The sequence below is a fragment of the Thermobia domestica genome, chromosome 3 (genome assembly GCF_964235325.1).
Source record: "Thermobia domestica chromosome 3, izTheDome1.hap1.1, whole genome shotgun sequence".
Lineage (NCBI taxonomy): Eukaryota > Metazoa > Arthropoda > Insecta > Zygentoma > Lepismatidae > Thermobia > Thermobia domestica.
This window is the reverse complement of record NC_137456.1, coordinates 68,103,691-68,240,804: the sequence shown is the minus strand read 5'-3', so window position 1 is coordinate 68,240,804 and position 137,114 is coordinate 68,103,691. Positions and strand designations below refer to the sequence as shown.

Below are 137,114 nucleotides of genomic sequence, written 5' to 3'. Positions count from 1 at the left end.
CCCGTGACCAAAATTTGGTAACTCTCGGTCTACTCGTCTGGTCCCCAGGCCGCACACAGACACACAAACAAACTCTTTATTTTATTTATATTACATCGATAAAAATAGTTGACCGTAAAAGTTAGAAAATTACCTTTTCTTTTACTGTTTCAATATTGCCTACAACATCTAAGTGAACCTTGTTAAAAATTAATTGTATTTGTGGTGTTTTATCAGTATAATATACGTGTATGTAGTTGTGTACGTTAAATGAACTATTTTCTGTTGTATTTTTTATTTATTATCACTAAAATTTTATTAAACCCCATCCCAAAATTTAACTGTCTCAGTTACTTTTTATTAATAATAATAACATATTATGGACCCTCCTATTAAAAATATCACTTTTCTGCACAGTTTTGCTGACCAATAATACTGGAAGAAAATACGTACATTAAAATATTATGTTAAATTTAGTTCGTCGTTTTTGTTTATCTACATCTTCAACTATCTAGCTGAAAATTTGACAAGTATCTCACATGGAAACTTCATCTGACATAACTGGCCACTAATATCCGTCACCGTTTGAATCTTCTACCAAACCTTAAGGTTCAAACTATTGTCTTAATATCTAACTTTTACTGTTTCTTTTATAGTCTTTGTACGCCCAACAATCTCAAATGGTTAGCTTGCCTGGTTACTATCATCCCCGAACTACTTCGAGTGGCTCAAAGTTCGAAAACCATTTTAAAGGAATCATTTGATAACATGAAAGAGACTTATGGAGAGGGAGTCCCATCAAAAGTCAGTTCAATTGTGGTAGGATTTCAGAAGAATTGCCCCTTCCCTCCCATTCCAGAGCGACCCCAGATCATGATTGATGAAGACTCAATTGGAAAGTGGAAACCACAATTTTGGAGGATCGCAGTATAACCATTCATAAGATGTCTGCGCGATAGGTTCCCGGCTAGTGACACCTTTCCTAAAGCAAGAACGAGATATTTGCTCCGAGAAACTTTTGATCCTGTACAACGAAAAACAGGAATACTTTTTTTTTTCTTTTGACATACTAATAGCTGAAGAGGAAACATGGATCCATCACTAAGATCCAGTGACTAAGATCCAGTCAAAGTAATGGAAGCATATTTACGCACCAACACCAAAGAAAGCTCATATCCAACCCCCAGCGGGAAAGGTCATGCTGAGAGTTCTTTTTTTGGTCCAGCATGGAGTAGAATTATGAATTTTCTAGAAGTGTATCACAATTACTGTTGCAGAAATTACGGGATTCAATCAAAACCAAGAGACGTACAATGCTGACCAGAAGTCTGTATCCTTCTTGACAACGCTCCAGCTCACAATTCGCATGTTGCCCAGACAGAAGCATAATCTAGCGGGGATGAATTCCCTCCCCATCCCCCGTATTCTTTTGATCATGCATCATCTGACTTCTGGTCATTTTTGGAGGAAAAGCATTTCAAAGACGATAAAAGACTGATTTCTGAGGTCAAGTCATAGCTTTGAAACAAACTTCTACAAACAAGGTCTTCATAAGTTCATAAACCGATGAGAAAAGTGTGTGGTTATTGGAAGATCCTATGTAGAGAAGAACTAATGGCTGTACCAAATTTCTATTAATCTCAGTTAATGGTAAGTGGGTCAGGAGAAATATTTATTGAACACCACTCATTTTAATTTTTTCTGCTCTATGACAATCAACGTTGAAACCAAAAATGATTGACTTCTACTACTTCCGGTTTGAAAGAGAGTTAAAGGAAGAGATGAAAGCTATTCTTGGAATACTGAACTCATATCAAAGAAAGAGTTTCTCACTATCTCTTATCGTTTCTACCCTGATACCTGTCTACAGACTGAGAGACAGGTATAGCCGTACTAGAAGACTTTCCATACATATACATAAGAATAATTTTGAAGCCTAATATTCTAATATTACTGGCAGGTGATCTGCTGCAAACAGAGAAGCTTTCTTGCACAGTGGTGCTTCGTTAACATCTTCATCCTGATGCTTTAGTGCCCTCCGTCTATCGCAGCCTGTTTTCCGTTCCCTCTTTTTCCTGCCACTGCAACATTCTTCACGATACAGTTCCTTCTCAGCCAATCTCTCAAACAATTTTTCTTCCTCCTTTTAATTACACTTAAAATTATTCTTTTTTCCCCTATTATTCCTAAAATTTTCGTTTTTCGTTCAGTTTTCTAGCTAAATTTCTTCACTCTTTTCCACAGTCACATTTTGAAAACTTACAGTTGTTTTTTTTTTCTCGTCCTATAGAGTAGAAGACCCAGTAAGAATTGAGCCCAAAATTACTAATAAGATTGATTTTCCAACAGATGTGCTTAGGACGGTTAATTAAGAAGCGTATACCCTAGAGTTCTGATTCTCAACCTTTTCTTCGACTGATGAGACACTTTACTGAACACATACGAACACTGAACGCTTGTTTGATATTAATACTATTCTGCAAAGGAGTGACTCTACGTAGTACTGAATATTATTTCTGCCGCTCCAGTGGCGTAGGGAAAGGGGGCCAGAGGGGTCAGGCCTCCCCCCAAAGAGGTCCGACAATGTACTTTGGTACGTTATAACGACTCACCAAGGGTAGTCGTCAACCTGGTTCGATCGATGATATATGAATCTCGAGTGGTAGTAATAATTTGCATGTAAAAATATCTTTAATAATTATACATATTATTATTCTCACCTTTTCTATCAAAATTATAAAGTCGATGAACGGTATCCAATGGTTTATTAGTTGATACACTTTTATGTATTTTTATTCATATTGTCATGCACACATACAAGATGATTAGGTATCCATAAACAACTACATAGCAACTAATTACATAACACTATCCCATAATAATCTCTTACAGATATTACAAACATTCTTCTTTTTGTTAATATTAAATTAACATTCTATTAAGTATAGTGCACATGTATGAGCACTTTCTGCCCAAGGTACAGGTAATTATTAAACTATCCAAAGTATTTCGTTATATAAAATGTCGCCCGACAATTGGACTGAATATAAAAGTCATAAGCGAGCTTGGCTTTTATCTTCAAGAACCACTGGTCCGTTCACAATAATGGTTTTACATTACATAGGTCCATCACATTTTGATCGCCCCTCGTATGTATCTTAATTACATATTATAGATATAGATACATTTATAACAAATCTTTCACTTCATTAATACTTATTTTTGACAATAAAGTTTCAACACAAAATTAATATAATGTTAACAATTTTTGTGTTTAATCAATTATGAATTAAATTATAATCCTTCACATTAATAAGAAAGAATTAAAATCATTAGAAACTTATCGTTGGTTAATGAAAATCAAAGAAAATGAAATTGAATAAAAATCAAGAATTAAACATAACCTATGTTTGAATAGGATATCCATAAAGTCAGCTTTTACTGTATTATCTGTAAAATCAAGACTGCTTTCGAGTGACTTAACACGCTCAGAAAATAATACATCGTCTTTTAAATTCACCAAATTTTGTATATCATCCATTCGTTGATCATTTAATTTACCACTTTCTGCACTAACAGAAACATTATTCACTACATGAGAAATATTATTATATTGACAAGCACTATTATCTAATTTTGGAAGCAGTTTCTGAACGATTTCCTGAGGTATATCAGGTATAGTCAACGTTTGGTTTTTAAAATCAAGCATGACACGCAATTGAGATAATAAATCTAAACCCATAATTAATTTCTCGTTAAGTTCCTTTATTACCAGAATAGGGATTGATATTTCAAAATCTTGAATAGTTATTGTCACACGAGTAATTCCAGCTACTCTCTTTTTATGTTTACCGGTAAAATCAACTATAATAAGATTCTCAGCCTTTTGTAACTTAGGGTTCGAATAATTACTAGTAATTGCTTTCCACTACGAATACGATAATAGAGAGGCATTTGCTCCTGTATCAAGTAAAGCTTCAGTGTTTAACCCATTGACTTTGATAGGTATTTTAGCTGTACTATATGATTTTAAAAATACAAAATTTTTTTCAATATCAAAACCATCATTGACAGTATCATCTTCGAACCAACAACGATTTACTACAGGTATAAATTGTACTGACATCTATTAATTGCTATTTCCGAATAATTATCTACAGAGACTTCATATGGAAGATCATTTTCATCATTAACATGAACATGTAAATTGGAAGATAAATGTTCATAAGAATTATCACTTAAATTTGCAAATAAATGTTCATGAGAATCTACAGCTGATATGGGTTTAACCCCTACCACATCAGCCGCAATTAGTTTAAATTCATACTCGTGTATGGTTCCAGTAAAGTACATTGTACAGCACAATCATGATTATGTCCCGTATTACTGTTCTGTACAGGAATTACTTCGATACCTGGATCTTGATGCGAAGTGCCATCTCTTGTTCTCCAATTACGTCTATCCACGTAGTTGGTTGTATCCCTGGAATTTCGCCATACATTCCGTCTATTTTTAAACCTGTTTTGATTATTATATGATCTAACATAGGGATTACTACGATTAATTAGGTTAGGCGTATTCCCTACCTAACTTTGCCTATTTTGCTCGTTTTGATTGCTAGAATTTACTCGGCTTAGGTTGTGTTCCGTATCATTCACACTTCGGATATTTAGATTCCGAACAGGTACAAAATGATCTGAATTATTTTTACTTTTACCTACTCCTGCTTGTTGATTCATAGCATGGTATTGGGTTTCATAGCATTGGACAAGCATTAATAAATGGTTGAAACTCATACACTGTGTAGAGAACAAGATCTGTTGTAACTTAAATGGGAGCAAATTTCGAATCGATGCTATTATTCTAGATTCCGATTGCAAGGGATTAACTACTTTTAATTCGTTGTATGTATTTACAACAAACTCTACAACAGATTTGTGCAAACGAGGATTGAAATGTTGATTTCTAATGGTGGCATCTCGATTTGCAAGCAAAAAGTCATTTTCATAATTCGCGATCAATGCCGCTTTGAATTCCTCATATGTATTGATGTGATCGCGTACTGCTTTAAACCATAAAGAACATGGTGGGAGTAATACATGAGGGATTAATTTCATATATTGTGATCTATCTATACTCATTATATTACATTCGTCTTGAAATTTTTCCAGGAAAGAAGTAGCGTTTTCATTACATTTACCACTGAATTTACTCATAGCTCGTATTTCACTCATCTTAACACTTAACTTTACCTTTCTTTTACCATTCCGTGTACTTATTGGGTGACAATTCCTATCCATGACGTGATGTGTCGTTGCACTATCCCTTTTCCACCCATCTGTCCTCTTCGGATGAATTTCTTCCAAAATAATATCCTCATCAGACACAGGTGAAGGCGAAGTCATCTCTGGTGAGTGGGGAAACTCCAAGCGCTCACTACCCATATTATTGTGGTATGTGTTGTCCTTAACCTGTAGCGTCCTAATTTCTTCCTGTAGAGTAGCTATCAATTGCGTATTTGCACGTATGTTGTTAGAATTATTGATGACCTGAATCTTTTGCTGTTGAACAGAAGATTCTATTACTTCTAAATCCTTTTTTACATCACTGATTTCTTGGCTCAGGTGATTGTCCTCAGATATTCCTTTTAACTTTTCCTCGAACTGCGAGGTGATATCGTTCATCGTCTGGATAATTAATTGTTGCGTTTCATCTGACTTCTGTTCCATTCGTCTGCTTAATTCCTCGCATTGCTTGTTGGATTCTTCGTACTTTTGCTCTATCGTCTGCTTTAACTCGGTAGACATCTGAATCAATTGTCGCTGTAAGGCTAGCAAGATTCGGTCTTCTGATGTCATTCCTGGTGCTACACTATGTTCACCGTTGTCACTATTATTGGATTCATTCTCCATTGCTTCACCGTTCATTTTTCTTATAATTATCCTACCACTCCTAAGTCTTGTGAAATTTGTATTCATTAACCTTATGACAAAAGTAAATTCACCCTTACTATGCTTCGGGATATGAATTTATGAAAAGGTCCCGGGTGAGGTAAACCAAAATTTTTATAACGACTCACCAAGGGTAGTCGTCAACCTGGTTCGATCGATGATATATGAATCTCGAGTGGTAGTAATAATTTGCATGTAAAAATATCTTTAATAATTATACATATTATTATTCTCACCTTTTCTATCAAAATTATAAAGTCGATGAACGGTATAAAATGGTTCATTAGTTGATACACTTTTATGTATTTTTATTCATATTGTCATGCACACATACAAGATGATTAGGTATCCATAAACAACTACATAGCAACTAATTACATAACACTATCCCATAATAATCTCTTACAGATATTACAAACATTCTTCTTTTTGTTAATATTAAATTAACATTCTATTAAGTATAGTGCACATGTATGAGCACTTTCTGCCCAAGGTACAGGTAATTATTAAACTATCCAAAGTATTTCGTTATAACGTTGATGTTTGTAATTTTTTTAAAATATATTTTTATGTTTACATATTTTTTTGTTTGTAATTTTTCTATATGTACCTTTAACAGCACTTGCTCCCCCCTCAAAGACACATCCTGGCTACGCTACTGTTCCGCTGGAGATGTTTGCTGATAAAATCTATCTCAAAATCGATTTTTAACTTATTATTAAATGCTACATGATTTTTAACTTCTAAAATGTTGCGACATTCCGGTTGGGAACCACTGCTCTAGAAACATATTGAATAAAACAAAATCCTTTTTGCTGGTGTACGCAAGCGCAGGTTACTGGTTTCTAACCCTATCTCCTTCCACAAGAATAAGTGATGAGCAAATGCAAGACCAAGATCAAGACATGTGTGATCTTGGTCTTGGTCTTGCACATCCAGTCTTGGTCTTGGTGTTGCAATGGAACCCTTGGTCTTGGTCTTGCACATCCAGTCTTGGTCTTGGTGTTGCAATGGAACCCTTGGTCTTGGTCTTGCACATCCAGTCTTGGTCTTGGTGTTGCAATGGAACCCTTGGTCTTGGTCTTGGTCTTGGTCTTGGTCTTGCACATCCAGTCTTGGACTTGGTGTTGCAATGGAACCCTTGGTCTTGGTCTTGCACACCCAGTCTTAGTCTTGGTCTTGGTCTTGCATGCAAGAGTATTGCAAGTCTTGCTTTTAAGAAATCATATGGTTTTCCTAGGTAAATTTTACTCTGGACATAAGGGATAATAAATTCTACAATGCGCCAATAGTATCGGGAATACAATATATGTTTCTAAATGTCATATACTTTACCATCGTGTAAGTATGATGATAATGTACAACATAAGCGATGACATTTATTTTATTTTCAATGGGTGCCCACGCTTCACTACTTGTAAGATAAATCACAACGTTTCGTATTCTTTTTATATATTTTTTTTACAGATCCAATTCTCCACTGGTTCCCAAAATGGGGAGGCTACCCCTGAGATGCATAAAATAAAATCAAGACGACACAGATTATTGAAATACCATGAATTGCAAAATTATTTTTACATTCTAAACACGTCAGATATTTTCTTTTCAACCACGACTAGCTAATCTATGTATTGAACAAACTTCTAATTAAATACTGAGAGTTTGTTTTATTGATTCCAATATGTACTCTATGGGATAGAAACATGGACATTACGCAAAAGCGATGATAAAAATTGCAGGCTTTCGAAACGTGAGCATGGAGAAAAAAAAGGAGAGTATTAACTGGGTTAAACGGGAAACGAATGAGGTGTTAAAAATAATAGTAGCAAAGAAAAGAAGAATTTTAGATAAAACTAAGAGGAGGAAGAGGAACTGGTTGGGACACTGGCTAAGGGGGAACTGTATTATGAGGGACGTGCTAGAGATTATGGTGGAAGGTAAGAGAGGGAGGGGGCGAAGGAGACTAGTTGAAGGGATGTATTAAAACAGAAAATTGCTACGTCAAGACGAAGAGACTAGCTGTACATTGAAGCTTCTCAGTTGCAGCAAGTAATCTGCCAATAATGGTAGAATAGCTATAATGATGATATGTTTAGCAATATTGACCCAAAAAAAGATAGAGAAAAAATTAAAATAATAATGATTATAATCAAACCTCTTAGTATTTGAATATAATTTGAGTGAAACTGAAAACGACTCAACTGTCTATATCTTTTGTATAAACTCAATTTATATAAATACTTTTGACCTATATTAGAAATACAAAATAACAGCATCAAACTACAAGTTATTTGAAATAACTCTACAGAATCACTCTCACTTATGAATATGGGTTATTTATTGTATAATGTTATATCGCCCAATCCTCGATGTGCCGTATACCTAAGGAGGCCAAAAGTTATATTGATAAACAATTAGTCAACGTATAAGCATCCGCCCATGAAATCAAACTTGCGGTCACATACACTAAGTTCTTGTCAATATCATGAAAAATGTTATTTCGATATTAATTTTATGAGCACACATTAAAAATTTCCCATGGATGCTTGAGCCTCAGATTCAAGGCCGTACCCATGTAGTCGGCACCTATGGTATATTGAATTACCGATGTTCAATACTACAGTTCTCTTTAGTTTTGAAAGAAAAAATGAAATATTTAGTTTAACGTTCCACGCTTATGCACCGAGACTAAGGGAGACGATGATAGTTGAGAAAAATTTAATGAAACGGTGGAATGAAGAAAGTAGGAGGAAACGCGAAAACCCCGAGAAAACCCACACATACAGTGTTTGTCCACCAAAAAAGCTCACATGCGCAAGATGGGATCGAACCAGGGACCCCAGCTCTACCACTTTTTTTTTTAATTCGGGGTATTGTTCGCCAGTTCCTCACGTCCTTTCAACGTATTCCAAACACGAAAGGGACACGAACACAGAAATATCGAGGGCAGTTAAAATTCCGAGATTGCTCTTCAGAGGGATTCGAACTAGGGATGGCCACAAAGTTCCGGTTCCGGCGGAACCGGTTCCGCGAGAAACCGGTTCTCGGAGATCCGGTTTTCAAAACCGGTTCCGGACCTGGACCCGAAAACCCGGTTCCAGAACCGGATCTTAGGAACCGGTTCCAGACCTGGATCCGAAAACCCGGTTCCAGAACCGGATCTTAAGAACCGGTTCCAGATCTGGATCTGAAAACCCGGTTCCAGAACCGAATCTTAGGAACCGGTTCCAGATCTGGATCTGAAAACCCGGTTCCAGAACCGGATCTTAGGAACCGGTTCCAGACCTGGATCTGAAACCCCCAAAGACCCGTAAAGGAAGCACAAAGTTCACCTTCAAAAATAATGCAAAGAGGACCATGCACTTGTGCCTTCCCCGCCCAGACCCGCTTGTGCCCCCAGAAAAAAAAATTTGGTCCACCAGTGGGTGTTTAGCCAAATGAGTTGGTCAGTTTGCCTGTTTAGCCAATGAGTTTGCCAGTTACCCACTTTATTTAGCCAAATGAGACAAGCTGCCTCCGCCTGGCGCCTGCCTGTCGCTTCCACCATTTCATCTAGCATACTGTTCACAGCTTGCCAGCAGTTCGCGTTTAGCGTAGGGATGGTAACAAAGTTTCGGTTCCAGCGGAACCGGTTCCAGACCTGGATCCGAAGAACCGGTTCCATGCCTGGATCCGAAAAACCGGCTCCGGAACCGGATCCATTCAGACCCGAAAACCGGTTCCACTAGGAACCGGTTCTGGAAATCTCTAATTCGAACCCCCAATGGGCTTCACCACACAATCATTAGCCTAACGTCTCAGACCGCTCGGATACACACAGCGGCTACTACTGAGTCACTGCGACCATAACATGTTTTAGTTTATTTTTCGCTTATCCGCTTCTTATGGACATCTTGCTATATTTATCCCAGAACGAGCCGACAAACTTTACCAGCTCGAAAGTCAAAGGTTTAAGTTTACTCCAGATAACACACACTTGTAGAACAGTGTATGATTTCCCGATAAGTGATCCTCATTTTTCAAAAACGCAGGAATGCATCTTAATCCAGCACTAATGACACATTTCATTGTGTGAAACAAGATTTGATTAGAATGACACCTGTGTGCCTTGAAAACAAGTGATAACTACAGAAAACGCGAACAACCGATTCAGAAAACGACCTGTAGCAATATGCTACAAGGGAAAATCGACTTACACAGATTGCATAAACTACTGGGAACACATTTATTCCAGCGGCATTTTTACTGAAGACAAGAAATTCAAGTGAAAGATGTATTGATTTTTACCCTTCTTTTTTACATTGTATAAAATAATTCAAGTAGTACCAGTACCTGTGCAAGACTCTTGCGCAAGTCTTGGTCTTGTCTTCGTCTTGTAGGTATGGTCTTGGTCTTGGTCTTGGGCTTGCATCAGAATTCCTAGTCTTGGTATTGGTCTTGCGTGCAAGACTCTTACACAAACTGCAAGACCAAGACTCTTGCGCTCATCATGGAAAAATGCGCTTTTATCATATTAACATACATAGACCTACGTATACAAAAACCATGGTACAATATGAACTTGGGGGCGTGAGCCCCACTTTTAATGAAATTCTGTGTACATCACTGCTCCTAGTATTACCAACACAGCCAAATAGGTTATCCTTCCACAAGATAGAATAATATTTATTCCTAATTTTTTTTAAAAAAAATGTGCAACATGAATACTGGCGCTAGTTCCAACAACAAGTGAAGGAATATCAAATCCTAGAAAGACTTCAGACGAATTAATTCTTAGAAAGAGGTCAAGAAAATACATATACTAACCAGTGGCGGGCTAGAGTTAGTGTTGCAGCGTTGCGCAACGACTAAAGTATTTAAAGAAAAAAGTATTATTATCAATAGTAGTAAAGAACAGAAAAAAATACTTTCTAATACTCTCATATATACTTTAAATATCATATTTTTTTTACTTATGTAACTGTCCATTCCGTTAATCCGTTTTAAAAAAGCGAAAAATAATCTTTCACAGAGTCTCTAATTTATATTGCGTTGTAGCGAGCATACAACGACCAGATTCATTCAGAGCGGCAATTGGAACGAATGTTAAGTCTCCTTTCCCCTATCTCAAAAGTTAAAGGCTCTGGTCGTTGCAGTGCTTCTGCAACACAGCACGGTTTCCAGTGAACGAGAAGGATTTTCGCGCTAAATAAGATTTCTGAATTTTATTTCACTAGTAATTAACAAATGGAATTTGTTTTTATGCATTCATATTTTTAAATTACGGGACTATATTGAAACAAATCAATACAGTATAATGACTATTAAAAAAGTGGTTGCAGAATTACAAAATAAGAAAGAAAATATGTAGTAGAGCAGAAATCAAATGAAACTACATCCGTATTTACAAGTTAATTCTTAGCTTACATAGATAATGAAGGCTTCTTCTACAGTAATTTGTGAACCAAAATTAATAAGTCAATATGTAGAATTCCCCCCCCCCCCTCTGTGGATAGTATTTTAGTATATACATATTTCTTTTTATAAAATAAGTATATTTTATATTCTTGATAATTTCCACATAAAACTGTATGATGGGGAACGCCACATTGAATTTGGGACTAGTTTGCAATGCTCAGGGGCGTAGCCACGAGGGGGTCCACCGGGTCTGGACCTCGCAAAAATTTCGAAACGACTAACATTTGTAGACTTTCCTAATGAACTATACTTGTTTAACAGAGAGATGATTGATGCAGGCTAAATAATTTATTTTACGCCTCATCATGTACTCTTTCTTTTCTTATAAAAATAATCGTTCTATCATTTTTTCCTAAAAATATAGGTGACAGTAATTAAGAATTACTTACCGTCTTTTCGGATGCAGTATAAGACAGCTTCGATATTACGTAGACGTATTGGACCTCCCTCAAATACTTTGGACCAATCCAAGCTAATATTTCTGGGTGTAGAACTGGCAATGCTGTTTGTTTTGATGTTCTTTGCTTTTGGCTTCTGTTACATGCTGACCCTACATCTGGCGGGCTTCAAGGTTTGCTTTCCAGAACGTATGACATTAATAAGCATTATTTCGCCTTATGTGGAAGTATATTGTGTTCATCGTGCATTGCGTAACAACCAAGACGGATGATTTGGAATGTAGTTTTTTTTTTTTTTTGTTTACGCACATGTGTGTGTCGATGTATGAATATGTGACATTCGCAATTGATATACCAGTACCTCTTTTGTATCAGCTGTTTTGGTTATTAGTTATTGGATTTAATTTTATTGTGTGTGCTTTAATTCTGTAAATAACCTGCAAATTCTGAATGAATTGTGGGCTATACTATGACTTATATACTTACAAAAAAAAAAAAAAAATCCCAGCTTTTAACTGATGAAAAACTTGCAATTAAAGCTTAGACAAAACAAGCAAAGAGCAATTCAAGAGAGTGTTCGAAAAAAGTCCGGTTTAAATTTACAGGACATCATATGGCGGTAATCTTTGTACTAGATACATTTCCACAATTTATTTTAAATTTTCCTAGATAAACTGTGAATAAAATGTGTTCAATGTACATTTTTTTGTAACAGTAGTCTCTGCTACGAACTCTCTTCAGTCTACGCTGAAGAGGAATTCGGATCACTATCAGGGACTGAGTTTGCTAGAATGAATTGTTCACAATAATCTAGAAAAAATATTTAGTAAATCTATAAAGCTTCTGCAATTAATATTAACTGTACGTATGGCATCAGCAAAAGAAGAAAAGTTTTTTCCACATCAAAAAGAATTGACACTTTCAAGGAATTGAATGTCCCGAGAAAGGTTATCACCATTGATTATGTTTTCCATCGAAAAAGACATGACGATAAGAATACCAGAGTTCTACGAACATGTATTAGGCAGATTTGCTCCAATCAAGGAGAGGAGAATGAACTTACTAATTAAATAAAGTGATTAATCGGATAAAATATTCTGCAGTTTTTATATTTTAAAAAACAGAATTTTATTTAATTTCACATGTCACATAGCATTTTCATCTAAATATATGCTGATTAGTCAATGAGTCCACTTTATATCTTCTGTCTCCGATCGTTCGTACTGCAACACCCGAAACTACAATCCACCGGCCGCCACTGATACTAACGTACATCAATGAAGAGTCTAGCGGAAGAATGGTGTATTCCACATTTGCAACTTTGTGAGAGCAAAGCAATTTAAAGATTTCAAGGGATTGCATAATTCTACAAATTTTAGAGAGGAAATGAAACAAGGTTTGGTATACACCGCAACAAATAAATTGACACCACACATAATAGATGGCACAAGGATGATTCGTGTAGTTAATACAAGAAGATTTCTGTAGAAGTCATACAGGACATTCTTCCACTGAGCTCTGTAATTATCTTTGAGCATAAGTTCAGGCTTTCTGCTTGTATGGGATTTTACATTTTCGTCAGCAATAATTTTAAGTAAAACATACAGCTCCTACAGATAACATGTTATTTCAACTGTATAGATATAATTTTATGAGTTATCAGGTATGGGTAAATTTAGTAAAAAACAGGGTATTCAAAAGCAGTCAAGATTGGACTTGATTGGACCTGATCCACCGAATCAAATTGGAATTTCATTGTTTACTGATTGGATCTGGACAAGACTTATGTGCCTCTTAAGAGGCATCATCATACCGAAATTAAAATACCGCTAATTTTACAGTAATTATGTGATATCTTCAAATAGATAAAAGATAATCCAAAAGTGGAACAAGATAATTTAAGACAGTGATCCGCGGATCTCTGGGGATGCTTGAACGTATAGCTGGGGTTTTGCAGATCAAACTAAATTTCATTATGAAAAATTTAATAATAATACGATACGTCATTTTGTTATTGTTAATAAAGCTGGTTTTGACAATGTTTGTAATGTAAGCACTAGACATGAAATTATAACAATTTGTATAGTTAAAAATAAATATAATCTATACGTGAAACTATTTTCTTACATTCTATTAAAGAAATGGTTGAGGCTCCGGCAAAATGCAGAGCGTATCGAAGGGGCCTTCGAAGTCAAGAAGTTTAAGGACCCCTGACTTAAAAACAATGAACAATATCGAAAATGTACGAATTGAACCTTCAGTACCTACAACATGGTATTAAATAAATTGGGTACTTAGTCTATGGTCTCATAATTGTTGGCCACCCAGATTTATACATGATACGAAAAGTCTTAGAAAGAATTATTACTTCAAGTAATAGAGTTTTGTAGATAATATAATGTTTAGTAGAGTAACATTAAACAACGGGTTTGTCCCTCACCTTTCATTCTGAAAAGACGTTGATACAGTTTGTACACTAGATTATAAATAAGTAATTTTCTAAAAGTTCTTTCCTTTGAGTTTAAGTATTAATTGGACCTCCTATCCGTTACTGCTCGAAGGTTTAAGGTTTGCTTGTTAAGGATAATACTGCTCGCTGCAACTGGTTCTAAAGAAACCTCTTGCCCATTGCAGCTCAGAGAGGCAGGGTAATTAACTGCCCGTTGCAGCTTGGAAATAAGTGGGGATACCTCTCGCCCGTTGCAGCTCAGAGGTAGGGTAAGATCTCCTGTCCGTTGCAGTTCGGAGGTAGGTGAGAATACCTCTTGTCCGTTGCAGCTCAGACGTAGGATATTTAGTGTAGTCTCTCCCGCCTGTTACAGCTTGGAGAGATAGGAAGGAAGTAAACAGTTAACAACTGATATCTTCTGCATCGAAGTGTCCGTTTATACAGCTAATTTTTGAAGGGAAGATCGGGCTCGAAAGGGTTCTCTTCGTATCTCTTCGTGTTTCATCGGTCGTGAAAGCATCTGTCGTCTGCTTGCTGATGCTTATGCCAAAGTGCGTGCTTTTGTTTATTAACATGAGATGCTTCCAATAGGAAGGGATATTGCATTATTATATCTGGCTTATTTTCTGAATTTTTAATGATTTTCATTGTGCTGTATTTAAGTTATTTATTTTTTTAAGGAGAGGTGAGTTTAGCGAAGAGCCTTAAACTTCAATCAATCAAGAGACCCGAGTTCGAGTCCTGGCAGGAACTCATGTGGTTCGCATTCCACGTAAATTAGTAAGTTCACGTCTCAAATAGCCTCGCGACTGAAAGGAACACTAAACTCAAAATCAAAATCAAATTTAGTCAATCAAGACCTTCCTGCTGTCTAGTGGTTAGCGCCTTGGCTTTTAGGGGGCACATGATCACGGGTTCGATTCTCGATGACAGCACGAAAATTTAACTTCACAATCATTCACTTTCATTGATCATCCGTTTTTTTTTTTTTTTAGCCTAAAGGCCATATCTGTGGGACGTTAAACAAAAGAAAAGTCATTTTCAATAAAACAATCGAATCAGATTTACAGTGGCAACTCACGATTTAAGTTAGCCTGAGAGAATGAATCCTTTCTTTAAAAGCTAACTCGATTTCACATGTTTCTTTTGAATTTAGTTTAGACTTCATTCTGAAAAGAAAAAAAAAAAAATCAAAGAAGAAAAAAATCATGTCCTGAGGGAAATGATTTCATGCCACCAGATAATATATTCGTCTCTTTATAATCTTTTTCTTTTTCTTTTTGCAATTCAAATTCAAACTAACTAAAAAGAAAAGAAAATATTGAACAAATATATTCAAACAAATTCAATACTGTTCTTGTTGCCTGCTTTAAGTTATAAAGTGCTAAATGTATCGTGACTCAATATAAGAACAGACAAAAAGGCTGAAGCATATAACATTTAAGTTCCTGAGAAATTACACGTATTGTCTTCTACGTATAATTGTGAGCACGTAAAGTATAAAAAATGATTGGTTAATAAGTTTCTTTTTATTATTTTCTTTTTATTTTCTCGTTGAAAAAAAATATAGTTGTGACATACCCCTATTCTTACTTTTTTTTTTATTATTCGTGATTCTTTGTCGAGGTTGCAAGGAAAATTATCTCAGAGGTGAAAGTGCGAGGGATATACACATACAAACACACACACACACACACACACACACACACACACACACACACTGCATAGAGATGGCTTAGTTCCTAAAAGTGAAAGGCACTTGTTGGTTATTGACAGACACGGCTCCAGACGAGGAGGTCGTACAAACAGCAGTCTCTGAAGGTGTGCGTGTGTGTGTGTGCAATCTCGTTCGTACGAGCGCCTTAAAAAGCATCATCACCCTCATCATAATAGTTATAAGATAGGATACGTTGTCTATCAATACAAATAAGGTATGTAATTTTACAGAATCTTTTCTTCTGTTGTCGTGAGCGTCCTTTCCAACAAAGATTAAATTGGTATTTATGAAAAAGTTCAACCTCCCCATTTAGCATTGAAGTAGTACATAAAAACCTGGATCTACAGTTTATCACAGAATCTGCACCATGAATAAGCTGCGAATTCTGGTATGGTTCTGTAATCTAGTTTTCAAAAAGTGAGATTGTGTGATGGGAAGAGTCTCTTCTGTGCGAGATGATCTTGTCTAGGGGCTGTGCACCCGTTGACTATAAATATAAATAAAACAATAAATCAAGTAAGCCATAGGTACTTTTATCGAGTGTTGCTCGCGAGACCAGAAATGAGGTTTTCTGATCTCGTTTTTGTAAATTTTGTATAGAAGTCATATCTCGTCTAGATTCTCTAGGAATTATTTCTCGTCTGGATTCTCTAGGAATTATTTCTCGTCTCGATTCTTTAGGAATTATTTCTCGTCTCGATTCTCTAGGAATTATTTTTCGTCTGGATTCTCTAGGAATTATTTCTCGTCTGGATTCTCTAGGAATTATTTCTCGTCTCGATTCTCTAGGAATTATTTTCTTGTCTCGATTCTCTAGGAATTATTTCTCGTCTCGATTCTCTAGGAATTATTTCTTATCTCGATTCTCTAGGAATTATTTTTCGTCTCAATTCTCTAGGAATTACTTCTCATCTCGATTCTCTATGAATTATTTCTCGTCTCGATTCTCTAGGAATTATTTTCTTGTCTCGATTCTCTAGGAATTATTTCTCGTCTCGATTCTCTAGGAATTATTTCTTGTCTCGATTCTCTAGGAATTATTTCTCATCTCGATTCTCTAGGAATTATTTCTCATCTCGATTCTCTAGGAATTATTTTCTTGTCTCGATTCTCTAGGAATTATTTCTCGTCTCGATTCTCTAAGAATTATTTCTTGTCTCGATTCTCTAGGAATTATTTCTCATCTCGATTCTCTAGGAATTATTTTCTTGTCTCGATTCTCTAGGAATTATTTCTCGTCTTGATTCTCTAGGAATTATTTCTTATCTCGATTCTCAAGGAGTTATTCCTCGTCTAAATTCTAGAAAAACATTTCCCATCGTCTTCAAATTTTTCTCGTCTCGTTCCCATAATCTACATATATACAAAATTTAAGCCCTGATTTTTCTTTTAATTTTATCAAGAAGTTATCAGAATCCCTCCGCGTTGCGAGAGGTCTACGAAGAAAGTGATAATGGAAGTGTATTGTGTAATGACTTGCGTATCTTTAAACGTTGATAAATGCTCTTCATGATGTTCGTACAACATTTTATCAATGTAGAGCTTTTTTTTTTTTTTTTTTTTTTACTAGGAATCATGTAATACTAATACTAAAATAGTGTTTGGGGGTAAGACTGACTTCATTCAACTATAGTGTTTTGCCCAAGGCTCGAAAAATTTCTAATCTTTTCTCGAATTTGAAAACGTATTTCTCGTCTCGTCTCAAATTTGGAAACATGTTTCAGGTCTCGTCTCAAATTTGAAAACGTATTTCTTGTATCGTCTCAAGTTTGGAAACGTATATCACCTAAGAATAATTCTTCTTGTAGAACTTTAGCGTAATCGTCTGCATAAACCCAATCTTGTTCGATTTTCTGCCGGAACTTAATTCTTACTCAATCTCCCGCCAAAACTCAATCTTGGTCGATTTACTGATTTCCTACTAGTTAGCATTAAATCATAAAATATCTCACACTAGGAATTTACATCGAGTTTCTAACTAATGGGATGATTAACAATATGTATTTCTGAGCGTGGTTCTACGTTTTATCCCCAGCGGGGGTTTAATACCACGTTAAACTGCAAATCTACATTCTGTGCGAGATTGGTGCTTAAAAGAAAACGTGCAGATTTCAATAACAGGCCTTAAATGTTATTCCTTATTATTCGTAGTAGGTCTTTTCAACAAATTAGCCATTTAAATAACGACCTAGTGATCCTTGTGCATAATTTCCTAGCATTTGTGTTATTTTACATTCAAATATGAATATACCGAAGTTAATGGTATTATTACAATTGATATAGCATGTTCGTGCATAGCTAGTGCCTCTTCGTGGCCAAATAGTTAACAAGAATGCTTTCTATAGACATGTACCAGGATTAGATCTCTAGAGGGAGTACTTGCTCTGACAAAAGACCAAATAATTGTTTGGAGTCCACTTTAATTTTTTAGAAAAAGGTATGGGACATAAACACATAACCAATAGTTCTCTTGAGGTCGAATGTGATATATAAAAACATCATCTGATAGAGAGGACGGATGTTGTTTACAAGCTTCATTTACATAAAATGTGTCAAGTAAATCATTCAGTATCCGTAAACAGGCATAGATTTGAATGGCTTTGGAGGTGTTATTTTCTATTTTACGTTTCCGAAGAAAGGTTGAGCATTCGTCTCTAAAGGGTTAAGCATTAGTATATCTGTCTCGTATTGCTTCGGTGATGAAAAAGGGTCACAACATTCCTATCAATTCCTAGTGACCTCACTTAAAATGCTTACTGGCACTATCTTTTTAAAAAACTGAAGAAAACACATTTCAAACAATGCTGTGACATATTGACTAGATATCAGGGATTATATTTCTGGGCTTTTAATGTCTATGGCCATGTTAGACTGTCACGTATAAGAGATGACGTCTCTCGCCGATTACACTACCTGGAGAGTTGGGGAAGAGAACGGGAAAAGAAGGAACGAGGTTGGGACCATTATGTTGGTACCATCCCGGCAATTGCCTAGCTTGATTGAGGAATCATCTCACTCAGGACGGCTGGCCTGAAAAGCTTTTTCAATTTTTGGACGAGTATCCTCACCGGAGACTAAACGTGGGATCGATCGCACACCAGAGGTGAGAGTCTTAGCGACTACGCTATGCGGGGTCACATCATGTTGACTAAGATAGTATATTTGTTAGTTCTTTATTTGTAGTTTAACGTCCCTTTTTAGAACCGAAACTATATGAGGCGTGGATGTAGAGATTAAAGTGAGACACAAACTAAATACTTGTTCCTAACAGGAATTGAATACAGGTCTCCTGCGCACCAAACAGTAGGCATTGACCATTTAGCCATGAGATATTAGGATGTTCGTTTCTAGTGCCGTAACAAATCTACCCAGGGCCCCGGTGCTAGAAGTTATTTGTGGGCTCCCAATCAGAGAGTTGTTTTGAAAATGATGTAACAATTGAAGTTTGACCTTGAATTGATTTACATATATGGTTTCCCAGTTGGTCCTGAGGGCCTTCTCTCCTCGAGACCCCTTGCTGCAGTAATAATTAGTCCTTTCCAGTGGCGGATTTAGAAAGTAAAAATTGGGAGGGGGCAGCCAGAACCCAGAGATATGTCATGAGTTTACTATAAACTTTCAAAAATATATAAATAATAGCGTAAATTATTTTTGTCACATAAATCTGGTGGGGTTTAGGTCCCCCGGCACTGGGCTAGATCCGCCACTGGTCATCTCCTTCTGGGAGTCATGAATGGGTAACACAACAGGCCTGTATCCAGGGGGGTCTAGGGGGGCTGGGCCATCTAAAATTTTCACGGTAGGCTTGCAAATGAACCATAATATGGTCATGAACTAACTATAATATGGTTGGATCGGGCCCTCCCTTCATTTTTGGGCTGGCTATGGGCCTGTAACACAAAATAAATCAGCCTATTAGATCTTTCGACAAAGACGTATTAGATAATATAAAGTTTTAATTTAATTATTATCTCAATGATATATTGATGATCGGTCTCGCCCTCGTTTCAGGGACTCTTTTGCTATTCTGGGGGGTGGGGGAAGCGCGGTGGCTCAGTGGTAGAGCGTTCACCTCCGGTGCTTGGGGTCTCTGGTTCGATCCCAGCTTGCGCCGTTTGGACTTTGTGGTGGACAAACACCGTGCTCGTGGGTTTTCTCGGGGTTCTCCCGTTTCCTCCCACTTTCTTCATTCCACCATTTCATTCATTTCTTATTATCACCGTCTCCTTTAGCCTAACCGGCATAACCGTGAGACGTTAAACTTAAAGATTTCATTTCATTTCATTTCATTTTCTTTTGCTATTCTGCATTCTATCTGCTAGATATTGTGCATTATACAATGCTAACTCTTTTTAAACGTTTTAGACTAATATTTAAATGATTTTTACCTGTTGAAATTTACTGGCATTGTAGCAATGAAAGAGTAAAAACGAGATTAACACAAGCTTGTTGCTAATCTGAAAATTTAAATGTACAAATTTTACGTAGCCCAATGAAAAACTGTAATTTTAAGTATTCAATGAAACGTAATTTGAACTTCAAACAGCGGGAGTTGCACCGCTTGTACTGTCGATTGCTACGGCTTTACTCGTTTTAGAAGTAGCTGATCTGGGGTTCGATCCCCGGTATGTCTAGTTTCAAACCGTTGCGTGGCTTTTGCTTAATGATTTTTTATTCGTGGTTTTTATCTACTATCTCCTTTAGCCTACGCGCTATAAGCGTGGGACCTAAAACTCAAAGATTACATTTCACTTCTATATAATTTTAATTCATGTGAAATTTGTGCACATTCCGAGCCAGATCTAACAAAATTATACCCCAGAATTGCCCATAACAATGCACAACTGTGATCAAAATTTATTGCTTTGAAATTTGTCAAATTCTGGCACTGTCAAGTTACTCGATGGTTAATTTCATAATATTTAATATTATGATTTTCTGAATGTGTTACTAACGAAGAAGTAAGAATATTACTACTTTGGGTAACTATTCGCAATTTGTTGTCGGAAAACTGTTAAATAATAATAATAATAATAATAATAATAATAATAATAATAATAATAATAATAATAATAATAATAATAATAATAATAATAATAATAATAATAATAATAATAACCAGTTGTAAAACTACGGTAGACTTTCAAACTATGTGAATTCAATACTCAAACTTGTGGTAGTACTTCTGTACAACTATAGCTACAGGTTACAAATAAAGTGATAAGATCAAAAATTCAACCTTTTCTTCGGACTCTGAAACCATATCAAAAGGCCATTACTGACTATCTCTTACTATTTTTGCTCTATGGAGATTAATATTAAAACCGGAAGTGCTAATTGATGTATCACTTCCGGTTGCAATAAAAATAATAAAATGTGAGTTGAAACATATTGTTGGTACTGAATTTATATCAAGAAACAGCTTGTCGCTAACTATTTCCATTTTATCCATTATACGATCAGAGTTGTAACCGAAAAATCGTAGATTTTCACCACGGTTTCAACAGATAGATAAAAATGGACCAAACTCCTTCCCGAGACGCTGAATTGATTGCAAAAACCGATTCTCGATATATCTTACCGTTCTCAATATGTCTTACCTATGGATATAGATATTGAAACCTCAAGCACTCATATATTGTAACTAGGGATGAGCAAAGTCGGTTTTTATAAAAACCGGAAACTGGTATCTAGAAAAACCGAAACCCAAAATACCGACATTACGGTTTTCCCCCAAAACCGGTTCGGTTTTCACTGAAACTGGTTTCAGGGAAAACTTTTGGAAAACACAAAACTATTTCTTTGGAATCAGATTCGGCTTCCGGAGAACAACGAAACACTATTCTGGTCAGAAATAGAAAAAAATTTAAAAAAAAAAACCGGAACCGGTTTTAAAGAAAACCGAAACCGGATCAGGTGAAAAACCGAACCGTTTTAAGAGAAACCGATAACCGGTTTCGGTGAACAACCGGTTTTTGGAGAAAACCGAAAAAAAAACAGTTTTTGTGCCCACCACTAATTGTAACCACTTCAGATTTCTGTAGAGTGTTGTAGGTCGTGTTGATATGTTCTCTTGGGACGCTGAACCTATTACAAAAACCGTTATTTGTTAACCGTTATTTACGTATCCAACATAGTTAGCCTAACTAATTAACTCAATGGTTATGGAACCCAAAGGTGCAATGTCGCGTTTTCAGAAGCTCTCCATTGACTTCTGTCCTTAGTCAATTGATCCAGTTTCTACTTTGTATTCTTAGTTCTGTGAGATTCTTAATATTATCCTCCTATCTGTACCTAGGTCTTCCTAATGGTCATTAACTGATTGGATTTCCAGTTAAAACTTTGAAAGCGTTCCTACTTTCTTCCATTTCTGGCTACACGACCTGTCGACCTGAGCCTCCTAGACTTGATGACTCGAACAATGTATTAACTGTTACGAGAAAGATTTTAGAAATTATAAAGCATTATTTTACTATTGTTGTTTGAATCTGATAAGAGTGGTGAGTCCTTTTTCACATAGTCCTATCAACATTTTAACTGTTTTGATAGGAAAAGTAAAGGATCTGCAAATATAAGGCTTCTGATTACCACTTAGAATTACTTTTGTCATATAAAGAATAATTTTAGTTTAAGATCATAAGAAAACATATTGATCAAAATATGTCATATCTATACTCAGAGTTAGTGGTGCGCTCTTGTAATTCAGATGGGAAACACGGTGACTTAGCGATAGAGAGTTCACTTCTCGAGTATGAGGTCCCTGGTTTTATCTCAGCTCGTGCCAAGTGAGCTTTGTGGTGGACAAACACAATGATCATGCGTTTTCTCGGGGTTCTCCCGTTTCCTCCCACTTTCTTCATTCCACCATTTCATTCATTTCTCATCATCACCGACTCCTTTAGCTTACAAGACTTAAGCGTGGGACGTAAGACCGAAATAGGGACTATTTCATTTTTTTTTTTTTTATTTTTGTAACCCAGATCTCTTCCGGAGAGGTGGACCAAAAACATGGTGGGAAACGGAGCATTAGTCCTGCATGGTGGTCCGTGCATCCGTCAATTTCACTTCCTTCAAGCTCCAGTCAATACATTAATAGTGAATCCTGCCTTTCATAATCTCGTGTTGTATAAGAATGCAAAAAACAAGTAACTCTCATTCAACTCAGATCTTTACGTTCTGAAATACATTTATAATAATCTAAATACTGAGTTATAACAAAATACTTATTCACAACACGTAGATCTATACAAATGCATACTCTCTTTTTAAGTAGCGAAGTAACAAACCATAGTGTATATAATAAAGTAATAGGTAGTAATATACGTGTATATTATGGTACATGGAACATATGCGGGTGGCAGGGGAATCAACTTGTGACACTCAACCTAAAAAACTTGATATACTGGTAGGTGACATACCTTAGTTCTGTGCAATGTTGTTGCTAGAGTTGCATCACAGCTATGAGATTATGTAATGAAATCGTGTCATGTTATACAACGCGACATCTTAAAAGAAAGAAAAAAAGATACTTATGTTTCATGTTATTTCAGGATACCGGCATGTCTCAAATGGTGAGCAAATAATGCTACAGTTTGTTCACTTTTCTTTTGCTTCTATTTTTAACAAATACAATTAATTTTGCTCAAAGACATAAGTTAATGACTTAATTTAAATATCAAAAAGGGAATGGGATGGGAGAAAAAAACTACAGAAGCAAGCTTCTGTCTATGCTTGACATTATAATATAATACCGGTACTGTATCATCAAGCAATATTTTTTCAATATTTGTATGAACTACCGGTACCGTTCATATTAATGGTAAAAGTGCCCACGCTTGGATAAATTTACATTTTTTGTTTTCTTTATTTAATACAAGTTTAAATGTTTAAAAACACATTATTTTAAACCATTAGTAATATTTATAAACAAATTTTTTATTGACAAAACTAAGTTTTGTCAATAAAAAATCTGTTTATAAATATTACTAATGATCTAAAATAATTTATTTTTAATCGTTTAAACTTATATTTCATAAAGAGAAAAATAAAACGAAAAAATCATGTAAGTTGTTAATATTTTTCCCCTTGAACTGTGATCTACCTTTATTTGTAAATTTTGTTTCAAAAGATCATTAATTTTGAAGACAATGAGCGACCGGAAAATTGTTGAATGATTTGAATAATATTTAAACAGTATTTTTTGTGGGTTTAATACATAAGAATTTGAACTATTACATTTGGGAAGAGGCTAATTTTATATTAGGTAAAATTATCGCAAAAAAAGTGTATTTTTTCAGTGAAATCTCAGTCAGATCTCATATCAGTGAAAATTATCCAGAATGTAAGGAATTAACTTTTACTAAATTAAGTTTCTTTTAATTCATTTTGAGAATTCGTGATATTGTAAATATCTAATGCAAATATGTGTATATTTGCAAAACAAATAATTTTCGTTACGTTAAGTATTATGGTATTAAAATTGTTTTATAAGTTACACAAAATATTTGAAACGAGGTACAATAACTTCGTTTTATTTTTGTGGATATACTGTCATCTGTTGAGTATTGTTGAATGTAAGATAATTTGTAAGACTATTAGTACCGTTGTTCGATTGCCAGCACAGACATGGAATTTTCGGTGTGAGTTTAGAATCTGGAAGGAATCGGGGCGTTATTTAAGTGAAGTGAGATATAGAAAAAAAAATACGATGAAGATTTGAAACCTTTGCGCTGACCACACACCTTACTAAATTAAGGTGACCAGAACTTTTACTTTCAGAAACGGGACGCATACGAATCGGCGACGGAGGGCGGTGGAGGGGGAATTCCACATTGCATTTTGGGACTTAGTAGTGTTTTCAGTTTACAAAATACACAAGTAAAAATGATAACACAGCGTTTCCAACTTAAGTACAACCCAGCAATACTTTTAACTACTTGAACACTAGGAATTCCCACTCAATTCCCACTTGAACCAGAGAACACTCAATTCTCATTTGAACATTCAGAAGCTCTAGGCACGGCTAAAACTTCCCAATGAGTGTCGGTACGGAAGAGCGTAGAATTTGCATTGATCATTTACATTTTGAATAATAATTTACGGGACACCTGGGTCATTTTTGCTTAAGAACGGGACATTTAGGCGTCCCGTTTGATAATAAAAAAACGGGACAAAGGTTGGAAACAAGGGACTGTCCCGGCTAAAACGGGACGTCTGGTCACCTTGTACTAAATGCCACGTTGCATTCCATAACCCTTATTTTATTATATGTATTTATTTTTAATGAACAACTTTTCAAGGAGCAAATAAGAGCTAATTCAAGGAGTACATACTTGGTGTTCAATGGAGCACAGTTCAGTGGAGCTGATCAGAGTTCCCAACCTCAGAGAACAAAATTATCAATTTCCTTAAATTTATTTTAAATTTGTCTTAAATTTATTTTAGATTTATTTTATTTTAAATTTATTTTATTTTTTTAAAAAATTATTTTATTTTAAATTTGTCTTTAAATTTATCGTATATTAAAAAAATATCGTATATTTGTTATGCACGTGATAATTGGCGAAAAAAGTATAATACTACCAACAATAGTAATAATACCCTTTTCTAGTAATCTTATCTAGTGATAACTTATCTAGAAATCTTATCTAGTGAAAACTTATCTAGAAATCTTATCTAGTGAAAACTTATCTAGAAATCTTATCTAGTGGAAACTTATCTAGAAATCTTATCTAGTGAAAATTTATCTAGTAATCTTATCTAGTGAAAACTTATCTAGTAATTTTATTTAGTGAAAAGTATGTAGAAATGTTATCTAGTGAAAACTTATCTAGAAATCTTATCTAGTGAAAACTTATCTAGAAATCTTTAGTTTCGAACTCCAAATCGGTGTCACTGTCCTCATCATTTTTTAAATCCTTATTAATAGAGAGCGGATTTTAAGGTGCAGTACCTTTTATAAAAGTGTAGTTATTTCAAAATATGTATTTCCGGGCATAAAACGAACTGAAATGAAGGCATTTAGTTGCATCTTTTTCGTGAATGTCGCACCTTTTTTTGCTAAATTAATAAAATTTCCCCTTTTTAAACTTCTTTCAGCCTTCAGCACTTTTATTGTCCCTTTTTTCATTTTTTTTTTAAATTTGGACAAAACAATATGTTTTATTTTCAATCTCGTTTGCACATAACATTCAATAAATTTAGACACTTGCTAAGGACAAATTTGAACTGAATTTGCGAATCAATCCGGACGTAGAAACCTTTGCAATGTCAAACTAAACTTCCTGTCCATGTGCTTATGCACCACTGGTTTCCATTGATGTAGAGCAATGATTAAGGATCACCTGAGCTCCAAGCGACAGAAATTAACATTCGAAACCATATAAATGTTGTGTATAGTCAAGTATAACTAGTTTCTGAAAACCCAGTACAATTTTATTCCAAGAATGTTGAATGTTGTACAAGTTTATGAGAATAAATAAAACAATTTTGCAATTTATGTCAAATGTTTAAAGCCAAGTTTTTAACAATATTTGCTGGTGTAATGAATAAAGAATGTCCCCAAAGAATGTATATTATAGAACTTAATAAAGATATCCTATTAGCACCTTTTTTCCTGCACCTTTTTGAATGATTTTTCATCACCTTTTATTCCCTTTTTCCTGCCACATTTTTGCACCTTAAAATCCGATCCCTATTTATTAATACTACTATAAACAACTATATTTCACCCCCTCGTAAACATAATGGATGCAGAACTTTCATTTGCCAGTTCTCAAATCGTTAATGATTTATTTTAGCAAGAATTAAGGAATTTGTTTTGTTTGACGAAAGGTCCTATAGCTAATAGGATACTATCTATTTAAGTTAAAATACCTTATATTGAATTTCATATTTTATAAAGAAAATTGAGAAGAAGAGATCCTGAGAAGAATATTCGGACCCAAGAGGAACGAAAATGGGGAATGGCGGAAGCTTCATAACGAGGAACTACAGAGTTTATACGGTTTACCCAACATTGTTAGGGTCGTGAAGTCTAGGAGGCTTAGGTGGGCAGGTCATGTAGCTAGAATGGAAGAAAGTAGAAACGCTTTCAAAGTCTTGACTGGTAGACCCATAGGAAAACGACCATTAGGAAGACCTAGGCGCAGATGGGAGGATAATATTAAGATGGATCTCGCAGAGATTGGAATACAAAGTAGAAACTGGATGCAGTTAGCTAAGGATAGAAGGCAGTGGAGAGCTTTTGTGAACGCGGCACTGAACCTCCGGGTTCCATAGGCCATAGAGTTAGTTAGTTAGTTAGTTAGTTATAAAGAAAATTGAGAAGAGCAACGCAATCTTAGGTACTAACCCTTTGTACTTTTAAACAACGAAAGTGTAAGAAGAGATTTGATTCCTTACTCATGAACATCTTAAAATTCTGTTTGGAATGTTGTGTAATCAGATTATTTAATAACAAATTTGCAAAACAAATAAATAGAAAGGGTAATATTAGTCATTGTAATGAATAATGAGGCTTGTTTTGTAGAAGTTACATTGAAACTGGGGATTAATGAACAACTTAATTTTTAATTCCACACATGCTTTGAAATGTATGTTATTGCTTTTAGAAAATAAAAGACAGTAAATACTACAAGCATATGTATACGACATTTTAAAGAAATACGCAACTGCAATATTAATTGCTTTAAATTGCAATTAAAACGCAATTCCTGTAGCTTTCTTAACTCCACGCGAAGACAAATAACTAATAAGTATTCACTCAACGGCAAATATTATATGGTATTATGTTTTCTATGAACCAGTAATACATACAAAAACTTTACATTTCTAAATGAAACTATATACATTAAGAAGTCACTTCAGAAAAGTAAAGGCGGCAACTGTCCCCTATTTCCCCCCTAATCGCCGCCCCTGCTGCATCTTGAAAAGTATTTATGCATAGTGCTATGCACCATAAGAAGCAAACATAAAGCTGCAGATTTCCCTATTCTATCAGACTCTTTGATAACTGAAAACTTGTAGAAGTCAAAGAAGGATTATTATTATAAATTGTCAAGAAGACATTGGAAAGAAAGAAAGAAAAAAAATACACGTTTATTGTAATTCACATTGACCTAAATTTGAATAGATGACATCTGAAGGTGAAAAGAGTTGAAAGGTTAGAGAGATTATTGTTAAGATGAACGGAGGTCAACTACTTTGGTCAGGAAAATACACAGATAATTCGATATATATCAAATACATTAATGTTGAATTTCATATACAGATGCTTATCAAAATAATGTAGTTTCGCAATATGTCAGATGTTTGAGGTAATAATATTGAAAATACGTGTGCAGTGTCTGCCTGTTGTTAATGGTGTGTTAGATGATCATCTGTGTACGTCAGGCTGGGTAGAACGGAGGCAGGCAGTCGGAGGTGATACAAAATAGATTTCTCTGAGTTTCAAAGATGGCAAATTGTAAATACATAGCTAGTTGGTGCAAGTATAGGAGATAGTGGATAATACAGAACTCACGGCAAAACACAGTCAATGAAGTGGACGGAAAGAGAAACTTTAGAAAGAGGATTGCCGAACTTTGAAGGGCATTATCAACAAAAACCGTAGAACGAATGCAGAATGTAATAGGACCCTGGAAAAGAATACTGCAACAAAGTCCCACATCTGAACTTTACAGAATCTGAACATCCGCGTTTGGGTTGCAATTTCCAAAAACACTAATCACCACAGCACGGTTTAAAGCAGTGACGGGCAAACTTTTTTATGAAAGGGTCAAAGAAAAAAGAAAAAAAAAAACTTTAGGTAGTCGAATATAAATTGTTAGACACAACAATAATGCATTTTACAAAATTCTTGTAAGCTAAGTCCTACTAACGATTAGTTTATTTTAATCTGGTTCGACCCGGAATACTCTAATTTGCAGGATTGAAGCTAAATGCTCATCCACCACTCTGTTTATAATATATCTCTTTCGAAGTAATCTTATTTTTCTTTTTCAATCAAAAGATCCAATATTTTTCAATTAAAAAAATTTTTTGTACACCTTATATCTGGAGAACTACATATAATATAACCAAACCCAAATTATTACTTAACTCTGTATGATGTGCTTATTCAGTATAATACGAAAACTCGATTTAGGGGTGTTCAAAAATTGTGTCTCTCTTAATTAAAAAAAATAATTATTATTGGCCATGATCGCAATTAGGGATGCGCACGAGACGAGTCGAGACAGGATTTTCCTGACAAAATTCGAATCGAGACACGGCTCTTCCAATAGAGAAATATATATTTTTCGAGTCGAGACATCACTTTTACAGGACATTTTCGAGACGAGACAGCCACAAATCTTGTCTCGTGCGCATCCCTAATCGCAATCTTTTGATGTATTTTCTTTTTTGTCGTATCGGACTACAACCATTGGTATCGTCATTGATATCGGACGGAAACCATTTTTTACATTCACGAAAACATTAGTTTTTCAATGAATTTTCTCGAAAACAACACATGATGCAGAGATATGATGGGGACATATACAGGAATACACCGTCTATACTGACCTAATATTTGTTATGGTCCAGTCAGTGGCGTAGTAGCTGCCCCCGCAACCCCCGCAGTGCGGGGGGCCCCGACGTATAGGGGGCCCCGAAGTCTTGCGATGAATAAAGATTTAAAGAAGTAGAACTTCAACCTTACTTCTATCGGCTTTACAACTAGGGCCCCTTCTCTATACAATGCGGGGAGCCCTGCAAAAGTGTGCTACGCCACTGGGTCCAGTATATTCTTATCTTAAATTTACGAAAGGAGGAGAGTAAGTACACTCATGCCCAAAATAATTGTCGCATATCTATAACTGTCTTCTTGTAAGAATATAGTTTGATAATGATTTTGCAGGGTACTTTTAATACTGATACTATGTGTATAATCGGAAAATGTATATTTGTGGTAAATTTCACAGGAAAAAAATTATAAATACGAAAATTAGAATGAGTAAAACAAAATGTAGAATGAGTAAACAAAACTAAATGGACAAGAAAGTTTTATTTTCGTTTTTTTATTCTTATTTAATGCTCTTTTGACATGAAGTTTGCCACATACATGTCTTTGCCGATTATACACATACTAGCATTATAAGAAATACCGAGCGAATTCGTTATCAAATTATATTCCTACAACAACATTTATAGACATGCGACAATAATTTTGGACATGAGTGTACATAGTGGTGGGTACACACTATATTTTTGAACATATACTTAACGAAAATTCGAGCATTTATGGGGATGTCAGGGTGACTGACATGATGATTTACATGCAATGATATCATTACGTTCAGCTCAATGAGATATATAGATTGGTATGTCTGGATATTTTTATTTTCAATAAATGCTAATATTATTGTAGAATTTAGCATTACTCATATTTATGATGAATTAAGGCACAGTAAGACCTTGGAGGTCCAGTATTTATTTTTTAAAAAATGGGATTTATTGCATGTTGAACATTACGCAAAATACTATCAACATCAGCTCAATAGGAAGACGATGGCTCACCTCTGGTGCATGACTTCCTGTTCGATCCAAGCTGCCACCAATGTTTCTTTCAGACAAGGATGTTATAAAATAGAGGATCTGCCCATATGTATTTTCATCCTATAAAATCAATGAAGCCAAAAAACAACCGAGCATCGAGCATCGACGAGCAACGACCGTCTGATTGGCTACTCTCGTTTCTGTTATCGTCTGATTGGCTACTTTCGTTTCCGCCATGATTGTTGGCTCAATACATTGCCCAGTGGCGTAACTAAAGGTTTGGGAGCCTCAACGCAGACAGCGTGGAGTGAGGCCCCTTCTGCACGTCCAACTTCACGATTTGGGGGCCCCTGATGGCTTCAGGTCCCTCCGCATGCGGGGTCTGCGGGGCCCTTATTTACGCCCCTGACATTGCGATCTTATTGGGCGGAGTGGGCAGAGTAGGGGTGGCGAAACTTTGATGTATGGCTTCAAGATTTTGTTGTAAGGGCAGATCCTCTATTTTATAACATCTTTCCTTTCAGACATGTTTTTTTTTTTTTTTTTGGTGGGTACTGCCCCCAGAGTTCTGAGAGTGACCCCACTGAGAAGACCAAAATACTAAGTCTATAATATAATATAAATACAATAATATAGTGTGAAAATAATGTGACTCTCCGAATACTAAGTGTACCCCCCCGAACATTTTTTTCTGAAAGAAACGCTGGCTCTCACTTAGTAGGCTTTGTGGCGATCGAGCACCGTGAGCGTGGATTTTCTCGGAGTTGTCCCGTTCGCTCTCGCTTTCATCATTCTCATTATTATTCATCTCATCATCACCGCCTTCATTAGCATCGGTACATAATCATGTGACGTTAGACTAGGGTGACCAACCGTCCCGTAAAAACGGGATTGTCCCGTTTTTTCACTACCATTCTCGGTGTCCCGAAAAATTATCCCGGGACGCCAAAATGTCCCGTATTTACTTACATTGGGTACCAAAAACCTTTCGAATCGCTAAAATTTCCTAATTTATATGATTATTTTCTAAGCTATGTGATTATATTTGAATATGTCTAATTACTGAGCAACGTCATTACGACGTTTGCGGCATTGGATGTGGTGATTCCATTGATTTCCCTCTTAGGCCTCCCCACTCCGCAGACGACAGTGCAAAGGGCTAAAGGTCTTATGAAGAACAATGTAACCTGTTTTTACTCTCTGTTTCGGGCGTGGAAGATTGAAGCGCTGTCATCAGTACAGTACAGTGTTTCCGAATTTGACTAAGATGTAACGCACTATGAAAGGAGAATATAGGTACGGAACTATAAAAGTGAAAGAAAAAAGAAAACTAGTTGTAAGTGAAATAATGTTTAAAAGTAAGAAAATGCAAAAAAAAAAAAAAAAAAAAAAGTTGGAATCCGATGCTACGAGTAATTATAAATCCTGTCGGTGACAGATATGAGCGCTCATATACTTTTAGTAATGTTTTCAAATATTTCATTTTTTGTTAGCTGCTGATAGTTAATTACACTTAGACCATCTATTGTACCTGAATTAGCAAAACTAATACGTATTGAAACCTATGCCAAAGAGAGGGCGTAACCCTCTAATGGCTGGGGTTAGTCTGTTTGATACGAAGTCAAGTATGATTATATAAACAAAAATAGATGATTAAAGAAATTTCCTAAACCTAATCCCTTACCTTTACAAAAAAAAAAAAAAAAAAAAAAAAAAAGCTGATAGTTACTTGTTGTCTAATTAATTCCACAACCTTTTCAATAGGTCTTAAAACAAATAAGTAAATTTACCCTTTTCGTGAGAGATACAGAAAGAGAGAGAGAGAGAACGGAGAGGCTAAAAAAATATATTTAGAGGAGCAACCTATCCAGAAATAAAAGGTGTCCCTTTTTTTGTAGTTGACGATTTGGTCACCCTCCGTTAGACTAAAAACAAGTTGTACACTCTCCTTTCTTAAAATACTGTGAATCTAACGAAAACGTGCTGGTTACATCCCTGCTTACCCCTAAAAGTATGTTCCTTACTAGCCCTCCCCGCTGGTCTAGTGGTTAGTGCGTGTGCCTTTGGGGCACGTGGATCTGGATTCGATTCCCGATGGGAAAGCACAAAAAATTTAATTCCAAAATAATTTGCTTTCATTAATTATCCGTCTCCTATAGCATAAAGGGCATAAACTCGGAATGTTAAACTATAGTGCTGACAAAATGTCTTGATCCGTGGCAAAAACGCAAACTAAAGCTCACACCCTCGACACACCCACGCGTTGAGCCAATAAGGGTTCAGCTGTTGTTAAACGAGAGCGGATGATGGAAGGGAGTGGAATTCCTTCAGCCGATAGCAGCGCTTGGAACTGAAGACCAGGTGTCAAGTCAATGTAGTATATCTATAGTAGGAATTTTATTCTGTTAACAGCTGCTAGCTTTTTCAACACAACAATAATGACTTATGAATTGGTTTGGTTTTGTTACGTTCAGTTACCTTAGTACATGGTTTCTCAACCTGAGGGTCGCGACTCCTATTATGTGGATCGCGAATATAAGCGGAAGAGTTAAATATAATTAGATCTAACACCAGAAAATATTTTTAAATATTATTTTGAATTTTATTCTGATAGGCATATTTTATTTTTATAGTATACATGCCGGTACTGTTAAGAACAACAAAAATAGGTCTACTAAACATTTTCAACAGATGCAGAGTTGTTTAAAAATCAATTTAAATGAAAGAGGTACGATATGAAACTAATGAGAACAACATATTGAAATACCAGAAAAATACAAATGCAACAAAACCTGCATATTGAAATACAATATTAATTTAAATAGTGTCTTTTTCCAGCAAGCTGGCCACAATGAAGGTATATTTTTGATGTGGGATTTTATTTGTTTCCTAACTCTTAAATGTAAACAAGTTGGTTTTAATAGTTTTTGGTGATACTGAACACATACACAACAATGAACCAAATTCACAACAATATGAGGTAACTCAAGGGGTGGCCTCTCGGAAATTAAAATGCTCAATTAAGCAATTGTCAACATGTTTTTTAACCAAAATAAGAAATCACTTTATTTTTTTTATCATATGACCCGAAGTTAAGAGAGTTAGGAAGTTTTAAAATTTTCAAACAGCTTCCAGTTTGAAACTGGTCGTATTTCATATTTGTAGTATGAATTAACTGACCAAATTTCGGTTTAATCCATTCGGTATCCACTATATACAAGAAATGTATGAACGTATACATTATACACAATCACTTAAGTATGTGCATCATTTTATCTATACATAGTCAATCATAGGAATGTGTTTTATCACTAATCCTATAGCTAGACCGTTTTGAAAGTGCAAAATTATGACTGTTTGAGATATTAAATTTCCTGAGGGATGTTTGTTAACAATTTAGATGGGCTAAGGAGAGACACTTAATGAATGGCAGTGAGTTTGGTTGGGAGTAGTGGTGCTCAACTTTTCGTTACTGACCATACGCTTTTATACCATGCACTTAAGGATTGTTAAAAGATCATGCAGCCTGTTTTTACAATTCATCTATGATGCTTTAATATAGTGAAACGATAATTATTGCTGCATGAGATAACATAGGTAGCGACACACTGTTTGAGCACTACTGTTTTAGATAATTACAATATGGTTTTAGCAATGTGGTTGAAAGAAAAAAAAAAACGCGTGGAAAGGATGCAATGAAGTTATATGAGTTGTTTGCAACGGAGATTGCGTGCTTTGTGGGAGTGGATTGGGTTATAAGTTTTTATTTGGGTGGGGTTGTATGCCATGTTTGCTGCCTATTCCTTGATGCCGCGTAGGTATTTGTTATATTTAGTTTTAAAAACTGTATTTTTCTCTGTGTCTGGAATGTATAGTTTAAGTCTGTTCTTTGCAACATTAATTATTTTTCCTTTAACATTAATTTGATATGAATTTTTATTAAGTTTATTCAGAACTGTGTGTGGGCCTGTATAAAGTTGCCTCAGAGGTTTACTTTCGTTTTTCTTTGTGCTGAGTTTTTTTAAAAGAACTTGGGAACCGGGAATGAATTGGGTGGGGGTGTTTTTGGCTTTCTCTTTTTCTTTATGCTTCTGAAAAAATTGTTCCCTCCTGAATTCTATTAGGTCCCGTAGTTCTTTGAGCATAACTAGCCTGTCATTGATGTCAGTGGGAGGTGTATCATCATGAAGAAAGTTCTGAATTGGGAATCTCACTTCCTTTCCAAATAAAATGTGAGATGGTGAAACCCCAAACTGTGTTAATGGAGTGTGATTAATTGTAGCCGTAGCCTTGTGTAAATGCAATGGCCACTGTTTGTGGTCCTGTCTGGTAAGAAATTTGAGGGCTGTTTGCAAGTTTGAAATTCTTGATTTTACTTGTCCTATGGACTTATGCAAATTTGGTAACGCGTATATGGCCTTAATGCCTAGAGAATTGAGAAATGCTTCTGATTTGGAGCTCACGTGACTACTTTGCTGGTCGAGACGTAAATTGCGCATGACGCCGTAGGGTATAATTATTTCAGTTGTAATGAAATCTATGAATGCATTTGTAGTAGGAGATTTTATAGGCTTAGTGACCGTAAATGATGATACTTGTTCCACACCTACATAAAAGTGTGTGTATTCGTCACCCTGTGATGGCATAAGTTTGCCACATATATTTATGGTCCAGCAGTCGAAGAGGTCACCCGTCGGTATTTTTTGAACTGTGTCAATGTTTTGTTGGCAACTCCGTTTAAAGTAGCCACAATCTAAGCATGAGTTTACTTTGTGATGTAACCAGTTTTTCAGATTTGGTATGGGGGATTAACAACGGATAGGTTTGAAATGTTAGTTAAGGGCGACCCATTAACTTGAGGACTTGATGTAACATTGTTAATTTGATGAGAGAAATGTTGTGAGGTGGGAGCTGGTGCTGGGGGGTTGGAATGTAACCAGGAATTAGTAAGATTGTGTGTAACCGACTGCATTTTGGTGAAGTTTACACCTAATTTCCGTGATTGAATTGCACTGCGCGTTAACGGCATATGGAATCACTCAACAAAACAAAAATTATGAAATTTATAAAAATAACTAGCAGCGTTCACCCCGCTTCGCTGCGGTCACCCCGGAACGCAATAAACTTTGTTACTTAGATAATTTTTACTTTTTCGCTTTCAAGTGATATGATAAAAACCATAGAAGATTGCACTAATGTTAACATTATATCGCCTGTCATTTATGTTAACCCGCCCCGCTTCGCTGCGGTCACCCCAACCCGCCCCGCTTCGCTGCGGTCATCCCGGAACGCAATAAACTTTGTTACTTAGATAATTTTTACTTTTTCGCTTTCAAGTGATTTATAGCGCCTGTCAGTTATGTTAACCCGCCGAGTCACAGGGTCATGCGGGTTGCATATAAATACGTTTATTTTTATACCTATGATGAACTAATAACAAAGGATTTGTACGTATGGACACCTGAATGGTCAATTATCTCAAGACACTGGTAATTGAAAATTAAAGTGATATGATAAAAAACATCTAGGGTCCACATCCTAACAACCCCCCAAAAATGAAAGAAATCGGTTCAGCCGTATTAGCGTGATGAGCGGACAAAGGATTTTTTGTACGTATTGACACCTGATTGGTCAATTATCTCAAGACACTGGTAATTGAAAATTAAAGTGATATGATAAAAACCATCTAGGGTCCAAATCCTAACAACCCCCCAAAAATGAAAGAAATCGGTTCAGCCGTATTAGCGTGATGAGCGGACAAAGGATTTTGTGCGTTCTCTTTTATATATATAGATTGCACTGAGAAACCCATCAGCTTAACCAAGAAATAGAGAAAAATTAAAAAAAAGAATGTGGTATAAAATATGTAAAATCTAGCCAAAAAAGAATGTGAGCATTAGCATATGGCCAGGGGAGTCATGATTAATAAAAATGTAAGAACACAATAAAATTACATTAAAATAAAAAAAAAATTGTAAACACAAAATATTATACACAAAAAACCTTACTTAGCTCAAATTTTTCTCTAACTAAGATTTTACAAAAAAAAAAAAAAAAAAAAAAAAAAGGTCTTACATAAATGTTAGGTAAAATCCTCTCACCCACATGGCTAAATAACTTTTCCTTCGTCTTTGGCTGCTTCCGTCCCTTTAGCCAGCCTGGATTCTCCTTATATCCCCCACTTTATCATGGTTTTCACAATTAAAAGGCCTTGTTCTTTTGTTTATCTTGTCCCTTAGGCCAAGTTATTTGAACAAAACATTTTAATAGTTCATCTTCTTAAAATTCATTTAACCACAGCTTATCTTATCCATTTGTTTTTTTTTTCTTTAAATCTGTTTTCCAACACAATAGTTTAACATATCTTCAGCATTGTCGCTTGTTTATTTTAGTGTTTATTTTGTATGTAATAAGTTTCATTTTCACTTTTCATGTTTTATTTTCTGTATTGTTCTGTATGTCGGTCTCGTATTTTCGTCGTTAAAAAAAAAAAAAAAACTATTATGAAATCCGACTGTAAAAGTAAAATGTAAGTGGTTGAGTGGAAGAAAAGGTTATGCCTTAACTCCGCCATTTTAAATAATAAATAAATAAATTAATTAAATAAATAAATAGAAATAGGTGGATATCGTGAAATCTACGCAGTAGGTACATGAAAAATCTCACACAAGCTTATTACAAACCAGAAATTATAAGGGAGTCTCTGGCAAGAGGATATGGAGGTCGTGATAGCAATTAGGTTGAGAACCGCTGCCTTAGTACATTCGTTTGGTGCGGCACGGCTTGTCGGAACTTAATCCAACTAAAATAATTCATTTGTGTTCTTTACTATTCTCATACGAGGACATTTAATACTGTTACAATATTTTCTCCTAGGTGTTACCCTATCTCCTTTACCTAATATTGGCTCAATTTCTATACGCAGGTCTTACTTTGTTCACGAATAAAATTTAAAAAAATAAATTTAAAATATTTACTTTGGACAGTTTGTAGGAAAGTGTGTTAGAAGAATGAAAAGAAACATAATTTAATAGTAACGTGGTTGGGGTATGTTTAGTACAAGGGGTCCAGAAGCACGTAAAAAACACAAAATTTACAGGAGAAATGAGTGATGCAAGTACTTAGACGTAACATAACGTAACCAAATCTAACCTAACCTAACATAAACTAACGTAAGCTAACCTGAACTAACCTAAACTAACGTAATATTAGTAGAAATAAGCGAAATTCTATTATCTTTTGGAAAATTATGCAGGACTTCTAAAGTTTATTCAAGGAACGTTCAGTACCTCATCTAAACAAATACACGTGCTGATTGTTTGATTTTATTGGTTAGAGAGCCTTAGAACACCCATGCAGCAGAAGAAAATAGTCCTTGCTTATAAGGCTCATTATCAGAATTCCTTAGAATTAGACAACAGAAACAACTCTTTATCTAAGAACTAAATTGAATTAATACAATAAAAGAGAATACGCATGCATTGAAAGTGGTTTTGACACAACTTTAGCGCGAATCACAGTTAAGAATATGGCTACATGCGTGGAATAAGTAAAACATCGACAGGGTACAAGCACGTGCTTCTCGAAAGAAGCGCTGACCGATAGCCAATCATCCGATGACTGGCGGAGTAATACAATTCTGCAATGTTTACATCAGGATCAGAAGGTTCGTTGAATGAACTTTACACTAATATACCATAAACTAAACTATCCTAACGTAACCTAAATTAGCCTAACCTAACTTAAACTAACCAACACTACCTTAAACTAACCGAATGTGAACAGAAATTACCAAAATTGTAACATTTTTTAGAGAAAAGAGCTGGACCCCTTCTGCTAAACATAGGCCACGTGGTTCATTCCACAACATCCTTCAAAATAGAGAAATACAAATAAATTAATAGATTATGTGAATCATGAAACATGCAATTTCAGCCTTTTTTGTGTGTCTGTGTTGGAAGATCTCGTAAATAGTAATAAAAGAAATTGCGTTTGTGTTTATTTCTAATAAGTTTGTTCCTTATTAGCATCCACACAAAGTTATGTCTACTCATACGTAGAGAGAAATTTCAATACAAAAATGTGTGAAAACTACATTTCAGGTTGGTTAATAACTATTAAATGCCCATTGCCGCAACTGCTACGTTAAGAATTTAAAACCACAATAGCTCAGCCCCTAATTAAGCTAGAAAGATAATTTTGATATCAATGTGTTTCCGAAAGATGAAGCATATGCGTTTTATGTATGTGGAGGGTACCACGGAGGAGAGAGAAGTAAAGTTCATGTTGTTTTGCATCAGGTTTTCTTTTGGGAGGGTCATGCTTCTATCTACTAAAAAATTATAAATCTATTATTTTCTTTCAAGATTGGACTGTAAGTAAATTTCCTCGTAGACTATATAAACAACGCTGTAATTGGGTCTAGTGTGTTGTATTGAATAAGCAGTGGCGTATTTAGGGGGGGAGCTTCCGGGCTTAAGTAGTAAATTATATTAAATATCTTGCAGAATTTTCACATTTTCAGGGAAAGCCCCGCCCCGAAAGTTAGCAAAGCCCTCCCGAAACAAAATCGCAAATACGCCACTGTGAATAAGTAAATAAATAAAATAAAGACTAAATTCGAAAATGAAATAAATTCCCGTTACATGAATATTGCCAAATCACAAACGAAAGTTATGCCTTCCTTATTTACATTTGCTATACATACGACCGATATATATATAATAATCAATGGCTGCTATAGTTCTGTTGAAACAGTTGCTCGTGTCATGAAGTTGTTCCGTGTTTTTGGGACAAGTTCACGCGAAATGTTGCGAAATTTAGGTTACTTTCATTTAGTACTAGCAGCGTTCACCCCGCTTCGCTGCGGTCACCCCGGAACGCAATAAACTTTGTTACTTAGATAATTTTTACTTTTTCGCTTTCAAGTGATATGATAAAAACCATAGAAGATTGCAGTAAATGTTAACATTATATCGCCTGTCATTTATGTTAACCCGCCCCGCTTCGCTGCGGTCACCCCGGAAGTTTTCGCTTTCAAGTGATATGATAAAAACCATAGTAGATTGCAGTAAATGTTAACATTATATCGCCTGTCATTTATGTTAACCCGCCGAGTGACACGGTCATGCGGGTTGCATATAAATACGTTTATTTTTACCTATGATGAACTAACAAAGGATTTGTACGTTATGGACACTTGAATGGTCAATTATCTCAAGACACTGGTAATTAAAAATTAAAGTGATATGATAAAAACCATCTAGGGTCCAAATCCTAATAACCCCCCAAAAATAAAAGAAATTGGTTCAGCCGTATTAGCGTGATGAGGTAACAAAGGATTTGTGCGTTCTCTTTTATATATAAGATTTGCAAACCAATTAGTACATTGTATAGATAATTATGCAATGAAAGTCCGGTAATCACACACTGGAAATATTTTAGTTTCTCGACCGCGATGGTTCAGTGGTCACAACGCTCAACCTCTGACGCGTGGGGTCCCTGGTTCGATTTTTTCTGACGTCAAGTGTGCCTTTGTAATGAGTTTTCCCGGGTTTCTCCTGTTTCCTCACATTTTCATCATTCTTCTATTATCATCCTTCTCTTCATCACTTTCTCTTAGCTTCGGTGAATAATGTAGGATGTTAAAAAAGATTTTTTTGTTTAAAAAAAGCTGACCAATGTAAGTATAAAAGAAATAAATCAAATTAAGTAATAAATAAACTTGGTACCGAACTAAAGTTTAAAGGTTAAAAATTGTAGATAGCAAGAAGCTGTTTTTTTTTTTTTTTTTTTTTACAATCAGCTAAGCGTCCTGAGAATTTACTCCACCTCCACTTTAATCAACCGGAAGTGGCAGAAAATGAACCACTTCCGGCATTAACAATGATCGTTATGGAGTAAAAATGGTAATAGATATTGAAACACGTTTTTCTGCAATCCATTAAGCGTCGCGAGAGTATACTTTATCTTCATCCATTACTCTTTATTAAAACCAGAAATCCATTACAAGTTTCGGTTTCAATAATTTTCATAATGCTAAAACGATAAGAGAGAGCGAGAAGCAGTTTTTTTTCAATCGATTTAGTTCTAAAAATAAGTTCCACCTTTTTCCTTAACCCGTATTCGAACGTGAAATTACAGAAACCATCCACTTTCAGTTTTTAGTTTTGATCACCATAAAATAAAAGCCTTAATAGATAGCGAGTAGCGGTTATTCGTATTCGATTTAGCGCTCTAAATATACGTATCGTCTTCTCTTTCAATTCCCCTGTTCAAACTGGAAGCACCAAGAAAATCAATCACTTCCGGTTTCAATGTTGATTGCCATGAAATAAAACCTTTTATGTTACAGCAGTAATAGCCAATTCGTATCCCAGTATGAGCCAGGGCAAAATAACTAGCATTCTTAGGGGCCAGTTTAATTTTCCTTACACCCCCACCCTCACTGAGCTGAATATGCATGTCATACATTTTTTGAATCTGTTCTATTCTGTGGAGATGTAACCAACGAATAACGGAGGTGCAACCAATGGATGATTATGAGGTCATAACAAAGGTACTTATCGACGAAATGGCATGAGGAGGAAATAGCCACAGGGGAGGGGCAATGCCTTGATATCCGTTCAAACTCCTCTCCTTCAATATTTTGTGTATATTGGTTCTTGAGAATAAAATGTAATACTTCAGTTTTATGTCCCACGATTATGCCGACTAGGCTAAAGGAGACGTTGGTAATAAGAAACGAATGCAATGGTGGAATGATTGAAGTGCGAGAACCCCCAAAAAAACACGAACATGGTGTTTGTCCACCACAAATCCCACTTGATGCGAGCTGAGATCGAACCAGGGACCCCATGCACCAGAAGTGAACGCTCTACCACTGAGCCACCATGCCTATCTTGGTTCTCGTTTCATGGTTTTGACCAATTATAAAATGAGAACCTACTAACATTTGAAATTAAATACATGACATTTGCAGTTTTCTAAAAATTGGCCCGGTACCAATGGCCTTACCCTTCTGAATGGCCTTGTAACAAAGAGGTTATACAGAACAGTTTCACACTTGAAAGTCAAGTCCTGATTCAGGTATAAACCTGCGCATATTATGATTGACAGCTACACTTATGTTACGCGGAGTCATGAAGGAACAAAAACATACATTAAAAAAAAATCATTTTTATTCTCGGACCGGATGGAACACCCAGCCTGCGTGCTGCCATTTAACTATTACTACAATTAGGACAAATTAGGGTCTGAGCTACGAACAATAGGGCCTGAGCTATCATCCAATTAATACACAAGTACAGTGAATCCAAAAGTCACATGTAAGAAATAAAAATTACCACATGAATAGTAAATTAATTTGTCACAAGAGCATGCTAAAGAAGCTAATACACATAAAAGCACATAAGAAATATTTTGTTCCCATATTAGTTTTCCCCCTTTAGATTTAACATGCAAAAACTTTATTCAAAAGCATGTTAGTGAAATATACATCTAAATGACAAAAGAAATACGATGAAAAATAAGTAAACTTGGAAGACTCCCCACACGAAATACAACATTCCATTTCTTAAATTATATTCAAGACGCGCATTAGATAACTTCTGTACGATTTCTATAAAGTCAGGGTGTTAAAAAAATGATAGCCATATTATCCTGATACACAGCAGGGAGTTTCTGACTTGCGACTCGGATAATAGATCTTTGAGGGCCGCGGTGGCTCAGTGGTAGAGCGTTCACCTCTGGTGCTTGGGTTCCGGGTTCGATCCCAGCCCCGCCAAGTGAACTTTGTGGTGGACAAACACCGTGTGCGTGGGTTTTCTCCGGGTTCTCCCGTTTCCTCCCACTTTCTTCATTCCACCATTTAATTCATCACTCATCATCACCGTCTCCTTTAGCCTAACCGGCATAACCGTGGGACGTAAAACTCAAAGATTTCATTTCATTTTTTCCGATAATAGATACAAATGTATTCTACCGCTGTACACGTTTTGTAATATCAATTATGTTTTTTCTATGTGCAGCACATATTAGATAGGGTAAGTTGCTTAATCACAAATAGAATACGAACGTGTCCTCAACCTCCAATGAAAACTTTTTTTTGAAGAAACCCAACCATACAGCATTTTTCCGAATATTAGAAATTCAGATACATCTTTCTCCTGAAGCAAGAAATTTTGGTTGTGCTGCTGGATTATATTAATTCTCTCATAGCTTTTGAATTTAGAGGGTTTTTTTTAAATTTAGAATTTAAACTATTTAAATAGAATTTAGAGTAATTTATACATTTCTGAACTTTTCCTTTAGGTTATTGAAATGATCATTCATCCCAGGAACGCAAATATAAAACAATATACGGGGGTAATCCCAAAAGTTTCCGGCCTAGCACAAACTTCGCGCCACTGTTAACAAACCGTTCATGACATGTAGTGCCATCTATGGAAGAAATAATGTATCAATTTCAACTATCAACATGACAATGCTCCAGTTCAAACAGTTGTTGTTGCCCAGTCTGCAGTGCTAAATCTGGCATGTAGGGCGAATTTTGAATCTTCTCTAAGCCACGGTCTTTTACTGCACTCTTGGCAACGATAGCTGTGTGGGCTGGAGTATTGTCATGCAGTATCAAGCTCAACGGACAGCGGTTGATTCTAAAACAACTGCCTCTAACGAATGGACGCAACTATACATTTGAAACTAACTAGGGATGGCCGGAATCGGTTCCTGGTGGAACCGGTTTTCAGCTTTGAACGGATCCGGTTTTAGAACATCCGGTTCCGGAACCGGAACTTTGTGGTCATCACTACGCTAAACCCAAGCTGATGGCAGGCTGTGAATAGTGTGCTAGATGAAATGGTAGAAGCGACAGGCAGGCGCTCAGGCGGCGGCTGCTTGTCTCATTTGGCTGAACAAACTGGTATCTGGCAAACTCATTGTCTAAACAGGCAAACTCATTTAGCTAAACACCCACTGGTGGACCATTTTTTTTTCTGGGAGGTACAAGCGGGTCTGGGCGGGGAGGGCACAAGCGCATAGTCCTCTTTGAAGTGTTTTGAAGGTGAACTTTGTGCCTCCTTTACGGGTTTTTAGGGGCTTTTGGATCCAAGTTTGGAACCGGTTCCTAAGATCCGGTTCTGGAACCGGGTTTTCAGATCCAGGTGTGGAGCCGGTTCCTAAGATCCGGTTCTGGAACCGGGTTTTCGGATCTAGGTCTGGAACCGGTTCTGGAACTGGGCTTTCGGATCCAGATCTGGAACCGATACCTCGCGGAACCGGAACTTTGTGGCTATCCTTAAAACTAACGTATTATGTCTTTAATAGATGAACTATATTTCAGGAATGGCTTATTAACAATAGCTCGATATTTCAGTGTCAGTCCAGGAACTTTTTGGACTGTTGATTTTCCAGATTTTCCACTTCCTTATGCAAACATTTTCCCTCTCTATTCTGACTTATAATAATCTCTCATCCACAATGACACCTTCAGGTCAGTAATTTTAAGACAATATTTTTAATGTCTGTCTGATTTCTGCTACAAAATTCAGTATTTAAAATTGTCTTTCTTCTGTTTTGTTGTACAGTAAAGATGCCTAGACATTCGCTGTGCTCTCTCGCAGTGCTTTTGGGATTACTTCTAGTCTTCGTCACATCGAACGATACAACCAATCATACCGCACAAAGCAATAAGGTAAGTTCACGGCCAATTTAATTTTTAGTATTTTAGTTTCCGTACAGAATACAAAAAGGAAAATGAACTTCGGCAGATGATATACTATATTAATATCTGTGAAGCCTCCATCCCCAAATGCTTTGGTGCAATGTCCCCAAAATTTACCACCCTTCTCCTCACAAAAAAAAAGAAGAAGTAGAGGAGACCAGAGTTGATAGAGATAATAATAATAATAATAATAATAATAATAATAATAATAATAATAATAATAATAAAGATAACTTGCTTTATAGTAAGGTTACCTACACTTGTCTCGACTTTGTTGGGACTGTCCCGATGTCTCGCTTCCCAATGTGACCCTATCGATACTTTTAAATGTCCCAAGTTTGATACTTATTTGCTATCATTGTTATCATTAGTGGGGTTTAGTTTCCACATTATTTCGTAGAGCCTTCAAAATTAGGGGAAGCTTTACAACAGAGGCAGGTGTACAATATTGTTCAAAAAATTTTGGCCACTGGCCTTGCTTTAGAAAGTAATATTCCGGTAGACATACGTAGGGAACTATAGTACTTTGACTCTAAAAAAATCTCATTTGACCAAATCCATATTTTTTTTATTTAATTTCATCTGTAGGTAAAAGAGCTTTTCGAAGAGAGGTGGTGGCCAGGTTTTTTTAAACAAGACTGTACATAACATATAGTTGTCTCTATATATGAACTACATAGTATTTACATTGATCATATTTTTATTATATACCATTAGAACACCCGTTCTTCGCACGAGGAGAATACGTTTCATTTTAAACACAAAGGGTACCAAAACTGTTGTCATTCAACTTAGGAACATCAAAAACTATGAATTCGACATTAATATCGGTCATTTTCAATTATTTTTATATATCACCATCCCTCCCTAGAAGTACTAATGGGGGCTGAATTCATCAGAAGTGTCAGTGTTCATTTTAGTGACCCTGAAAACAATGGATTTGACATTAATACAGGTCATTTTCGATCATTTTTATATATTTTCCCCTCTCCTTCCGCTAGTTGCGGGGTTGAATTTGGATTTAAACGACATCGGAAGTCTCACTGTTTATCTGAGCGAGCACGAAAACTACAGATGAGAGGCCCGAAACCTCATCTATCTTGAAAATTTGATGGAGATCGGTCGGCTGGATCAATAGTTATTAAGTCAATCAATTATCAATAGTTATATATATTACGGAAAACAATCTCTGGTACATTCCCTGACCTCCCTTCCCTGTTCATTAGCTTCACTAAGTGTCTAACATTTTACTTGAAAAGGTGACAACCATACTTTGCAGTCTAAATTTAATTCAATTTACCATTTTTAAAAAATATCATTATGGCATTTTTAATCAAAGAATGTTCCCATCCGTCTAAAAAAAAAAAAAATAAAATAAAATAAAATAAAAAAATAAAAAAAAATAAATTAAAAAAGGGATCTCATAGGCTCAATCTGCGCCTTTCTGAGCGCCCTTACAGTATTAACGATGAAATATGTTTCTTTACTTAAGTGCAAATAAATGCTAATCGCTTACAGATAGCAGCAGATTACATTCATCTTTGCATTTGTTTTTCCTTCGGAGGACGTTCAGTGCACATTTGAATTTACTTCATTCAGTGGGGAGAGTACTGTGTATTCTATATTTCGGCAACATACTACTAATACTGAAATATAATGTGGCCGGATGAAAATGTACCTATAAGAAGTTTGAATAGCTCGAGAACCAATAGTGACAGAATCGTCCAATCTTGTTTTTCAGGGAAAAAAAAATAGAATTTTATATCCAGTACAAGATATCACTCAACTTTGACTTAATACGCCTGCATGTGTACCCCTTTTGTTGCTCGGCAACATCAAGGCGGTAGTCAATCTCCTCTCTATCCTAGTGTTGAAGTGTCACTGATCCACAAGCTCCGAGTCTTCGTCCTAGATAATCCAAATATTGAACTTGGATTTGGTATACAAAAGTTTTTACGTAGCCCCCTTCCCAAAAGTCCGGCGATCTCAGGGCTCATTAAATGGGACCTCCTCTTCCAATTCAACTGTTTTGGCGATGGTTATCTAGAAATTCTCTCACGCGACGGGCATAATGGTGAGAAGCCTCGTATTGTTGGAACATGTATTCCTGTAGTATGCGAGCTACAGCTTAAAATTTTCTAGCACCGCAAGGTACGTTGCTCCTGTAACTATAGTCTCTTTAAAGAATAATGGACCTATGAAAGAGTTTTCAGTCAACCTACATCACACTTTCAGTTTTGGGCTGTTGCGTTCGTTGCCTGAGAAAGAGCGAGGGTAGACGGATGTGCTATCGTGTCACTCCAGATACTTAAAGAGATTGCTAGTGCTACAAGCACATTTTGTGGCGGTGTGAGCATCAATACCTCAAGGTCACAAAAGAAAGACGACAGTGCTTAAAAGTTAGTGTGGTCTGATCTTTGATCCACACTGAGAAGATGGATCTCCTTCCCTTCGTCGACAACACAGCTAAATTAGTGCTATTACAAGCTGTGGCCCTGTCAATTCCCGCACATGGTGTATTTCTCGGGGAAAAGAAAGAACGATCGAGCCGTGGTAGCCCCTTAGATAGCCAAGATTCGCACTAGTATCCTTGCTGTACAGCCTTTGGCGACACCCGCTGGTGAAAATAAATTGTTTCCTTCCTAAGGAATTCACAGTTTCACTCGCCCACAAACATCAATGAGTCCACCCTTTTCAGGACCATATCACATTAACATTTAAACACACATATAAAACTACAATGGCTCTTAAATCCACAAAAAACAAAACCACCAACTCCGGAACCACCCTCCATCAGAAGAAGCAGCAGCAGACGAAGAGTAGCATTCGGAAGAATCAGATGCGAAGAGTCTATCACGTTTACCGTAAGTGAACATACCGAGGTTTGCGAAGAGAAAGAGGAAGCACCATACCTCTTCTGCAAAATATACATCACTGGCAGAACAGACTACCTGTTCGAGGAGGTGAAGAATAGGAGATGTCGTCTTTAATGGAATCAAAAAAGAAACGAAGATACAAGCGAACTTCACAATTCATCATAAACTCACCTTCAAGATCACCGAACACTTTCTGTACTTTCTAAAAACATTCACAAAAGAGGATTTCGGTAATAACGCATACTTCTACTGGGAAAACGAGAATGCCATTCATAAAGAACTCCCCCTTACAAACAGAGAAGAACACAAAAGAAGAAGATATAAAGAAGAACTCCCACTATACACAACCACCAAATAATGACAGACAAATAGAAGATACACACACTACAGAGAAGAACACCGGCACAAACACAAAGGAAACCACTAATACAAACGAAATCACACAAAGAAGCAGCATAAAAACGCCACTACCTTTACTTGTGTCATAAAGGGAATTAACCTGGAGCATAACACGAGCGACATCAAAGAAGAGCTACGGAAGCAATACATCGACTTCTGTAACATCACAAGAATTCAGGGAAAAGATGGCCATGTACCGCTGATCAGGTTGTTTTCCCGTAATCCTAAGAGGATCAACAAGCTCATCCGCTCTTCGATAAAGCCCACAGAGTCGAAGCATTACGCACTTCAGTACGCTGGATATGTTACCAATACGATCACATGACCTCCTTCTGCAGAAACCAGAGAATATGCTTCAGATACGGAGAAAGTCACACTGAAGACTGCAAGACACCAGTCAGGCAAACTTTTTGTGCCATCTGGAAGAAGATGTGTCAGCGGGCTGGCCACAGCAGCTGCCCAAAAAGACCTAGGGGTAACTAAAGAAACAACTATACCAGATTACCAAATATAATAAAGAACAAAACAAGAACGCTCCCATCAGTTGAAACTAGCCCTTTCGAGGACTACGAATAAGATTCCAATCAGGAGAACCAAACAGAAGAAAAAGAAATAGCAGAGCAACAGATAATTGCAGCAGAGGAAGTCAAAACCAACCAACCAATAGAATTGCTCATACAGGATGCAATACAGAAAGCAACACAAGAAATCATGAAGTGGGTTTTCTACATACTTACCACAGAGAGGAACACTGACACCAGTAACTCAGTGAAACACATTCCTAATTCAGGACAAAACAGAAGCACTATATCAGATGTGAACTCAAACCCAGAGCAAGAAAGTACCACGAATGAAAATGTCATCAAACACGACTTTGTCTTTACAAAGATGGACGAACATTTCTCTGAAGCAAACGCTTTCAGTGATATGTTGCAACTAGTGCTCCCAGAATACAAGAAATGTTTTCCGGGTCGACCAACTAAAAACGGCGGAAGTTTCATCCTATGCATCGAGATCCAGAAAGGATAGGAAGCATTCTCACAGAAGTTCAAACTTTCAGATTTTGGACTCAAAATCTGATATGAGTGTTTAAACTCAATCAAAGATATCACAAGAGCAGACGGACAATTATCATCCACTGAAAAACAGGGCAACAGACGACCTAAAGAACATAACTACACTTGTGTGGTTAAATGCTTAGATGTCAACCTAATCATAAAAGAGATTAAAGAAGAATTCGAATCAAGTAACGTTGACTTCTGCAACTTTACCCGGATGCAGAACTCTACAGGACCTCTCCCTCTCCTACGTGTATTTTCAAAATATTTAGTAGCAATTAACAAATTCATCGAAGACAGTCTGTGTGTCCGCAACACACCACATAAAGTGGAATCATCTAGAACCACTGCAAGACCTAACCCTTGCTACAATTGCTATACTTATGATAATCCCACTCACGCCTGCAATCGCCCCAGGATCTGTTTCCGTTGTAGAGAGAGCTACACTAAACAATGTGAAAACACATAAATAGATGATTTTGTGCCACCTGCAAGAAGATCGGATACCGAATAAGGAAGCGGCGATAACGCCAAGAGACCTCACCATAATCATGGCAGACAAGCCATCCTCAATATTATTAACCATTGCCAGCATCCGGTCCTTGTCAGTGCCACGGAGGCGATCAAGAAGAACAAGAAGACACAGAAGAACATCCACACAAAACCTGTTCTGATATCGATAGAAGAATCACCAAACAATAGCAACAGCAACAGAATCAACAATGAAATCGGTTATATCAATTCTCACCATGGTAATCGATCCTCCTCAACAGAAAGGAAAAACTAAACCAATCCATTAACAGAGCCACCAGACACATTCTGTAACAAAATATCAATATACTAACTACAACAAAAGGAAATATTTTCATAATGCACTCAAGATTTAGAAAAACAAACAGGCTTAGTTACAAACAGAAGACAAGTGATCCATGAAACGGCCAACACAAAATTGAGATAAAATACATACATAACCTACAAAAAAAACTAACACAGAGACACAAGGCATATACTAGTAAGGCAGCACTGTTCTTCAAACAGGAAAAACAATTTTCTCCAAGGGACGACACAGCAAATAAAGTAGTAAACCCGAAGAGTGAGAACTAAACGAAGGATTGGCACTCCACCATCAAGACCTGCCCGCCGCACACAAAAAAGAAAAGAAGAAGAAGAAGAAGAATTATCACTGCTGAGAATATATAGTCCATTCAAATCAAGAAGAAGAGGAAGAAAATAATTTGTAACTTCTCAGGGTAAAGCAGCCAAAGACTGGACGCCCATCCATTTCGCAATGTGAAATGGTAAACTGGCACTTGTACTGCTACTACCAGTGGCGTATTTACGATTTTCTTTCGGGGGGGGGGCTTTGCTAACTTTCGGGGAGGGCTTTGCCAGAAAATGTGAAAATTCTGCAAGATATTTCATATACTTTACTATAGTAAGTAAGATTTCGGGGGGGGCTTAAGCCCGGAAGCCCCCCCCCTAAATACGCCACTGGCTACTACTGCTACGACTATCGAGCCCGTCAAACAGAACTCTTGGGGACATATACATTACACACACACTTAGTAAGAACAGGATAAACTAACCAAGAAAAATACAAACACGAAACAAAAGACTGCATAATACACTTGGACAATGAACACATAAAGACAATAAATTCACAAGCAGAATCTACCTTAACCCCATTCTCAGTGAACTTTCCATTGCACTCTGAACAGCAGACACAGTACATAGTAAACCGGCCTTCCAAGAACCAAAAGTAAATGCATCACTTGGGCAAAGCCTAAAAAAAAGAAAAGTCACATACTAGGAAGAACATGGTTTTCTGTAATCTCTCTAGCCCCCTTCTTTCTTCCCCTCATACAGAATAAAACATAACAGAAACGAGAACGTCCTTTAATACAATACAAATACAACAAACAAACAAAATCTCCAATTGGTAAAGCAATAAATTTGTTGGACGTCTCTCTAACCCCTGCGAAGTTGGTAAACCGACAACAATGAAGATAAAGACGTTCATGTTCCACAAACTGATATGGATTTTCCTCATCCCATATCCTGAAGTTATGCCTATAGACTTTACCTAACGTATGGAAGGTGGCTTCGTAAGAAAAACTTATCTTTTTAAGAAAATCATTGTCTCCATCAATGTGCGATAGCATTTCAACAGCGAATTCATATATGCAAGGTTTGTCGCTGAAATTTTTGAACAAGTTGTAGCTTGTAGGCTCTGAGACGTAACCTTCTATGCATATCATGCACAGTCGAACGCGGAATTCACAGTTGCGTATTCACACTCCTTATCGATTTACTTTGGACTTCGCTGAAAGGCTTCCCGAACTGTCTTCATTTCTTCATTCAGGGGTTGTTTTTCCTTACTACCTTTCTTCCTCAACATAGAGCCAGTTTTCAGCATTTTTTATGCCATCTAACAATACAATGACGGTCTGGTGGTTCCTGTACGTATTGTTGTCTAAATCTTCTCTATACGCTTACAGGGACTTGAATTCTGCTAACCAAAAACAAACAGCACTCCTCATTCTGACGAACACTAAAGGACGCCATTCCAATTATCTACTGGGCATAAAATTATATTCTTCCCTCTTTGCGAAAAAAAAAAAAAAAAAAAAAAAACTGAACAATTCTATCACTATTGGTTCTCGAGTTATTCAAATTTCTTATTGGTATATTTTCATCCGGTATTGAACGAAACCTAATAAATTAAAAAGTGCAAGGATTTTTTACCCAGTTGTTTAATTTGTCTTTGGGCAAAGTTAATGCACCTCTTCAAAAGTGAACTGGCTCCGTAAAAAGGGATGCTGATACATATATTGGGAGAGCGTCATACGTATCAATCCGTCAGAGACTGTAAGGAGGGGGGGGAAATTACTGTTGCTATGACATATCATGTGGTTATGCCTATTACGACACATAATTTTAACTAGAACGTAATGCATACAAAAGTGATTTTATTTTGATAGCAGAAGACAGCCGGCAATATAGACGTAACTGCAGGCTAACCTATATTTTTTCTATTGCACGTGCCTTGGAAAGTTATTTCCAACGAAGTATTATTTTATTATTATTTGAAAATAATAATGTAAATGTTTCAGGAAATTTATTAATTTATTTCATCACTAAATGTATTCTTTTCGGGTGAGAGGAGCATTCAGAGGCACACCAGAATCCATCCCTGAATACAGGTAACTAATGAAATTATTTGGGAAATAATTGTTAAGAAGAATAACATGTTCCAGTAATATAAATTTTGTAAGAATACATTTGAGAAAAAAAGATCCCAATCAATGAAAGCATATTGCAGTCTTGAGCGGATAAAGGGATTGCGTTACAATCATGCTCTGACAGTTTAAAGTATTCTACAGATTTATTTATACCCAACACTTCTGGATGTTTCTTTCATCTTAGCATTTACGTACTAATCAAAGCAACTTTATATCAAACTAAATGGCAGAATACTTATGATCATGGCCGTAAGCAGCGGGGGGATAGGAGGTCAGTTGCCCCTGGATTTTCAAAGGGTAATACATAACTTGGAAATATTTGTTAAACATATTAATTTGCTCTTACATATTGTAGTAGGGTCTACTTAATATATTCGTATTTTTTCTAATGTTAATTGCGGTATAATATGTTATCTGTCAGTTTCTGTATGTTCCATATTTGTGTGTAAAATAATTCAGATGTGTTACAATGCTATGAGGATAAGCCAATAAGTATGTGCACTTTTGTTCTAATCGTCTGTAGGTTGGCTGTACGACTTTCTGCGCTAAATGGTACCGTTCGCTTGTGGCCGGTATCAGCGTTATCCCTTCAGTTCGCTTTGCGCTATATTGAAGTTAACATGGCTACGCCACTATCAGTTTTCATCACAGAAAAAAACCAGCGATGATTTTTTTTTAAGTTTCATTCCTGTGTCGGTATGACGGTGCAGTAGGTGCTAACAAATTGTCACAAAATTGTGCTTGCGGTCTGCAGTGAGTTGTTTTGGGATCCATATCGCTGAGACTTCATAAAAATTAAATTTCATACGTAGAACCATAACTAACGTGCATATGGTTGCCACTAAAACATTTCCCCCGTATTGTGCTGAAAGCCTTCTATGCATTTCAGCTCCTAGCACAACTTCAGGCCATAAAAAACGGACTATGGAATACTGTTCTGCGATCTAAACAGACAGTAGTGTAAATATGTTTACTTCGGAACAGTGCAACGCGAACTGAATTGATAACGCTGAAATCTGCCATATATCGGCTTGCGAGCGCAGAAAGCCGTACAGCCTACATAAGTTGAGAACAAAAGAGCACATACTTATTGGTTTACCCTCGTTTTATAATAGCGAAGTGTAGTTTTCTAAAGGTTTCACAGGATTCTCATATAGATGACGCTAGTGTGCAACTAATTACTTTTTCTATAATAGTAAGTCTCTAAAAACCATTATAATTGTAGATTTTGTAAGGATGTTTAATTACAAAAAGAATGGTCCTGTTTGAACATTAAACAAATATTTCAGTTTATAACCTCAATTAGTAATCATTGTACACTAACGCCACCTATATACAAGTTCTATACTATATTTGAAACATGTATATCGCTGATCTAATAGCAATTGTTTAGCTGGGTTATTTGTAGTGTCATGAAAGGCCATGTCATAAAGGTAGGCAAGTATTAAAGGGTACTAACGAGTTAATATCACTTAATTACATTGTGTAATTTGTAATTTCCCGCCCGTAATAAGCCTTAAAAATGCTATATTACATGTTCATTAACAGTAATTCTAATTCAAAGAAACACATGGACACACTTGAACACAATATTATAAAGAAAACATACACGTTTGGCTTTTGTTATCTTGTTATAGCTACCTTAAAATACTGGAAAGTTATTATTTTCTACGTAAGAATAAGAAAAAAAAATAAAATTGGTTTAGACTTTTTCTTCCGTTTGATATTTCATAATTCCAGCGGAAAGTTAAAAAGCTATCCATCTCTCCTATGGAAAAAAAAAAAAAAAAAAAAAAAAAAAACAGGGTCAAGGTAGCATATATTATGAGCGTGTACTCAAGTAGAAGTATGTAAAAGCAACCAGAACAGAAGAAACACGTGCTCAAATATTTATGATGACTTTTACGTAAAACTGCTTAACGTAGCGTTTTAGTGAAAGTTCTCAGCTAAAATTTACTGCGAATGACGTTCTAAAGCACTTTATTATTTTTAAATCTCTTCAGTTTTAAGCCAATAGTTACACCATTTCATCGATATTGAATTTTTTGTCTGTTTTTGTATATAATAAAAAACTTAATAAGGCATTTTTAAACGGAAAAATAACGGAACTTTTTAAATAAAAAAAAAGAATTATTTAAGCAACTGTAGTTCTTTTTATTACAAACACATCCCTTTCGCATCAATACACCATTGGACACGTTCAAACCAATGCTAGCATAGAGTTTTGAATGTCCTTTTTCGGAATCGCCTCGTCACGGCAGACTTGACGCGTGTAACATTGTCTACTTGAAGAACCAAGTGTCATCACCAGTTACAATCGATTCCAGGAATGTTCTGCTTCCTCCGGTGTTTTTAACCAGGTCTTTACAATGTTCAACACGATCAAATTTTTGGTCGTCAGTTAAGGTGTGCGGGACAAACACTGACTTCCCATTTTTCTTTAAATCCTTTGTCAAAATTTCGTGAATCATGTCTTTAGTCGTATTTAATTCCTCCGCCATCCATCTTACAGTCGAATTCGCATCGTAGGCAATCATTTCATGCACTTGTTCCGCCAACTCATAACGATGTTAGTTTTTCGATCTGCCTGGCTTTGGGTCGTCTTCCAAGGACTTCCGACCGTCCCGGAATCGTATGTACCACTCTGTGTACGAGATAAGCACTCATCATCATGCACTTGTTTCATCATTTCCAATGTTTGTGTAAATGTTTTATGTAGTTTGAAACAAAATTTAATATTGGTTCTTTGCTCCATGGTGTTTCTGTGACGAGGTGATACAAGATACTTTTCTTGCTATAACTTGACACTCCCTTAATCGGCTCTCATGATTGTGGTTTCTTTTCGTTGAACAGATATCCAGCTTTCCAATGATATGTTGCTTCAATATATGGCACTAGGGTTATCTGTAAAGAAAAAATGTTCTGCCTTTTTTCCGATATACTGTGGGTAATCAATAAAATCAAAAACTGATTTATATAGAGATAACTAAAAGTTGAAGAGACACTATGCTTAAACAAATATTTACTCTACGAATTTTTTTCTCATTATTGTTTATAATATTTATTACGATTATTATATTATATCATAACTATTCCATCAATTGTCTCTTTAGTGTTATTATTTAATTTAGCATATATACTTAATTTAATTAATAAGAATAACCATGATGGACAAATATCCCTAAAATTTATTATTCTAGAGATTTCGTTAGTGAAACATTGCGTTTTACAGAGACCGACACCTATATGTCACTCGTATAAAGGAGCATTTATGTTATATAGACCCCTATTGTAAAGACTATTTCAATACCGTTATACAGTTCTGTGTACTTAAATAAGTTATTTGCATGGGCGGCGATTAGGGGGGGCAAAGGGGGGCAGTTGCCCCCCCACTTTTCTGAAATGGCCTATTAATGTATGTAGTTTCAACCAGGGAAATATGTATATTAACATTGATATACAAATATTCAGATCATGTCTGGCCCCCCCGACTTTTAACGTCCAATCGCCGCCACTGTATATATATATATATATATATATATATATATATATATATATATTCCAAGAAACTCTGCTAAAATCCCACTCGAATTTAATCATATGTAAATGCTAATCAAACAACAAATCAGCAATTACCAATAATCATTGGGAACATTTTGCCATGCATCAGAAGTCATGATCATCGACTCCGCCAACTTCAAACAAGTTATCTCGATATCATTTTAAGAAAAACAAAATGTAATGTAGGAGATCAGTTTAAAACATAAGGTTTATGAAGCAAGCGTATAGGGATGCGCACAAGACAAGATTTGTGGCTGTCTCGTCTCGAAAATGTGCTGTAAAAGTGATGTCTCGACTCGAAAAATGTATAATTTCTATTGGAAGTGCCGTATCCCAACTCGAATTTTGTCAGGAAAATCCTGTCTCGACTCGTCTCGTGCGCATCCCTACAAGCGTAGCCCTAGTGGTTAACGTTATTGCTTCGCAATGAGAAAGTCCCAGGTTGGAATTCAGTGGTCGACCATCTGAGTTCCTCACAGAAGTTTTTGCCTCAATTCCATCAAGTGAATGTCGAGATGGTATCTTATTACATAAGCCGTGGCTGATTTCCGTCCGCATTGTTGTTATTGGTGTAGATTGTTAATAATTCCAGGCAGTGGCAACGCCCGGTTTAATTTCATTAAGGAAGGTGCACGGTGGCTCAGTTTTAGAACGGTTATCTCTGGTGCGTAGGGTCCTTGTTTCGACCCCGGCCAAGTAATTTTTTAGTGGATAACATTGTGTCTGTGGGCTTTCTCGGGTACCTCCCGTTTCCTCCCACATTTCATTCCCCCAATTATTTTATCAACAATCACTTGCTTAATCATCCGTCTCCCTCAGCCTAAAGGACATAATCGTAGGACGTTAAACTGGAAGACTTCATTTCATTTCATTTTCATTTTTGAGGGGGAAGGCAACCGAAGGAACAGGTATTTCTGTATACCTAAAATATTAGTTTAATATTACATGCCCTCATTATTATGTAATATGTATGAAGGCAGCCGGGGTACAGCAAGAACCACTGGGGGCCGATTGACTTCATTGTCCCTCTAGAGTTGCCACTGATTCCAGAGTGAATTGTCCTGGCAGGCTGTGTGGCATTTTTATTAATTTTACTTGCGTTTATTTTTGCATTGCATCACCTCATAACACATAAACACATTTTATTATTATTATTATTATTATTATTATTATTATTATTATTATTATTATTATTATTATTTTAGTAGAAGTGCCCGGCGTCGCACGTGAAGAATGATTGCTGTTTATGCAAAATCCTTGAAAATAAAGGAATGCTTGAAATATTTAGGGTGAGCCTGAAAGCTGTGCACAAACTCTACGAGGGGATTCGTGACATCAAAAGAAAACAAGAAAGTCCTGTAGCATATTGTCGAATTCCGCGTCGCGTAAGAGTGACAGGGGTGCCAACTTGGAATCGAAAATCAAATCCGGACAATTGGAGCGGAATATAAAGATGTTCATATCAATGCGCCATGCAAGAATACTCGCAAAGATAAGAAAAGTATGCAACCTGGACCACAGTAAAAACGTTGGATTGCATACTTCACAATCAATATAGTTCACTACATATACTTTTTTTAAATTTTGACTCCTAAATCCACCCTCGAGTCGAAAATCGTAAAAAAAGACTTTGTACGCGATTGGATGTGGCGAAGGTCTATCTATGTACAAAATCTGGTGGCAGTATAGTTCACTTCTTTCTATGCGAAAATCTGATGACAGACAGACAAACTAATAGGCTGCATATGGTTCTATTTACAAACATCAACATGTGCTTTTATTTCTAAACAACATCACGTGCATTTTTACTACAAGTTACTATAGGAAGCAGACGACAGAAACCATCGTCACCACTGGATCACGCGATAGTTGAAGAACACCAGTTCCACCTGTACCCAGAAGGAAATATAAAATTCCAAGAATCACTGTAACCGATATAAGTTTCGGCTGGTTAACTTCCCTCTCGTAGCTTGCAGTGGAGCTCTGAGAGAACCTTATCCTATCCCAAACCTCTCAGCTTGCAGTGGAGCTATGAGAGAACCTTATCCTAACCCAAACCTCTCAGCTTGCAGTGGAGCTCTGAGAGAACCTTATCCTATCCCAAACCTCTCAGCTTGCAGTGGAGCTATGAGAGAACCTTATCCTAACCCAAACCTCTCAGCTTGCAGTGGAGCTCTGAGAGAACCTTATCCTAATCCAAACCTCTCAGCTTGCAGTGGAGCTCTGAAAGAACCTTATTCTAACCCAAACCTCTCAGCTTGCAGTGGAGCTCTGAGAGAACCTTATCCTAATCCAAACCTCTCAGCTTGCAGTGGAGCTCTGAGAGAACCTTATTCTAACCCAAACCTCTCAGCTTGCAGTGGAGCTCTGAGAGAACCTTATCCTAATCCAAACCTCTCAGCTTGCAGTGGAGCTCTGAAAGAACCTTATTCTAACCCAAACCTCTCAGCTTGCAGTGGAGCTCTGAGAGAACCTTATCCTAATCCAAACCTCTCAGCTTGCAGTGGAGCTCTGAGAGAACCTTATTCTAACCCAAACCTCTCAGCTTGCAGTGGAGCTCTGAGAGAACCTTATCCTAATCCAAACCTCTCAGCTTGCAGTGGAGCTCTGAGGTTTCTTTGCCCACTTAGTTTGCAAAGAAGCTCTGTTCTAAACTTAACCCCTCTCTTAGATTCCCCGCTTGATCTCGTGGCTATCACGCTTGACTTCGGTTCGCGTGGTCCCGGGCTCGATTCCCTTGGGTGTACAGTTGAACCACCAAAGTGGTTCGGATTCCACTATAATCAGTAGGTCCACGTCTCCTTTAGCCTTGAAGGTATTATCATGGGACGTTAAACTAAATCAAGGCAAATTAACCCATCTTTTAGCTTGCAGCGCAGCTATGAGATTCCTGTCAACAAATCACTCAGTTTGCAGTGGAGATTTGTGGTTTCTTTCCCCGCCTTAGCTTCCAATGGAGCTCTGGTGATTTCGACCTTTCTTTCCTCGCAGCGGAGCACTGAAAATCCTACTCTATCTCACGCAGCTTGCAGCGGAGATTTGTGTTTTTCTTGGCTGACTGGGCCTTGTGATACCTACTTACTTCTAATTATTACTGAACTTTGTACTTATTTACTGAAACTGTATTATATTGTTTTATAACAAGACGTTTAATAAATGAAATGAAATGAAATTTTGAGTTTTACGTGTCACGATCATGTCGGCTAGCTTAAAGAAGACGGTGATGATGAGAAATGAATGAAATGATGGAATGAAGAAAGTGGGAGGAAACGAGAGAACCCCGAGGAAACCCACGCACACGGTGTTTGTCCACCACAAAGTTCACTTGGCGAGAGTAAGATTTATGTATAATAAAAGTGGTTGTTGGAAAAAATCGATTCCCTGTGTAATTGCTCTACCTTCTGTCTGCTTTAGCACAATTTTACAATATGCACAAACATACACACACATTGTTCTTTTATATATTATTAGAATTATGGGTGAACACATTATTTCCAAATTCTATTTATTTTTTGTTTTAAAATAAGCAGATATTTTTCACTGTCATGTTTATTCATGGATGTTTCCTTACATTTCAGACCACACCTACTCCCGATGCGGTTGAGTCAGAATCTTCAACAGAGCAACCAATTGGAACACAAGTTTTGTCAAGGTTTATTAATGACATATTTCAAGTAAGTTATGTTTTTTTTTCTACGTTTCTTTTCTGGTGCTCTTTCTTGGTCAATCTAGCTAACGTGTGTAGTTTTTTTTTTTTTTTTTTTTTTTTTTTTTTTAGTGCAAGTGGTAGAAGATTTGATTTACTGTTGGAACCCTGCGGAAGACTATACATATAAGCACAGTATTTAACAAGCACATAACTCACTTCGTACGAGCTGGGATCGAACCAGAAACCCGACACACCAGCAGTAAGCTCTCTACCACTGAGCCCCCCTCGAGACTTTAAGCTACATGTTAATTTTGAAAGTTGAAATTTTAATTTTAAAAAAAGTGAGTGCTGTTTATGAGCCAATAGGTTATAGCTTCGTACCATGTTTGAACTTCAATTAATATTTTTTGTTTCATTTGAAGGAAAGACTGAATGTTAATTACATGTTTTTTTTCAATTTAGTAATACCAATACACTCAGAAATACTGCCACTTATTATAATATACGTAAGAATGTGAATAACTAGTATTGGAAGTAAAATTTAATATCATATAGCATTTATTAATTTGATTTCCAGCCAATAGTTGTATAAATACAGAAATATATATATATATCTAGATATCAGATGCTTCGAGAATTTAATCATTGTTGGGTGAGAGCAGTAGCTGAGGGAACCCGTAGTTCTTTTACTCGCACATACTTATTTCATTAGACATATCACAATACAACACTAAACACTAATCTGAAAATTTACTTTTGACAGGAATATGCAACAAATCCTGAGTATTAATAGTTAGTAAGCTGTATTCACCTTAACGTCGTTTGTCTATAAATTCCATCGTTCGTCATTACACAATGAGATTTCTTATATCACCATCTTTTTTAATCAACAACTATATTTTTTTATATTATTTTTTCTTTTTCTTCTAACAAGTTTTTTATTTCTTGACTATGAGAATATAAATAAAGAAAGTAAATTTAATATTACAGCAATTCTGATCATATATTTATTTCTGGATATAAACCAATAACTGTTTACGTATTGCGTCTCTATAGTAATAAAGACATAGTTAAATGTCTCATAACGAACATCAGTCTAAAGTAGTGGTTCTCAACCTAATTTCTATCACGGCCCCCTATTTTATCACGTCCTTTTGCCAGCGACCCCCATATAATTCCTGGTTTGTAATAAGCTTGCGTGAAGTTTTTAATATACTCATTGCGGAGATCTCATGATACCCATCTATTCCATTTCTAGTAAAGGCCTATAGTGGATATAATAACTTCCCTAAAAGCGAATGCATTAAAACCAAATTTGATCAGTTCATTCATATTACAAATATCGAATCCGATCCGTCATACTGTTTCAAAATGGAGGTCGTTTGAAAATTTTAAAACTTCATAATTCCCTTAATTTTGGGTCAGATGATAAAAATAATAAAGTGATTTCTAATTTTGGCTAGGAAAAAAAACTTGTACAGTTGTTACAAAAGTTATTGAGTATTGTAAATGACTTGATAATGTGCGTCACGAAGATTGAACCCGACATTGCCACACTAGTGAAATCATACCATCCTCACACTCATGCATCTCATCAGCTTTCAGTTTTAATTATATTTCAATTTTTGTTGCATTTGTATTTTTATGGTATTTCAATGTACAGTTCTCATTAGTTTCACATGCTACCTCTTTCATTTAAACTGATTTTTAAACAACTCTGCACTTGTTAAAATATTTAGTAGACATATTTTGTTGTTGTTCTTAACAGTATGTACGTATAAAAATAGGAATATACCTATTAGAACAAGATTCAAAATAATATTTAAAAATATTTCCGGTATTAGAATCTAATTATATTTATCTCTTTCGCTTATTTTCGCGACCCTCTACGGTTCGCGACCCCCAGGTTGAGAAACCCTAGTCTAAACAATTGTTCAGACTTGCAAAATTACTTTAGGCCCCTTCCATTCTCCCCGTTTAATGCATGGTGAAATATATCATTTTTACGAATTTTGAGCTGCTAGTAATTTAATGAATCAAAATCTCGTCTTTTTTCTTGTCTACATTTAACATTGTCAATATATATATATATATAAATGTATGTATGTATAAAATTGAAATTCAATTGAAATAAAATTGAAATTGAATTGTTCTGTAATATATATAGATTCCTTATTATATTATTTTATTTTTCAGATGATATTGATTATTGGATGATTAAAAAATGCTTTCCACATGGGGAGGGGAAAATGCACTTAATCTTTTTGAAACTGATCCAAAGTTACTGGGTTCAGGGAAGTTAGAAATTGAAGTTTGGCATATGAAACACAAAATGTGAAATTTTCTTACTAAATATAATTTTTTTTTTACCAAAATATTAGAAAATATGAAAATTCATCATCATAGGTATTCTGCCTTTATTGGCAGGTCACTTGCCGCAGCTGAGAAGCTTCCATGCTCCACGGTCCTCCGCTAATCTTTTCGTCTTCGCGTATGATCTTTCTGTTTTAATATCATCCATTAATTGTAGTCTCTTTCGCCCCCTCCCTCTCTTTCCCGCCACCATACCCTCTAGGAAGTCCCTCATGATACAATCTCTTCTTAGGCAATGTCCCAACCAGTTTCTCTTCATCTTCCTAATAATATCTAAAAGTGTTCTTTTCTCACCCACCATTTCTAACACTCTCTCATTCGTTTTCCGCTCGACCCAACTAATTCTTTCCATTCTTCTCCACACCCACATTTCGAAGGCTTCCAGTCGATTTTCGTTACCTTTACGTAAGGTCCACGTTTCCGCCCCATACAGTACAACACTCCACACGAAGCATTTTATGAGTCTTTTTCTCAACTCTTTGTTCAAGGTCCCACAAAACAGACTTTTCTTTCTTTTAAAGGCTTCTTTCGCCATTCCTATCCTTGCTTTTATTTCACGTTCGCATTTCATGTCATTACTAAGAACACTACCCAGGTATCGAAAACTATTCACTTGTTCTATTTTCTCCCCTTGTACTTTTATATTTGAAACAGACCCCTTCGTTCCAATCACCATGGCTTTTGTCTTTCTAACATTTATCTTCATCCCATATTCTTTAAAGCCCTTTCTCATTTTTCCTAACATTTTATTGATTTTCTTTTCAGATTCTGCAAGAAGCACCATATCGTCTGCATCTAATCATTCTACTTCCTACCGAAATGCCATCATCATCATGTAGGCTCTTTTTCACTATCTCTTTTAGATAGACATTAAATAGTGTTGACAAGAGGCAGCATCCTTGTCGAACTCCCCTTCCAATTGCACTCTCTTCCGTCAGTTCTTCCCCTATCCTAATACTTACTTGTTGGTTCATGTATAAGTTTCTTATGAGTCTTCTATCTTTCCATTCCAACCCTATCTTTGTTAGAACTCCAAACAACAATTCCCAATTCACGCGGTCAAAAACCTTTTCTAGATCAATAAATACAACATACACCTCTTTCCCTTTTTCTATAAATCTTTCACCGATCACCCTTAATAATCCAATAGCATCTCTTGTGCCCTTGCCTCTTCTGAACCCGAACTGCTCTTCCTCAACATCTTTATTTGTTCTTCCATATAACCTTCTGTTCAGTATTCGGAGCAGAATTTTAGCTGCATGAGATATGAGACTAATAGTTCTATAATCCTCACATCTCTTTGGGTTCGATTTCTTAGCCATCGGTATCATGATCGTTTTCAGAAAGTCTCTTGGCCATTCTCCTGTTTCATATATTTCATTGCATAGTCGCCACAATTCTTTCTTTCCCTTGTCTCCTATATTTTTAATGAATTCAATTGGTATGTTATCTATTCCTGTTGCCTTTCCATTCCTAATCTCGGATATAGCCTTTTCAAACTCTTCCCGAAGAATACTAAATCCTTTATCATCCTCGCCTACTTCATTTTCCACTTCAACATTTAGGCTACACGGTCTATCCCTACTCTCATATAAGTCTTCAACGTATTCTTTCCACCTTCCTATGACCTCATTTCTCTCGCTGACTACCCTCCCATTCTTATTTTCTACTGCCATCATAATACTCCCTTGTTTCCTCCGAAATTCCATAGATGTCACCTCCTTGTACATTTCCTCATGTTTCCCAACTCTTTCTAATTCTTCTATGTCCTCGCATTTTCTTTTGTAAAACTCTTCCCTCGCTTTGTCTGTTTCGCTTCGTAATTCATTATATAACTTTCTGTACATCTTTTTGCCCTCTTCTGTATCAACCTGTTTCCACGTCTTCCTCTCCCTCATTTTCTGCCACATCTGCTCCCTAACCCGTGGTTTCTTAGCAGTTTTGTGTTCGCGGTAACCTACTGCTTCTTCTGCCGCCTGCTGTAAGCAACGTTTAATATGTTCCCACCGTGCGTTACTACCTGCGCCTATCCTTTCCTCGTTTGAACATTTTTCTTCGAATTTTTCAGCGAAAAGATTTCTTATTTCCTCGTTTTTCAACTTTTCAGTATTCAACACTTTGTTACCTACTTTTCTTCTGCCTACATTTTTCAGTTGAATATCTACTTCGGCCAGCACAAGATTATGATCAGAGAAAATATCAGCCCCGGGAAGGGTCTTCGCGTTCTTTAAGCTATTCCGATACCTGTCCTGAATCATAACATAGTCTATCTGATATCTTCCGCCGTCTATTGGTGATTTCAATGTATATCTTCTTCTCTTGTGCTGATTGAACCAAGTGTTCCCAATTACTAGTGAATTCTGTCTACAGAAATTCACCAGTCCCTCTCCCCTTTCATTTCTTTCGCCTAAACCATATTTGCCTACGATACTACCTGCCTGTTTTTCTCCCACAACTACATTGAAATCTCCCATTAGAATTATGCATGCACCCTTCTTCTCCCTATCTATAATTTCTTCTATTTTCTCATAATTTTCCTCGGCTTCTTCATTTGCATGCGAAGTCGTCGGTGCATATGTCTGTATCACCACTAGATCCTTCGTTTTCCCTTTAAGTCTTAACATCATAACTCTATCATCAATAAATTCTACTTTCACTACCTTCTCCTTTAAGCGCTTTCCAAGAATTATTCCTACGCCATTATGACCGCCCTTTTCATTACCTGAGTTAAACATTCTATATCCTTCGCTGTTCAATACCCCATTACCTTCCCATCTAACTTCACAAACTCCTACCAAATCTAAATTATTTTGTTTCATTTCTTCTTTAAGATTTTCTAATTTTCCTCCCTGTAACATAGTACGTACGTTCCATGTCCCTATCCTAAACCTTTTGCTCTTCCTTGTCTTTTTTTTCTGTTTGTCTTCCCCCCATTATTACTTTCTCGTCCAATAGTCCTTCCCAAGCCATCCCCCTCCCGGAGATCCGAATGGGGGAATATTTTACCTCCGGAACTACATTTTGACCTGCGAAAGACCATTGTTCATATGCCAGCAAACTAGGGAAATTAGAGTGGTTGTTTCCCTTTGCCTTCCACCCCGCAGTATCCCAGCCGTTAAAGTCACTCTGACCACGCCTGGGACTAATGTCCAAGTTGCCGTACCAATCACTATGATTTCCGCCAACTTGGCTACTGGAGAACTGCTGCCTTCTCCCAGAACACTCTTCGTCTGGCTACTCCATTTAGACCAATTCGGTAGGGGTGGCCCTTCTGGTAGTGAACTACCACCGACACAGCTCTAAATTTCACTGTAGCACGCAATCCTCCCCACCCGACACATAAGTGTCTTTCGTAAAGGTGGTGTTTATCGGGGAGGTATGAAAATTAAAGATATGCTATTTCGATTTCATATACCATAAAACGTAAAAAAGATCTTTGATTCCCATTGCACTGTGAGGCATGTTTTAAAATATGACAATTCCTATTTTGCCTTTGTCTAGTTATTACTTTCAATATTGCCTTTATTGATTTTATATATATATATATATATATATATATATATATATATATATATATATATATATATATATATATATTGATGTTGTGAATCAATCACTCAGGGCCATAGGCGAACTTCGTTATAAGTACTGATGCCAGGAAATGGAAAGAGACGAAAGTTATTGGAAATAAGTGGTTTTCAATTTAATTTTTTTTTCTAGCGCGCCATCCGTTTGAGCTTCATAGTGGTACCGCAAGTTATGTAAAATGGGAATGTAAAGTTGCCAATTCAGAGCGCTGTTCTAACAGAACGTAAAGGGTGAGTCAAGTGGGTCAAGTTTTGCGAGTGGCTCAGAGGGTCGTGAGTAAAAAAAAGGACGTGACACACTCTAACCCACTAACCCACTCTGACACACTACGACCCACCGATCCATTCTGCTCAGTGTATTGTAGACAGTATCTTCTGAACACTGATGAATTTGTCTACGTTTTACTTTCAAGGCTTCCATTTTTCTTCCTTTTTTTCATTTGTTTCTATTTACTTACTTCAGATGACTATATCTAAATGAAAAATAAACTTCAGACACTTTTGGATATTGATATTTGTAATTGTAATAAAGCAATAGGACTTATTACTTGGCTTTCGAGACAGTCGACTTTGCCTACATTACCTTGATTTTAGACTAAAAAATATATTATTTTCGACTGAAAAAATATCTGTAATTAAACAAGAAAATAATTATATAAAATAATTAATTGAAATTTATCGAAATAGCCCATGACAAACACTTTACCATTTTATATAGGCAAGGTCAGATCCACCGATATTGTAACAGAGGGGTGTTTAAGCGATAGACCGTAGAAGTGCAAACTCCGATAAGTGATAATTTCACAGCTTTGTGTTATTACAAGTGTAAACTGTTTATTCAGCAGTTGAGAAGAGGGTGTGGATCATGGGTCAGAGTTGATGACGATGGGTTTTAGTGGGTGATGGGTCAGAGTGGGTCGTGGTTTGTGGTAGGCCGAAGTGAGTGAGAGTGGGTCATTGTGAGTAGTGGGTCAGAGTAAGTCATAGTGGGTGGTGGGCCATGGTTGGTCGTTGGTCAGATTGGGTCATAGATCAAGTTTGCATTGACCCACGGAATCTCGAATCCGATTCCCAATATTATGGGGGTCCAAAGGAACAGTCTGCTAACCTCGCAACGTAGCTTTTTCATTTAACATAAAACACCGTACCCATGTGGGGCCGACACAGCTGTTGCGATTGAAAAAAAAACACCAATTTTAAATTGAAAACCATCTATTTCCAGCAACTTTCAAAATGTTTTACTCATACCTATGACCCTGGACTTTTGATACACCCTGTATTTGTATTGAAGAAAAAGTTAACTTTACTAATATTTATTTATTTTCTAATTCCAGATTCCAATTCAAATCTTGAAGTCTGTTAACACATTGTTAACAAACCCTTTGAACACAATAGGACAGAGAACGAACAGAAGACCGCACGTTAATAATAATAACAATAATGATAATGATAATAGCAAGAAATAAAGTTTGTATATACATTGAAAATTGTAATTAATTGTAACTTTTTTTTTTCAATATATCTATTATATATTGTTTGTTTAAAACCATAATGGTTTGTTGATCACACTTCTTGTACGTACGCTGTGAGTGTTTAATGTGTCAAATATGACAAATGTTATTTTCTGAATTTAAAAAAAAGGGAAGTATTTTTAGCAATTCCTCTGCTTCTTCCCAGTCGACAGGAGGAGATCATGACCGCTCCATTAGAAGTTTGCACCAAAAAGAAACACAGTGGTCGGAAGGTATATCAGGAATCATGACTAATTTCCAGATGATGTGTTACTTCATCAATAGTCACTCGTCTGTCTAACAGAACCATGTTACGTGCACGCTCAATGTTGTCATCATTTGTGGCTGTAGATGGTCGTTCGGCTCCTTCTTCGTGCATAACACTTGTGCGACCATTTATTTTTTTAATATTTTTCAATTCATTCGTAGACACTCCATTGTGGCAAGACACTGTTCCCATATTGTGCCTAAAGTATTTGATGGATTGCGGAACCTGATACAACTTCCGACCATAGAAACCGGATCATTGCTCGTTGTTCCTCTTTGATGCAAACTTCTAATGGAGCGGCCATGATCTATCTGCAACAAAAGGAAGACAAATAAAGGAATTAGGATCAAACTTTCATAGCACAACCACAATAGCATAACAATAAAATAAACGAGAACAGAAATCAGTATGAACAATGTTAAAAAAAAAAGTCATAGTTACATTAAAAATAATGTTTGACTTACCCTCGCACATAAAATATTTGAGTAAAAACTAAGAATAATGAAGAAAATATACAATAAATGGATTAACACAAAAGATCTATTTTCAAGAAAACGCATCAATATTTTTATATTTTCTTTAAAATGTAAGAATTTTTAGCTTGTTAAACCGAATCCTGACTAACCTAATCGATACATATACCGATTAACCGAATTCTTAGACCAAAACAAATACACTACTCACAATATATATATATATATATATATATATATATACATATATATATTGTGAGTTGTGTATTTGTTTTGGTCTAAGAACTATTTATCAAACAGTAAGTTCATTGGTACGATACGTTGGATGTACTCAACGGGGATAACGGGGGATAAGAGGAGCGAAGTTGCGTACTTGAATTTAGGTCTGAAGACCCCGGTTCAATTCCCTGTGGAGGTTCATTTCGTTCGGATCTAACTTTTTAAGCTGTAGGTCAACGTCTCAAATAGCCTTGGTGCTGAAACGACGTTAAAAAATCCAAATTAAACTAATCGATTACGTCAATCCTTTGCTCTGTGAAAAAGCAGTTGTAATTGTTCCACGTTTTGTAATCTTACTTAATTTATAATGTTTTGTATGTATTACGATATCATTTTCAACTTTTGGTTATTTTTCAAAAAGACTCTTGGAAGAAAGTTGGTAAGTGACATTTTTACCAGCAGTTTACTAACTTTCTTCGGTGTAGAAACAACACTAAATATGAGAAAAAAAAAAAAAAAACATGGTTGTGACTGCAAATAATTATGCCGAGAGACATGTGTTTAGAAGTACAAGTTATTTATTTGTTTGCATACCGTCAGGTCACTACACAATTTTGCGTCATTCTCTTATATAAGTAGAAAGTTGGTCTACCAGAAGCAAGTAAAGCTATTAACCTTTCTTTTATTCGTATTGGTCTGATGTACACAGTATTATTTTTTTGAACTAATTGCGGTCACACTCATGCTTTCAATTTGTCCTTATTGTTTTTTTTATTATTTTTTTTTGAGAAGACAATAAACTGCATTCCTTTCTTGAATATTTTTATGTAAAATTTCATGTGTTAAATAACTTGCCTGAAAAAAAAGAAAGAAATCAACAACATTCGAAATAAATAAAAGGCCTATTCACTGCGAACTTAAAATACCGCTAATTTTACAGTAATTAATGTGATATCTTCAAATAGATAAAAGATACTAGAAATGTGGAACAAGAGCACGCTAGACAATATTATTTCGCATGAGATACTGTTATCACGATTCACTTAGTAGCTTTCCGTTTGCAGCCATTTAGAAAAGAGCAAATAAATGCCGATTTTCTAAATGGCTGAAAATCGAAAACAGATAAATGAGTCTTGATAACGATATCACATGTAAAGTAATATTGTCTAGGGAGCTCTTGTTCCACTTTTCGATTATCTTTTATCTATTTGAAGATATCACATAATTACTGTAAAACTAGCGATATTTTATTTTCGCCGTGATGGGGCCTCTTAAAGGTTCATTTATTAAAGTATCATGTTTTGTTATTCTGTTTTTTAACTCTTAAAAAAAGGTTATCTTAAAACTTATTGTAAAGAATGTTATGTTAATGATATTTAAAATGATAATGAAAGATTGACATCTATTTTGTCAGTATTTTATCATTATATCACAATGAAGAATAACTTGAGAATAGTACTTATATTGCAATATAAGATTTTAAATTACGACGAACACAAGTAAAGATCTCTTATTGTTGAATTTAATATTATTGCTTGTGTTAAAAATCGCTATAATTTAACGACAGTGGAGAAACAACCACTTTGTCAGTCTTTCATTGTTAAATTTACTGAGTCCCACATTGGTAATTTCAGTTACCTTTAATGTATGCAGATAAAGTTACCAAGAATGATAGATTGTTATAAAAGGTGTCCTTGCACGAAATAAAGACTATAAATTTCTCTATTCGTATGTCTGCGTGAATGAATGTTATTGTGAAATCACTGATGAGTTGTAAATTTTGTACTAGTGGATTACTTTTGTGCAAAAAAATAAAAATATTTTTGAATACACTCTCTTTTTGCAGTTATTTTGCATTGTTCATTACGAGGTATGATCAAAAGATACGGTGAGTAATTTTATTAGAAACAGTATAATAAGCTTACATGGAACTTGTTTTAATCTCCTTGAAGGTTACTGTCCTTGGCTAGCAATGCACTTATCCCAACATTGAATCCATAACTAGAAGCATTTATGGAAGGCTTCTTTTGGAAGGGCGTTCATCTACTCTTACGTGGCTCTGTCAATGTCAAAAATGGTTTCAAAAGGTTTTCCATTAAGCCTAATTTTAATATTGAGAAAGAGTCGCATGGTAGTAAATCTGGTGAGTAAGGTGGATGCTGACAGACAGGAACACTTTTTCCGGCCAAAAACTCGCAGATCAAAAGCGAGGTGTGCCACGGCACGTTTTCGTGGTGAAGAGAAGGAAACCACATGCCGATTTAATCGTCGGTTAAAATGGTTTTCACCGAGATGTTTAGTTTTTTTTGGAAAGTTCTCGAATAGTCATTCATCTGTTTGAACAAATCACTTGTGCCATTTTTTTACCCGTTTCCATCTGTTTTTGACGCCGAAGGAAGTCTCGATCGTTGCTCGTTTTCAACCGACACCTTGTCGCTTTTGAATCGTTTGTAAACAGTCTTCAATGCCACCACTTTATCGAAATACACTGATTTTGATATTTCGTGAGATTCTTTGGCATGGAAACTGGACACTAACTGCACCAAAGGTTTAAGCTACCGTATTTACTAGTTGAAATAGATACAACATCGTTAGATGGCACTGTGCAACTAAATTCACAGTACTTATTGATTACACCTTTGTATATTGCATTTTAATATACAAAATAAACATCCGTTTGTCGGTTCATATATTGGGGCTGTAATTACTCTGTTCTTTCTTAAAAAACGCATTGGTTTGATTATTAAGCAATGATTCACGTTTCTGTGAAATATCTCACAGACAATTATCTATCTTTCACTTTGGTTGCTGTACAAGAAAAATAAACTGTTTTATGTGTAGTATGGGGTAAAAGCGGATCTTAAAAGTAGAGACACGGATGACGTCACGCCGCCTCTTTGTCCATTGTGATTTTTTTAGGAAGTGGAAAAACGACATAGATATTTTGGAAGTGGTGGTACAACGTTTGCCCGCGTTCCCCCTCACTTTTACCCCTGTGCGTAGTATGTCTGTTTCCAAGTTACAGACATAATACAGCAATATTGAATTCTGTAGAATACGTTAATTATCAAGGTTATAGAAGTTAAATTTAATAGTTTGTAAGTTAGAGGCTTTCATAATTTGAATTAATTTGAGTTAAGCAAATGTTACAGCAATATTTCAGTATAAGTGATGTGTGAATTTTGAGGAAAATTATACCAAATCATAATTAAATATATTGTCTTGTTATCATTGTTTTACTATCGACCAACATAAAGAGGAATAAGATTATTAAGGAAAGGTTGTTCCTTAATAACATTTGATCACTATTATTATTTCTTTTAGTTATTATTTCAGGATCAATCACTTTTAGTTTCGCTTCAACAGTATTTCCCACGATACGCTTATTATTATTGTTGTTGTTTGATTAGAGCTCAGAATAAGTTATTTTATGTTCATTTTTACCCTCTATCCCATGTTATACTCATTATCAGTGGCGTATTTACGATTTAGTTTCGGGAGGGGCTTTGCTAACTTTCGGGGGGGGGGCTTTGCCTGGAAATGTGAAAATTCTGCAAGATATTTCATTTAATTTACTATACTAAGTAAGATTTCGGGGGGGGCTTAAGCCCGGAAGCCACCCCCCTAAATACGCCACTGCTCATTATTGTTATTTTTTTAGTCAAGAATCGATCATATTTACTTTCATTGCCACCGTATTACCCATGATATACTCATTATTATCGATTAGTTTAAGATTAATCATGTTAATTTACTTATTGTTAGTATTTACGCTCGTAGTTTAAAGATGATGTTAAAGCAGTCCATTTGCCAGTGATTTGTTATAATTTTACTATAAAATTTTTACAGTGAATTTTCAATTGAAGACTTGCTGTAGAAAACAATGCAAGTGCCAAAAAACAATAGTTACTGTAACGGTATAGACAAAAGATAGTAAAATTGTGCCTATGCGTCACAAAATAGAAAACACTATTGCTTAGAAATACAATCTAGCATGTAACGAAGTGAAGCTATGTATGAAAATATAACTAAGGCATAAATGTATTAGAAAAAATAAAATAAGTGAAACAATTTCAAGGGTGGCACTTACTTTGTTTTCTACAGCGAGTCTTCAATTATAAACAAACTTAAAGAGCATTAAGAAATTATGACTTACACAGAGATTTTTTCTCTTATCTATCAATACTGTGGTTCTGAAACTATTATCTATGTAAGTCTACGGAATCCTAGAAATCTGCAACATTTAATAAGTTCAATTTTTTTATTTGTAAGCGGAAGCTGTTAGGATAGTCTAATATTTACCATCCTATAGTAGTAGGGACCGACGTATATTGCGCCGAGTCAGCAAAAATTTTCTCGATTCTGATTGGCTGAGAGAGGTCACGTGACGTTAGGCCCCGCCCACGCGGGAAATTCAAATTTTCAGGTCACGTGGTATGACGTCATGAGTCACCCTGCGGGGAAATCCCTCATTCTCTTTTATGACCGGGATTTTTGAAATTTGTTCCCTTTTACGGGTAAGATGTGTGATTCTGATTGGTTGATAGCTGTCACGTGATTTTAGACCCTGCGATATTTGAAATTCGTTCCCTTTTACGGGTAAGATGAGTGTTTATGATTGGCTGATAGAGGTCACGTGATCTTAGGCCCTGGGATTTTTAAAATTCGTTCCCTTTTATGGGTAAGATGAGTGGTTTGGTACCTTGAATTTGATTGGTTGATAGCGGTCACATGATCTTAGACCCTGGGTTTTGAAATTTGGGTATCCTCTTTGATGAGTGCTTTGGTACTACGATACATGATCTTAGACCCGCCACACGGTGAACAGGTCACATGGTATGACGTCATGTTTTACCCTTGCGGGGAAATCCATCACTAATTCGTTTCCTTTTACGGGTAAGATGAGTGCTTTGGTACCTTGATTCTGATTGGATGATAGAGATCACGTGATTTTAGGTCCTAGGATTTTTGAAATTAGGGTGTCCTTTCTGATGTATACTTTGGTATTACGATACTGATTGGAAGATAGAAGTCACATGATTTTAGACCCATCACACGGTGAACAGAATACGTGGGAAAACCCCTTACTTATTTGTTTCATTTTATGTGTAAGATGCGTGTTTTGGTACCTCAATTTTGATTGGTGGATAGAAGTCACATAATCTTACCCTCACCCAATGCTAGACATTCAGAGTGGTATGACAGTGATCACCCTCGACCTGGATTTTTTTTAATGGTTATCCTTTTTGGTACCTTAAAGTTCCCGTGGAGGGTTCAACCCATCCTTAAATAACCCTTTTTTGGTATCATGATATTGTACTGAAGTTTACATTAAATATTATCGTTCTCTCTTTGACAGATAAGATGATTACCAGCTTTTTTACCTTGATGGAGATCCTGTCCTTGAATTAGTAGCCTATGTCTCTGGAAGTAACAATGATGAAAGAGGGGTGTTGCTTGTAGATTTCTTATAACACATTGTTGCGAGTTTAAGCGATTTATTGCTCAGTAAGCGCTTCATTAATGGAAACAGTGTTGCCAGATTTTTTTACCTAAACTGCTCCGATTCTTTTCGAAACGGTTCCGCAGAGTACAAGAAATTTTAAACTAAAAATTTTTTCGAACTAAAAAATTTCAAAACTAAAAAATTTTCAAACAAAAAAATTTTCGAACTAAAAATTTTGAAACAAAAAAAAAAAAGTTTCAAACAAAAAATTTTCGAACCCAAAAAAAATTTCGAACTAAAAAAATTGAAACAAAATTTTGTCGAACTAAAACATTTTTAAAAACAAAAGTTTCGAACTAAAGATGTAAATCACATCTAAAAATTTTCAAATCAAACTTTTTATCGAACTAAACTTTTAAAATTTTCGAACTAGAAATTGAAACCAAGTTTAAGAAAAAATCCTAAGAAATGTTTCTCCAGGAATCGAACTCAGGTCTTTCAAACCAAAGATGTGTATGCTAACCGCTTAAATGAATTCGGTTTTAATCGATCTTGGTGGGTTTCGAACCATGGTCCTTGAAAAGGATACACATATACTTTAAGAAAATAAATCTGACAGTGTAACACTTCTCAAATCAAACTTTTTATCGAACTAAACTTTTAAAATTTTCGAACTAGAAATTGAAACCAAGTTTTAGAAAAATCCTAAGAAATGTTTTTCCAGGAATCGAACTCAGGTCTTTCAAACCAAAGACGTGTATCCTAACCGCTTAGCTATGAATGAATTCGGATTTAATTATGCTTGGTGGGTTTCGAACCATGGTTCTTGAAAAGGATACACTTATACTTTAAGAAAATAAATCTGACAGTGTAACGCTTTCGTTCGTGGATTAAATAAAATGCTGATAGACTTCTTTGTGTGACGACATAGAAGCACATATGATTGAAAAAATGCAAACGTCAGCGGATCGCATTACTTTAGTTTTACTACGAACGTGTCAGCATGATTCATGGAAAAAAAAGCAAACATTGACATTCTCGTATGGAATATGAGGAAAATGAAATGTCGTCACAGTTACGACAAGTAGTGACATGATCCTGGCAGAAGGGAATTGGCATCGGAATTGCGATACTAGATGTTGTAACTATTGAGAAACGTGAATGACGTCACGATCGATTGTTACACATCGTTTTCGTTCGTGATTCATGACAAAAGCAGCGAGCGTTTTGATTGGTTCGTTGTGATGTCATTTTATAAATTTCCTCGTTTCTGATTGGCTGACGGTGACATCGTTTTCACAGCGACCTAAATAAAAATCTAAATTTCATTTTTCAAATCCTACATCGCTCTCAACTATCGTGTGATAAGGTCTGTTCTTGAAAAGTGTCTTCATTTAAGAAGCTTCATTGCACCGACTTTTTGTTCATTGAATTTGAGGTAAGTTCAGTGAGTCACCCAAGATTCGAAAATCATTTTTATTTTATATTTGTGGGGGTGGATCACTCATACACTGTTTTACTTTTAGTACGAAATATTTAGACTATGAAGAAATTAGTGGAATGGGAAAGTGGGAGTACGAATCAGGAACCCCCACACATTAGAAGTAAGCACGATAAATGATATGGTTTAGCGTCCCTTCAGCGAGCGCCCGTCGGGAATTGAACCATGGCCAGAAAAATGTGTATGCTTAGTTTTGAAAAGAATGCATTACAAAATTTCAGAAACTATGCCTGAGAATAATATGGTTCGATTCCCTTTGAAACCATTAGCGGCCCCTTCAGCTTAACATAATATTCGAGCAATCACCTGGGATTGAACCAGGGCCAGAGGCGTGTACGTCAATCATTTAGCTTAGTTTTGAAAAGAATGTATGATAACGCATGAGAATATTAAATTTCAGAAAAGGCTTGACAGCGATCCGATGTGGAAAGCAAACCCACCGAGGCTTGAACCAGGACCTTCCACGTTAGAAGCATGTACGCTAACCGCTTAAATAAAAAAGAGTGCATGAATATGTGATTAAAAAGATTTACGCTATACAGATTTTGTTTTGACAATTACGTATGTGTAACGTTAATGTTCGGTGAATCTCTTCAACTTGCAAACGCATCATTTAAAGGTCGTTGTGAGTAGAAAAAAAAATGCTGACGCGTGCTTTATCACATCTCAGTACTGATGAAACATTCATTCATTTCATGCATTCTTTTTATCACTATAGAATGATAGGTCAGTTAAATGCTGATGTAGTGCTCTCGAGTTTGACAGCAATAAAACACTCAGGGTTCGATTCCCGGCGGGGAGCTCATGTGGTTCGGATTCCACGTTAATCAGTAGGTCCACGTCTCATATAGCCTCGCTGCTGAACGGGACGCTAAACTAAAAATCAAAAAAAATCAACTCAAATTCACGCTGCTCAATTCCTTTTTTCCCATTACATATTTGTTTTACCGTACCTGTTTGTTTGTTTTCATTTTTTAATCATGGTCCAATCGGTTTTACTGTTCGCAATGAAATCACTCGTCATTATAGACGATTCATGTACGTTTATGTATTATGAGGTGCACGTCAACCATTTAGCTTAGTTTTGAAAAGAATGTATGATAACGCGTGAGAATATTAAATTACAGAATAGGCTTGACATGCCCCGACGTGGAAAAGCAAACCCACCGAGGCTTGAACCAGGACCTTCCACGTCCGAACCATGTACGCTAACCGCTTAGTCACAATAAAAAAAAAATACGCTATACAGATTTTGTTTCGACAATTACGTATGTGTTACGCTAATGTTTGATGAATCTCTTCAACTTGCAAACGCATCATTTAAAGGTCGTTGTGAGTGGGGAAAATGCTGACGCGTACTTTGTCACATCTCAGCACTGATGAAACATTCATTCATTTCATGCATTCTTTTTATCACTATAGAATGATAGGTCAGTTATATGCTGATGTAGTGCTCTCGAGTTTGACGACAATAAAACACTCATTTCAGTAACATAATTATTTAAAAAAAACTTTGATTTCTAGTACGTGTGCTTTCATAATGAGATTTTGAACGTCACCGCCAGGGAATCAAACTCAGGACCTTTACATGAATTGTTTAGTTGAGAATTTATCATAAACGTTATGATTTCCTGTTTATCAGGTGATTAAGATTTTTCTTTCTTCTTTTCTTTTGTAGTAAATTCACGCTGCTCAATTCCTTTTTTCCATTACATATTTGTTTTACCGTACCTGTTTGTTTGTTTTCTCCTTTTCTAACAATGGCCGAATCGGGTTTTATTGTTCGCAATGAAATCACTCGTCATTATAGACGATTTAACATTGAAGGTAGAATGCTCGAAGTTCAATTCAACGCACCACCCGTAGGAACCGATATCATACAGTATGTACACAACAGTTTCCAAGCAATGCTGGACCATTTGTTAGCCAATGTCGACGATGAGGCGATGGTTGGTTTATCGGTAATATCACCACGGAACACGAATAAACCGTTTTGGGTGAGTTTTCGCCAAGCACGAAACTTAACACTGGAAACGATGTGGGCCTCGTTCGAAAGAGTGTTACAAAGTAACAATGCATTTCTTCTGCACGAGCCATTCACCGTTCATTTCCATCGTGTGGATATTCCACGTGGCTATGGTGGTTTGCGGCAAGGAGTACTTCAAAATGAAGAATTATTACGAATCAAGCGAGGGATTGTACGTGTAAAAAATCAAGATTCAAGGTGCCTGGCGTACGCCATTGTTATTGCTATTGGCCTGAAAAAATACAAGAATGTAGATGTAAAACGATATACACAGTATCAACATCAGAGAAAATGTATTGTGGACCAAGAAGTCGATGCGCTATGTGCAAATGCAGGAGTGAATTTGGATCATGGTGCCAGTGTAAATGAAATTCGACAATTCCAGTCATACCTTAAAGAATATAAAATTACTGTGTATACTAGTTTCACAGGCCATGACATCATGTACGAGGGACCGAACGATGAAAATCGCACTCCCATAAATTTGATTTGTTTGGCTGGCCATTTTGACATCATCCAATCTTTAACTGCTTGTTTTGCAACCAATTTCTACTGTGAGGCGTGCCATAAAAAGTATGATCAGCGTAACAGACATGTAAAAAATTGTCCTGTAACATGCTCCAAATGTCTACAGAGACCACTATGCGACAAGACTCAAACGCTGATATTATGCAAAGACTGCAATCGTCAATTTTACGGCGAAGAATGTTTTAATAATCATCGTAATATTGTATATCATCAAGGGGAACCTATATGCAAAATGGTGAAGCAATGTACTAGATGTTACAGAGTATATTCTTTTGTACGAAGTGGACAACGACATCATGATTGTAATGAGATCTTTTGCAATGTTTGTAAGAAGATTGTTCCAGGATCCCATCAATGTTTTATGCTTCCCGATCGCCAATGCTTGAAACCTGGTGTTCCTTCACTCATGCACGCAAAGAAAGCCTTGTTGATATTCTATGATATAGAATCTATGCAGGACACGAATATTGGCGATAATACGTATGTACACATTCCAAATTTATTGGTTGCACAACAAGTATGTTATGCATGTGTTGAAAACGCTAATATCCAGCAGTCTTGCAGTACGTGTGGTCAGCGCCAGCATATTTTCCAAGGAGAGGATCCAGTTTATAATTTTCTTCAGTACTTGCGGGAACGTCGTCCCAATATAAATAGGATTTTCTGTGTCGCGCACAACGCTAAGGGATACGATGGACATTTCATTTTAAAGGCTATGGTAGAACAATGCCAATGGAGACCTGACGTCATATTAAATGGAACCAAGATACTGAGTTTAACGTTGAATAATCTGACGTTCATTGACTCGTTGAACTTCCTACCTATGGCATTAAGTAAATTGTCAAAAGCGTTCAATTTACCCGCAACCAAAGGCTACTTCCCGCATTTCTTCAACACCAAGGAGAATCAATCGTATATTGGACCACTTCCAGAAACGAAGTATTATGGTGCAGATGAAATGGCCGTCGAAGACAGAAACAAGTTCATGCAGTGGTACAACGATCATCGTAATGACACGTTTGATTTTCAGAAAGAAATTCTCAAGTATTGTATTCAAGATGTCAATGTACTGCGACAAGCATGCGTTTCGTTTATGACGTCATTTGAAACAGAAACCAAAGTGAATCCCTTCTTGGAGACGATCACGATTGCCAGTGCTTCTAATTTAGTATTCCGCCGGAATTTCCTTAAACCCAACACCATTGGAATTCTACCGGCACATGGCTATCGATGGAGAAGTACCCAATCGATCGCTGCAATGCAATGGCTGGCCTACATTGAAAAAACCGAAGAAAAACAAATCTTACATGCGGCCCGACAAAAAGAAGTGTTTATTGCGGGATTCCATGTTGATGGTTACTACCAAGATCCTGAGACGTTAGAGGAGCACATCTACGAGCATGCCGGCTGTTTTTACCACGGGTGTAAAGTATGTTTTACTACAGGCCGTAATCAGCCCATCTACAGCAATCCAGAAGACACCATGGAATTCCGTTATGAACGAACGCAACGCAAAAATGCAAGACTGCGTGAATTGGGGTACATTGTACATGAAATGTGGGAGTGCGAATTTAATCAGTTCTTAAAACAAAATCCTGCAATGGCGACGTATCTGAAGAATCACCCGTACATGAACCGCAGACCATTAAATCCAAGAGATAGTTTTTTTGGAGGAAGGACCAATTGCGTGAAATTGTACCACCAAGTCGACGAAAAAGCGGGGGAAGTAATAAAATATTTCGATATTGTCTCACTTTATCCTTATGTAAATAAGTGTGCTAAATACCCTGTAGGCCATCCACGAATTTATCTACAGGGTGATGAAAATATACCACCAATAAATAAAGTCAATGGTCTAATCAAAATGACGATATTACCAAGTCGCCATCTTTATCATGGTCTCCTGCCTTACCGATGTAACAAGAAACTACTGTTTCCACTGTGTGCTGCGTGTGCCGAAGAAATGAACCCAGACCCTACAGCAACGTGTACACACAACGACCAGGAGCGGTGCCTCACTGGAACATGGGTATCATATGAAATCCAGAAAGCAATAGAATTAGGATATCAACCAGTGGAAATTTTTGAAATTTGGGATTATGACATTGAACAATATGATCCCATCACGAAAACAGGTGGCTTGTTCACGGAATATATCAATACATTTTTAAAATCGAAAATGGAAGCGTCTGGCTGGCCTAGTTCCTGTGTGACCGAAGAAGACAAATCAAAATTCATACAAACCGTCCTGGAGCGTGAAGGTATTGCATTGGATCGGTCCAAAATTGAAAATAATCCTACACGAAGAAGCTTATCTAAGCTTTGTCTTAATGCTCTTTGGGGAAAACTTTCGCAAAGATCAAACTTTAGCCAGACCACAATTATTGATCGGCCGGAAGAATTTTATGAAAAACTCACTTCCCCCGACATTAAACTCCATCAAATTGTACCCATCAATGATACGATGTTGTATGCGTTCTGGGAGTACAATGAACATGTGCCTGTTCAAAACCGAAACACCAATGTCGTGTTAGGTGCATTTACAACATGTCAGGCACGTCTGGAACTGTACAAGTACCTGGAAATGTTGCAGGAACGTGTTTTATATTTCGACACGGATTCTGTAATATTTACGGAGAAGCCCGGGGAGCCAACCATTGAACCTTCAACGTACTTGGGATGCTTATCGAATGAGATGGAGTCTTACGGACCACGAGCATACATCAAGACATTTGTCAGTGGAGGACCAAAAAATTACAGCCTAGAAATATACAATCCGGATACCAACGTCACCAGTTACATATGTAAAATTAGAGGATTTACATTAAATTACAATGCAGGACAACAATTAAATTTCAACACGCTAAAAGAAATGATTACAAATCAATGCCGTGGACAAGTCACCATCACTATCCCCCATAAGATATGCAGAACCAAAGACCATACCATCGTCACACGCAAAGAAGAAAAAATGTACAGTATCCAGTACACAAAACGTCGATTTAAAGAAATCAATTCTTATGATACGGTTCCGTACGGGTACGTTAAAAAACAGAAGATGGAACTGGAAAAAGAAGATGAAAAAGAAAAAACTGTAAACACCCAATAAGGCCGCCATTTCTTTTTTTCCTTTTCCTTTTTCCACTCCTTAACCACAAAGCAGCAACACCAAGAAGAAAATGAAGTACCCACAAGAGTTCATAAACCATCAACACAACCATCAGTGGAAGAAAATGCAGTTATCTCGTATCCAAGGAGGAACCTTGACCATAAAGGAGCAACACCTAGAAAAATGCAGTACCCAGAAGAGTTCATAAACATCCATCGGTGAAAAAAATGCAGTGATCCTGTACCCGAGGAGGAAGATGAACCTAAACAGATCCATCATTTACGAGTAAGTTTTATTTCTCTCTTATCAATATTGACTCATTTTTATTGTTTCAGAAAAAAAGAGAATTCATAAAGTAATCAGTCGTTTCTTCTTTTTCTTTACAGGATACGTCTACAAGATTCGAAGATGATGACGCGTCCAACATATTCATTAATTAGATCCTGTATTTATTATGTTAATAAACATGTATAGGAAGAGCACATACTTTTCGTTAAAATACAACAAGTTGAAAAAAAATATGTTTTATTATTTCTTGAAACCCTGAACACTTGTTTTCAAATCATGGTAATCTTGAAAATTTAAGGTGGAAAATATATTCAAGATTTGGTTTACATGATTTTGTTCGAAAAATAATTAAAGAATTTTTTTAGTGTCCAAAATTTGATTTTTAATTTAGTTCGAAAAATTTTTAATTTGAAAATTTTCAAATGTGGTTTACATCTTTAGTTCGAAACTTATTTTTAAAAATTGGTTCGAAATTTTTTTAAAATTTTTAGTTCGAAAAATTTTGATTTGAAAATTTAGTTCGAAAGTTTTTAGTTTAAAATATTTTTCGAAAAATTTTTAATTTTTTTTTAGTTCGAATTTTTTTTGGGTTCGAAAATTTTTTGTTCGAAAATTTTTTGATTTGAAAATTTAGTTCGAAAGTTTTTAGTTTAAATTTTTTAGTTCGAATTTTTTTGAAATTTTTGTTTCAAAATTTTTAGTTCGAAAATTTTTTGTTTTAAAATTTTTTAGTTACAAATTTTTTTTTAGTTCGAAAAATTTTTAGTTTAAAATTTCTTGCACTCTGCGGAACCGTTTCGAAAAGAATCGGAGCAGTTTAGGTTAAAAAAATCTGGCAACACTGTTTCCATTAATGAAGCGCTTACTGAGCGTTTAAAAAATCGCTTAAACTCACAACAATGTGTTATAAGAAATCTACAAGCGACACCCCTCTTTCACCATTGTTACTTCCAGAGACATAGGCTACTAATTCAAGGACAGGATCTCCATCAAGGTAAAAAAAAGCTGGTAATCATCTTATCTGTCAAAGAGAGAACGATAATATTTAATGTAAACTTCAGTACAATATCATACCATAAAAGGGTTATTTAAGGATGGGTTGAACCCTCCACGGGAACTTTAAGGTACCAAAAAGGATAACCATTAAAAAAAAAATCCAGGTCGAGGGTGATCACTGTCATACCACTCTGAATGTCTAGCATTGGGGTGAGGGTAAGATTATGTGACTTCTATCCTCCAATCAAAATTGAGGTACCAAAACATTCATCTTATCCATAAAATGAAACAAATGAGTGAGGGGTTTTCCCATGTAATCTGTTCACCGTGTGATGGGTCTAAAATCATGTGACCTCTATCAACCAATCAGAATCGAGATACCAAAGTATACATCAGAAAGGACACCCTAATTTCAAAAATCCTAGGACCTAAAATCACGTGATCTCTATCATCCAATCAGAATCAAGGTACCAAAGCACTCATCTTACCCGTAAAAGGAAACGAATTAGTAATGGATTTCCCCGCAAGGGTAAAACATGACGTCATACCATGTGACCTGTTCAGCGTGTAGCGGGTCTAAGATCATGTATCGTAGTACCAAAGTACTCATCAAAGAGGATACCCAAATTTCAAAACCCAGGGTCTAAGATCATGTGACCGCTATCAACCAATCAAATTCAAGGTACAGGATTCATCTTACCCGTAAAAGGGAACGAATTTCAAATATCGCAGGGTCTAAAATCACGTGACAGCTATCAACCAATCAGAAACACACATCTTACCCGTAAAAGGGAACAAATTTCAAAAACCCCTGGTGAGGTCGGGGTGACTCATGACGTCATACCACGTGACCTGAAAATTTGAATTTCCCGCGTGGGCGGGGCCTAACGTCACGTGACCTCTCTCAGCCAATCAGAATCGAGAAAATTTTTGCTGACTCGGCGCAATATACGTCGGTCCCTACTACTCCTATATATCCTATGGGCATCTATAGGATATGAGTATGGACCATATTTTACTATATAGATATTTGCCTAACTATGTTGATGTACAGTCAATCATCTAATTACCTGTTGCCTTTAGTTCCGTCTCTGCTTAGCTTTAGGTGCAATGTTCAGCTACGTATTGGTACGTATAAGAAAATCAGTGTAGTCCATAGCTAAAAGTACGCCTACCTTATTCACCTGGCACCCCCTTCATAAATAATCCTGGGTATTTCACGACCTACTCCATCCTTTCCATGATAAAGACAAAATATCACACGTGTAGTGTCTATATAACGTTTGCTAAAGTAAATTGTACTCCAATGGGTCATTACAAGTGAAGCTGTATTCACAATATCAAAGTTTATTTGCTTGCGTCCTTACTAGCTCTTCACCCCACCCCACTCCCGTCCAGATTGGGACCCACTGATTTAGATCATCAGAAGCCGACGTGCAAGGTCAAAAATAAGAAATTATAAGAAATTTTTTCCCCTTAAAAAGTAGATTCAGTGATTCAGTATCGTGAGCCCACAATTACAAAAGGAAATTTAGATTGCAGAAATGACGGTGAAATATTGATGCGTTCTGAATGGAAGATGAAGCTATACGTTGGAAATAGGATCCAGAACTACCTTTGGTAAATGGATTAACAACATTACAATGGTAAGTAAATGGCTTATTTGTTTTAAAGGAAGTGGAAAGTTGGCAGTATGACTAACTTTTAGTTAAACGAAAGTCTACTATAGGGCTGAGAAGTTTGACACTATCAGTATGGGAAAATTCCAAGGACTCTTACTTGGAGAAGTTATTTCCTGATCTAACATTTTGTCAATTTGATTTTCTACTTCCGCTTTCTGTAAGAGATACGGTTTCTGAGTTATACTTGTACCTCGTTTATCAGGATAAATGGGAATGCTATGCTCAATGACATCCGTGTATCAGAACTTGTCACCCTCTAAATAAATTAAATACTGATATTCCTCACAAATCACTAATCATGCTACCTTTTATTCAGAGTGCAAATGATGTAAGCGCAAATTCTTCTTATGTATATTGTTAGATTTATTTAGTGCATAAACGGCTTTTACTATCACGTTAGGTAGGAGTCTGAGGTGTCTGCCAGAGGACGTTTCGACAAAAACCTTATTGAATTATCTTAACTACTGTATATATAAAACTACATGAACTGACATAAATTAAAGGGGTACTTCCGGTTGACGTGGAAAGTTGAAATTCTGCATGTTTTTAGCTTTCCGGGACTAACCGACAAGAAAATTGCCAAAAGTGAATCTTTTTTAATTTTGGGGGGAGTTTAAAGAGAGCATGAAGAATTTTCCTCTGTTATTTAAATGGGTCTTTTTTGGACCTATAATCTCATGTTTTAGGTACTTGGAATTAGAATAACTTGAAATTCGGTATACTTGTACACTCTGCATCAAACAAATTGCGACACCTAACGCCGTGCAGGTAGGCCACCCAATATACACCTTCTTATCCCATAATCGTCTCCTCCTTTCTTCTCTCCCATACTAAAATTAGCTAACAACATGAATGCAATTCTAATTTCAAACTACACATGTATTGGTATCGATAAAATGAAACAACAAAACCGAGACGAAACACGATTCATAAGTTAATTTAGGGAGAAACTGAAACACAAACAATGAAAAATTGAAACCAATGGATGTCTATTACACAGAGGTTCAGAAATGAGGCAGAGAGAAAAAGAAAGAGAGAAGGAGAAGAAGAAGAAGAAGAAGAAGAAAAGAAAAGGGAGAACATAAAAATTTCGAATTTTAAACTTAGTAAGACAAGTACCTAACATCATAAAGTTCCGTTACCAGAAATCCAACACTAATATAGAAATAACGTTTCTTTTATATTTTTTTTTCAGGACAATTCGAATATATATAGGATTCTTGAAACAATCACTAAGTCACCTTCAAAAAAGATAACATACTGAATTTCCAGTAGAACTGTACATCCCACAGACACATCTAAGATAATGTCAACAGTTTAACACATGCTTTGTTTCCGCTTGGTTTGGTTGTAAATTCAGTAGTGTTCGTTGGACGTAGTGATGCAAACTACATTCTAATAAACCCAGTAGGTAGCGTAGATCATATCTTCTATTATAGAGCACTAATGCAAAGAGAACAAAAAAGAAGAAAGAAAAGAAAGAAAGAAAGATAAAATTGAACGAGTGCTATTTTACTGCTTTTTAAATCACAAATATCCTATATAAAAAGTCCAAACCCTATCATAATGAAAAGTTACAAATGTTCAAATGGAAAATTGGATGTTCCTTATAGATGTAGACGAATAGATGTTTCAAATTTCAACGTGGAATAATTCACATTGAATTATAAGATGGAAACAAATTTGTGTCGAACTAGTATAAATAAAATTTTGTTTCCAAATAACCAAAGAGGTTGCAATTTTCTAGTCTTTTCCGAAGATTTATCTGTTCCTAACATTCAGCATCACTTTCATCTCTTGCGAATATAACGTTGTAATTTGCACAGATAGAATGAACACGCTAGAGCTCAAAACGGATCATACTGTTAGTCGGATGATGTTGGTTAGCTTATGGACCACCATTGGGTCGAGGATTCAAACCCGTAGTGACCGGTAATTCGACTGAGACTCGATAACCCAGATGATAAAAAAGATATTTTGCTTATTCCCATGCGTTTAAACAGTATTTCTTTCAGAGATGACCAGGACTGGAGATGTTATCCCCAGAGCACGAAAAACTCGACGCTGAAGTTGCCAATCAATTACAGTCTCCAGATCAGGTCTATCGGTCTCTTGCTCCGTTTCAACTTTGGAACATGCACACACACATGATGTGAGTATGTACGTGAGAGAGAGAGGTGGGGGAAGGGAAAGATGCAACGACAGCATAAGGAGACATCAAGAAAGAAAGAAAGAGAGAGAGAGAGAGGGACAAATATAAATATGGAACATACTTATCATTACAGTGTATGATGAAGAACGCACATACTGTTTATTCGAATTCTCGCCAGTGGTGCTTTGTAAGTTCTTCAACAGATGATAAATCTCTGTTTGCAACCATTATTTTATGTGAAAAAGTTATACTACCTGGCGGGGAATCGAACCCAGATTTTCAGCTTGGAAGTCTGGTACTTAACCACTACACCACCGATTGCTTTACCCAAACGTTGTTCAACAAATGTTGTAACACTACTTTCTGAGAACGATAACACGAAAAGTGTTTACTTTAGATCAATGAAGTGTTTCGAATGTCCTGGCAAATCCCTTGCCCTTTCCCAACCAACATTCGTAAATCGTCTCTATCATGATAAAGGTGATTGCTTCCACATTGTTAAGCATTGCACGTCTAATATGAGAAATCGATTCTTCATTATCACTTTGTAAAAAATGTAACTCTGCCGTGAACAGGATTCGAACCTCTGCTGGACAGCTGTATTAATCGTAACTCCATTACGTTACCGCTACACTATCAGTTTTATTATTTCCTTACATAAATTACAAATTGGAAACACAACCACGGGAGCCAAACATAATTAAGTACAAAAGGAGGCTGAAACCTGCTTACTATATTACATAATAACACATATACTATATATCACATAAGAATATTATGTCACAAAAAATGCCTTTTGCTAGTCTTAAAGAGAGGAATGTGCATTATTGCAAAACCACTTCTAAAAACCGGCTAAAAAGTGCCGGTCCCTGTCGGGGGTATATAACTTTCGACGTGTACGTTTAAAAAATTCGAAATACGTGCGTGCATCTAACAAGCTTGTGAAGCGCCGAAAATATACGAGACTGCTGGCAACAAGAAACAGCACCGCTCGATGTTTAGTGGGGGGATAAAAATGAAAATCAGGGAATAACATAAATTGCACCGTGAAGTGTGAAGGCGGGCGACGGGTGATGCGTCCCAACACCTCCTGCATTGTGTGCCAAATTGATTGCGAGCCGACACAGTGTGTATATCGATGAGCTAATGTGTCCTCTTGCTGGCAGTGCTCGCACAAGGCATCGGGGGCTCGTTGAATCTCATAGAGACGCGCCCGTGTCGGGAGAAGTTGATGTACTACCTGAAACCACAAAACCTGCATGTACTTGGGTATGACAGGGTTCGAGATATTAGACCACACCTGCGGCCAATCTACGTGTGGATACAGCTGAGGAACTCGTAAAATAGTGCTACAGGAAGAGTGCGCGGTGAGGGTCCTATATAACGAGCGCGCATTGTGTTGTTGAGGGTGGAGGAACATCCCGGAATAATTCCAATATCGGATAAACGTCTTGATATATGCCGGGCACTGATCAACGAATTGAATATAAGGAAGGTTTTGCGGTTGACCATAATCCTTCCAAAAACAACTTACCCAGTGATTGGTGATAGAGCTGGGAGATGAGAGAGCCGCATAAGTGTTAGCCATAAACAACGTTTGGCATTTGATACGAATATTGACTAAGCCCAACCCGCCAGCGGAACGAGGCAAATAAAGGACTTTACGGGGAATGCGAAAATAAAAACCTCGCCAAATATGCCAAAGGAATAAGGATTCAAATCGTTTGGAATAAATTTCTGGGAAAGGAAAAACACACGCTCTGCACCACAATTTAGACACAACAAAAATATTGATAAAATGGATACGGTGAAGTAAATGGAGCCTACGGAAATGCTGTGAATAGAACACACACACTTACTTACGAATTTGCGTTAAAAGGGGAGCCCATACTTCATCATAGTTGGGAGTTGGGTTAGACGTAAAGGGGATGCCTAAAATAGTTAGTGAAGTGACATGCGGTAAGGCCGGAGAAACCAAAGGATCCTCTGGGAACTGGAAACCATTAAAAGACAACACCTGTGTTTTCCTATCGTTATACTGCAAACCCGAGCATCGGGAAAAAACGGGTCAGTACAGGAAACACGCCCTGTAGTCAGACAGGATCAACTCCGGTTATGGTCAAATCGTCAGCATACCCAAAAATGTTTTGACTGCGGAACAAGGAGGGTCCATTCGAAGACAACATGGCCAAACGATGGAGAAGCGGGTCTAAAACCAAAGCAAAAAGAACGGTGCTAAGACAGCACCCCTGGCGCAGTCCGCGTCATAAAGAAATGTTTGGGGATATATGTCCATTTATTTGCAAGCGGAACTGAGCCTGATCATATATATTATGAATTGCCTGGCGAAAAACAGTGGGAAAACCCCAAGAATCAAGCGTCAGATGAAGAAACTGATGGTCTACTGAATCATAAGCTTTGGCTAAATCCACTGCGAGTGCGCCAGCGGGAACATTGCGAAGGTGATAATACACAAATAGATCTTGCAGGGAGCGAAGCGTATATTGGATGTTATGCGAGTCATGTAGCGTAGCTTGATACGGGCTAATGTTTTGCTGAATAATAGGACGGAGTCTGGCAGCAAGAACTTTCGTAAATAACACTAGTTAACAAATTTAAACTTTTTGTTTGTTACATGAGAAAAATCACCTGATCTTAAACGAACTTTTTGCGCTGAATTCGAATATGCACTCGGTTTCTCTCCATCAGGTACAGTTTTCCCGTAACAGAGGGATTTTCGGGAAATTCCCTCAAAAATTTCCCTTTTTCAGATATTTTATTCCCCTAGCTCCTGTCCCCTTACATATAGTAACATAGAAATTATACCTAAGTATACCTTGATTTATATTTAATAAACCCTAAAAGTTTCGTAAAAATCGCTTTGTTCTTTCTAGAGAAATAAATATATTTGTATGTATACTGTGTGCACTGTTTATTGCATCTGATAGTAATGCTTTCAGATCTCCTGAGTTGGGGTAAAAACGATTTGCTTTATTACTACAAACACAGACATAAAAATGAATATTTACAATAGTCAACAACACACTTGTATTGCTCTCTGTAAATACTTCCAACGTATATTTTTTTAAACGTACAGTATATGTATATCTTAATACATATATATACAATTCTCCAAGTTTTTTCGTTTTGTTCATGAAATGGTTATCAATATTTGTTATCAAATGTAACAGAATGCAAAAGAAAGAAGGAATGGAATACAGGCTCATTGTTGACAACAATGAACTAATGCAGTCTGAATTTTCCACTACGGTATCGTTTCCCCCCTCCCCCCGCGCATTTCTTTCTTTCTTGTGTTCTTGACACCTGGTGAGGGAGTTTGGTACATTTTTATATTGACGTGTGGTTTAACACTACTTCACTTTCAAAGTTGTCTTTGCTGCTAAGAGTGCTTTCATGTTTGATCTTAACGGCATTATACCCAACTAAGACCAGAAGTTTAGTTTGTGATCAGTACAATGGCGTCAAGAGGACGGCGTTTGTGTGTTAACTCACCAAATAGTTTTTGTTATGTGTGTGGCCAGTTTGTAGTTAAAGGACAGTGTAGATCCATTACGCCATCGGTAAAACTAGCATATTATAAATATTTCGGATGTCGTGTGGGAGATCAGGACAAAACTTGGGCACCCAACATAATTTGTGCGTCGTGCTACGTCACTTTTCTTGCATGGGCCAAAGGGAAACGGAGGTTCATGAAATTTGCTGTACCAATGGTGTGGAGAGAACCCACCAACCATCTGGATGATTGTTATTTTTGTCTCACAGTAGTTAAGGGACATTCTAAAAAAAGCAAATACACAATAAGTTATCCCAACGTTAAATCTGCAATTAGACCTATTCCGCACGGGGATGAACTTCCACTTCCCGAGCCCCCTACCAACTGGGAAGAGATATGGCCAAAAGACTCTGATGATCATCATGACCTTGATGAACCATCGACATCAACATGTACATCCAAGGATCGAACGTTCATCCCTGACTGTGTTCGCGAGTCACATTTCATCCGGCAATGTGAACTTAATGACCTAGTCCGTGATTTGCACCTGACAAAACAAGAGGCGAAACTTCTGGGATCAAGGCTCCAGCAGTGGAACTTATTGGATGCAGAAACGAACATATCAGTGTACAGGAAAAGGCATGTTCAATTTTCAAGCTATTTCTTAATGCAAGATAATGTGTGCGTATGTACGGATATAAATGGGTTGATGGCGGAGCTAGGAATTCCTTACGTTCCAGAAGAATGGAGGTTATTTATCGACGCGTCAAAGGTCAGCCTTAAAGCTGTCCTTTTACATAATGGAAATAAAAAACCTTCTATACCACTTGCGCACTCAGTGAAGATTAAGGAATCCTATGACACCATGTCAACTTTGCTAAATCTTATAAATTACAAGGACCATTGTTGGCAAATATGTTGTGATCTCAAGGTAGTTGGTATTTTATTAGGACTGCAGTGCGGTTACACGAAGTACCAATGTTTTTTATGTTTATGGGATAGCCGAGCTGATGACAAACATTATGAAGTGAAGGAATGGGAACCTAGAGTGAATTACGTACCTGGAGAATGCAACGTCAAATACGCTCCTTTAATAGATCATAATAAGATATTACTACCGCCACTTCATATCAAGTTAGGACTTATGAAAAACTTTGTCAAAGCCATGGACACATCTGGTGAAGGTTTCAAGTACACTAGTTAACAAAGGTTTTGTTACATAAAAGGAAATACCTGTTCTTAAAGGAACTTTTCGCGCTGAATTCGAATATGCACTCGGTTTTTCTCCATCACGTACGATTTTTCCGTAACAGAGGGATTTTCGGGAAAATCCCTCAAAAATTTCCCTTTTCGTTTATTTTACACCCCAAGATCTTGTCCCCTTGCATATACTAACATAGAAATTATACCTAAGTATACTTTGATTCATATTTAACAAACCCTCCAAGTTTCGTAATAATCGCTTTATTCTTTCTAGAGAAATAAATATGTTTGTATGTATACTGTGTGTATTGTTTATTGCACCTTATAGTAATGCTTTCAGATCTCTTAAGTTGAGGTAAAACGTTTTGCTTTATTACCACAAACACATATATAAAATATAATACAATATAATTTACAAGTGTGACAATGTACAATAAACAATAATACAAATGTACCAAAAGGTCATGAAAAGACAATCAAAACTATCACAATATATGAAACTTCCATTGGGTTACAAAAACGTACACTACTTCCTTCTTTTGTAAGAAATGTTGCATTCTCTAACAAGACCCCAACAATAGTCCCCCATCATTGAAGGATCCCATCGTCCCTGGTACCTTTTCTCCATTGCCATTATATCTTGGTGGAATCTTTCCCCCTGTTCGTCGCTGAGAGCACCTAGGTTAGCAGGAAAGAAGCTGAGGTGGGAGTGCAAAAAGTGGATTTTTAAAGACATCCTACAACCCAACTCTTTGTATTTCTGTATCATGTCCTGTACGATTTCTGTGTAACTCTCAGCTTTGTTATTGCCCAGAAAGTTGCGCACAACACACTTAAATGCTGTCCAGGCAGCTAACTCAGCACTGTTTAACTTGCTGTCAAAGCTATCATCAAGCATTGATTTCCTAATTTGGGGACCAATAAACACTCCCGCTGAAATCTTAGCATCACTCAGGTTAGGGAACTTATCTCGCAAATACAAGGTCCACTGGTAATAAGGACAGCAGCCTATAATCGGTCACGAATCGCTCAGTGGAGGACTTTGGAAGGAGTACCACAATAGCTGTGTTTTGAGAAAAGGTGTCCCCAGATAACCATGCGTTAAACAGGGAAACTAGTGTACGGCTAAGAAAAGACCAATAACGTTTATAAAAAGCAAAGCTCAGACCGTTAATTCCAGGAAAGTTACGGCCTTTGGTTCCTCGAAGAACAGAAAAAAATTCATCCGCAGTGATAGGACGTATTAAGGCTTGAGAGTCAGTCTCTGTCAACTTGTGAGTCAGAGCAGACAAGAATTCCGGGGCGTTAGAGAACCGGAGTCTACAACGGTAATACGTCTGTTGTTGAAAGAAAACGTTACCCTATTTATTTATTTATTTATTTGTTAGGAGACAGTACGAGTCCCATAATTGACATGATAGTAGCAATGTGTTCTTTCATCTTTCCTCTACATTTACCTGCAATGTTCATGCGAGCAACCGAGCATGTGCGGCACGTGATTAGCATGAGTCATACAGTGACAAACGTAACTTGGCCATAAGGAGTAGCGATTCATGGCGTAACAATTGGCGGTGTAGAGTATAGCAAAGATTCGTTCTGTGATCCGGTATGAGTGAACAAACGGCCTTGCTCTTATTGGCATCCACAGAAAGTCAGTTGCTGTTTATGGTGACTCTGTAATGCCAGTGCAAATAGTGCGAAGGTTGCGCACACTGTTTCCTGAAGGACGACTAAGCATATTCGATTAAGGTCGGACCAGTGGCCTGTCTCTTGTCAGTGATACAACTCTGGTTGACAAAGTGAATCCGCTGGTGTTGTCCAACCATGGAATCAAGGTTCGTGAAGCAGCCTGATTTGAACATTTCCATTGGGACTGAACACAAAATTACCCACAAAACACTGGGTTACACGAAGGTCCTACGACAACTCCCTGAACAACATTGCAACATGTGTATGACCCTTTACCTGGATTATCTGTCCCGGTACCACAATATAGGGAACAACTTTCTCCTTGGTATTGTGACTCAAGATGAGAGCTTCTTCATCACTACCCTTCAGAATTCATACGAACGTTTATAGAATAGAAACATACCACGTCCACTATGAGAAAATAATTTAAGGTTCCACGATCTGCATAAAGTTCTTGTGACTGTCTTTTAGGATTCCAAGAGAATAACTCACAGTTTTGGAGAAAGGGGAAAGTCAATGCTACATGTTATTGCAATTCGCCGCAAACGTCCTGGACTCCTTTCTGCTGGTGTCATCCTTCTGAATGACAATACTCGTTCCCATTCGGCAACTCTAACACAGGCTAAACTTTGAGAAATAAAACCACATATCCCCTGCAGTTCTAATTTGGTCCCGAGTGAGTTTCACACCTGTTTCACCTTGAGGTTCAGACGTTGTGAAAAGTGTTTTTTCATTCTCTGGACCCCGATTTTGTTTTGCATATGAGACAAATGCTTGTGCCACTTTGGAGATTGTATTGAACAGTAATGACTTGTCGCATATTACAACGATTCACTCAAAGGTAATCGTTAACCTGGTTCGGCTAATAATTTAAGTCAAGTTTTTGTGGTAGTAATTATTCACACCTCAAAATATCTTCTGTGAGTACATTTACTTGTATTCTCACCTTTTATACTAAAATTACAAAACGGTGATACGTATTAAACAGTTTTATTCGTTGTTTCTCTATGAACGAATATGCACATAGACTGTCTTCCAATCGTACATGTTTGTTAGGTAACTATCAACAACTACATAGCAACGAATTATACAATAATGTCTATTTCTTACATATATTAAAAAAAACATTCTTCTTTTGTTATTTTTAAATTAACACTATATCAGGTATAGTGCTTGTGTATGAGCACTTTCTGCCCAAGGTACAGGTAATTATTAAACGATACAAAGTATCTCGTTGTATAAAAATGTCGCCCGACGATGGGACTGAATATAAAAGTTACAAGGAAGCTTGGCTTTTATATTTAAGAACCACTGGTCCGTTTATAAGAACAATATTCCATAATTACGTCCTTTACATTTTGATCGACCCTCGCATATATAACATTATTTATTTTCATTCATATATATAGATACATTTATAATAAATCTTTCCTTCCATTATCATTTATATTTTATTATAAAAACGTCGTCGCTTAATAATCTAATCAATGAAGGGTGCGAAGTCAAAATCGGTAAAAGGCAAATTACTTTTTAAAACATAAATCTCAATGATTAACAGTTTCAATCATTATTACAAACGGTGATGTTAAGGAAAAAATGTTTGATCTTTCCAGGGCGCATTATATAATAACTACATTAGATGATGTTTTAAAATATACATTGTATTGATAAAGCGTCAGAATATAGAAGAATCTTATTCGAGTAAAATGTAAGGTAGCGCATAAAGACAGTCGTCGGATAAATAGCTTAATAGAATGAACCTTATTCTTAACATAATCTTTGACAACAAATTCTCAACACAGATCCATATAATATAAATAACCTTTGCTTTTAATCAATCACAAATCGAATTATAATTCTTCACATTAACAAGAGAGAATTAAAATCATTTGAAAATTATCATTGGTTAATGAGAATTAAAGAAAATTAAATTGAATAAAAATAAAATAAATGTTAATGAAAATCTATAGCTAATATGGATTTAACCCTTACTTCATCAACTGTATTCAGCTTAAATTCGTATTTGCATATGATTCTAATAAAGTACATTGTACTGCACAATCATGATTAGGTTCCGTACTATTTTGTACATGTATTGCGTCGTGATTCTGATTTTGATACGAAGTGCCATCTCTTGACCTCCAATTACGTCTGTCCACGTAGTTTGCTGTATTCCTGGAATTTCGCCATGTATTTCGATTGTTTTTGTGTCTACTTCGGTTGAGTGATCTGACATAATTATTGTCACGATTGGTTAGGTTAGGTGGATTCCCAACATATCTTTGCCTATTTTGCTCGTTCTGGTTGCTTGAATTTACTCGGTTTATGTTGTGCTCCGTATCGTTCACACTACGGATATTTAGATTCCGAACAGGTACAAAATGATCTGAATTATTTTTACTTTTACCTACTCCTGCTTGTTGATTCAGAGCATGGTATTGAGTTTCATAACATTGAACAAGCATTAATAAGTGGTTGAAACTCATACACTGTGTAGAAAACAGGATCTGTTGTAACTTGAACGGTAACAAATTTCGAATTGATGCTATGATTCTAGATTCTGATTGCAATGGATTTACGACTTTTAATTCATTGTATGTATTTACAACAAACTCGACAACGGATTTGTGCAAACGAGGATTGAAATGTTGGTTTCTAATCGTGGCATCTCTATTTGCAAGCAAAAAGTCATTTTCATAATTTGCGATTAGCGCTGCTTTAAACTCCTCATACGTACTAACGTGATCTCGTACTGCTTTAAACCATAAAGAACATGGTGGGAGTAATAAACGAGGGATTAATTTCATATATTGTGATCTATCTATACACATTATATTGCACTCATCCTGAAATTTTTCTAGGAAAGAAGTAGCATTCTCATTACACTTACCACTGAACTTACTCATGGCACGTATTTCACTCATCTTTACGCTTAACTTTACCTTCCTTTTATCATTCCGTGTTCTTCTTGAGTGACAATTCCTACCTATGGCGTGATGTGTAGTTACACCGTCTCTTTTCCGCCCATCTGAACTCCTCGGATGATTTTCTTCCAAAATAATGTCCTCATCAGATACGGGTGAAGGCGAGGTCATCTCTGGCGAACAAGGGAATTCCACACGATCATTACTCGTGTTGTTGGGGTACTTGTTGTCTTTGATCTGTAGTGTCCTAATTTCCTCTTGTAAGATAGCTATCAACTGCGTGTTCGCACGTATCTGATTGGAGTTATCCGTGACCTGGATTTTTTGTTGACGTACAGAAGATTCTATTGCTTCTAAATCCCTTTTTACACCACTGACTTCTTGGATTAGATGGCTGTGACTATCTTGACAATCCTCAGATATTCTTTTTAACTTTTCGTCAAACTGCGAGGTGATGTCATTCATCGCCTGAAGAATAAATTGTTTCGTCTCATCTGACTTCTGCTCCATCGTCTGCTTTATGGCTTCCATATCTTCTTTTCGGCTTTGTTCTTGCCGTTGTAAGAGTAGTAATATTCGGTCTTCTAGTGTCATTCCTGGTGCTGCACTTTGTTCACCATTATCACTATCACTGATTTCTTTTTCCATTGTTTCCCCGTTCATATTTCTTGAGATTATTCTACCACTTCTCAGTCTTGTCAAGTTCGTAGTCATTAACTTTTTTGCAGAAGTAAATTCACCCTTACTTAACTTCGGGAATTGAATTTACAAGTTCCCGGGTGAGGTAAACCAAAATTTTTACAACGATTCACTCAAAGGTAATCGTTAACCTGGTTCGGCTAATAATTTAAGTCAAGTTTTTGTGGTAGTAATTATTCACACCTCAAAATATCTTCTGTGAGTACATTTACTTGTATTCTCACCTTTTATACTAAAATTACAAAACGGTGATACGTATTAAACAGTTTTATTCGTTGTTTCTCTATGAACGAATATGCACATAGACTGTCTTCCAATCGTACATGTTTGTTAGGTAACTATCAACAACTACATAGCAACGAATTATACAATAATGTCTATTTCTTACATATATTAAAAAAAACATTCTTCTTTTGTTATTTTTAAATTAACACTATATCAGGTATAGTGCTTGTGTATGAGCACTTTCTGCCCAAGGTACAGGTAATTATTAAACGATACAAAGTATGTCGTTGTAATATGGAATCTAGTTGTTGACATCTCAATAAATTTTAACGTAGAAATTACTACATTTGCGTATAAAGAGTTCAATCCTTTACAAATCATGTGAAGAGTTGAACTTTATGTGTTAATTTTTTTTTATTAATTGCCCAGGAAGATAGAATGTTCTAGTTAACTCTAAAATTATTTATAATCTTATTGTTATTTACTTACTCATTTATTATTAAACCAAAAGTGTTCGAAGTAATTATAATAACCAAATAGAAGTTTTGTTCCTGTCATCTCCTGACCATATTATTCATTCTAAATCTGTGTTAATTTCTCTAGCATCAATTAAATGATCAAACCATGAATGCCTGTGGTAGACTTGCCACATGTGTTTCAGTTGTGTAGTGTGTTACCAGTACAACGTCGTTTGTTTATTTACTATATACGGTGTTTCCAGGAAAAAATCCTAATGTCTACAGAGTACTAGTCCATTCATCTCCCCTCAGACGATTATACAGTATTAACAATAGCAACGCATAACTTTAATGGTTATACAATGATGCTCATATGAAAAAAAAATCCAAACGCTTTAAAAATGGACGTTCTATTGCCAACCTTCTGCTAGTGCATATGATCTGGTATGATTCCCAGTAGAAGATTGGATTTCACCTTACTGTAAATCTACTCCTAAAATAGCCTAGGTGCTGTAAAAGTGGAGGAATCTCATATTTTATTTTTCCTATAGTGTTAATATTTTAAATAATATTTCCATATTTTGTTGCCAATTTCGTATATTAATAATAATTATTTAGTATTTTCAAGATTTCTTTTACGTCAACTAGTTAGTCAGGTCATTATTTAACTAGCTTATTATGTGGGCGTAGTGATACTATAATCATCAAGTTTGTTATCCATCGAAGTACAGATATTTAGCGAAATTCTTCTAAATTCTGTGAATTTTTATTATTTTAGCATTGTTGTTATTCTAAATATTCGATATCATTAGTTGTGATAAATACTTTCAAAATTATTCACTCAGAAACTTCCAATGATTATTAAAAATAGGCGGTATATAGGCTATTTATAGTCTCGTATAAGTTTACATTCCCATATGTTTTAACGTAGCGTAACCATGAAAACAGACATGTGAACACCTGATTTGCTGATCGTCTGGACCTGATTTGAGACTACATACACTGATGGTGATCTTAAATTGAAGTCAGTCGTACGAGATTTCTGTTCCTGTAGACATTTTGTGGATTTTACTGATTTTAGCAGAAGTAAGGTATGTTAGACACCTTTGAATTTTCATAAGTAAAGTCCGAAGAAAGTATTGAACTGAAATTATGGAAAAGAATTTATTAAATAAAGAAATTGGAGAAAGATTTCATTAAAATTATTGTGAGCAGATAAGCTACTACTTCATAATTGATAACTTGTTTCATCTGCTTTCGGGCAGTTCCGTAAGCTGAAATATTATTTTGGTTGATTTTTCAAAATTAAGGTAAAACTAGATACAGCAGACTCCCGAGCGACATCCGGTCTAATGGGGTGGAAGGGCAGGCCAGATAACAAAAAAGCCGGAATTCGCTGTAGCACACTTAAAAAAAAAATTAAGCATACCCCCAAGAAAAATGTACGAATACAGTACTGTACGTACTATACAGTTATAATAAGGGACAGCACTAAGCGTACTGTACTGAGGTCCGTTACACACTGACGAAACAATGAACAAATTTCAGAATGTTGCTCTTTTCCTGTCACAACTTATATTCTGCACACGACAAGTAATAGGATCGTAGCAGACGCCCGCTTCCAATGCCTTGGGATCATTTAATTAAGATAAAAGTAAACTAGGCCGGATATTATAGTACGGAGGCCGGATAGTTGCGAGCCGGATATTCGGATTGTATAACGTTGTATACTCGGACTGTATAGTCTACTGTATAACGTTTTTGAAGTTCTATAACAGTGCAGTTCGGATTACTTTTACTGGACAGAAGTTGAATTTTGAGAGCATGGAAAAGGGGACGAACATGATTTGTGGTTAGTTTTATTTTAGTTTCTTTTCACATTGTAAAATGACTGTATTTCCGAACACTACACAATATTTTACTATGTATTTAAATTATTAACATTTTGGCAGAATGAAAATCTTGGTAAATAAAAATGTAATGTTTTTTTTTTTTTTTTTAAATTCAATCTCAAATTTATAGTAATGAAAGTTCTTCGAACCAGTTTTGTTTTGTAAAAATAACACTTATTATATCAGATATATTCACAGCAGATGAAATAATATCAGTGGAGCAATTAGAGTTTAATGGATAGAGTTTAACTTTATTTAGAATTGTTCTTTGGTGGCGTTCCCACGAATATTTAGATTTTACTACCTTCCTAATTCTTTTTCCAGTACAATTGCATGCATACTTGGATTATTTATAAGTAGTAAAATATGAATTATAGAATATGAATAGTGCACGAGATATCTATTTATATATGGACCAACATTAGAGTAAAATAGTGATGTAGGTTATAAATTTATTTTTTTTTATTGTGTACATGTAACCATGGGTTACAGAGCAGATGTTGCAGAAAATGGGGGAAAGGAAGATCTGGAAACCGGTTGATACAGAAGAGGGCAGAAAGATGTACAGGAAGTTAAATAATGAATTACGAACAGAAACAGACACAACGATGAAAGAGTTTTACAAAAGAAAATGCGAGGACATAGAGGAATTAGAATGAGTTGGGAAATATGAGGAAATGTACAAGGAGGTGAAATCTATGGAATTTCCGAGGAAACAAGGGGGTATTATGGTGGCAGTAGAAAATAAGAATGGGAAGGTAGTCAGTGAGAGAAATGAGGTAATAGGAAGGTGGAAAAAATACGTTGAAGACTTATATGAGAGTAGGGATAGACCGTGTAGCCTTAATGTTGAAGTAGAAAATGCAGTAGGCTAGGATGATAAAGGACTTAGTATTCTTCGGGATGAGTTTGCAAAGGCTATATCCGAGATTATGAATGGAAAGGCAACCGGAATAGATAACATACCAATCGAATTCATTAAAAATATAGGAAACAAGGAAAAGAAAGAATTGTTGCGACTATGCAGCGAAATATATGAAACAGGAGAATGGCCAAAAGACTTTCTGAAAACGATCATGATACCGATGGCTAAGAAATCAAACCCAAAGAGATGTGAGGATTATTTATAGAACTATTAGTCTCATATCTCATGCAGCTAAAATTCTGCTCCGAATACTGGACAGAAGGTTATATGAAAGGACAAATAAAGATGTTGAGGAGAAGCAGTTCGGGTTCAGAAGAGGCAAGGGCACAAGAGATGCAATTGAGTTGTTAAAGGCGATCGGTAAAAGATTTAAAGAAAAAGGGAAAGAGGTGTATGTTGTATTTATTGATCTAGAAAAGGCTTTTGACCGCGTGAATTGGGAATTGTTGTTTGGAGTTCTAACGAAGATAGGGTTGGAATGGAAAGATAGAAGACTCATAAGAAACTTATACATGAACCAACAAGTAAGTGTTAGGATAGAGGAAGAACTGACGAACGAAAGTGCAATTGGAAGGGGAGTTCGACAAGGATGCTGCCTCTCGGCAACACTATTTAATGTCTATCTAGAAGAGATAGTGAAAAAGAGCCTACATGATGATGATGGCATTTCGGTAGGAGGTAGAATGATTAGATGCATAAGATTTGCAGTCGATATGGTGCTTCTTGCAGAATCTGAAAAGAAAATCAATAAAATGTTAGAAAAAATGAAAAAGGGCTTTGAAGAATATGGGATGAAAATAAATGTTAGAAAGACAAAAACCATGGTGATTGGAACGAAGGGGTCTGTTTCAAATATAAAAGTACAAGGGGAGAAAATAGAACAAATGAATAGTTTTCGATATCTGGGTAGTATTCTTTGTAATAACATGAAGTGCGAACGTGAAATAAAAGCAAGGATAGGAATGGCGAAAGAAGCCTTTAAGAGGAAGAAAAGTCTGTTTTGTGGGATCTTGAATAAAGAGTTGAGAAAAAGACTCATAAAATGCTTCGTGTGGAGTGTTGTACTGTATGGGGCGGAAACGTAGACATTACGTAAAGGTGACGAAAATCGACTGGAAGCCTTCGAAATGTGGGTGTGGAGAAGAATGGAAAGAATTAGTTGTGTCGATCGTAAGACGAATGAGAGAGTGTTAGAAATGGTGGGTGAGAAAAGAACACTTTTAGATATTATTAGGAAGAGGAAGAGAAATTGGTTGGCCCATTGCCTAAGAAGAAATTGTATCATGAGGGACGTCCTAGAGGGTATGGTGGCGGGAAAGAGAGGGAGGGGGCGAAGGAAACTACAATTAATGGATGATATTAAAACAGAAAGATCATACGCGAAGACGAAGAGGTTAGCGGAGGACCGTGGAGCATGGAAGCTTCTCAGCTGCGGCATGTGACCTGCCAATAAAGGCAGAATACCTATGATGATGATTGTGACATTATTTTAATTGTTACATTGTTATAATTTTACAATTTAATGGTAGAACAAATGATTTAATATTTGATAAAATATTCGTGTAAACACCTAAGCACAACCTTGTATGAATATGTGAAATTTATTTTATTAAATAGTTTCAGAATTACACAACTATTGAAAATCGATTACAGTGACAACTATTAACAAAATTGTAAATTAATCTAGCTCAATTGACACTAGAAACTCACAGCAAACTTTCTTTAAAAATCACCATATATAATTTGCTGTGAATCAAGATCAACCTAATTACTACTAAATTTTATTTCCGCATTTAGTTAAATAATTTCATTCCATTTTGGAAGTTATTTCAGAAGAATTCTTCAGTGTATTTACAATTATGAGAAGTTAGATTTTTTTTTTCAACTAATAACAATAATCGGGTTCTCATGTGTTGGAACCTATCTTCTGAACGATAAGTTGACAGATTTACAATAAGTCTTAGTTGCAACAATGATGCTAGTTTGAGGGAAATTTCCCGCAGCGTAGGGAGATTTAGCAAACAATTTTTTAAGGTGGAAAAAAGGGAGATTTTACGAATATGAGATAGAATGTAAGGAAATTTAGCTTTTCAACAAATGTTATATTACTAAGCACTGCGGCAGTGTGACGAAAGACGGTGGCATTCTTTCCAGAATCCCACTCACAAAATGTCAAACTTCCCCCCCCTTCCACAAGCCTTCCGGGTCCTGGCTTGAGGATGTCACTATGCGAAGTAATAACAAAAGATCAAAAGCACAAATGTATGTTGTGGAGATATGATCACAGTATAATAATGCATAGATACGCAATAATGCTCTCTTTAAACAATTATATATATATAGTGAAAAAAAAATTAGGGAAATTTTATCTTAAAAAGTGAATTTTTGAGCATTCCTGAGAGAACATTTAACAACCTAGCTTCACTGGTTGCGAAAGAATAATAAATCAAATTTTTATTTTAAGTAAAAATTTGTTTTAGCATTTATGGGGACATATTTCCCAACAGCTGGTAAATGAAGACTCTATATTAAATATCCGATTTATATAGCCTAATTTATTACATATTTTTTATTATTATCAACCATGTTCACAATTTAAGTGAGTTACAAAGGGACGGTAGAGTTCAATAAATAACCAAGCAAAATTTTAATATATAATTTTATCCAGCATACATTTCAAAACGTTGGTATAGTTTTTGTCTTCCAGTGTTTCTCACTTGTGTGTAACGCATGAACATAATTACCTATCTCCACATGCACCTAGCAAATAACAAATTCCTCATTAAAAATTATAGAGAACTTAAGATGTTATTTTTGCACCTCAAATTGAAAACTTCAACAATACTCAGAGTTGAGAGTTTGTACTTGAAACAGCAGGGGCGTACCTGCCCAACTCCTGTCTCCCCCCCCCAATAAAGTTCGGTTGTTAGGTGTTTAGTTAAACATATTAAACTAACTATCTAATTCTACGGCCTATGGAACTAGCAGGTTCAATGTCGCGTTCACAAAAGCTCTCCATTGACTTCTGTAGCCCTATAGCCAAATGGATGCTGATGTCGTGCCAAGTTATCAGTCCTGGTCAGATGCTTCTGCGAATGTTTCTGAACAAGTTTCTTTTTTCTTTTCTTTTCTTTTCTTTTCTTTTCTTTTCTTTTCTTTTCTTTTTCTTTCTTTTTCTTTTGTTTTTTACAGTATGAGGATGTTAGCCTTATCCAAATCCCCAAGCTGGAGGACCATTCCTTGCAGTGTCCGCGACTGCTTATTCAGTATATTTGCAGAGCTCCTCCGTGGCTAAGCGGTTAGCGTACGCGCCTTTGGTTCGGTTTTGACCCGGGTTCGATTCCCGACGGGAGCTCATGTGGTTCGGATTCCACGTTAATCAGTAGGTCCATGTCTTATATAGCCTCGTTGCTGAAAGGGACACTAAACTAAATTAAACTCAACTCAGTACATTTGCAACTAACCTCTATATCTAGAAGCCTTCTCCTCGATCCGTAACCTGAGGCAAGCCATGCCGTGGTGACGGGAACCCACATTACATGGTGTCAAACATGTTCACTAAACCAAATGACGAATACTTATAATAGAACAAATAAGAGGTGCTCATTCTTCACATGAGAAGAATAAGGTTTAAATAAATATACAACCGGAAAATTTAATATTGTAAAAATTCTCTCTTTTTCTTTTTAGAAGCAGAATTGTCCAAAACGTTCGAAACACATGATTACTCATTTTTGATTATATGTTTATATATCGAGTTTCTTATGTCTTCAACCTAAGTGATTCCTCACAATAAGCGTTTTCTGAATAAAGACGAACATTTTATTACTAGAAATTGTCCACTTTAGAAACCAAAATTTTGAAAATGCTCAAACACGTTTTCGATTAACTTCAATTAGAAGTTTACGTATCAGACTTCTTACGTCCAACTTAAACAAATACTCACGATTTTTTTCTATACATATAAAAAATCGGAAAACTGAGCATTATAGAATTTGTTCTCCTTCTCTATTAGAAGGTGAATCATCGAAATCATGTATCCTCTTATTTTTAGTTAAGAATTTAAATATCAAATTCCTGTCCTCTAGCTAACTTCAGTGAATCCTCACATTTAGCAGTCTCACAAAAAAAAAAAAAAAAAAAAAAAAAAAAAAAAAAAAAAAAGTCGAGATTTGTAAAATAGAAATTGCCCTCTTTTCCTTATTGTAAGAGTGGAATTTTCGGAAAACGCCTAAACAAAATTCAGTTATTTTTAATGGAAAGTTCATATGGAAAGCTTCATCTTATACTCTGAGATACTTCATTCTTGGAAAAAAGATTTGAACCCCTTTTAACCTCCCTTAGGATACGTATTATAAAAGTTTTTTCTTGTCACATGTTTTCAGGACAAGGTATTTTCATTTTCAAATTTTATGCTTCTAGCCATAGTACTATGAATTATGGACGCCTGCAGTGGAAGGAAAGAGGAAGTAAGTGTCTCTCCCTGGATTTTCGAAAGAGGTTCATTTCCTAGAAACATGTGACAAAACATAAACGGTCTGCTTTGACTCATCCACTACTATTTACTGTGGTTAATAAACTTAGCAATGTGCGTCGATAATAATTCTTCTACATAATGTATTATGTGAATCAAAATGCGCACTTAGCTTGTGTCTGGGTCTTTAGTGCCCGATTGAAAAAATGCTGCCGGCATTCCTGGATGGCCGTCATGCTGATGAATGATGCACTTATGATAATAGTATATATATGATAGGAAACATCTAAACCACGTCAACACATTATAATAACCACGAACTTCCCAAATACAATAGTGCAATACTGATCAGTGGCGTAGCCAGAAATATCATGGGGAGCACTAATAATTGCCATAACGAAGAAATGCTTTTGCATATACACATACATAGAGCATTATGTGGCATCACTGGCTGAAATATCGACCATATGGTCGGCCAGAGTACATCATGGGCTTTTGTGACATAAATTTTAGTATTTCAGTACCTAGAGATGAGACGAATTGCAAGTGAAACAGATAAGAAAGAAATTACATTCTTTCAGTTTTCTTTAGTTAGATAGTGTTGAAGTACTAATGAAATTTGCTAAAAAAATAATAAATTAAACTTCCTGACGCTACCACTATGAAAAAACTATGACCAGCCAAATGGCTCACGTTCAACTGGGTGATGAATAACTAGCATATCGGTGCTCAGGCGCTATTATTTCTGGCTTTCTGAATCGGAGTTCACTACTTTTTAATTCAGGGAATTGCCCAGTTGCCTCATGATGCACCAAAAATGTTAGTGTTCCCAGCTAGAAAAGAACCACCGACCACGCACATCGATGTCGCACAAGCTAACAGTGCTGCTAAGCCAGAATTAAATAATAATAAAATTTAAACTCCCGCATCCCTTTTTTTTAAAAGCTCTCTACTAGCGCCTACAGATGATAAATTTTTATATTTGTGATAACGAAAAAGTGTTGTTCATATTTCGAAAACAAGAATTTCATTATCTAATTAATATAACATAACTTCTGTCTCGAAAAAATTCAAAAGGGGTAGTTATTCTTGGTGATGAGATTTTCCCAGAAAATACTAAGCGATTTTGTTCGCACTTCATTAATAAACTAACAATATGGCATAACCCATTTGTGCTGAAAATGAAAGTCACAAGGTGTAGTACATCCCTGGAGATGAGTTTCCTTCTCCTGCGAAAAAAAAGAGATGCGGGAGATTTTGTTTATTTGTTATCAATAATTAAATAATCTTGTGCAAATCACTTGTCACGAAAATATTTACAATGGCAGTTTCATTATTATTATTATTATTATTATTATTATTATTATTATTATTATTATTATTATTATTATTATTATTATTTACCATTTCCTCAAATACAACTCATGCGATTTCGTAGATTATCTAGCCAACAAATGTTTCATAAATAATCCTATTACATGATAGTCATTTTTTTTAATTATTTAAAAGTCCTCAAACTGTAGTTTATGTTTGAGGCTGAGTTTTGTTGAACCTAATTGTGAACGCGGCATTGAACCTCCAGGTCCTATAGACCATACAGCCAGTTAGTTTCCTTCTAACAAATATTTCCGAAAACAAGTTTTGTTTGTTTGTATTTTATAAATGAATGTTTCAGAATTACTAACTGCTGCATAATATGAGGTCACGGTGGCCCAGTGGTAGAGCGTTCACCTCTGATGCTTGGGGTCCCGGGTTCGATCCCAGTTCCCGCTAAGTGAACTTTCTGGTGGACAAACACCGTGTGTGTGGGTTTCCTCGGAGTTCTCCAGTTTCCTCCCACTTTCTTCATTCCGCCATTTCATTTATTTCTTATCATCATCTTCTCCTTTAGCCTAGCCGGCATAAGCGTAAGACGTAAAACTCAATAATTTCCTTTCATTTTTTGCAGCATAATATGATTTAGTTGAAGAAGCTAAAGCGAGAAAATTCAGTGCGATGGTCTGTATCTTTACACACATAAAGGCGAAGCGAAACAATCGGACTTCCTAAAATATTTTTTTCCCTCTCCTATGAATAGTTTATTGAAGCCTGTGATTGTACTTTCCCTCAATTTATAATATAACAAACTTATAATAATAATAATAATAATAATAATAATAATAATAATAATAATAATAATAATAATAATAATAATAATAATAATAATATAGTCTATGCATGGTGAGTTATTAATGGTTTCATATTCTGAAACAGAACTTTCAGTTCGCTTTTAGTAGGTAAAAATCAGCCCCCTGAAGTCTTGGTAACGCCCCCAAAAAAACTTGATGGGTATACCCCTACGAAACGTACAGTCCGCAGCAAAAAACCTGCAACATGAGCATATAAATTTATTGTGAAATTACGCCTAACAGTGCAGGAAATCAGCATAACGTCTAAGTGGCACGAATCACGCCAGGAGGAACCTCGGCGTCCTCCCCTGTACATTTATTTTGGAGCAAAAGACTTCGTCCTTTCACAATAAACTTACATACTCATGTTGCAGGTATTTTGCTGCGGACTGTACAAGAAAACTTTTAACATGAGTATGTTTGAAGAATGCCAATAAAAAAAATCTTGGGGAAGAAAGAATAGTTGAAACTCACAAGGATTCGTTGAACGAAATGGTTGATTTGAATTGAATGTTCCAAATGTCTCTAATATTACACCACCTACGTTCATATTTGATCTAGTCTGAAGAGAATTGTTTCAATGTATCCGATAAATGGTGAAAGCTTTCGTAAACCTACACTAACTATGGACGAAAGTGAATTTCTGGCATGTTAGCTAATTACTATTCCTAGAATATTGCAACAGACTAAAAGGACACTCATTACGGAAGACAGAAAGAAATAAGAAAGATGTGTGAGAATGTATGTGTTGAGCAAGTCGACGGGGATACATTATATCTGATGTTATGTTTCAGTCTTAAATCGGTACCTTTTCCGCTTGTAACGATTTTATAATATTTGTAAATTTTCTACATTACAATGTTTTATAGACATACTAACTGAAATGCCCATTCTTCCTACGGAGAGAATCAATTTATAATAAATATTTGAATTTTCTTTCACCCTTAAATACTTGTTTCAATAAAGGCGTAAAAATATAGGGTATACTTTACTTTTGGCATAAATATTTGAACTCCCTAGCCCCACAGAATACGCCTTTTAAATGTCACCTAATAGCTTAGCAAAACTGAAAACTATGGATTTGACACTAATTTCCCTAATTTAACACATATTGTTTTTCTTCCTTCTCATATCTGTGCTGACGAGGGCTAAACTTGGACTTCAACGCTATAGGAAGTGTGACTATTAATCTCAGCGATACTGAGGATTATGGATTCGGCACTAAATATCGTTAATTTTTGATTAATTTTAATTTCACGTTATTAACCTAACTAAGGGTGTGAATAGGAGTTATGTGTGGACATAATGATAAAATGTGTGTCACTATTCATTTCACGAATCCCACAATCTATGGAGTATATATTAATTAGATCACTTTTTTTTTATATTTACACATTCCCTACTTCCTACGTCCCCAAGGGGCGCTAGGGAACTCTTACCCCAATGGGGGCTGAACTTGGATTCAAAGGCATCGGAATTGTCTCCAATCAACATAGGAACCCCGAAACTATAGATTAGACACTAATATCGTTTGTTTTCGATCATTTTATATGTATCTTCCCTTGCTACTCCTCCTTAGGTGTGCTAGTGGTCTTAACCCCACGGTACAGTTTTCCAGGCCATAAGTAATGTGTGTATGAAGTTTGGTTAAAATTGCTTTAGGTGTTCTAGAGCTATAGTGGAACATACACGCATACATACATACATTCACATAGATATCTTAATGGATAACGGTGAATCCATTAACGGTAAGTCCCTCCGTTACGATAACTCTTCAATGAAAGTGTATTTTTGAATTCAGTTTTTTGCAATAGATAGCTACAGCTATTACTTCGCTAGAATTCGTTAATGGAGTCAATAAGTTAACATCTTAACGGATAACGATGACTTCGTCCGTCAGTTACGTCACACAACTATTGAACAAAAGCAGCTTTTAAAATTATGTTTTTGGAAATAGATACGTACAACAATGATCTCGATGGAATTTTCTAAATAGAATAAATCCGTTAATATCTTAACAGGTAACGGTGACGTATGTGAATCCGTTACTAAACAGAATAACCCGAACGAAAGTGAATTTTGTTAATGGACTGAATCCGTTAAAATCTTAACCGATAACGGTGATTTACGTCCGACCGCTAATCCACACAATTACTTTTGAACGGAATAGAATTATTGAATTCTATTCTTCTCATTTGATAGCGAGAGCAATTATCTAGGCCGTTAATTCTTTAACGGAGTGAATCTGTTAAAATCTTAACGGATAATGTTGACTTATGTACGTCCGTTACTCCTTACGATAACTCTTGAACGGCAACGAATTCTGTCTTTATACAATAGATAGCTACAGCGATTATCTCGGGAAATTATGGGCAATTGTGATTTTAACAGTGGCTGTGCACATCCCATTCCCTACTATTTAATCAAAGGTGTATAATTGTCGAATGCTATGAGTTACACTTCATGCCGTTAGATGGCATAAACATCCTCCAGCGGTTGACATTTAAACTTCGACTGATCCTCTGTACTATTTAGCACAGTTTTCTTTAATTATTATTACCAATGAAAAGTTTTCCTCATTTGGGACAGGGCATATTGATCCATGGGCTGTGTGGATGTAAAGATCCTCAGTTTCTTGACTTTCACTTATACATAGAATGTGATGTAGGGTAAAGGAACTTAATTTGGTGATACTTTGTTTGTGGAAAATAATTGTAATGTGACACCTTGCATAGGCGTATTTAGGATCTTGTGTTGGGTGGGAGCTTGAGAACTAGTAAGGAGCATTTGTGTTATATGTATAATGCGAAACAATAATAATGAAATTATTTCGGGGGGGGGGGGGGACGGGGTGTTGAGCCCGATAGCCCTAAATACGCCACTGCATGCATATAATGTGTATAATCATTACTAGTTGATTGCATTTGAATGTGTATGAGGGTAGTTGTATGTGCTTATGGAACCTAACATGGTGATACGAGTTCCTAATTTGATGATACATTAAACACCACACATAAACGTTATAAATTGTTATATTTTAACACTTTTTTATTATAATTGTAATGACACACTTATTTAGAATATAAGTCAAACCTGAATATAAATTGAATTGGATTTTAGAAAAGAATGAAGCTGTAGAAATGTGTTTACTCATACTTGTAACACATTTGACAAACTGGAAATATGTCACATGAAGTAAAGTGTGAATGTAACAAATTAACTCTTAAGGATTCTCATTAGGATAATACAAGATATAAACCTTATGAAATACGTTTTAAATATAGCTTTTACATTCAAACAGCCCTTATTACCTAAACTTATAAAATGAATGGAAAATATTTGCAAATCAGTCATGTCCTAGTAGAGATGCAAAAAAGCCGGCTTTTTTGAATCGATGGATTTTTGCACATAAAAAGCCGGCTTTTTTGGGAAAAAAACGAGAATTTTGGAAATTTTGGCTTTTTTTCATTTTCATGATTTTTCTATTTAAATAGCTTTCTTATAGTATACCGTACTCTAAAGTTAAATAAGATTTCATGACCTAAATGCTATATTTCGCTCTGGAATTCACCATCATGATGGATGGAACACACTTTTTATGAATTAAAGTAAACATAAAGTACGTAGTATTTGAGGGCAACTATAGAAGACATTTAACTTTATTTTAACTTCTGAGCTATCGACATTTTTTCTTTTCTACGTCATTTCTTTTTAGTCATTCGTGTTTCATTTCCTAGAGATTAGTAGACCTACTCTAGCCACATAAGTTAAACGTTTGTTTTTCAATATATCCGTCAGAGCGTACGTTTGTCAGTATATTTGTCAAAGCGTACTTACATATTCTTGTTATACTGTAGCTGTGCAATGACTTAGCAATAATCTTTCGGATACAAACTTAAAGACCATTTTATACTGATAAGTAGCGGATTCAGAAAAGTATTTTGGGACTTGTTTCTCTGCTTAATGTTTGTTTTTTCTAAAATTTCCTAACTTTACTTGGGAGTTTATGAGTACAAGCATCACTAATATTTCGTTTTGTTTGTATATTCAACAATAACCTTCCGGATACAACCTTGAAGACCATTTTATACTGATAATCAGTGGCGGATTTAGAAAAGTATTTTGGGAGGGGTTTTTCTTATTAAGGTTTAGTTTTTCTAAAAATACCTAATTTTTATTTGAGAAGAGCTTGAAGTTTATGAGTAAAGGCATAACAAATATTTCGTTTATTTTAGAAATTCTGTAATTTTGGGGTACAAGCTTCACCCGTAAAACAGCCCCACCCTAACCCCCTTCGCACCCGTCACTGCTGGTATTTAGTAATAACAACGATTTAAAAGCGATAAGAAAGGAAGTAGCCCAGAACTCACAGTACACGCATTATCTCTACATTCACAGACACAATTAGAAAAACTTTTGTCAAAGTGGTCGAATGCGGGGTTGAATCCCGGACTTCCCGATAGAAGCGCAAAAGCTAACCACTCACTCATGGTTGTTGTGCAGTTGTGCTTAACTTCAATATATTCTCTCTCTCTCTATGGCCTATGGAATCCGAAGGTTCAATGCCACGTTTACAAAAGCTCTCCACTTACTTTTCAATCCTTAGCAACTGGATCCAGTTTTTACTTTGTATTCCTATTTCTGCGAGATCCATTTTAATATTGTCCTCCCATCTGCGCCTAAGTCTTCCTAATGGACGTTTTCCGATCGGATTTCCAGTTAAAACTTTGAAAGCGTCCCTACCTTCTTCCATTCTGGCTGCATGATCTGCCCCCCTAAGCCTCCTAGACTTGGTGACCGTAACGATGTTTGGTAAACCGTATAAATTATGCAGTTCTTCGTTATGAAGTTTCCCTCATTCCTGTTCCTCTTGGGTCCGAATATTCGTCTTAGGATCACTCACACTCACTCTATGGCCTATGGAACCCGGAGGTTCAGTGCCGCGTTCACAAAAGCTCTCCACTGACTTCTATCCTTAGCTAATTCCTTCCAGTTTCTACTTTGTATTCCAATCTCTGCGAGATCCATCTTAATATTGTCCTCCCATCTGCGCCTAGGTCTTCCTAATGGTCGTTTTCCTATGGGTTTACCAGTCAAGACTTTGAAAGCGTTTCTACTTTCTTCCATTCTAGCTACATGACCTGCCCACCTAAGCCTCCTAGACTTGACGACCCTAACAATGTTGGGTAAACCGTATAAACTATGTAGTTCCTCTTTATGAAGCTTCCGCCATTCCCCATTCTCGTTCCTCTTGGGTCCGAATATTCTTCTCAGGATCATGTTCTCAAATACTTTCAGTCTATTTTCTTCCCTCAGAGTAAGCGACCATGTTTCACAACCATACAGAACAACAGGCATGATTATCGTTTTATATATTTTAAGCTTCAAATTCCTCGACAGAATTTGCGACGACAAGAGATTTTGAACCGAATAGTAACACGAATTCCCTGCTTTTAGTCGACATTTAATTTCTTCGTGAATATGATTTTCGTCTGTTAATATTGATCCTAAATATTTGAAAGTATCCACTTTATCAAAAGTATTATTTAATATTTTAACGCCTCCACAATTTGCCGTATTACGGTCCCGACGCACTTCCATGTATTTAGTTTTCTCTGCATTTACTTCTAAACCCATGTCCCTGCAAGCGTTTAATAAGATCTCTGCATTTATTTCTACTGTTCTCCTATCATCCCCTATTAAATTTACATCATCAGCATATGCCATAACCTGCTGAATGCAGTTCAACTCTAGGCCCTGGTTGCTATCTTTGATTTTGCTTATGGCGTATTCCAGCACAAAGTTAAATAATAATGGCGACAACGCATCTCCTTGTTTCAGGACATTTTCGACGTGGAAGATCGTGGACAAAAATTTTCCTACCCGGACTTTACTTTGGGATTCACTTAAACATATCTTAATTAATCTAATTAGCTTTCTCGGTATTCCAAGTTCTTTAAGAACGTTGTATAATGTTTCTCTCCTAACCGAGTCGTAAGCCTTTCTAAAATCAATAAATAGTTGATGTACCGGGGTATTGTATTCCCACTTCTTTTCGAGTATTTGGCGAATGGTAAATATTTAGTCGATAGTTGATCGATTTCGTCTAAATCCGCACTGATAATCTCCAATAATTTCATCTGCGTATGGGGTCAATCTTGCTAACAGAATATTTGAAAGGATTTTCTAGGATGTTGACAGAAGAGAAATGCCTCGATAATTATTACAGTCAGTTTTGTCGCCTTTCTTGTGAATTGGAACAATGATTGATTCTTTCCACTCTTGTGGCAATTCTTCCTTGTTCCAGATAAGGAGAATGAGTTTGTGTATCTTGTTCCACAATTTTTCGCCTCCAGCTAAAATTAACTCAGCCGGAATTTCATCTACACCCGGAGATTTGTGTTTCTTCAATTTCTTTATAGCGGCTTCCACTTCTATTCGATTGGGGTCTGGAATATACGGTTCTGCGGTGTGTATCTCCTTTTCTCCACGCACATTAGTTTTTGGCTGCGTGTTCAGCAAATCGTCAAAGAAATCTTTCCATCTATTTAAGAGGTTATCCGTATCGGTGAGAACTGTACCGTCAGATTTCTTTAATATATAAGCACGAGGTTGATAGCCTTTCTTAAATTCGCTGATCCCCTTATACATGTCCCGAATATTTTTATTTTTACTATTATCTTCAAGTTCCTTAATTTTAGCTTTCAAAAAATCCCGTTTCTTTGTTCTAAAAGTTTTGAAGGTTTCCCGCCTGATATCTGCGAAATTTTTTGTAGTTGTTTCATTCGGATTTTGTAGCCACCGTAATTTTGCCTGTTTTCTCTTCTCTGCTAGTTTAATGCATTCTTGGTCGAACCATGGTTTGTTCCTACGTATTTCCGCGTGTCCCAATTTTTCTATTGCTGAACTTTTAATGCTATCTCTAATTTCAATCCAAGTATCCTCAACACTAGTGCACTCCGAGTCTTCTAAAACCGAGAATCTATTCGAAACTTCAATCTGGTATTCCTCTCTTACCTGGCTCTCTTCTAATTTCTTTAAATTAAATCTCTCCGTTTTCGGACATTGAATATTACCTTTATTCAACGATAATCTCTCCCGTATTATCGCTACTACCAGGTAGTGATCAGTGTCACAATCAGCCCCTCTAAACGACCGGACGTCAATTATGCTAGATTGTCTTCTTCTATCTACTAAAACGTGATCTATTTGATTATGTGTTTTTCCGTCTGGTGATGTCCAAGTGTATTTATGAACGTCGCGATGTGGGAATTTTGTACTCTTCACGATTAGGTTTTTGGATGTTGCAAAGTTCACGAGTCTAACACCGTTGTCATTACTTTCCTTATTACTTTGCTGTCATTACTTGCAAACTTTCGTTCCCTATAATCGGTTTGAAAATATCCTCTCGTCCTACCTTCGCATTGAAATCCCCTAATAGAATCTTCATATGGTATCGCGGGAGTTGGTCAAATATCTGTTCCACTTCTTCGTAAAAACTATCTTTTACGTCTATCTCTACTATCGTCACCCTTATCTTCAGTTGGAGCATGTACATTTAAAACAATAATATCACACCACCGTCCCTTAAGAGTAATAAAAGAAAGTCTGTCAGTAACAAATTCAACCCGTTTAATTGCTGGTAATATTCGTTTGTGAACGAAAAACCCTGTTCCTAACTGGTGATTTTTATTTCCTTCCCCGTAAAAGAACGTAAAATTTCCGGAATTCTCAGATCCATTTCCTTCCCACCTAACTTCCTGAACTCCTACTAAGTCCATCCTGTATTTCTCTAACTCACTCGTTACAGATTTTAACGCGCCTGCCCTATAAAGACTTCTAATATTCCATGTTCCAAATCTCATGTCCATTTTCTTTTGCTGATGTAGTGCCAAGTTATCAGTCCTTGTCCGAGGGTTTTGTGAATGTTTCTGAACAAGTACCTTTTTTTTACAGGATGAGGGTGTTAGCCTTACCCAAACCCCCAAGCTTGAGGACCAATCCTAGTCGTCTGTCCGCGACTGCTTATTCAGTATATTCGCAGCTAACCTCTATATCTAGAGGCCTTCTCCTCGATCCGCAACCTGAGGACGCGCCATGCCGTGGTGACAGAAACCCACGTTACACGGATTCGTCTTAGGATTTTATTTTAAAATAATTTCAGTTTGCGTTCTTTCCTCAAGCGACCATGTTTCGAAACCATACAAAACAACAGGTATGATTATCGTTTTATATATTTTAAGCTTTATATTCCTCGACAGAATTCGCGACGACAAAATACTTTGAACTGAATAATAACACGCATTTCCTGATTTCAGTCGACATTTAATTTCTTTGTGGATATGATTTTGGTCTGGTGATATTGATCCCAGATATTTGAAAGTATCCACTTTGTCGAAAGTATTATTTGATATTTTAACGCATCCATAATTTGCCGTAATACGAACCCGGTGAACTTCCATGTATTTAGTTTTCTCTACATTTACTTCTAAACCCAAGTCACTGCAAGCGTTTAATAAGGACTCTGCATTTCTTTCTATTGTTCTCCTATCATCCGCTATTAAATTTACATCATCAGCATACGCCGTAACCTGGTGAATACAATTCAGCTCTAGAGCCTGGTTGCTATCTTTAATTTTCCTTATAGCGTACTCCTGAACAAAGATGAACAATAATGGCGATAACGCATCTCCTTGTTTCAGACCATTTTCGACGTGGAAGCTCATGGACAAGAATTTTTCTGCTCGGACTTTACTCTGGGATCCATTTAAACACATTTTAATTAATCTAACTAGCTTTTTCGGTATTCCGAATTCTGTAAGAATGTTGTACAATGTTTCTCTCCTATCCGAGTCGTAAACCTTTTTAAAACCAATAAACAGCTGATGTACTGGGTAATATATTCCTATTTCTTTTCGAGTATTTATCGAATAGTAAATATCTGATCGATAGTTGATCGAGTTTCCTAAATCCACACTGATAATCTCCAATAATTTTATCTGCGTATGGAATCAATCTTGTTAATAGAATGTTAAGAGAAATGTCTCGATAATTATTACATTCAGTTTTGTCGCCTTTCTTGTGAATTGGAACAGTGATTGATTCTTTCCACTCTTCTTAAATGTATTCCATAGATTTTTTTCTAGTTTCGTAATGATATGTTGAATTCCTGTCGTTAAAAATTCAGAAACCTTCATGACTGGGTAAACCGTGATGGTGGTTATAAATCTAGGAAACCGCACGATCAGATGAACAGTCTATTACGCATATGATCCATTAACAGAAAATTTGGTACTTTCCCGATTCTGAACAAGCTTAAGGAACAGTCAGTGCATTATAGAATTCGGAATTTTACCGATTTTGCAGATTCCAAGCACCTGATAGGTGGTAACATTATTACGTATGTGATCAATGAATGAAAAATATGTTCGAAATTTTCATACAATGTATATGAAAGTTAAAACTTAAAAATTTCAAGAATGTACAGAACCGCCCAATACCAAGCTTTTGATGTGTAGCCTTTAAAATTAGGGATGCATTCGAGTCGAGTCGAGTCGAGATTTAAGCCTGTCTCGACTCGTCTCGAGAAAATGTTGTCTCGACTCGTGTCTCGACTCGAAAATATGTTTCTGTCTCGACTCGTGTCTCGACTCGACAGTCTCTGTCTCGACTCGACTCGAATTCGAGTCGAGACGTCTAGAAATTCGAGTCGAGACAAAATGTACGAGTTAAAATATACGCACACATCAGCCAGACCATCATGACTACCTACCTAATTGTCAGTATGTCGACTTTTGGCATGGATAAAAACGGCGACACGTCTTGGCATACACGCAATGATCCTTGATAGGTCGCTGGAGAGATCTGGCACCACATGTGCTCACTCAGGTCACCTAATTCCCGTAAATTCCGGGAAGGGGGGCGATGTGTTCTGACGTCACGTTCAATCACATCCCACAAGGGACATCACTCAAATGTACGGCTCCAATTTCAATGAAACTTTTTTTGCTGATAGAAGGCATGTATGCATCATTACTTGTGATGACAAATTTTTGCCATGGTGTATGTTTTCTATTTTTTTTAATAACTTTTAAGAGTTGTGATGTGGTTATTAGAGATTACTACAGAAGTCCCTTACTACCCTTTGTAAACGGAGCGTTAATGAAGAAAAGTGAAGAAAAACCATGTGGATACATATAAGTCCTGGGGGAAGTCGTATGGTAGATATGACCTTGATGGCAGCCATCTTGAAATCCGCCATTTTGAATTAAGGTCAAGTTTTCAAAATGGGAATAGGGTAATATGATACATAATTTCGGGCTAGAATTTAATTAGAAAAATAATGGTGAGGTTAGTTTTAAGATACACCCATTTGGGGGAAAGTTACAGGCATATTAATTGTTTTTACTTACTGTGTGCGTAAGTCCCTTCTTACTTTCGTTTCAAGACCTGTAAATCGATCGCAACGGCAGAGCCCGGTATCGCACTAGTGTTTAGAAATCTTTAAACTCACTTGAGGCAATATTTGTGGATTATTGTATTGTATTTTGCCTTTAATTAAATTTGAACCCACTTCATGATCTTGTGTAAAGTATCACTAAAAGAGAATTTCTGTTTTTATGGAGAACGTAAGCATAGCAATTATAAAAGGTGAGTTAGGTGCGTATGTATTTATAAGAAAGTTTATTTTACGAGTCTTTTGTTGTTCCGCCAACCTATTTTTTAGTTGTTTTTTTTTCAAATACTCATATCTCATAAATAAAAGAGCTATTATAAAATCTCTTCCCACTATTCTTTAATACTTATAAAATTTTATTTATTGTAAAAGCACTGGCGAAATATTTCTTATCGCCCACTAAAATTATGGTGGAGCTCCTTCGTGGCTAACGGTTAGTATACTTGCCTTTGGCGTGGGAAACCTGGGCCTGATTCCCGGTGGGAGTTCATGTGGTTCGGATTCCACGTTAATCAGTAGGTCCACGTCTCACATAGCCTCGCTGCTGAACGGGACGTTAAACTCAGAATCAATTCAACTCAAAATTATGGTTTTGACTTTATTATGATGTAATTAGTTTAAACGCCCAACTGCCCAGTAATTATAAACATTGACTACATTATAAAATTGTAATTTGTGACGACTAAAATATCAGATATTAAAGATTATTCTTTGGGTTTTGGAACATTTTGGAAAACGTGAAAAACTGGTACTGCACCGATACAACACACCTTTTGGGTTTGTCATTGTGTAAAGTGATACAAACTAAAGAAGAATTACAACTTTATGAAATTGTATTAGGACTTATTATTTAGAAATAAGCACCAAATAAGTGTAATAGTTCATATCCGTATCAAATACCAAGTTTATGATGAATCAACTCAGGGGCGGACTGGCCCACCCTGCTACCCTGCAAATGCAGGGTGGGCCTCCCAAACAGGTGGGCCCCCTCCACCAATTTTAAAAAGATGTGCTCGATTAAACCTACCAGCATCAAAAATATGGCAGGGTAACTCCCGAAAAACTTGAGCTTTGCATAAAAAGACGTGAAGTTAAACTTTCATGAACAGACCTTATTCTTCTTCACGTTTATCGACTTGAAAAGGTTCCGTCTATGAGACAATCAGGCCCTAAAACATTGCGGGGTTTGTGATACAGCAGCTGTTAAAAACGAGCACGTTAACTTCTACTTTTTTAAATATAAGAAACACATTAGATTTCAGGCTGTTATTGGATTTGGATACCATTGCCTACTCCGGGCCTTTTACAAGTCGGCGAGTGGCGATGTTTTAAAGAAACAATAATTTCGTAGATATTGTTATTGTGGAAAGTGGAGGTATAGCCGGAACGCTTTTGAACTGCATTATCCTCAGACCAAGCTTCGAAAAAAGAAATCGGATCAGGCTTCGTTTTTGTTTTCAGTGCGGTAAAGCGAAAAGAAATTAGTCGCCACTATCAACGATTGTTTTATACAAATCTCAAACAATTACTATGAAGTTTCTGCCCTCGGCTCGTGTTTTATTTGTATATTACATCAAAGAGAAGATCCGATAGCAGCAATTCAATTATTGGAACACCAGTTACGTGTCGTTTGTAGTGGAAGACAGATGTGGTTGTGTCAGTATGGATGGTGGGAGTGATTGTAAGATTACTGTAAAGAAAAAATATAAAAGTGGTGCTAAAAAGCGAGAACACAAACGAAGATGTGATTTACAAAAAGCTGCATCTGACCCAAAACAACGTAGGCTATTTGAATCTGTGAAGCCTCAAGAAATAAATGAGCGTGATGTGACTCATTCGAGTACTGCAGGACAGTTGACAGGTATTTTTTTTTTTTTTTGACTAAGGTGTTTAAATTATAATGGATACATCACGTCTTTGCATGATTTCAGTCAATTGTAGCTTATCTTTTATGGCTATTTTTACTTGAAATTACACAACTTTAACAGGCGAACACGAAATTAACTGAACTGTTTGCTGCCGTGTAGTGCTTTCAAACGGTCAGATCAGGCTTTCATGGGTCAGGGGTAGAGTCAAGCCTGCTTGAGACACGGGTCGGGTCAGGTCACCTACGCTAGGGTCAGGGCTGCTCTAGTCACGGGTCGGCTCGGGTCAACTTTCTTATGCGCCGCTTCGGCTAAATCCTTCTCGGGTCGAAAGGGTCGGGTCGAGTTGAACGTCGACCCGACCCGACTCATGACCCGAATAGGTTTTAGCCGAAACGACGCATAAGAAAGTTGACCCAAGCCGACCCGTGACTAGAGCAGCCCTGACCCGACCTGTGATTGAAGGAGGTTCGACTCGAGCCCTGACCCCATGAAGCCTGACCTAACCCGTTTGAGAGCACTAGCTGTCGGCACTGTTCTCAGTAAGCATTGGTGTAACTTCTAAAAGTGCTGAACACTTATGCTGTCAGTCAAATCAGTGTGTATATCGTGTAAATGTTAACTTCCCTTTAGTTATTTAAAGTTAATTTAAAATAAAAGTGTAGTAAAATGTAAAAATTATTTGTGATGTGCAAAGTAGGTATTCATATGAAAAGAGAAGTTGGGGCCAGCCGAGGAATGGGCGGACTACACTAGACGATAGACGATATCTAATCTTTCTGTGACATGAAGATATGATATTATGACTTACTTATGTCAAGGAAAATCTTGCGTTTCAAAATCTATCGCAAATTTACCTCCAATCGCATTCTTTGTGTTGCATTGAGGCCACAAAGTTACAGCTTTTTCAAGTTTCCAACACTGACGCCATGTCTGTTATCTTACCTGACACGCTTGGGGGGGGGGGAGTTGTCTGCTAAGAGCGGGGCGTACTTCCTCGAGATTATACAGCAATATTTAGACGAGTTTGTGTATGTGGATTACAACATTTTCTTCTCGCCGAAAAGACAGGTACAGAGAGAGATTGCGGCACATTCACGAGCAGACTCCCGACTGAAGTAGTGGTATTTTTTACGTATCAAGGGGGAGGGGAACCCCAGATCAGCTATGATAAAATACGGATCTTCGTTAAGTAGGGTGGTTGCAGGTTTGGTTACTTTAAAAAAAAGTTTCAGATATGTTACTTTACATGAAAACGCAATAAAATTGCCTCAAAATTAATTAACGTTTCCTAAATGTCTATATCCAATTTCATATTAGAACTGATTTATGAGAAAAGAAACTTACATTATTTCTGTCAGTGCTTTAATTATTTAGTGTTTCAAAGTTGACTTGAGATTAGTTTTTACTTATTGCATGTATATATTTTGGGTTTTCTAAAACATGACACTCATTTGTTTAAATAGCCTAAATGGTTTAAATTCATTACATAAAAAAACAATAGCACTATATAAATAACTGAAAGCACCAATTCCGGTATCGTGTGTGTTTACAATAAGAAATGATAATGCCAATTACACACTATATGAGTTACTATTAAAATGTTCCTACTTCAGATTTTTTGTAATTAATGTTTTGCTTTTGTATAAATATATGGGACACTATTTATGGGCTCGAAGATGGACTTTTATATGTAATACATATGAAGAATGCCAAGTACATTTTTTACATTTTTATACAGTGGGCCCTCATTTCAGTTTGGCAGGGTGGGCCCTATGGTTGCCAGTCCGCCCCTGAATCAACTACACAAAGTAGGATCCAAAAACGCTCATTGCAATTTGTTCCATCCTTCAGTCGAACCAGGAACTGAAACATAAAGAGTGACATTTTCTTTTAAAAGATACTTTGTCCAGCTAAGTATTGTGAAGGTTTATGTCAGTAGAAGGAATTGCATTCCATTATACAAGAGCAATTTCACAACTTTATGTACACATTACTAAATATCGAACACCCTTGTCCATATGATTAGCGTACGCGTCTTTGGTGCGGGAGACCTAGTTTCGATTTCCGATGGGAACTTCTATGGTTCTGAACCCACGTTAATTTGTAAGTTCACGTCTCATATAGCCTTGATGCTGAAAGGAACACTAAACTCTAATCTAATACTAAATACAAATATTTAAAGAAAAATGATGACGCACCAAGATGACGTGAATTTGGCTATCAAATCCATTTTGTGTTTTCAGTTATTTTCTAGTGGTATTTTTTCAAGGCATCCTTTCAAAAGACAGTGATGCAAATTTCGTAACTGCGAATTCCTGTTAGAAGCCATGAAATTATCCGATTAGATGCAAAATTTCCCGTCCACTAAAATAGATACCGTAAATTTACAATATCTAACAATAAATAATTTTGAAAGATATCGCTTTCGAGAGAAAAAATGAAGTGAAATCTTTGAGTTTTACATCCCACGGTTATGTCGGTTAGGCTAAAGGAGAGGGGTGATGATGAGAAATTAGTGAAATCGTGGAATGAAGAAAGTGGGAGGAACGGAAGAACCCCGAGGAAACCCACGCACACGGTGTTTGTCCACCACAAAGTTCACTTGGTGCGAGCTGGGATCGAACCAGGGTCCCCAAGCACCAGAGGTGAACGATCTGCCACTGAGCCACCGCGGCCCCGCTTTAGAGGGGCCATGACGTATAGTTGAACTCATTCTCGTAGTATGAAAGGCAATATTTATAATTATGCATGATAAGATCACAAACAAAATTTAAAAATATTATGTGCACTTTCTTTTAACAAACATTATATTGTCTTTTATGGTGTGGAAGGGAATGTTATGTTCGAAAAAAAAGTCCTTAACACGATTCTTGTTGCTACACACTGCATGTTCCTAGCCACAGAAAAGATGCAGCGATAGGTAGGCTATTTTTCAATTGCTTTACATTAGCTTGATGTTTCAAGTCTTCTGTGTGTTTCTGAAGTTCACTTTTACCACAAATAAGCTCAATATTAACATGTCTTACATAGCTTTGGTTCGATTCTCAACACGGACTGCCCGTTAAATTGTGCATCCGAAAGGCACTCTTTGTTAAACCTCGCTTATCACCGCTCATCTTAATAATATATATAACTTCACCGCGAAGCAAATGTTGCATTTCTCTCTTTCATCCTAACACAAAACAAAACTAACCACAGCTGTGACACGAAGGAGCTATTTCGAAAAGAAACAAGCTGTGCTTCATAGAGATGTGTACCAAATGATAGAAGTATAAAGTATTTTCTTTCCTGTTTATTGATACCAGTTGGTGTTCTTAATGAGTTTACTCATTAGTTTAGAAAGGGTATATATGGAATTTGGACATACGTTGTACGTATTCTCCTGAGAAATTGATGAGACCAGAAAAATTATAAGGACAGATGGAATAGGTTTAAGCGCATCTACGTGACTTTATCAAATGTTTATTCTCCATAATGGTACCACGCGGAAAACTTGGTATAGGCCTACTTTTATCTTTGCCTCCCTCTGTTAGCTGTTTCGTATCATATATATCGGATGGTTTTGATATTTCTTCTGATCATTAAAACAACAATGGTACCTGTGTGCGTGCAGAAATGCAAAAGCACAAGGTAACTTCCTATTTGTTTTGGAAACAACAAACCCATTTCACGTGTGCGAGAGAAATTGAGCACAGCGAGATCGGGTGTTTACTCACGGTCAGTTGGCAGCAGGAGTCCATGGTGAAAGATTTGGCTATCTCGAAAACACTCGCAAAACCTTACAAATACAAAAGACTGCGCTTCAAAGAAAGTTTAGACACAGATGTTTCAATTTTCTTTTAGCATCTTTCTTCAGCAAAAGAGTCGGTTCATTGTATTCGAAAAAGGCAAGGGAGAAAGGGTGAATTTATATTTTATGTGGGGGGTAACGTTGTAAGTAGTATAAACAATACATACCGCTTCCGACTCTGTACTAAAGCACTTCCTTTAGCGGTACATCACTAGATCTATCCTGACCCTCATCCCACCTCAAGTTGTAAAGTAGAAAGGGACAGAAGTATTCAACATGACTGCGCACTTGAGTTTCAGCTCACAATACTAAAACCAGTGAGCAAGTAAACAGTCTTTTGTAGGATCGTGTTTTACTTCTTGAATTTATTTTTGAACATTTCTGTGAATTCAACAACAGAACGCAGTAGAAATACGGACTAGTTTTTACTCCAACCATTACTTTCGCTCCAACCCAGGGATGCCATATTTATGATTTCGTATAATACTAGATTTAGTGATTTTACTATTGAACTAGTGATCTAGTACGTACTTTGGGTAAATAGGCACATTCTAGTGAATTTTTTGCATTTTTTCTGATGTAGACAAATGAGAAGGAAATGGTTCTTAAAATAAAAGGAAGAAGTATATTGCAGTTCAAAACAAATGTAGAAACCTTAAATTATTTTTTCTTTTCCCTCTGACTGAATGAAACCCCTGCTGTGTAAAGACCTTAGGTAAACAACGGCTATCTTTGGTCCGCTACCTCCTTTTGTTAGCCGACATGAGATGGGTTACTTTTTTTTCTGGAAGAAAGTGAAGAAATAATTATCCAGTACATTTACGTTTTGTCAGGCACGCAGGCGCAGTCTGTACTTGTTTCCTAACGAATTTTAGCAACATAACATAAATGAAACATATGTACCAGAAAATAGAGGCAGTACAAACGGAAATTTTCATCTGTGACACATTTGATGAGAAATATAGTTAGATGTCACGTACAAGCACTCTAAACATGTCCTATCCTGTAATTCTATTCGTATGTTTATGTAGGTGAGACTGAGAAATCAAGAAACAATAATAACTGGTTTTCTTCCAGGGGAAAAATCTAAATGTGAAGGGGTGTTACACTGGGACTTTAATTGCGTCCTTTGTACAAGATTAACAAGTAATAGCAATTTTTTAATTTATTTCAGTTCTTGGGGAGAGGAAGATGGAAGCGAACCCTCGTAAGGACCTCTGCAAGGAAACATGAATACTATCCGCCACTGTTTGTTACATTACACAAAATAGTTTTATATATATATATATATATATATATATATATATATATATATATATATATATATATATATGTGTGTGTGTGTGTGTGTATATATATATATATATATATATATATATATTGAGCTTTAGTCAGGGTTTTCATTCTGCAGGAGAGGGGGGATAGTAATACCTGACGAACATTTTCTATTCTCAGAGTGTTGCAATGATAGCATTTCCTCCATTATAACTTGGCCAAGCTAGTTGCATTATATGTAAGGATTAAGTTAGCCTAAAAAGCTTAAATTTCTATGGCTGTTTTACTCTGTACCCATGTTTCTCATTTTCGGTCTACGGGACTCTGTGTCCAGATGGCTTTCAAGTCGGAAAATAAGTGTATCAAAGGCATATATATTATATCTATGGTTATATGAGGCATGGATCTACAGTTTAAAGTGGGATACCGGTGACAACTTCATGAGCTTCCACCGTAAATCGAACCAGAGTCTCCCGCGATCAAGGCGTATGTGTTAACCATACAGCCACGAGGAAATTCACATAAGCACACACACATATATATTGTTGAGTTGATTTTGACTTTACCGTCTCTTTCAGCAGCGAGGATATATGAAATGTAGACCTACTGATTAACGTGGAATCCGAACTACATGAGCTCGCGCCGGGAATTGAACCCGAGTCTTCCACGGCAAAGACGCGTACACTAGCCGCGGAGTTCATGCACACACACAGAGAATCGAGTCCTCACACACCAAGGGTGAGAGCTGTGCCACTGAGTCACAGCGGCCACTTGGCTAGGTCGAGTCCACTTTACGTTCATAGTTTCTTAGTACATAAATGTTACGATTATGAAATAGATTTTCCTTAATGAGCTGCATAAAAACAAAAGCTTTCGAAATGCATTAAACAATTAGCTCGATTTGAGTGTGAACTTAAGTTATATCAGAGTGTAAATACGGATACGCACCAAAGCTCGAAAACTTAACACACTATTTCTCCTATATAGTCAGCATGTATCAAGCAATCGTTCAGCTTTCATTTGAGAGGATGGAAATCGAAGGCCCCTGAACAACTATGTTACTAATGTGCGGAATGTATGTATCTTACAGTGAACTGCTTTGATGCCAAGTGGCCTAACTCCAAAATTGAAATTTTCCAGGAGTGAAAGTTGAAGTTCAATATCTCATGAACAATCCATATTTCTTTTATGTTGGGAACCAAAACCATAACTACTGTATGTAGTTCATTGTTTTATAACTTAGTGTTTACAAAAATCCTTTTAAAAATACCTATTTATAGAAGTAAATGGTACTTATCTGTACTAGTTCTTGGCATCCAAGCAGTCCATTTATTGTAATACTAGCTAAATATACCCATTCTTCACATGGGGGCTGTATTTGGAAGTCAACACCTGTGGAAGTATCACCATTCATTTCAGTGACCGCGAAAACTATGGATTTGACACTAGTATCAATCAATATGGGCTATTTATACATGTCTCGGTATTCCTCACCCGCTGACACCCGGCCCGCATACAGTAGTAGCTGAATTTGCAAGTCATCGCTGATGGAAGTGTCACCATTGATCTCAGCGACCGTGAAAACTATAGATTTGACACTAATGTCGATCAATTTGGATTACTTTTACTACATGTCTCGCTAAACGCCCCCCCTGAGACCCCCTGGTTCCAATTTTGACAAAAACGCTTCGTCTTGATCTGGGGCCTGGACTAAGGTAACTGTGACCAAATTTTGGGAACTCTCGGTCCACTCGTCTGGTCCCCAGGTCGCACACAGACAGACAGACAAACACACAAACAAACTCTTTATTTTATTTATATTAGATAAGATATACTATGTAAAATAGTCTCGTATCATAATATGTGATGTACAACAAATGTTACATTATATATTATCCGTAGCTCATGATATGCTGCAACATATTAAAGCCTCAGAATAGTTGGGCAAGCGAATAATCCAGAAGTTACGTAACCCTATTGCGTTCATGGGAACGAAAACACAATAATTATAACTATGCTAAATTACTATAGACTACCAACTGCTCATTCAGAGAATTTATGAAGTTCACTTTATCGCAATAGTTTTATACAAACTAGATTTAGACTACGGATAATAGTTTTATACAAACTAGATAATCAATTATTATTATTATTATCATTATATTTGCAGTACAAACAAATACAACGACATTAACTATTAGTTCTAATTAACTGAATTGAGCTGAAAATTAAATCTTGATCTTTAAAGATTAACTATTAATTTTATGCGTTCTGTACCTTTCTGAAGGAATAAAAGCTGGAATTGGTTTCAAGGCTGTTTCTGAGTGAATACTTTCTTCAAAATAATATTAAAAATTATAGAAAGATTTTCGAAACATTCGAGTCGAGTCGAGATTTTTAAGAGCCGTCTCGACTCGACTCGTGTCTCGACTCGAAAATTCGAGTCGAGAAATACGTTTGTCTCGACTCGTCTCGAATTTTACAAAGCGTGTCTCGACTCGAGCGCATCCCTATTTAAAATTATCATATAAATGTATGTATTTCTCTCATGTTTTATTTTTTATTTCAAAAAGAGAGTATGTGATATTTTGAAGTAAAAATACTACATACAATTTTGCTAGTTATTTGTGTATCTTTTTTTTAAAATTCATTTTTGTGTATAAGAAGTTAAAAAAAATTATTTTATATATATTCGTTAATCCTTTGGAATTCATAATGTAAATATGTTAAGGATTTTAAAAAAATTTAAATTCATGGTTTATTTTAGAGGTTCTATATTATTATCTACATCAACCACTACTCAAATGAGTTCTTGTGCTGTAGAGAAGCGAAACAAAGTCTGCTTTATCAATTTAAAGCAAAATTTTGAAAAAAGACCAAAATTTTCCAAGCAAAAAAGCGAAGCAGAAAAAACCGAGTTTTTTTTCCAAAAAAGCCATTTTTTTTCGAGCCCTTGCATCTCTATGTCCTAGTTAATAGCTTCAGAAAATTTCTTTGATTTAAGTAGTCCTATAGAAATATGTAAACCTAAATGTTTTTAACATTAATGATAGGCCTAGGTATTGAATATAGGCTACATTATATATATATATATATATATATATATATATATATTGTAACGGGCTTTGGAAGTCCAATATCTTAGGAACCATAAAGATCACACATATTAATCGTGTCTACAGGTTTTTCGCTTTGATATTGTAATGAAACCATGAACTAAGAATTTAAAAATCATCATTTTTATTCATAAAAATGACAATTTGGTAGGTGAAAATGGAACGCAGTTTTTTGTAATATCTCAACTGTTGGATACGTGCATACAATTATTTTTTAAAATCACAAGGACAGTATTTGTAATCAAGAAATCGTTGGAAGCAGAAGCAAAATAGCCAAGAATCACCTATAGTCAAATAATATGTTTTTCAATAGTAATTAACATTTGAATAAAATCACGAAAAAGACGAAAGCAAACCTCAAGGTAAATTAAAGTTCAAAAATACTTATTTTTACACCATTAGATAACAACAATATTTTGTCAAGAAATATAATTAGGACTTTCCTAAGATTTTGTAAATTTTTATATTAGCTTTTATCAAAGTAAAAAGGAAAAATAATTAAAGCAAACAAGGACAATAGTCCATATAAAATGACCAAGTTTGCAACTAAACATTCATTCTGGATTCTGCATTCTGCATTCTGGATCCTGCATCCAGCATCGAAATGGAAAGATCCATACGAAATTACAAATACTGCAAGCGAGACCATTGTTTGAGAACTTTAACTGTCTATTTTGCATGTAACGATATTAGGAGGTCTCTGAAAGTGACAGGCAAAATTTTAATACTTTTAATATTTAGCTCATTTCTGTTTTGTTAAGCATTGAGTAAAATTATAAATGATCTGTTATGCAGTTAAGCTGACATACTATGTCTGGTTATGAACTCAATACTCTTTGAATGTTAACAGTTAAATAATTATATTGTTAGAAAAGACTATATACTATACTACCATTGTAAGTCAGTTCTTTCATTAATAAAATATTGTCATTTGTGACAATAAGAGATTGCAACCCTTCGTTTAATTTCACTCTTTTAATTTGATTTCAGAATTCATTGTTCCTTTAGTTATTGATTTGATACTACTTTAATGTTGATCTTTATTTCATTAAATTTTTATGATTTATGGTACAAAATGCTTCGAGATACATTGTAAGGCAAAATGAACACATTGTATTCATTGCTTCCTTTTTTTTTTTTTTTTCAATTTTATTTTTCCGAAAGACCCCAGTTACAGGTCCCGCAAACCAACGGCGCCGATTTCTCTATAAATTTGAGGGCATTCAAATGCAGAAGGTGAGGATAAATATGAGGATTTTAACACAAATTGCATTCAAATTATGCCAAATATTGTATATTCATAAATACAATAGGGGGCCCATATCAGCTTTGAGGAGCCCGGGCCCCCGGCCCCCCAGGATAGGTGCCCTTGCCGCAAACCCATTCTTCATCGTCATACTCCTCTGAATGGCATTGTTGTCTTTGTTTGGATATTCTTTTAGGTCCAAGTTAATCAAGAACTGTGCTCCTTTTGGTTTTTGATTGTACGTTTGGCTTAGTTACTGACCGACGTGGCTAGCTATCGGTTCAGAGCTTAGCTTTTCTTCGATCCTTGTTCCTGTTCTTGTAGATTTCTCGCTGACGTTTGGTGTCAAAAGTTTTTATGATACTATTTACTCGAGACGACGAGAATCTGGTTTGTGTTATGGAGTTAGTGGTCTTTCAATAGTTGGCTATAGATCCGGATGCTTGGGTGTCGTTTTAATAAATGGAGCTGCTGCCTGTGGATCCGAATACTCGGGTATCTTTTCAATAGATGGAGCTGTTGTCTGTGGATTAGGATGCTCAGTTACAGAGATGGAGCAAGTTTTTCATTGGGATTAACACGTCGGTCAAGTGGTATGATTCCACATGATTTAAAAGCATTTTTTTTTTATATTTTGTGCTGAAAATGCTTTCACAAAGGACATCTTGAAAATCTTGAGCGATACACCTAAAATCCTGTACAACACTGTAATGCTACTTTTTATCGATAACTTCAAACTCGCTCCCCAATTCGACGGTATGATTTATACAATTCACTGACTGAAAGAAAAGCCGGTTTCATCTGCAGCGTAAGAAACTAAACTGTCTGAAGCTATCTATTGGCTGTATGCAAAGTTATTCGAGTTACAGTTACGATGGTGATAGAAGATAAAAACTAGGGGAGAGGAAGGGAATGGCGATCAGCCCACTTTGCCATCTTGCGTGACCCGAGTAGAAGTCAAACTAAAGCTGCCATCTGCCTCTTGTAGCAAGGTTTCTTGTGTATTGTCGAGGAAGATGTCAAAGAAGACTGAAGTCTACAGCGTGCTGAAACTTGTTTTTGTTGATTTTCTTATAAGAATCTGGATATTTCAACTCACGATACGTACAATTTTAAGTTCTAAGATCTTGAAGTTACTAAGATTTATAAAAAGTTATATTTACGTCTAATGCACGACACATAGTTATATTTCAAATAAACTTCGTTTTACAGTATAACGAGCTCAATTTTCAAAATGGCGCAATGTTGGGAATGCCGATCAACGTAATAGGTTTACCATCATGGTGATCATCATTCCGAAAAAGTTTTGGAATACTTCTCCAGCCAAAAATTATAAAAGAGGCTAGACCTAAGATAAGAAATACGCCTACTTGAGTCAAACACTGAAACTTTGGTACCGGTGTAACCTCTGTGGATCGTGGGTGCATGCTGACTGTACTGCTATGGACTCACCACGTAGATATATCTATGACGTGTCTTTGAAAAAACTTCAATAAAACATTCAGTTGACGTTTCTCAGTCTTTCGAAGGCGCAGTTAAAAAACAAAAAAAGAAAGGAATTGCCTATGACACTATGTGTTTATTAAGCTGGTACTGTGATCGCCATTACCAACATGTGATGGGAATAGCGACCAAAGTAGTAATTTGAGTTTCTTCCATCGTGTTCCCTTAACTGAAAGAGTGATCCTCTTTTTATTTTACACACTTACTGTAGAAGGATTGGAGTATATATTTACAAATTTGTTTCAATATATTTTGCAAATGAAACTGCGTAATAACTCATTTTTCTTAGGTGATCGCCATTGCCCACCTCTCCCCTATCACCAATATATAATCAACTTAAGTTTCCCTACCCTAGTCTCCACCCTCCTACGGTCGGTTTTACCCTCAAGACTTTTCAGGTACCCAGGAGCCCTAGAACCCTGAACTATGGCTTCCCCAAAACCCCTGAGTTGCTTTGGAAGGAGGGTAGAACGATAAAACAAAAGTCGCACCCATCTGGGATCGTATATACCCATGTCGCCTGTTTAGCACTAGCAGCTCTTTAATAGTATTATAATTGTCACGATCATATTCTACTATTATTGGCCGGTCAGTCACCGATAACTGAAAAGCTTCTATGCAGCACCTTCTTCAGTACACCTTTCTTATCTTTACGTAGCCACTTTTCATTTTAATATCGTGGATCAACTGTAACCTCTTTCTACCTTTCATCCGTTTTCTTCCATCTTACGTCTCCCACGTCCCTCATGATCAGTTCCTTCTTACCCAGTATCCCAAAAATTCTTCTTTTCTCTTTTTAAGTACATCTGAAATTATTTCCTCCTTTATTATTCCTAATATTTCCTCTTTCAGTTTCCGTTCAACCCACCTAATTTCCTCCACTCTTCTCCACATCAACATTTCTTAAACCTCCGATCTTTTTAACTCTGCTCTTGAGTACGGCATTCTCCATATTTCTGTTCTATAGAGTAAAATACTCCACATCAAACATTTTATGAATCATTTTCAAAATCTTTATTCAAGAACATGCTAAGTCTTTTCTTCTTCCTAAATATTTCTTTCGACATTCATATCTTTTCTTTTGTTTCGCGTATCGTCTACCACAAACTCACATGACCTAGTATCGAAAGAGGTACCCCTCGCACTATAGGTGGGAAGGTGTCCGCTCTACCATTGAGCCACTATAGCTCCAAATTTTTAGTTAAGAACATTAGTTTATAAGATACTATATACATTACTTTTTTGTAACAAGCTCGAAACTGGAGCTCCTTCGTGGCTAAGCGGTTAGCGTACGCGCCTTTGGCGTGGGGGTCCCGAGTTCAATTCCCGGCGGGAGCTCACGTGGTTCGGATTCCACGTTAATCAGTAGGTCCACGTCTCATATAGCCTCGCTGCTGAACGGGACGTTAAAATCAAAATCAATCAATCAATCAAGCTCGAAACTGATAGTTTATAAACGGCTATATGTATCAAAAATGAAAAAGAAAAAAATGCACAATTGCACAATCCTGCACAAGTGTATAATAGCACAAACTACTTAGACTGTAAGTAGTTCAACTTTCCTTCAGTAGATGGCACAGTCGTCAACACATTTCTTGTTCGTTCCTGCTGCATTAACTCCATCTTGGAGAACAACTTAAAATTAACCAGAAGTCACCTATGTAAGAGTAAACCATCAAAATTACTGTAAGAGCTTTACAGTTCAAACTGTTCCTATTTTAAGTAATTTTAGCAAATTTACTTTGTATATTTACTCTGTCCGCTCGTCTATGAGAAAAAAAATCTCAAAAAGTACTTGATGGATCACCATCCACTGATGGCCAGGACAGTAGCGTCATTTCAGATTTGGCTTGGGGGGGGGGGCAAGACCCCTTGATATAAGTAAAATTTCCCGTTTTTCACTGACTTACTACTATTCTATTGATAAATTCTATATAAATCTCAAATTCAGGGGGGAAAATGCCCCTCCCTGACTCCTAAATGACGCCCCTGGGCCAGGAACCAGGATGTAGAAAGTCTAGAGTTAAGAATCGCGTTCATTGGTGGAGGCAGGGTGGTAGCCAGCCCCAAAATGTAGGGGGGGCGCTAGAAGTTAGGCGGGCCGACTTAACCACATTATAGTTCATTTGCAAGCCTACCGTGAAAATTTTAGGGGGCCAGTAAAAATTTAGGGGGGCCCGGCCCACCCTAGCTCCCTTTGGATACGGGCCTGGGTGGAGGCGATGCTGCAACCAGAAGTGGTGGAAATTAACCATTTCCGAATTTTTACTTTGATCACTACAAAGCAAAGACGCCAACAGACAATGAAAAGCAGTTTTCGATAAAACGTTCCAAGAACACATTTCATTTCCATCTATAACTCTCTACTAAAATCAGGGGGGGCGGAAGAGCACGGCGGTCCAATGGTAAAACGCTTACCTCTGGTGCGTGGGGTCTCTGGTTCGATCCCGGAACAAGTAAGTTTCTGGTGAATAACATTGTGTCCGTGGATTTTCTCATGGTACCCTCGTTTCTTCCACATTTTCATTCTACCAATTTTTCCATCCTCATTTACTTATTTGCCTTAATCATCGTCTCCTTTAGCTTAAAGGGCATAATAGTGATACATTAAACTGAAAGATTTCAGTTCTACTAAAATCGGAAGTGATATAGGCAAGGGCGCCCATGTTGTGGTTTCCAAGGGGTGGGGGCAAGTATAAGCAACGTTTCAAATATAGTTTCAAATTTTGCTGTAACTAATGTAAAAATTCTATTGGGTTTTCGATATTTCCAAGTACAATTTCCTCTTAGGGGGGCCAGCGCCCCACCTTGCCCCCCTTGATGGGCGCCCTTGGATATATGTCTAAATCTACTAGAATCTCTGGTTTCAATATTGACTTACAAAAAGAAAAACCGACAAGAGGTAGCCAGAAACACCTTCTTGGTATCGATTTATTTATAGTATTCTTAGATAGTCTACTATTTTTTCTTTTAATCTTCTATATACTGGATTTTTTTACATCAACAGTTCCGTTTTTAGTGCCTTTTAGTTTAGCGTCCCACGATTATGCGTGTTATGCTAAGAAAGACAGATGATGAAGTTTAACATTTACCTTCATCATCTGTCTCTGTTAGCCTAGCAGGACAATTAATGATGATAGAGGAATTTATGGAATGAGAATGTGCGGAGGGACCGGGAATACCCGGAGAAAAATCACGGATACGATGTTGTTCACCGCAAACTTACTTGGCCACTGGCCGGGGATCGAACCAGGGAATTCAAACACCAGAGGTAAGTACTCTACTATTGAGCTACCGCACTTCCCAATTCCTGTTTCAATGTTGATATCTGTATAGCTGTAAAGTAATATATATATATATATATATATATATATATATATATATATATATATATATATATATATATATATATATATATATATACACTGGATAACGACAGGCTATTATCTTCAATCAATTAACTGTCACAAAAGTATATTCCATGAAATCGAATCTCTCTACGAAAACTGAAAGTAGCAGAAATCAACAACTTCCGGTTTTAACGTTGATGACCACAGAGTAGAATCGACAATAGATAGAGAGAAGTGTTTTTTTCTGTAATCAATTAAGTGTCCCAAGAATACATATATTCCATCTCTCCACTCTAATTCCTCTACTAAAACCGGAAGTAGTGCAAATCTACTACCATTTACGGTTAGCGTGAGAAAATATCACGCTATATAAACCAAACTCCTTAACGTGGTATACACCTGGCACCGTTACTTGTTTTAAAGAGACAATTGGTTTGATTTACCATCTTTCCAGGGCACTTTAAGTCCTCTTTTTTCAATCTCTTGTGTAAGATCTTTTTTGAAAATGTATAAGGAACTAAAAGGGCAATAAGTCTTATAAATCAATATTATAAACCCTCTTAATGGAGTTTGGTTTCTGGGTTCGAATATTCTGATAACATACTGATTTGAGTTGATTTTTTTTAATTGCTAGCCCGCACGCTAGCTACCCTGTAGGGGGCTACACCCTCTTTAAGGGAAGGGATGCAAAGGAATTATAGGGATCTGGGATTACGGGCGTTGGGCTATGAGACTTTCCTTTATTAAATAAAACTTCAGATGTCAGGTCATTATGGTCTTTGCGACCATAATCATCAGCGAGGCAAAGGATATATAAGATATATAGGAGAAAATATATCGTACATACATTATATATTACAGAATAATATGATTAAAAACATTTTATTGATATTGATGATCATGAGGGAAGGAATGAGTGCTGTTAGTAGGACAAATTCGGGTTAGCGACGCTAGGACCATGAAGACGAGGGTGGGAAATTACTGTACTTGGTGCGATGGAAAAATATGCGGGGAAGATGGACATGCGAGGACATGCAATCGATGATCCTGTAATACTTCTAGGTTGGGACGGTTTGGTGGCATGGTATAACAGTACAATGTAACAGCAAATTTAGAGGAAGATGGTCATATCGAGGGCGAGCCGATAGGAGAAGTAGTTGCTACTGCATGTAGCGGACAGTGATGAACTTTTGGCGAAGAGATTCGAGGTGGTAAAGTAGTGTAAGGAATGTAATGAGTGAATATAGGTATCTAGTTGGACTAGGAAGAGAAATGCGATAAACAATACGGAAAGCGTGACGTTCAAATGTTACAATTTTGTAGTAATGGGAGGCGGGAACTGATATCCAAGCGGTGAATCCGTATGTAAGGACACGCCTGAGAAATGCTTTTTAGGTGTTGAGAACTATGGTTGAGGTGGGGCCCCAGGTGGTGCCAGTGAGACGTTTAAGAAGAATCAGACGGTTATATACTTTGGTTTTGAGGTAGTTAAGATGAGAAAGCTAGTTGAGATGATGGTCAAAAACAATAAAAAGGTAAGTAACAGATTTAAATGGACGGATCGGTGCGTCTTGAATTGTCAGAGAAAGAAGCGAAGGATTCCTGTAGGTCTTGGAGAGTTTGTGTGGAGGCAGGAACACTATGGCCTGTGATTTCGAAGCATTTATTGTGAGGTGTCATTTATAATACCAATGTGAGAAACGATTTATAGATCCTTGTACTATGATGTTGACATGGCTAATGGTGCGACCAAGGACAAGGAATGCTGTACCATCTGCATACTGGCAAGTATACATGTCGTCTGGAAGAGAAGGAAAATCGGAAATAAACAGTAAATACAAGAAAGGGAACAGAGCTGAACCCTGTGGGACACCAGAATTTAAGAAGATAGGATGTGATAGATGATTGTTGATATTAACATATGTGATACTGCATGCCAAAAAGTGAATAATAATGAGTATGTAAGACATGAGAAATTTAAGCTTGATGAGTTCGAAAATAAGTGCAAGATGTCAGACTTTATCGAATGCTTTTTCTAGATCGAATAGAACAAGGCAAGATGGACGGACTGAATTATAGTGATTTGTGATTAGAGTGGTTAGACGTTGAAGCTGATCGTTAATGGAATATGACAGGCGAAATCCGGCTTGAAAAGAGGGAATGAGATGGCGTGCATGGAAGTATGGATGAAGCCTGTTGACAAGGATGCGCTCAAGAATTTTGCTAAAAGTGGAAGTAAGTTGTATAGGTCGGTATGAAGAGACGGTACTGGGAGGTTTGTTTGGTTTCGGAAACATGAGGGCTTTGGGCATCTTCCATTCAGCGGGGTGCAATGAGCACTTTCCGGCTCATTGCTAGTTTTGTTTATATTTACATATATTTTAAAGTATTTTAATATTCATATTATCTTCTTTGGTTTTATTAATACTTATATAATTAGTAGTTAGTACCAGCGCTGGTAAAAACATGGTAAAATATGGTAAATACTTATTAATCTTTCATATAGATATATATATTTACTGTTTGATCATTTTGTATATTGTTGAATGTATATATATATATATATGTATATGTTAATCTGAAAATTATCTTTTACAGCTTTAGAGAAAATATTTCCAAGTTAGGCTAAAGTTTGTTTTGGTAGATAGCTAGTTCAGTTTGAAACACTGCTAAGCAGAACGACAGCTTCTCTAATTGTTGTGGAGAGGGGGAGGTTGTAAAAATGATATATAAGAAAGAAGGGAAATAACAGAGGATGGCAGATTCTTCATTCTTTTCAAGCAGTTGAGACGGAATTTCTTTCGGGAGGAGCCTCCGTGCTCCATAAGTCTCGTCGCGACTTCTTTTCTTCTTCTTCTTCTTCTTTTTTAAGTCAGAAGAGAGACTGCAGCCGAGGAGATGGCTGTGGTTTAGGACCAAGTTTTAGATTTGTATTAGAGGAATACGAATCGGAATATTTAAATTCTGGTTGTATGTCCTTGGGGTTTAGACTAGGGATAGGTGCGATACCCGGATAGGAAATTTGTGAAATGTATTTTAGTAGGGATCATTAGATCTATAGTGGACAACGTCCGTTTTTGGGCGCTGGCTATTACAGGAATTTTGATTGAATTTTAGGGAAGGCCGTTGCTATGGCAACTGGAGCCGGTTAAGTTACTTTTTTTTTTTTTTTTTTTACAGTTATTCCCTTTTTCCCTTATTAATGATTAATAGCTAGTTTATTTTCCTGAAGGTTTGTCCAATAAAGGGCAATACCTGAATTAGGGATTTAGGCCAGACAGTGCTCAGAGTGTTGGGGCTGTCTTTAGAGACTTCGAGGTTTATGATGGCTTGTACGAGAACGCATGTTCAGAACCTCTTTTAGAGAAATCTTAGTTATTCTTGGATTGAAAGCTTCCGTACTGAAGCAAGCAGAATTTAAAGCATTAACTAGGCGGTGACCTCTAGATCTAGAGGTGAATCTATTTTTTTTTTTTTTTTTTTTGCTTTTTCTAAACTGAACAAATTAGAGAACTCAAAATTATTAATTAAGAAACTTTAACCCCAATAAAGAAAGTATTTTTTTTTTTGATTCCTGAATAAATTTTAGTCTAATTGGAAAAGCCTAATTTATATAAAATTCCCTGAACCTTGGGTATTAAGATTAAGTTATATTTGTTTGCTAATTACCCTAGACAATTAGTAAACATATTTTACTTATATTATGTAAGCGTTTCTTGGAATCAAGTCTCAGGTTTTGATACAAAGGGAGAAGAAGAGACCATGTTCCCTTTTTCTTCCACTTCGCCATCCCCGAAATGCTCTTCAACAGTGGGAAGCAAAAAGGTGCTTAAAACATCAATGTAGGCCTGCGCTGTGAGAGCGTTACGCAAAACAACAAGGGGTGCAAGCCCCCTCCAAGAAAAACACGACCACACCATAACACCACCACCTCCGAATTTTACTGTTGGCACTACACACGCTAACAGATGACGTTCACCGGGCATTCGCCATCCTCACACCCTGCCATCGGATCGCCACATTGTGTACCGAGATTCGTCACTCCACACAACGTTTTTCCACTGTTCAATCGTCCAATGTTTGGCATTTACCTGCGTGATGTGTGGCTTATGAGCAGCTGCTCGACCATGAAATCCAAGTTTTCTCACCTCACGCCTAACTGTCATAGTACTTGGACTGGATCCTGATGAAGTTTGGAATTCCTGTGTGATAGTCTGGATAGATGTCTGCCTATTACACTTTACGACCCTCTTCAACTGTCGGCGGTCTCTTTCAGTCAACAGACAAAGTCGGCCTGTACGCTTTTGTGCTGTACGTGTTCCTTTACGTTTCGACTTCACTATCACATCAGACACAGTGGACTTAGGGATGTTTAGGAGTGTGAAAATCTTGCGTACAGACTTCTGACACAAGTGGCACCCAATCACCTGACCACGTTCGAAGTCCGTGAGTTTCGCCGAGCACCCCATTCTGCTTTCTCACGATGTCTAATGACTACTGAGGTCGCTGATAATCAGTACCTGGCAGTGGGTGGCAGCACAATGCACCTAATATGAAAAACGTATGTTTTTCGGGGTGTCCGGATACTTTTGATCACATAGTGTAGGTACGATAATGATCCCAATCAGCTTTGTCGAAACGTGGAGTTCGAATTGGCGAAGGTGCATCGTGAGGTTGAGCAGAGCCCATATGATATGAGAGCTTGATCGGGGCATGATCACTGCCGAGGAGGTCGAGGACTGTAAGGGTGATGTTAGCAGCAAATCTATTTGAAGTGATAGCTACGTCAGGGGTGGTATTTGATATAGGTCTAGTAGGAGTAGGAGGAATGTGTAGAATGCCAGTAGTGTGAGTGGTTATATGATCTGAGACTCGTGTGCGTTCAACAGGAGTGCTACTATGATAGTTGATATCAGCGAGGATGAGATCATGTTTATAGGTGTGAGAACATGTGACTAAAAATTCGAGTGGAATAGGGTGTCCTGGGCGAACGTAAATAGTAGCGAAGTTGGTAATGATAGATTTGAAATATAAGGTAATGATGATATGCTCTGGGAGGTAACGAATAGGACAAATGTGATGGCGATGAGGTATGTGATTTCGAAATCCGATGGCTAAACTTAAGATTTTTTTGGGTAATAAGGTTAGGGATTGGTAGATTGTACATTATTCATCAATTTGTA

General features: G+C 36.5%; 2 protein-coding genes across 2 annotated transcripts; both read left to right on the top strand.

The window, feature by feature from the left end:
* Positions 1–15,977: 15,977 nt before the first annotated feature.
* On the top strand, positions 15,978–69,261 carry LOC145680472 (uncharacterized). Its single transcript, XM_081751039.1, has 4 exons — positions 15,978–16,165; positions 44,076–44,182; positions 58,927–59,022; positions 66,292–69,261. The coding sequence occupies exons 2-4, from the start codon at positions 44,081–44,083 to the stop codon at positions 66,421–66,423; spliced, it is 330 nt and encodes a 109-aa protein (XP_081607165.1). The 5' UTR covers positions 15,978–16,165; positions 44,076–44,080; the 3' UTR covers positions 66,424–69,261.
* Positions 69,262–77,689: 8,428 nt separating this feature from the next.
* LOC145681449 (uncharacterized) lies at positions 77,690–80,543 on the top strand. Its single transcript, XM_081753092.1, has 2 exons — positions 77,690–80,323; positions 80,425–80,543. The coding sequence occupies exon 1, from the start codon at positions 77,753–77,755 to the stop codon at positions 80,036–80,038; it is 2,286 nt and encodes a 761-aa protein (XP_081609218.1). The 5' UTR covers positions 77,690–77,752; the 3' UTR covers positions 80,039–80,323; positions 80,425–80,543.
* The last annotated feature ends 56,571 nt before the right edge of the window (positions 80,544–137,114 follow it).

What these genes read in the sequence shown, in the direction of transcription:
- LOC145681449 (XM_081753092.1), top strand. Translation starts at nt 77,753, where the DNA reads ATGGCATTAAGTAAATTGTCAAAAGCGTTCAATTTACCCGCAACCAAA.
- LOC145680472 (XM_081751039.1), top strand. Translation starts at nt 44,081, where the DNA reads ATGCCTAGACATTCGCTGTGCTCTCTCGCAGTGCTTTTGGGATTACTT. An exon ending in ATACCGCACAAAGCAATAAG is followed by an intron (nt 44,183 to 58,926) that starts GTAAGTTCACGG and finishes CTTACATTTCAG; the next exon opens with ACCACACCTACTCCCGATGC. An exon ending in TTATTAATGACATATTTCAA is followed by an intron (nt 59,023 to 66,291) that starts GTAAGTTATGTT and finishes TTCTAATTCCAG; the next exon opens with ATTCCAATTCAAATCTTGAA.